General features: G+C 40.7%; 4 protein-coding genes across 8 annotated transcripts; 1 reads left to right on the plus strand and 3 right to left on the minus strand.

The window, feature by feature from the left end:
• Nucleotides 1–61: 61 nt before the first annotated feature.
• Nucleotides 62–35,710, minus strand: edc4 (enhancer of mRNA decapping 4). 2 transcript variants are annotated; one of them, XM_074632117.1, is made up of 30 exons: nucleotides 35,489–35,710; nucleotides 31,962–32,124; nucleotides 31,650–31,761; nucleotides 31,168–31,267; nucleotides 29,685–29,871; nucleotides 29,241–29,388; nucleotides 29,049–29,153; nucleotides 27,719–27,831; nucleotides 27,400–27,483; nucleotides 27,161–27,256; nucleotides 26,742–26,841; nucleotides 26,317–26,497; nucleotides 25,427–25,493; nucleotides 25,058–25,149; nucleotides 24,321–24,496; nucleotides 23,646–23,725; nucleotides 22,178–22,307; nucleotides 21,790–22,082; nucleotides 21,379–21,609; nucleotides 20,022–20,123; nucleotides 19,668–19,811; nucleotides 18,588–18,624; nucleotides 18,098–18,245; nucleotides 17,039–17,194; nucleotides 14,524–14,639; nucleotides 13,165–13,330; nucleotides 11,424–11,610; nucleotides 10,412–10,631; nucleotides 8,665–8,828; nucleotides 62–2,523 (listed from the first exon to the last, which is right to left on the minus strand). In XM_074632117.1, exons 1-30 carry the CDS (start codon nucleotides 35,574–35,576, stop codon nucleotides 2,340–2,342), a joined length of 4,170 nt encoding a protein of 1,389 aa, XP_074488218.1. In that variant the 5' UTR covers nucleotides 35,577–35,710; the 3' UTR covers nucleotides 62–2,339. The 2 variants fall into 2 exon arrangements, with proteins under 2 accessions (XP_074488218.1, XP_074488217.1); XM_074632116.1 differs by having other exon boundaries at nucleotides 24,321–24,499.
• A 4,552-nt stretch (nucleotides 35,711–40,262) lies between these two features.
• Nucleotides 40,263–46,574, minus strand: nutf2 (nuclear transport factor 2). 3 transcript variants are annotated; one of them, XM_074632120.1, is made up of 5 exons: nucleotides 46,462–46,574; nucleotides 44,201–44,322; nucleotides 43,465–43,536; nucleotides 42,957–43,055; nucleotides 40,263–41,292 (listed from the first exon to the last, which is right to left on the minus strand). In XM_074632120.1, exons 2-5 carry the CDS (start codon nucleotides 44,297–44,299, stop codon nucleotides 41,179–41,181), a joined length of 384 nt encoding a protein of 127 aa, XP_074488221.1. In that variant the 5' UTR covers nucleotides 44,300–44,322; nucleotides 46,462–46,574; the 3' UTR covers nucleotides 40,263–41,178. The 3 variants fall into 3 exon arrangements, with proteins under 3 accessions (XP_074488221.1, XP_074488222.1, XP_074488223.1); XM_074632121.1 differs by lacking the exon at nucleotides 46,462–46,574 and adding an exon at nucleotides 46,169–46,299; XM_074632122.1 differs by lacking the exon at nucleotides 46,462–46,574 and adding an exon at nucleotides 45,901–46,030.
• A 4,084-nt stretch (nucleotides 46,575–50,658) lies between these two features.
• tsnaxip1 (translin-associated factor X interacting protein 1) lies at nucleotides 50,659–60,813 on the minus strand. Of its 2 annotated transcripts, XM_074632118.1 has the most exons (11): nucleotides 60,659–60,813; nucleotides 60,408–60,510; nucleotides 59,076–59,216; nucleotides 58,901–58,994; nucleotides 57,679–57,875; nucleotides 57,236–57,377; nucleotides 55,794–55,960; nucleotides 55,559–55,672; nucleotides 55,126–55,235; nucleotides 53,851–53,974; nucleotides 50,659–52,355 (listed from the first exon to the last, which is right to left on the minus strand). In XM_074632118.1, exons 1-11 carry the CDS (start codon nucleotides 60,712–60,714, stop codon nucleotides 52,266–52,268), a joined length of 1,338 nt encoding a protein of 445 aa, XP_074488219.1. In that variant the 5' UTR covers nucleotides 60,715–60,813; the 3' UTR covers nucleotides 50,659–52,265. The 2 variants fall into 2 exon arrangements, with proteins under 2 accessions (XP_074488219.1, XP_074488220.1); XM_074632119.1 differs by lacking the exons at nucleotides 59,076–59,216; nucleotides 60,408–60,510; nucleotides 60,659–60,813 and having other exon boundaries at nucleotides 58,885–58,994.
• Nucleotides 60,814–62,385: 1,572 nt separating this feature from the next.
• Nucleotides 62,386–116,441, plus strand: ranbp10 (RAN binding protein 10). Its single transcript, XM_074632131.1, has 15 exons — nucleotides 62,386–62,744; nucleotides 74,714–74,825; nucleotides 87,256–87,308; nucleotides 98,166–98,333; nucleotides 98,473–98,495; nucleotides 100,506–100,690; nucleotides 101,450–101,562; nucleotides 102,532–102,640; nucleotides 102,842–102,990; nucleotides 103,141–103,357; nucleotides 106,457–106,596; nucleotides 106,847–106,995; nucleotides 110,617–110,728; nucleotides 110,938–111,079; nucleotides 111,874–116,441. Exons 1-14 carry the CDS (start codon nucleotides 62,546–62,548, stop codon nucleotides 111,066–111,068), a joined length of 1,860 nt encoding a protein of 619 aa, XP_074488232.1. The 5' UTR covers nucleotides 62,386–62,545; the 3' UTR covers nucleotides 111,069–111,079; nucleotides 111,874–116,441.
• Nucleotides 116,442–124,502: the final 8,061 nt, after the last annotated feature.

Below are 124,502 nucleotides of genomic sequence, written 5' to 3' on the forward strand. Positions count from 1 at the left end.
TTAAGTCACGACTGTTTTCTGAAAGTACAGAAGAAACTCCCAAACGAATAAAGACACAATAAAGTGAACAAGTCTTTTTTTATTCCAAAATGTTTAGGGTAAAATAAACCGTAAAAGATACAACATAAGCATCCGAGCAGAATGGGAAGAGGACAAAATAACATACACACTGGCCTCACACACATCTCCCACTCCGGGTAAAGCAGGAGTCAACCTGTCCGTCTACTCTGAGGACAATAAACCGGGTCTGGAACTGAAAGATGAAGCTGGTAGTAGTCAAAAAAAGAATACCTCTCTCTTTCTGTTGCATGATCATTCAAATATCTTTCAAACCAGCTGTCTTGGTAGTCAAATGTTTGCAAACACAAAAGATACAGATTCTCCCCTGCTGTGCTGTTTGAGCCTTTGCTTCAGATCCAACGTTTTTAACAACGTAAACGCTTGTAAAAGTAAAAAGGAACTGCTGTGGGATAACGCTCCAACATTACAAGTTGTCTAAAGGCCCAAACGGGATCAAAACATGAAGAGTACAATAAGGCACTTGCTAGACAAATCCAACTAAACAGAATCTAAACACAGAGGTCAAATGAACAGAACTTTTATTTTACAATCAGCAAAAACAGTGTGGCCACCCTGTGATCAAACAATGAATGCGTGTAAATGGGGCTGTACACAAATTATCATACACTTTCAACACACTTTTAAAGAAGAACAAACAGGTGCAGGCTTTTTCAATGTTTGGTAAAACAGATATTGTAAAGAGGAGGAATGATTTCTGAATCCAAAAAAAACCTAAATGACAACAAGGGTGTACGTCTGCAGTCCAACTAAGTGCTGCCTCCTAGAGCCTATGAGAAGTAACTGCACATCAAGTTCACAAACATTATTTGGAATAGCCTGATAAAAGAACATCATCAGTAACAAGTATGTGTTTTTATTATGTATTATAACTAGTTTGACAACTCTTAAAGTAAGTATACAAGTCTTACAAATGCTAAATGTTTATATAAAAAAGGGATAAAGAAGAAAAAACGTGGGGGGAGAAGTTTCTGATGGGTTTTACAGGACAGAGCTGTACACGTGGACGGCTGCCAAACTCCATGTTGGGCTTTCAAATTTTTTAAAGGGGAATTCTTTTCAGCCTGGAGGACCTTCACACATTTCAAAAATGTTATTTCTCATCCTTTAATCTTATTTGTATCCTTCGGAGACCCTCGTTAGAATGATTTGTGAAAACAAGGCCAAATGGAAAAAAAGTATGAGATATGCTTTCCATCCTGAATACCAACGCAGGAACAAATTCAATTAACTTTTCGGTAAAACAATTCAGCATGTTGATCCTCTTTGATGCACTGCGACGCCGAGATCAGGCGTGGCAATGTTGTCGTCTCCAACCTATTAAGAAATAACTGAAAGAAAAATACGCCACCGACAGAAAATGGCTTTGAGTGTTACATACTTTTGGTTGCTGGGATTAGCTTGACAAAAAACAACAACAACAACAACCTGAACTGAGGACGGTGTAATCCTGCAGAGTCGGCTCTAGCGAGGATGCTGGGGGGGAAAAAATGTGTCAAAGCTTTGCTGTTTTGCTCTTAAGGCCAAGATACAAGGCGACATTTTGAAGCAAGGCTTTTTTTAACTTTTTGTTCCTTCTGTTGCTCGGAAGTAGCCCCCCGCATCACGACTTGATCAGTATCCCAAAAAAGTCAGCATGTCTGAAAACACAAGTAGAACAAAAGAAACAGCGACGTTCGGTCTCGCGGACCGCTCGGGCTGGACATTCTTTGAGTCTTATGCGCGTTTGGATGAAGTGGCGTCAAAGGGAGTGTCAGGTGTGGTGTGTCTGGGAGACGGGGACGACCAGAAATTTCAGGCTCATTTCTGAGACGGTCTTTTTTGTTTCTTTACGGGGATAAAAAGATGCGAGACAACCAGAATGGTCTCTTTAGGGGGGAAAAGCAGCAATAACAAAGATCCTGAAGAACCTACAGTGAACTTAAAGAGTTGTCCAGACCATTATTGTCTTGCTTTGTAGGTATGTCCAGGAAACAAAAAAAAAAAAAAAAAACAGAAACGTAAAACAGCTTCTATTTCCTAACTTCACTGGTGCAGGTAGAGCAGGGGGAGGAACAGGGGAGAAAGAGTTGGATTTGTCGAGCTGGTCTTCTCTCTACAACCAACAACACATCCCGTCATCGGCTCCGAGGAGCTGGGGTGAAGCCGTCGCTGTTGCATTCTCCTTTAAAACATACGTGGACTCGGAACTAAAAAAATGGACTCGTGCTGTGTATCTGTGGGGGGAAAGGACTCTACTGCACCGCTCTTTAAACGAAGGACTAGTGGCTGACGAGCCCCTGCAGCATCATCATCAGGCGCCGCGCCCTCTTGCTGAGCGGGCTGTGGGGGTCCTGCTGCAGGAAGGCGAAGAGCTTCGGTCTGACCTGGGCCAACACGGAGGACATGTGGTCCCTCGTCAGCGGGTCGCCGTGGTCCAGGTTCATCACTGCGTCCTCCAGGTAGCTGAACGGGGACAGAGAGGGACAGAGACGTCAGATAATGATGATGACATGAAGACTAGTCAGGCACTTATTATATCTACTGCATATATGAGCTGGAAAAGAAACTGTTGAAGGCTGGCCCACGCTGAAAGATTTTTTAAATCTTAACAGATGTTGAAAATGTCAGAGATCCCCCACACATAACGACATGTTGTGTTAAATTCAGGTTGTCAAAGTTAACGCGTAAACGCAAATTCACTTAAACGCCACACATTTCTTTAACGCATTAATGCAACTTGTGATTTTCAAGTCGTAGCGGACTCAGTTTTAAAGCCAGAGGGAAGATGCTGGCATTATATGAAACTATAAAACCATTGGAACCAACCATGGCATACTAGCTTGTCATGAAGGAGGCTAAATAATTACATAATAATACATTTTGGCAAGGAAAAACTGGCATGGCCACTTTCAAAAGCGTCCCTTGACCTCTGAAAATGGGTTCTATGGGTCCCCACGAATCTCCCCTTTACAGACATGCCCACTTTATGATAATCACATGCAGTTTGGGGCAAGTCATAGTCAAGTCAGCACACTGACACACTGACAGCTGTTGTTGCCTGTTGGGCATGCTGGCCCTAGTTAAATTTAGCAATTTTGTTCCTACAGTGTGTGGAGAGCAACGATTTGGCCAAAACAGCACACCACACACCACCAGATTCCACTCATGAACAACGACTAAAAAAAAAACTAAATCTCGCGCGGATCAAACGTGACTTTTGTGTGAACAAACATAGCGGACGACGGGCAGGAAAGAATTATTGATGTTAGTTTTTGTACTACTTTGTACTGAAAATTCACAAAGGATGGATGGATGAAGTCATGGAAACGTGTTAAATAATCACTCGTGTTGTTGCCACAAATCAACAAGTTGGTCCTCCATTTCTGAGCTCCATCTTACTACTACTTTATGCTTGATTTCTCGTGTAGCGTGTACTCGGCAGAAGCCAAGAACAGTTTTTAAGCCATGAGGCAGGCTCAAGAAAAAAACAAGATGACAGAAAAATAACTTAGCACCAGAGGTCATTTTTGTTCTTTGTGGAGAAAATGATGAAATGAAAGAATATCTACAATCTGAAACTTCATTCATTGAGATATAATAGCAGTAAGGAGGTCAACTTGCATAGACTTTGTGGTTTGACCCTGGAAAGCAGGCTGCAGGGGGACACAGAGAAAGGCCGCTTCTATCGGTGTCTCAACTATCTTTCTCAGTTTGAATGTCAAGCGCTGTCCTTGATCACCTTCCTGGCTGCTGGCCCACTGTGCGTGTGTGTACCTTGGGCTTTCACTCAAATATCACAGCAGAAATTGAGTTATGCCACTGTCACCTGCGTCCTGCCCTCTCACTCAGGCTGCACTACATTTAACTCCTCAAATTAATAGTTTTTAGTGGGACATCTGGTGGTTGGACTGTCCAGCAGGGCTCTATTTCTGTCCTGCTACCCACCCTCTGTCTTAACAGTTTATATGAGCATTCATCTCCATGTCCGGAGCACTCCCTGATCCCAGTCGAGCATTAGAGCTGCTCCCACGTCGCCAGCTGGCCTGTGGCCAGAGTTCCACTCAACACACACAACGAACATCACGGGTCTATCAAATCCCCATAACACTGCCATCACACTCTTTATGACATTTGAAGTCACTGCATAGAGCACCACACATACCGATCTCTGAACTAGAGCCAGACCGATTCATCTGCCGATATCGGCCCATCGCAGCGAACATGTTGTCCGATTTGCACCGATATGAAAACTCTTAACATGATGTAATGGCACGATTTTTATGGCCCATAATTGCTGGTGATGTTACGTGCTGTGCCGAGGCTTTGGAGCGCGTGTCCGGGATGTTTTCTACCAATGACGTCATTGAAGACGCCCAGAGCCGAAACACAGTTGAGAAATTATTGTTCCTGAATAAAACTGAATGAAGTCCCTCCTCTATTATTTTCCTATAGTTACACAAGTACATTCACTGTCCTCTGCCCGGTTAAACCACTGCCTCCCATCTGTAAAATATCTCCCTGTCGTGTGCACATGAAGCCCAGATGAAGCCTCGTGAAATTATCCCTTGAGGGAACCAATTTCCTGGAGGCTTCATCCCATTGTTTACAGTCTGATGTATACGACCGGATTGTTTCACAAGCAGCCACTTCAAACTAATAAAAACTAAATCATCGTCAGACGATAGCCGATTGGTTCCGAGACTGCATTTCGGTGTCCCACCTCTTTTGCTTTGTTTACCTGCATTCCTGCCTGCTTGAACGTGATCGGTCACTACTACTCGGTGTACAATCGGAAACCAGAACGCCTCCGGTACCAAAATCTTGTCCCGTTGCCTCCAGATTCTACATGTGAATGCAGAATCTGTTTACAGAGATTGCACAGATACTGACTAGCTACTTTATGTCATGCAGGAGAAAATCTACTAACTAAATTGTGTCCAACCCTTTCAAACGCTAAAAGGGAGTGTATGTACGTTTTTACACATATAAACATGTATTCATTGTTTATTCTTTATTGCTAATGAGTGAACAGGTTGTAACCTAACCTAAAAGACGAGACCTTCCGCGACTTTCTGGGTCAGCATGTAGACTGCTTTTAATGTGAAGACTGCGGGCCGTTTTTTTCTGGGAATATCCAACGGATGTGACGTCATGCTCGCTCACGAGTGCCTTTACTCTTTTCAGCTCCGCTACAGGGCTAACAGTGTGCAACCATAGCTAATGTTTGGTTAGCAACGGAGTCTGCTAACGCCAACAAATGACCTTCCCCCACCACAACTCAAGAGTCCAACACAAACTCCACAGAATCACAAAAAAACAGTTATATCTAGTGAAGCCCGTCTTGCAAAACAGGAATGTGACCGACGTCAGGGGATAACTTGGATCAACATCAGCCGGGCCTTTGATTCATGGAGGAACATACGTTTGGTTTTGGGTATCAAAACGGAGCTGGCAAGATTCCTATTGGACAGGTAAGTTAACATTACTGCTAAGCATGTGAAATATATAGTGACACTGTGGTTTTAGCTGCCTATCTTGCTAACGTTAATCGCCATGATGCCTGTCAATCACGTTCAGTCTCGTACAGTATGTGTCGCATCACTGTTCTAACCGATGCTCGCTCGTATCTACGTAGCGCGAGCAACAGGACGCTGACTGCCGGTGACTGAACAGCCACAGGTGTCACTGTTAACAAGCAATTTCCGACTCTTACACACAGACACTTTTAAAAAAAAACATACATTGAGTTGCTCTTTATGCTTCCTCAGTTCACATTATTCTTGCATCAGTTTGGAGAAAAAATGTGTTCTTCAAAACCGGCTACTGATCCTGCTAACGATCCTCTGGTCCCTACAATCCTAACGCTGCTTTTGTTTCTCTTTGGGAATCTTTTATGGATTCTTCTAAGATATTATCAATCAGAAGTACAGAAAAGGAAAAGCTCCTTTATCTTGTGCAAAGCCTAAAAAAAATATACCGAACAAGTGCTGTAGTTTTTTTTGTCTTATCCCAATATTAATTGACTTCTATTTACTCATGGGAGCTCAGAGTTTTCCTGCACGGCTCAAATCAAATTTGCCATTAAAGTAGGCAAGAGGGAGAAGATGTTGAGGATTTTTGTGATTTATCCTGTTTTGATCTACTGAACTCCCTCGCACCACAACCCATCCGACTGTGCTCCGTCCTAATAATGCCTCAGACTGAACCACACCCTGCTGCCTCATCTCTCTCTCCAGATGGCACAGAGCGGCACCAGGGGGCCGTATTAACAGTAGTAGGCAGCGGCAACGTAAACCCAGAACCAGACAGGTGATCCAGAGACAGAGTGGTGCTGTAAAGGGACTCTGATTAAGAAAGAGGGTTTTCTGGGGGAGGAAAGAACGGGAGGAGAAGGGAGGGAAGGATTCATAAGAGAGAAGGACATGAAGGGAGTGAGGTGGAGGCTCTCTGAGGAGACACATCCATCTTGAGAATAACAGCACAACACACTCTTCTGTTAAAAGAGCAGGGGAAAAAAACAGACGGGAGTGCAAGAGTGAACAACAGAATACGAGACACAAGGACATGGAAAGAACAGAACAATAGAGAGCATCTAAAAACTGTGTAGCTATTCACAGGATCATCTGCGCTCCCCGGACAGCCATGTAGCCGGGCTACAGACGGAGCCGGGTGATGGGGTCAGCAGTTTAGCACCGTGTAGCGCTCAGGAGACGAGGAATAATGGACATACGATGGAGATGAGATGGGGAGCAAAAGTTGAGGCAAAGACTGATCGACGATGGCACAAGATGAGAGATGGGAGAGAAGTCGTGTGATGCAATTCAAAATGTGTTCACCGCTATTGCTTTGTGATAAAAATGAACTTAAAATGAAGATATTTTGGGAAGGAGTGAGCTCGTACAGCTCACAGGTTTTTGATTAAACCCAAGTTATGCCTGCTGCATTGCAAGACAGGTCTTACATCAAACTACAGTGGTGTGAGACGATATGCTGAAAGTAATATGAAAAGTATACAGGTGAGATTTATCAATATTTTCAATTGGAAACAGCGCATGCATTTCATATGTCAATATTCACACATGCTGCAATTCATTATTTTCATGTGCAAAAATTATTATTTTAATTACAGTTCTAGCAGATTGTCAATAATTCTGCAATTGTTCCAAACAATTAAAGCTGGCGTTGGTAATTTTCCTCAAAAAAATGTTTTTGTTATATTTGTTCAAATTGTCATTACATCCCGACAGCAATCAATAAATCAAATGCTGACAAAAAAAGAAAAAGAATCTGGTATCTGTGGCTGTCGCAGGACTGTAATAAGCCTTGGACAACCTACCTGTCTGTCTGCCAAAGTCGGGTGATGCCATCATAAATTAAATGTTTGAAGTGCATCCACAGATATACCCGACTTCAGTTTAACAGCATCTTGACGAAAAAACGATGTTCATTGAGCTTGATTAACCCGGAAACTAACGTTATAGCGCTGCTACAGCTGACAAGACAACAACTGGTGTGCTGCCAAAACTTCCCAGGTGAAACTTGAGTTCCAGAATTTCTGCTGAGTAGTAGACATAAACAGCTGTTTGGGTCACAGGGCGTACTGAAAGTACACGTGTTGTTACAGCCCTAATGTGGACATTTAATTGCAGCCTATTTTAATACAATTCTAAATGTGCTTAGAGAGAATTACTTTCACCGGACATTATGACCAGTGTGTGTGTGTCTGCTCGTCTCTCTCGCTCGCTCTGGGCAGGAAAATCAAAAGGTTGGCAAGCACGGGATACATATTTTATCATTTGTCAGAATCAGATTATATCATATATAATATATCAGGATAATATAGCCTAATATATAATATATTAGGCTACTCCTTTAGACTTATCCTTTTTAATAGATTATCAGTGTGTTTTCTTGCCAGATTTCCTCTCAGCTCGTCAATAGATCAGACAGACGGCAAAACTATCGCTGCAGATGGCGACCCGGCCGCGGAGCTCTGTGGAATGGGTCCGCACGTGTGTGTGTGTGTGTGTGTGTGTGTGTGTGTGTCCAGCTGTGTCGCTCTCAGAGCGGATTAAAGAGCAAGTGAAAAAGCCAGCCGGGGAAAGCAGGCAAATGAGTATTGAAAACATTTTCAATTCATAATCAATGCGTCATCTGATCGGCCTTTCTAGAGACCAATGGTCAAACTATTAAGTTAATTACTGTATAAGAATGAATATCGTCCAACAACGATTGGTGGCCGATTGACCGGAGCACCGTTAGTTTCACCCAAAATCACTGCCATTATTTATAGAAAGTTTAGAAAAGGCTTCTGCTTACTAACATTAATTATCATTCTTGATATCTCAAGACATTGTCATCGTCATGAGAGTTTGTATCTCAATGACGTAAACCTCACACATTGTGGAGCCCACACTGTGTCGATTGTGTTTTGACTTTCAGTGTGTTCATCTTCAAATTATCCACAAATTATAAACTAAATGTTTACTCGGACCCCCGGGGAGATCCGTGTAATCTTCAAGAAATACTGTTACTATGGATGAAAGTTAGGGAAAAAGGAAAAAGAACATGCGGTACCAAAAATGGCATATGTAATAAGCTCACCTGATTTTGAGCTCAGAGCGGGTTGTCAGGTTGGAGGAGAGCTGCTGGATAAGCGACAGCAGCACGGGCTGGCTGAGTGGGCAGGCGTGCTGTCCAAACACCTGCTGAGAGTCGATGGTATCACACACATACAAGACCAAGTTCAGATCTGTCGCTGACAGAGCCTGGAAGGAGAAAGAGAGACGGCATTATATTGAGATTAAACCATTTTTTATGAATCTTTGCAAACTCCAGTTCAAATATCTCTTTCCCTGCAATAAATCTACAAGAAAAACATTCCTGTACAGCCGCTGGGGGCCTCCTAAAGGAAGGAGTAGTCCATCATCCTTAAAGTGAGAAAGGGTTTGACCACAAGCTACCTCCTCCTCAGTGGTTGTATGTTACTTCTAAAACTAGCCAGAGAAATGTCTGGAAAGATAGTACAGGTTTTGCTGTTATGTTTCTTGTTGACATCTAAATGTAATAAACTACAAGACGTTTCCGTACCACAATAATTAGCTAAGAATGGATGTAAGTCAGGGATTCTATTAAAAGTATGAGCTTATGAGACAGGCTATTCTGATGTTTTAAAGCATCAATCAAAAAGTCCATGGGTCAAGAACTGAACTCTACGCACATCAACATGGAAGATGACAAATAGCCAGAGACACTGAACCAGTGGGGATGGTAAAAGTAGGGGAAAAGAGTTTTCATCGGCCACTTAAGAGGAAGTAGAGATTAGGGGTGTAACGGTACACAGAATTCGCAGTTCGGTTCACACCCCGGTTTAGGAGTCACAGTTCAGTACAGCGAAAACCCCCCGAATGCATAAGGATCCGATTCTTTTCATTTATTTTGAACAGACAGTAGTGCAAGTGTCAAAGACAGACACAATCCTCTTGCTGGGAACTGAGGTAATATTTTGCCCACTGGCAACTTGTGTGTTCGATGTGTTTCCATTTACATCCTCTACAACAGTGGAACAACGCCGACACACCGCCAGGCGGGTCTTCCAGCCCCTGGTGTTTCACGCCAATCAGCGAGTCGTGCTAACCTCTTGCGTTTGGTGCTTACAGCGTACGCCTAAAGGTTTCCGGGCGGAAACCCTTGCTTGTGAACAACATACCGTGTATTCTGTTTGCACCGGACCGTGATCTCTGTACCGGTTGGGCACGTATTCACAAACCGTTACAGCCCTAGTTCAGGTCAGGGCTCCAGAGTGCGACCAAAAATTGGTCAAATGCGACTAAACATTTTCATTGGTCGGACCGGGCGAGCATCAAAGCTTGTACGTACATAATGTGTTAAGAAATTATCAATGTGTGGGCCTATGGGAACTGACAAAACGCTCAAAATGTATTATTGCGGCGCCAAAAGGCATGGAGAAAAACTTTGGGTGCACCTAAATGAAAAAGTTAGGCGCACCAGTGCAACCAGTGTAAAAGCCCAACAGATACAGAGCTAGTTAGGAGAAAACGCAAGCATAAGTGTCTGATGCATAGCTGAGGCACTGCTGGTGTTTGCAAGTGGGACTGTGTTAAGTAGTTGCAGTAAATTGGCTTTCTGGGCCTTGTAGTCCAGGTGGGCCGTCTGTGCGTGAACGTGCATGATAACAAGTTGTGTTTGCATTCATTAACAGTTGGGAAATACAGTTCAGCTGCAGAGGCTGCAATATGTACAGTGCTACACCTGCTTATATCTGTATGTGTGTGTGTGTGTGTGTGTGTGTGTGTGTGTGTGTGTGTGTGTGTGTGTGTGTGTGTGTTACCTGCTGGAAAGCCTGGTTGAGCTGGCCCTGCTGGAGGAGCTGCAGGATGTTGGCCTGCTGTGTCTGGTAGTCTAGGTGTGCTGTTGGGACGGGCGTGCCAGCCGCTGACCTCATCGCCTGCATGATGCTGGAGGTAACCACCACCTGCTGCTCCTTCATCGCCAGGCTCACCTCCCCTTTGACAATTCGCTGCACGTGGCTAAGAATAGACTCCTGCAAACTGGGGGGGGAAACAACAGAAGAGGAAACATGATTAAGATCCTTCAGATTACATGTATTTTCAACCACTATCCTGCACTGTAGCAGGCTGGCCAAGTCAAGAAACCCCCATTCAATCATTTTTTGAGAGTGTAATCTTGTCTCTATGTTGGCACAAAGTTTGATTGAATTAACATACTTAACATACAAGCTATTTGAATCTCTGAGTTAAAAAAAAACACAATCTGTCTCTGCAAGGTCCGGCGTTGTCATGTCCTTTTCAAGATCCTAAAGTTTTAGTTGGCCAACTACTTTCTCTGTGCTCCGCCCCCGACAAATCTATAAACTCTAGAGGCCAGGAAATTAATTGCAGAGGGAACAAGAGACTCGATCGAATTTATGTTCTTACATTAGCCCCAGGATTAAGCCTTGCTTGTTTCTACTCTCCAGCCCATTATGCACCTGCTCAATAGGCAGTGAATAAGGCCAGGGCTGCTGGCAGAGGCATCTGCTGATATGCACATCTGATATTCAAAATATCCGCTTGGAATGTCAATCAATACTATCAGATCAATCACAGAGAATAATATTAGTTAACAGCAGGATTCTTTTAAAACTTGATGGTTACCACTCATCGTACTGAGCAGGCAATGTCAGTGTTTTTTTAAATTTTAGTATTAAAAACTGTAACCAACTGATTGATGAGAGCAGTGTCTAATTACAGCATGATCATATTTACGGAGATATGTAAATGACAGATAAGGATCACAAGTGTCTGACAGTGTGGTCAATGAGGGATAGCTAGGATACATACTTTCCCACCATCATCTGGATCTGGTGCTGGACGTCTGCCCGGACATTAGATGTGATGTTATTGGCCAGCTGATCGGTGGAGCTTTGGAAGCTTTCGATCGACTGCTGGAGCTGAGCGATCACGGGGTCTCGTGTCTCCTGCTCTCTCTGCTTTCTGTTCTTCATATGGGTCTCAAGCTGTTGGATGTCTACAAAGATGAACAGAAAATCAGTTCTCACCCTCACACAAGCAAACAAACATTATACAGTAAACACACTCAAAACTGCATTAAGCTATATTTTGGTGGTTAACATCAGATCAAATCACTCTCAGTGAAATGTGAAAGGGTAAAGCAGTAATGCCAAACCAACTGACAATTAACAACCAGCGCAGAAGCTCTATAGAAAAAAATAATAATCAGGCAGCGAATTTATGTGATGCGCTCTCAAGTGCCACCGTCATAACTGTGGTGAGTTGAATTGAACACAATTACACTGACAGTCAGGGCCGGATTAAGACATAGGTCATATAGGCGTTCACCTTGGCGCAGAAGCTGGCGCCAGTTGCCCTCTAAAAAAATAAATTAATACATTTATTATATATAGTTATTTCCTCATTTTCTGCATTGAGATAACAAATGAACAAATAAATTAAAAGAAGACACACTTTTCACCCCTGTAACTCCCGTAGTGAAACCGACTTAACACTTTTAAGCCAACAATATCAGGGACCAATTGTTTATTTATATTATAATTGATCTTTTCCTCGCCAAAATGTAGTGTAATTTGGAGCGTTATTTAGCCTAGCAATGAATTCCTTAGGTTTTCTAGTTTCACATGATGCCAGTATCTTCACTCTAGCTTTAAAATGAGCCCCCTACAACTTAAAAATAGCAAGTTGCGTTAATGCGTTAAAGAAATTAGTGCCGTTAAAACGAATTAGCGTTAATGCATTATTATCGCGTTAACTTTGACAGCCTTAATATACATTAAACTTCATTATTGCACTTCCATGCATCAGACAAACGTAACACCATGCACCAACAACAGAGAAAATGTGGGTGCTAATGACACAGCTGAAGGCTTGCACAGTAGCTAGATGGCAATGCGGTTGTTAATGCATCATTCACAACGTTGCAATCAATATTTACACACAAAAAGCTAAACCCTGAATTTGGTCGTGGATTAAATTTAAATTGGAACTAGCTCACAAGAGCACAAATGCTCAGAGGGGAACTGTGGCCTCCCTATTTACTGCAGGGGAACTCTGCGTCTCCCCTCTGTACACATTATGACAGCCTTGGTTAAATTTTAAAAAACACCTAGCTGCCAGCTTCCAGAGGTGAGCATGAGCACAATCTCAGAATAAATAGACTGCTTATCAACACATCAGTGCCCTGGCTCAGTCTGAAAAGGCATCATTATAAAAGATGTCCCTGAGCTTTTTGAAAGACATGGTTATTTAATTAGACTTTCAGATAAAGAGACCCTGATTTCAGGCCTAGATACAGGGATCAACCAACATAAAGAAAGTACCAATAAAATGTTTCTAACGGAGGACATTGGACATGGTGAGCCACCAGAACAGCTTCAAGTGACACCTCCAAAACGTTCAAGTGTCTGGACATCCAGTGAATGAATAGTTATATAATATATTAATATAAATACTTTAAATAAATATTTATTATCGATTGACAGCCCTGATTTTGACATGTATTTGCTGACAAAACCACAAATGTTGATGTTTGATAAGATTGCCTTACATTCTTTTGTGCCTTGTTTAAAGCTGTCGTTGATTTGTTGAAACATGGACTGGCAGCCTCTTTCGAAAACAGGCAGCACGATGCTCTGGAAGGCGTCTTTATAGGCCGCCTGGATGGGCCCCTGCATCGCTTCGGCTGCAGCTCGACCAATTGCGTCCGTTGTGTTCTGTGAACAGGAAGCGGGTACAGTGAGAAGGACAGGGGCCTGTACTACAAAGCAGGATTTGGGATTAGCAAGGTAGCTTCAGGTTTAACGCTGGGTTTTCAGTCCTACGACGGTGGTTCACTTCTTACTGGGGTAGATCGCCATGGCTAATTAGGCTGAACACCTAACCTGCTCCGGAGCAGAGAGGTCAACTCGTACAAAAGCACCGCCTACTGACCAATCAAAGCTCTTTCCGCAGATCGTAAGATAATGTTACACAAAGAAGTTAGAAGTCAAAATAATAATCCAGGCTAAAAACAACACAGTTTAAACTGATAAATGCAGAAAGGACAGCTGGAAAAAAAAAGTCGCCGGCTGTGTGAAACGAACCTGGGAGCAAATAAAAAATAAATGAATAAATCCGTCAGAGTCGTGCGTTTACAGTCCTGCAGACTGTATGCATGGCCTTGGTTACTTTGCTACCGGCACTGTTATGTATGCTGTGGGTGATTATAAGACATGAAAGTAGGCCTGCTTATCGCTTTGAATTATTATCTTTATTTTTTTATTTGCTCCCAAGTCTGTTTTCACACCACCGGGTTTGCAGCTGAAAGAAGGATAAAAGTGTCATACACGCCACAATTTCCCCTTAAGAAATAATAAAGTATCTTCTATTCTATTCTATTCTATAAGCAACATGTTAATTTAACGGAATACACAAATATATAGTCAGATCTACTCGTGCTCTAGATGTGGAAGTGATATTATAAGTCTGTTAATTTATGCATTCACACATCAGCAATTTTTTTTTTTGCCAGCTGTCCTTCCTGCTTTTGGCAGCTTCAACTGTGTTGCTTTCAGCCTGGATTATGTGTTTACCTTTGTATTTGTGTAACATTATAGTTTGCTCTTGGTTTGTAAAATGTGCCGCTCTGCTGGTAGTAGACTTGTCCATGTTTGTGATAATGATGTGGTAATATACTGCAAATACTGCCCCTTTCATGTGAGATTGAGAAACCCTGGGTTGATTTACAGAGTTGATAACCACCATCGTAGGACCGCTTAGCGGGGTTGCGGTTGTTAGGGTTGGTTAAGTCAGATAACAAGAAGATGCCCTGGGTATGTTGAACTCGCTTCGTAGTACAGGCCTCATGAGAGAGAAGGTAGTGTTGTGAAGATTTCGGTTAGGACAGGATACAGGCTCAGCCACTTACCTTGGATTTGACCACCTTGCTGACGTTGTCCTTCAGGGTGATCTCCACAGCGGTCAGCTTAGCAGCAATCGTACTGCTCAGCTGACCTGTCACTGGCTCCAGACTCTTAGAGATTGCTAGAGAGGGGAGAGAATAAGCGAGACAGATAAGCAAGACTCCCCTTTAATTTGTCATGTGGTCAAGGCGGGAGGAAAAAGAGGCGGGAACATTTCATTCTCAAATTAAAGGGCGGGAGAGGCGAGGTAAGGAAGTATCTCTCCAGACAAGACTGCTTCATTTTAGTGTGGCATTCCAACACACCTCAGCCGCCCTAACATATCTAATTCATCTTATGCCTAGGGTGATCTCAAGCATTAAAACAACGTTGTAATTTATTGATGTACAGACTAGTGTGCACTTTCTGTCAATTTTTTCCAGAGAAGATGAAAGAAAGAAAACAAAATACAGTAAGTAGACCAGATTCACTTAAACTACCAAGGGCCAGCTTATCAGGCAATGTTGCAAGCTAATTTTGATTCGAGCTGTCAGATTGACCTTATTAATAAGCACACAGGTTATGACATGATGACCGATCCATATGAGATACAGCTTCTTTGATAATGTATAATTCAATGTTTCCGCCATCTGTTCATTCAGTCACAGCTAAGGATGGGTACCAAAACTTGGTATTAAATGGGTACCGGTGCTAAATTATTAAAGACCCGAGTATAGATAAGCTTCGACGTTATCGGTTCTTTTATCAGTACTTTTTAACGTTTTGGTGTGAGCTATTATCACGCTGCAGCGAGCATCTCCTCTGTTATCTGTGACGGGGCTGAGCTCCTCCACACACACGAACAGTAGAGCAGGGAGGCCGCGGGGGAGACAGAGAAGTGAACCAGGTGAAATAAAGATAACTACAACAACTAGGCTTGTTACTGTAAGTGCAATAAAACCTTCGCTAATAAAAAGCCAATATTTTATCAATACACAGGTCCCAACCGGTCGAGGCAGATGGCCGCCCGCCTAGAGCCTGGTTCTGCTCAAGGTTTCTACCCGCTAAAAGGGGATTTTTCTTTGCCACTGTTGCATAACAATGCATGCTCATGGGGGATCTCTTGTTGGGTTTCTAAATTATAGAGTATGGTCTACACCTGCTTTATATGAAAAAGCGATTCAAGATAACTTCTGTTATGACCTGACGCTATATAAATTGAATTGAACACCTGCTCAACAAGCATAAACATGATGCAAACGTGTAGAAAAGCAATATTTCGATCTGCTCTGTCCAGTCTCTCATCCAACACTGCGCTGCTATGTTTACTCAAGCAGAGCGCGCTAGCTCAGTTAATAGTGAATTGTTATAAACAAGCTAAAACTAAAGCTGTCTGTATGTAGTCTAACTGTTTGGCTTAGTTCAGTGTGACAGCCCCCACCCTCTGGAACTGTCTCCCCATAGAGCTCCGCAACGCACCATCTCTGGACACCTTCAAAAGACTTCTCAAAACCCACCTCTTCACCAAGGCCTATGGCCTCTAGCTACTGCTATGTTCCATTGTTGTGTTTATTTATGTCTTTGTTAAGCGTCCTTGGGTTTCTTGAAAGGCGTTATATAAATCCAAGTTATTATAATTATTAGTTTGCCACGTATCTTAAATTCTGATGTATTCTGATGTAATCTGCTGGCTGAGACAAAGCAGCCCCTCCTCCCTCTACCAGCGGTACCTGCAGGCAGTGATTCACATCAGCAGAGGACGGGAGAAATGACTGATATTGAGTGATGTCTGTGTTCTTCACTCTTTCTTAACTTCAATCAGGAATATGATTTATTTTATTGACATTCTAGATTTGTTTCCAGTGAGATGATTGAGTTTATATAGTGACTTTGCTTTTGGAAGCATTCCTGTTGCTGCTCTAAAACTAAATTGAGTTATATTTAAAATATAAATAAATTCTAATCCACTTGTGAATGTATTCCTTTTTTAAATAGTATACTAAAAAAATGATTTAGTTATGAGAAAGAACCGATAAGAGTATCAATAAAGAACCAAACAAATAAGGAGTATCGATAAGAGTAGTAGTAATGATAAAATGCTAACGATACCCATCCCTAGAAAGGGATACAGATAACGGAGAGCATTGGAATCAGAATGGTACTCGACATCGGCAGATACCGTGAGGTGAGGTGAGGTATGGGAATCAGGAGAGAAAAGTTGGATCAGCGTATCCCTAATTTAGGGCGTTTTCATATTAGGTACGATTGATTCATACCGTGCCCAAGTACGACAGACCCCTCTCCAGAAGCAGAGGACAGGAGACACCAGTGTGCAACATATGTTTAGATTTCTACTTAAAATTATCCTTGTCTGCAACTTGCAAAAAACTACATGGTACAATAGCACCATCATCTGGTAACAAATGTGGATGACTGCTCTTACACACAGTCCGCTTGGTCTCAGCAGAGTAAAGCTCTGCTCGGTTGTCTCTGGGATTGCTGATTTTGTTCTTAATGACGTGTTTTTACGTGTGTTCTTACTTTGTGGGACTGTTTTCTTCATTTCCTCTCGTAGCACCTTGTCCATTTTGTTGGTTAGCACCGAGCTGAGGGTGTGGCTGAGCTGCTGGCTGAGCTGTTCCTGAAGCTGCTGCTGATGATTCTGACTCTCTGCCAGAACCCGCTCCAGTCTGCGCTCTGAGGTCATGAAAGGTCAAGGCTAACAACAATATGTAGAAGGCTCATCATCAAGACGTGCATGTGTTCTGTTGTAACAATTTTGTAGGCGTTTGTCAGAAACGACACGGGCTGTGTTCGAAACTGCAGACTAACATACTATACATACTAAGTATGGCGTACAATTAAATATGTAGTATGTTCCAACTGCATAGTACGTGGATTTTGTGTACGCGAGAAATGCCCACATGTATACTAGATTAGCAAGAATTTTTGGGTATGAGATGTGAGCTTACTGGACATACTCAACCGCCCCAAGATGCATTGCGACTCTTAAGATTGTCCAATGGCAGACTGCGAGGCAGACGGATTAAATAATTAACTGTTGGATAAAACAATTACAAATGATGGCAAGTGATGTTAAAGTACAGTTAAAGGAACTGTTTGTAAGAATCAGAAATTGGTTGTAACAGCGACACCTGTGGCCGTTAAGTCAACTAAAGTGTGTGAGCGAAGGCAAGCAGGCAGGCAGAGGAGCAGAGCACAGCCGAGACTCCGGCCCTGGAGACCAAAGCTACAGTCTCCCCCGCGTCCTCCGACTGCGGCCGACACTGTTTTTCAAGACGGGCTTCACTAGATATAACTTTGCGGTTTTGGTGCCTCTGTGTAGTTTGTGTTGGAGTCTATGTCTGAACAGCGTAGACACACACGAGCGCGCATGGGACACCGACCTGGATTGATTTATACGTGTAAGAAGTTACAAACAGTCCCTTTAAGGCTTTTGGCTGAATTAAAATGTATCTTTTAATCAATAAGGCCTTGGGTACAGAGAGGGCTCAAGTTTTTCACAAAAAGTTTCATATGTGGTGGAAATGCAAAACTATCAACACAAGATTAGTGAGAAGGGCAAAGCCTGAAGGATACGTTCTTGTTCCTGGTGGTTGGTAAGGACGTGCTCCACCCGGGCCATAATGGTGCTCTGCATGGCTTCAATCTGTCCACGCAGTTCAGTTAACTCCCTCTGCTGGCTACGCAGGAGCATCAACAACTCGTTCTGTACTTCTGCATTCATCTATGGGATGGAGAGAAAACGATTGAAAAAGACCATGGGAATGTGCTGCTGAAACATATAAATTACCCGTAATCAATATTGTTGAGTTTAACACTGATACAAGTAGGCAATTATTTGCTAACAGAGTGTAAATGTATTTCAAATCTGCTGTATAGGCATCCAACAGCATCTTTTGATCATTTGCTGTCCCCTAGTGGGCAAAAATCAATTAATGGTAATGTGTTTCCCAGAGAACAAATCATTAATAACAAATACAAAATAACTTTACTTCCATTCATAGTGTCATTGTGTCCATTAATGAATACAAAAGAAGATAACCAATATGTTTTGAGATCACCTTACCTGACCAGAGTCCATCTGCCTGGAGTGAGACAAATCACTGAGGAGAAAGGAGAAAGAATGCTCAAAAACCTTAAACCGATAATACTCAAACCAATGACTCAAGTATCATATATTTACGTAAACTGATTGTTCTCCAATTGATTAAATACAGATATTGACATCAAATAAATGATTGGTATTGTTTCTTACGGTAAGTTCACACCAAGCGTGAAGTGAATTTTTCGCGCTGTGCAATTACATACAAAGTCGTCACTCGCTTATTCACAGGAGTTGAAATATTTCAACTTGACCGAGAAATAACGCTGTGTCGCGAAAGCTTATCAGCGTTGAGATTCTCCTCCTGTTGTCACTGACGTCCTGACGTCGTTGAATCAGAAATGGAGAAAAAAATATTCTAGCTCTTTGTGGGCACCCAGAGCTACGATAGTACATCATACTAGTACATCATACTAGTACAGAGACCGGACGAAACTCTGTGCATAAATGTATGTGTATAATTAACAGACTGCCTATGGGAGAAACAACAACGTTGAAGAGCAGTGGAAATAAAACTGCACTGAACTGCAGTCTAACACTAACTTTAGTGTGACAAATCACTTCCCTCCGTCAGTCAACAACCTATTATGATCAAGCCTAAGTGACTGCCTGCCAATCCCCCGATGCACACACAGCCAAGATCATCCATCATAAATTGAAGATTTGATTTTCTACCCAAGAAAAAGAAAAGTATCCACGTTTATAGATAGTGGGTGTAATTAGATCTATGGAAAAGACTGATTCGATATTCTAAAAACAGTAAAAAAAAAAATAAAAGTCCGACGGGGCGACTCATTTCAAGAGGCACTGTACATATTCTCATTCCTATTTATATGGCCTCTACCGCACACTAGTGATTTCTGCTGCATTCACAGTATAAGACAACCCAAGCTAAAGATTAAAAAGAAAAATTAAAAATTAGTTTGCACCTGAAATCAAAACACTTTTTCAACTACATGTCACAAATTGTGAAAGACTGCAAAATTGTTTTCATTACAGCCCCACTTCGTACTCTGATTCCTTCACTATCAAACATCAACATACCCGTCATCTTTCTTGCTCTTCCTCTTTACTTTTGGCGAGCCTCGTGGTGAGGTCTTCCAGTCCTTAACTGGCAGCCTGTGAGAAGAACGAGCGCCACAATTTCCTGAGGATGATGCCAGGCTGGCCACCTCGTCGTCAGGGTCACTGGGTCAAACACAGAAACACACAGACACAGATGTAATCTATGTAGCAGAGTGTATGCCATACGCTCTGTAACATCTTGGAAAAGATCAATAAAATAAATAAATTGTGCTTTAAATAAAGTACTGAATTTGTATAGTGCCTCGTTTGGAGGAGGACACTTGCCATGTCTTATTTACATAAACAAAGAGACAGTGTGTTCATTTGTGTTACCTCTGGTCTGCGCCAGCGTCCTGACCGTCATTCTGTGTGAGGTGATAGGAGCGTCGATGGTAAGGTGAGCTCAAGTGTCTGTCCTTCGACTCCTCTCTGGAACTACAACACAGTAGACATCTGTTGTTATGATCAATGACGAATTAAGCAGTAAAACAATGGCTTACAAGAATTCTTAAAAACAATCACTGCGGTCTGGATGAATGAACTTTGTTTGTTCGTAATGCATCACTAGAAGCCCGTCAGTCCAACCAGGGGTGACGCAGCACCCAGTACGATACAGTAAAGTACAGTGGGAACATCCACCATGCTGTGTAGCCCGTGCAGCAGTCCATCCCACATATTAGGATCCAGTACTGGGTGAGCAGAGTGCAGCAGCACATCGGGGCTGCCGCATCAAAGTCACGCGGCTCCGCCATGGGTCCGGACAGCCCGGACAGCCCGGACAGCTGTGGCAGCGAAGACGGAGCTCTTCATCTGCTCCCACAGTGGCGTTCTGCCACTACTAGTCCACTAGTTAATTGATCGTGGATGGCGCTATTCTTTCGGACGGAAGAAAAAATAAAAAATGCTAAAATGGGTCGCCAAATATAGTTGGGCGGCCCGTCCAAGTAAAATCTATGTGTGCGAAACTCTGATTATGTTTCTAATCGCTTTTACATTTACATTTCATTTATGTTTCACATGAAACATTGTTCTCATTGAGAAGGTAGTTATATAGCAGCTGGAAAGGCTTTGTTCCAGTTATGACTTTAAAACAGCTCAGTTATTTATTTTAAAATGAAGATAACGGTCAAATTGGTATTTTAAACATCTGTATCGGCCCAGAATTTCACAATTGGTGCATCGCTAGTTTCATTTCTCTGTAGGGTCCTCTCCATAATGTTGTGACACTAATAATAACAACGTGAGCATGCAAGTGGCAAAAACAAGAACTTTTTAGTGGATGTACATTGAAGGTGAGGAGTTGCCCAGAAGGATTACATTGCAGCCTGTTTTGCTGTCTGCAGCGTTCTCCCTCAATACTGGACCAATTTAAAAAAGTGTTGTCCCCATTCGTCACTTAAACAAAAAAAAAAGGGAAAATAGGGTCCAGATTGAAAAATACCAAAGTCATCCTTTAAGGTTTTGGAAATAGTGAACAAAACTGGTTCACCAGTAATAACTTCACATTATTCGTAAAACAGATATTATTATAATCCTACAAAAAGTCATGAAATGCTCAAGACTTTTATACAAGTCATGTTCTAAAAAAGTAAAGTTGTGGTCAGATTTCAAATGAGATTGTAGAACTTTGTGAAATCCTTCATGTAGATGTTGTCAATTGTTAAATGTATTTGTACGTGCAAATTCTTACCAGTCTCCAAGACCATTGTCCCTGAGGCTGTTCCTGGTTTCTCTAGTGATGTCAGGCGCTGCCGGCCAAGGTGTGAGGCCAACACCGCCATCTGAGGACCCTCCACCGACCCCTGGGTTCTCCTGTGATAAGGCGTTCTCAAGTAGAGACGGGGTGTTGCTGAGTCTGGGCTCTGACTCCACTGACCCGCCCACTGGCCCTTCGGCACCTCCGAGCTCGAGGGGCAACAAGCTGAGACAGAAAATAGTTTTGTCAATTTAAAATGCACGTACCGGTGTTTTTGCAAGTTCGTCTGTATGCTTTAAATTACTGGGGAACACTTTTGAAGGCATGCTTGTTTACGGATATTATCATGTTAACTTTCACAGCCCTAATTTTTGTTTAAGTTATTATAGCTTGTCATCAAAGTACCCGTTGTTGGCTGTGCGTGGTGAGGTGAGTAGGTGCAGGGCAGATGCAGCAGACGCCATGCTGTCTGTCTGGAGAGCAGAAAGAGGTAAGGGCTCCAAACTGGACACTAGTCCACGCTGAAGCTGCATTGTCTGGGAGGCGATCTCTGGCATGTCCTGGGACATGGCTGTGGAGGCTGAGGAGATGACGTCGGGGGAGCGGGCCCTGGTCGGAGAGGCCAGAGGTGGCAGCAGGGGAGAATCCAGAATCTGAGGGCTGTCGAGTGCCATAGGACCAATAGGGGACGACAAAGCCTGGAGATGGAGATGAGGAGTGTGATGAAAGAAAAGACCATTCCATTCAGCGTATTAAGAGGTTGGTAGAAGTAAGAGAGTGTGTCAGGTCTTACCTGGAGGCTCTCCAGTCCAGGCAGCAGCACAGCAGAAGCAGGTCTTGGGCTGCTGGTGGAGGTGGAGAGTGCCAGACTACTGTTGTTGTTCTCTGCTCTGTTAGGACTCTGACTGATATCATCCATAGTTCTGCACACAGTAATACAGACATACTGTAACTCTGGGATACACGTTCACATGTGTGACCAAAATAGCAGGTGTTTATGTGGGCATTAGGGGTGGGCGATATGACCTAAATTATATATCAAGGTATTTCTTTTGTTTTTTGCGGTGACGGCATTATATCACGATATTACAAAATTAAAAGGAATACTCTGCTCAAAACATGATTCTACCTCTTGGGGACATATCTTAAAAAACAAAAACAGATGTGTTTATTGGCTCCAGATGATACTGAAAATGAGGTATAGGCCTACATATGTTTTGGTAGGAGTAGCCTGCCCCATTATGTAAATGTAATGTGATTCATTCAGGATTAATAAAAAAAGCCATGCTGTTATTTTGAGTTGTGGGTGAACTGTAGCCAACTGTCGAGCTACCTGGATCTCAGCAATAAAGAATATTTGGAAAAAAAAAAATTTCACATATTTACTGTTGTTTTATTTTTTCAAAGTTTTTTCACCTGGGAGCCAAACTGGAATTATATTACATTTAGAAGAATTTACAACTTGGAAAAAACTGTAAACTGACATAACCTTTTACATCTTAATCCACATTAAGAAAGCATTTGAAATTATACAGCGTAGACACTGTTGGACCGATACTGTACAGAAGACACATGGACCGTGAGCAGCGCGGCTCGACTGCGAGCGGCTCATTTAGAGATTAGCCGTGTGTCGCCTATATTTTCCATGTGATGCGCACAGTTCTCAGCAAAAAAAAAGACAATGAAAGCAGAAATGCTGTCTGTGTGGACACCACACACGTACAAGCCATAGCAGTTCAGCGGCTGCAGCCGCGCTGCCCACCCGGTCTGTGTGGCTGCTCTAACCTGTTAACATGGGCGCTGAAACGAAAAGCGAAAGGTTCCGCAACGAAACATCGGTAGCCTGTACGTAACAACAGACAACCTGTGTGGGTGTGACGTAGTTTATTGGGAGCTGTATCTCCCTTGAGTTTGTGTGTGTGTTAAACCAAAACATGTGTGTGTTTATCACAGTAATGACGGTATTACAAAATCCATGTTGTGGCTGAACGTGACACCAGTAATGGTGATGAAACCGGTATACCGCCCACCCCTAGTGGGCATGTTAATCTATTGGTCTGTATGTAAAATGAATGGAGGAAGAAAGCAGCTGATATTCTGTAACAATCCATACAATTTCCAACTGAGATGACAACTGCATGTGATAAGGTCATAGATGAAATTAATGTTTTTCTATTACCACATTATAAAATACAGATGCTGGTCCCTACTAATCTCTGGATTGTGATCTTATCCCTTCTAAACTGCATAGAGAATCTCACCTGTTAGTTGAGTCAGAGTTGCTGCTGATAGCGGTCACAATGGTCAGACTGCTGGCGCTGCTGCCAGGAGATGCCGGTACCTGGAATGAGACAAAAGCATATATGATGAAGTGTTTTTAAAAATCTCTACTCATTGGTTAAGAAAACACTTTTGCTGTATTTATATCCTCCATGATGTTTATCAGTTAAACATTTGTAGGAAATTCCATGAATTCCCAAACGGGCCAAAACTAAAGCAGCATGCAGATAACTGGGATGATTTTTAACATTTTTTAACTGCTGGAGAATTGATAAAAATTATCAATAATCCCTCCAAAATACCACCTAGACACACCAAGACCTTGAGGAACACCATAGAAAAACCCATGCTGCATGTGATTATCATAAAGTGGGCATGTCTGTAAAGGGGAGACTCGTGGGTACCCAAAGAACCCATTTTCATTCACATATCTTGAGGTCAGAGGTCAAGGGACCCCTTTGAAAATGGCCATGCCAAAATTTAGCCTAACTTTGGAGCGTTATTTAGCCTCCTTCCTGACAAGCTATGACATCACTCTAGCTCTAAAACTGACCCTGTTACAGCCTCTGAAAGACAGTAAAGTCAGTGAAGATTGCGGTGTCTCAGGGAGTAAATGAAAGATATAGCGGGAATGCAAGGCTTGTGAGTGTTTGTACCGAAGTGCTTGGTGTCATGAAGGCGTCAGGAGTCATCAGCTTGATCCCACTGCTGGCGCCAGAGTTTGACAGGAAGTCAGCGGGAGCAGGAAGTGATGGGATCTTCCTTAGGTCTGTCTGAGAGCCACCTCCTGATTCCTTGTCAGAGCTCTGGTCAGTGAGATGGTCTGAAAACCCTGCTGGACACACAAAATGTAAAGAGTGCTTCATTTGTTTGCCAATATTTGACATTGTTTTGACTGATATTGCAAATGCGGTATGATTTGCAATATCAGAGGCAATGATAATTTTTACATCATTATTCTAATTTTCATTGAGAAACATTAAAATGACTATGGTGTGATTTTTGCAAAGATCTGTACCAAACAAAGACGTTTTCTTAAGCCTGTAGAATATGATGTGTAGGCTAGGACAGCCATATTTAACTTAAAATTGTATTTTGACACACATTTTGCTTTTAACAAATACTGCGATTTGAACATTGCAGTAGGCCATATTGTGATTTGGATTCAATTTTGATTAATTGTGCAGGCCGAGAGACGGACTTGTGACTTAAGCCACTGAGGCTTCTTGTTTATCGACACTGACCTCTATTTTGCATCATATTGATTTGACATGATTTGATTCGACATTATTTGTATTGTAAGAAACCTGTGTAATCATCATGCATCATCTCCATGGATTTGGATTTGTCTTTTGCGTTTGCTTTATTTTGAATTCTTGGAAGTGTGACTTACCAAAACCATCCTGGGAATCAGAGTGAGGCAGGAAGACTGAAGAGCTGGAACCCAAGTGGGGCTGAAACCAGATCTGGACATCCTGCAGACTCCTGAAGACACACACAGACACACACATTTAAGACAACACTAATTATTAAGACTTAAGGCCGTTGCATGCTTCCCGTGCCGAACTCCATAAACATGCACACACATCCCCAAACCTCCACAACTACAAAATTTATGAAATTTTATATATTAATTCACTTAACTTGACTGTTATAAATGAAGAGCTAGTCTTAGGTAATTTTATAATTGCTGGTCTGTAACCACATTGCCTTTTGGGGACAATAAAGCCAACATGACATCAGACAGTGGGAGGAAACTTACTTGGTGTGAACACAGTAGAGTTTAATTTGGATCCCAGACTTGGACTCTGTCGGTCCTTGAGTGCCCTCTGGAAGAAAACACACACACAAAGTAATGCTGTATTAATTAGGATCAATGCTTCTACATATTTAATGCCCCTTTTTGATTTAGTACTGCTCCCAAAAAGTCACCAATGAAAACGGAATGCAAATAAATTGCCTTGTTTTAAAGATGGCCGTGTGTGGTGGCTCTTGAAATATCTAAATGACTGAGAACATGCCGTATATTGATGGAAAAAATGTAAGGCTGTCAATCGATTGAAATATTTAATCTCAATTAATCGTATGATTGTCCATAGTTAATCACAATTAATCACACATTTTTCATTGTTTCAAAATGTACCTTAAAGGGAGATTTGTCAAGCATTTAATACTCTGATCAACATGGAGTGGACAAACATGCTGCTTTATGCAAATGTATGTATATATTTATTATTGGAAATCAATTAACAACACAAAACAATGACAAATATTGTCCAGAAACCCTCACAGGTACTGCATTTAGCATAAAAAATATGCTCATATCATAACGTGGCAAACTGCAGCCCAACAGGCAACAACAGCTGTCAGTGTGTCAGTGTGCTGACTTGACTATGACTTGCCCCAAACTGCATGTGATTATGATGAAGTGGGCATGTCTGTAAAGGGGAGACTCGTGGGTACCCATAGAACAGTTTTTCCTTACCAAAATTTCGTGTAAGTTTGGAGCGTTATCGCGTTAACTTTGACAGCCCTAAAAAAATGACATGCCAACACGAATGGTCAAAAGATTGCTGGAGTGAAAGGAGTTATTTGCTTTTTGTGATGCGCGTGTGTGTGTGTGCGTGTGCGTGTGTGTGTGTACATGCACACCTGTTGTCATACTCTCACTCTCCTCCTCTGCAGGGAGAACCTCAGTGTGTCGCAATCGGCTATGGGCGACATCCCGGACCCCAAAGCTGAGTACAGGGTGGGTCAGCAGGAACTCGGACACCGCTGTGAAATTGGCCTTGCCTTTGTCCAAATCCTGCCGCAACTCCATCACATACAGAACCTGACAAGGAATGACATCAGCAGAGTATGAGGCGCAGGATGAAGTGGTAATGTGGGTAGCAAGGAAAATGGTTTGATCCAGATACCGAGTCCAACTCTTCAAAAATAATGGGCCAGTTTCACAGACAGACTAACCCTAGTTTTAGAAAAAGTGACATTAACATAAGCAGTTGATCAATGGTATTTGTTAAAACAATTCTTTGTGAACATTAGTCAAACCACACAGGTGACGACATTATGCTGACCTTCCTCTGTACGTCGGTGAGGATGAGATACTCAGAGGAGAGGTCCAGACTGGCCTTCAGACTTGGCAGAACTGATGAGTTAAACAGATCTGGAGAAAACCTAAAAGACGAAAAAACACCACCATTAGTATTTTTAAACTCGCTGCTCTTAAACAACAATATAAATGAATGGGATGAGCTTCAGGTAGCAGGAATATTCTTCCACAAATCTCTTGACCTGAGAACTAAATTTGGACTGGTCACATACATCAGAATAATATATATTGTGAATAAGTAAGTGTGGGATATAAGATAGAGTATAAGGTGAAATGTAATAATGAAATATAGTATAGTATAGTATAGTGTAGTATTAGTCATGCCTTACAGGACACAGTGCATAAAAATAACTTAAACTTGTAATGGTGGAGTAAAGCAATAACCTGATGGTCTGTAAACAGGTCCAGGAAACAGTGCACCACATTTTCAACTCCTGGTTCTGATCCGCTCCAGTTATAAGGAACCGCCAGAAAGGAACCCTACAAAGAGCAAAGGGGAAAGGACCAGAGTTGACAAAGCAGAGAATGTAAACAAACTAAAATTCAAGCAGCAACAGCCTCAGATGAATACATGTATGTCACAATTTTCACCGAAAGCTGTGTGTGCACTGGTGTATACTAACTCGGGATCCTGTCGTTTGTGGTTGTCGCAGAAAAGAAGGCAGGACAGGGGGCGTCCTCCGTGAGGCCGCAATTCATGAAGACATCTGGACAACAGAGAGTAAAGAAAAGTGAAAAAGTGAAGAATGGATCGGAGGAAAACCACAACCACAGAGTAGGTGAGAGGGACAAAAGGTCAGCAAGTGACAGACTACATCTTGTTTAACTTCTTTCTGAAAATGCAGCTATTTTTTGGTCAAAAGAAATTGCATTTACATTTCATGTACAAGTAAATGAGACGTTATATCAATATTCATTTAAAAAAACACCCTCCTTGCTTACCTCGGCTTGTCCTGTACCCCTTCTATGTATATCTGCCAGAACTTGATATATCCATCATGGCTGGCTGTGGCTAACACGGTTCCATCGGGAGACAGGGCCCCTTCGCTGACTCGCTGGAGGGGCAGACATGAAACAACATACACAATCAGTCCTGCAAGGAATGTGTGGAACAAACCCAAAATCACAGCAAACCACTTTTTACTTCTTGTTACTGTGGTTTTATTTTTTCTAGGGCTGTTAAAGTTAACACAATAATAACATGTGAACTCAAATTCCTTTCAACGCCACTAATTTCTTTAACTTTTTTTAGGTTGTAGCGGGCTCGGTTTTAAAGCTAGATTGAAGACTACTTGCATTATGTGAAACTAGAAAACCTGAGGAATCCATTGGTACCAACCATGTCATACTAGCTTGTCGCGAAGGAGGCTAAATAACGCTACAAACTTCTGCTACAAATTTTGGCGAGGAAAAACTGGCATGGCCATTTTCAAAGGGTCCCTTGAAAGTTTGTGACCCAGCAGCCACGTTGAGATCAGTTGAGGAAATCCCGAGCACCGCTCACCAGCCGGAGCAAACTTTCTAATTTTACAGATAAACAGTACACTACAAGATGTTTCTGAAAACATTTTAGGCAAGAAATAGGCATTACAGTATCAGAACATTAGTTCATATTTGATCTAGTTGCCTAGTTTGACCGTTTGATCGGAGTTTGCGAGTGATTGACAGCTGCCTCCGTTGAATGAACAGCCAATAGGAACAGGTTTACAAATTATATCTTAATCATTAACATATATATATATATATATAGTATATAAAAGGTTATAATGTGTGCAACAATAAACTATTAAAATAAATTAAATTATAGCATTATTAATAATTAGTAAATATTATTATTTTATTTTTTGTTAACAGTAAAATAACTATTAAATAAGTTTAATTAACTATCAATTTACCATTTATAAATGATGGTTATTATAAAGTGTTACCGTAAAATCGTATAATTCCAGTTAAACTGAAGTGCTATTGATGTTACAGAGCTGTCTGTCAACGTCTGTTATAAACGTTGTCGTCACTACCGCATTGCATTGTGGGATATTATGCCACCGTAGCGTCCAGCATTGCATACTGTAATATTTCACCAGAAATAGTATGCAAGTCACATACTACTGGTTTCATACTAAGGTTTCAGACATGCTAAAAAATCTCACATACTGTTTTAGCATACTAAATAGCATGTTAGTATGGAATTTTGGAAGCAACCTGGCCGCTGTTCCCCTTCAAGCACTATTCAACAAGAATTACGACATTACTGCTTTATCCTGACCCCTACCTGCGTATGACCCTTGATTGTGATGAGGCCTTCTTTCAGGTCTGTGGCGTCGATGGGCCAACTGCTGTGGTTGGCTCTCAAGACTTCCAAGTCCCACACCTCAGCCTAGATGGAGAGGGGGATATAATTAGGGATGCAAAGTTCCCACTTTTCTCTATCCTGATACGATTCTGATACCAACAACACTAATACCATGTCTTCATGTAGAAGGGCTAAGGTCTGGCTAGTGTCATCCTGATTCTCCTCATTGTCGTCCTGGATGAACGGGCACCAGATGAGGCGACGGTGGGAGTTCAGTGGAGAGTCTTCTGGCCGTCGGACATGAATCACCACCTGATCACTGTAGGAAGCGTTGGGTTAAGGAAAATGGGACTAAAAGACCAGTTCTTGACTAATTTGCTTCTGTGATTGCTATGCCAAAGCAGGTTTTAATATCACAGGGGTTTGTGTAGAATCACAAGGCAGTTTGTTCTGCTGTGAGCAATTATTGTTTGCACTTGAAAAGTACACACAAATATAAGATGAAATAAACAGCACATAGGCAAGCAGTGACTACTACTACCACTCTAGAGAAACACATAGATCTGCACATCCTCCTACACACTCCTTTTCAATTTCTCCCACATGTCAGGATACAGTATCTTGCTTCCAGTGCAGGTGAGCTGCCAGACTATCAGGTTGCCCGCTTCATCTACGCAACCCAACAGGGAGGAGTCGAGGTGGGCGAAAGCCAGATCTGTGACAGCTCCAGTGAAGCCCTTCAGTAGGGAGCGCTCAGCAAAAGTCACACTCAGGACACGAATCATTGCATGGTTGTTGGCTCCTGAGGGAAGAGATGTTTATTTCAAAGAAAAAGATAAAACCAGAAGTCTGCGGTATCACAGCACGTTGATTTATGAAACTACAGACCCACAGTATTTGATCATGTTATATCAAAATATCTGTGTAAGTAGAGGAATGGGATAATAATGGGAGGAAATCTAAACTAGACCTGCGGCCCTCTTACACACACACACACACACAAGAACACCAGCAGAGACAAAACGGAGAGAAAGGAATTTCTGTCCCTCAGGTTTGTTTTTAAATAACCTGTAATTGTGCGTTTGGCGTCAGAACGGACACAAAAGAGAAGAGAGACACTGGAGTATAACGTCACATTATGGAGTTTTTGGAATATTTCAGGCCATTAGTCAGAGACAGTCTAAAGTGAATCCTTTATTTCATCCAGTGGTGGAAAAAGTACTCAGCTATTTTACTTGAGTATAAGTAGTAATACCACAGTGTAAAAATATGTAAAAGTAAAAGTCCTGCATTCAAAATCTTTCTCAAGTATAAGAACAAAATTATTAACATAATATATAGAAAAAATATACTTAAAGTAGCTAAAGTATGTACTCATTATGCAGAATGACCCATTTCAGAATTATATATATATACACATTATTAATATATATATTACTGGTGCTTATTAATATTATTTATGCATTAATGTTGTAGCTGGTAAAGGTGAGGCTCATTTTAATGACTTTATATACTGCTGGGTAGCTTAATTTATAATAATACATCATAATTTATTAGTTGATTTTTTGGTTATTAATCTGAATCTTCAAAGTAACTTGTAACTAAAGCTGTCAAATAAATGTAGTGGAGTAAAAAGTACAACATTTGCCTCTGAATTGTAGTAGAGTAGAAGTATAAAGATACAGAAAATGGAAATACTCAAGTACAAGTACCTCAAAATTGTACTTGAGTAAATGTACTTAGTTACATTCCACCACTGATGTCTTCACAACAGAAACTTTAGCAATATCTGATCAAATATATATTAGTTACCTTTCCCTTTTATCCTCAGTGCAGGGCTGTATCTCCAGTCCATTTATTTTATTTCATTTTATTTATTGTAGTAAACGAGCGTTGTATAAGGTGATGAGGAATATGCTTAGTTTTATTAATAAAATGCTGGAAATAATATTTTTTTTCTTTTCATCTGATTATTAATTGATTAATCGAAGTAATAATTAGCCGATTAATCAATTATCAAAATAGTCATTAGTTGCAGCCCTTATTTGATGTTTGTGTCATTTTATGGTAGAAATAACAGGCACTCCAGGACTCTCACCTCTGATGGCGTAGGCCAGGAAGGAGTTGGACACGGCTATCAGTCGGCCATAATAATACTTGTGTTCCCAGTCGTACTTGGCAACAGGTTGAATCTTCACCTGAATGAAAAACAAATAAAACATTCAAAATGAACTACTGCTATCTGAACAAAGGTCATTAGAACTTTTTTCAACCATGAGGCTATGGCCTTCAAGAGCCAAAGCCAGGCCATAAAAATGAAGCACTAAACTTATTTACTTCTGTAATAATTTATATTCTTTAAAAAAACAAGTTATTTCATTTAAAGGGATTCGGGGATCTGAATTTTTAAAAAGCAATGTAGCTTGTCACTTGTACGAAAGCAAACTCTTAACTCCGGTAAGTCACCACGACTACCTTGACTGTCTTACATTGTTTGTGTTGTAGATTCCCATTTCTGACTTGCTGATATAAACACTTAGTGGATGCCGCTATTTTGTTGCTGATGATTTGGTTTCTTACCTTGCTGCTGCCACGAGCCTTGCTGCTGATGCTGGAATCTTGGCTCGCCACAATCTCCACATTGTTGGAGGTGATGGGGATACAGGTGGAGCCATCATCACCAGAAAGGCAGCTGAAATTGCAGCACAATACATTTAAGTTCAATGTGGATTTAGCTTCTTAAAAAAATATGAAAGTATATAAGTGTTTACAAAAATGTCTGCAGTTTTAATTATCAAATACAAATAGAAGATCTCTGTGATTATGCTTCATGTGACAAAGTCAACCTAACTGCAAAGTTGTGCAAGTCACTGATTCTAAAAACCGACTCACATTATCTGACACTCCTGAGTGGTGCTGAGGTCTGTGGAGATGGGTCTGGTAGAGTCTGACATGGTTGACTGATCACGGCCCCCGAGAAGGCCTGATGCTCCCAGTAACCCATTCAGCTCTCCGTTAAAAGACGGCATTCTTGGACCATCACTTGATGGTGCTTCTGAGGAAAGACATTGAATGCAGGGGTTATGGGATACATTGCACAAAGATGTAAATTAAAACCTAACAGGGGAGTTTAAAGCCTGCAAAGAGGTAATGTTTATTCTGGAGGTTTCTTACTGTATTATTTTGACAGCGCTTACAGACCAAAACAGAATCATAAAACTCGCGCAAATAAGTGTAAAAGAAATAAACTTTAAACATTTAGTGTTTCAAAATTCACCTTTTGACTATAGTTTTACTTCTTACTGTCTTTCAGAGGCTGTAGCAGTTTCGGTTCAGCATATATCTATCATATAGGTAGATTGACAATAAGGGGGTTTCTGAGCAGTTTCCGGAACAGAAGTGCTCACCATCTAATCGCTTATCTTGTAGAAATCCCGAAATATCAAAAGTTTTTGATACCAAATCACAGCATGGCTTTTTCTATGGTGTTCCTCAAGGTCTTGGTGTCTTAATGTGGTATTTTGGAGGGATTATTGATCATTTTTATCAATTCCCGAGTGGTAAAAAATGCACCAAATCTGTGTAACAAATGGTATCAACACAAAAAATACTGCAACAACTTATGAGACATAATTGAGCATGGGAATGGCCATCATATACTTCTCTCATAATGTTCTAAATCCTTATACACTTTCACGATTTATTTTAATTAATTAATGTTTAGGTCTGATTTATGACAAGAACAACTTGACACACAGTGCTGAGCTGCATCTCAAATTAAAGTGGCAGTAATTAGTATATTTTTGGCATCATTGGGCAAAAATTCCATAATAAAGTATTTATAATTAAAGTATTTCCTTTTATAAATTGTAATGTAAATGTAAATGTAATATAATTTATTATTTAATGGAGCTTCCTAGCGAAAAGTATTTCACACGTTTGTACCTGTACAACCGGCGTGACAATAAACATCTTGAATCTTGAATCTTGTATCTTGAATAACCCTTCAGCATATTGTAATTCAAGTGTTCTGAGAGATAACTAGACTTCTGCACCTCCTCATGGCTCTGTTTTCAGGCTTTAGAAAATCAATCACAGGTAATTTGATTGAGAGAGCGTTCCTATTGGCTATGCTCCAGTCATGTGACCAGAACTTGGGGTTCCTTCACCAGATTTCACAATAGTGGCGGTGTCACAAACTTTCTAATTTTACAGCTAAACCGTGCTCTACAAGATGATTCTGAAAACATTTGAGGCGAGAAATAGGCATTAACGTAACATAATATTGATTCATATTTGATCAGCGCTACCTAGTTTGACCATTTGGTCGGAGTTCGCGAGTGATTGACAGCCGGCTCTCATAGACAGCAGATGGACCTCAGATCAGCTCTTACTGGTTGTTTTCCTCCGGTCTGTGAAATCTTGCAGATGCCGTTAGGAGCACCAGAGGACACAGAGGCACATGGTTTTTTTCAGGTTATCTGTTTCATATACTACTGACACGATATAGCGACCGTTTTATAAAAATAACTTTTTTTAATCATATTTGCTCCAATCTCACATACTTCAGCTTTAATCTTTAATCTACACTACTTCTATGTGACATATACTGTGGACCTGCCATCTCCCCCTAACGCCCCTGTCCCACCTAAAACCACCACGGTCTATTGTGGCTCTCAGAGGGTTAAATTGTTTAGCTATAGTTTTTTTATTTAATATATTCAATTATTTGGACAGACAAAAACATGTAACAAATTACATCTGAAAAGGCTCCTTCTACATACCTGTTAATATATCCTTTTACAGTGAGGACAATGATGTCAGCAAGATGCTAATCACACCATTCTCCCTTACTGACACCAATCGATCCCCTTCTTTCTGGCGCATAATACTTTATTCACACACACATTTCGATACGTCAGAGCAGGAAAACCGCAGGTGGAACTATTAACCTCAGTACTGACTACATTCAATTGACGTTTACCAGTTCCAAAGCCCTACTTATGTGCATGCTGGCTCACAGCCATCACTTACTGGAACACTTTAGTCAAAAAAGTGCCATGATTAATGTTATTAATTACACCTGTTCTTTACCTGTAATAACAAATCAAAATACCTGCTGTGAAAAAGATCTGTTGGCATCAAGAAAGAGCCATTTGGGTACAGTTTGCTGTCTGTCCAAATAACCTCACACACAGCAGAAGATTACAGAATTGCAGTGCGGCAAATACTTTATTACTCATCTGGCATATCAATCCTGTCCAATGGGTTTAAACAGAATTTTGGTAATGCTAATGTTGTATTGTTGATTCAATCACACATATAGCTTGAAAAAAAAGTTGCCAACACCTTTAATCACATAATGAGAAAATAATCTTTTTTCTATGTTTCAATTGTTTCTGCTCCTCCACACAGTCTATAACCATATACTCATGTGAAGTTATGTGAATATGCAGGATACTCTTGAGCATGACTAAGTTCAGAAAACCTGTGTTTTCTTTTTTCTCCATCCTCCCTATAAAGCCAGTAGCGTCTTCGTTACAACACTTTATCATTTAGGTTGCGAGTTTCTAAATGACCAGGTATTACTAGGCTGCGGGAACAAACAAACAAACAAACCTGACATGAGTGCATCCAAATTGGCACAAGAACACCGACCTTCTACCAATTGTTTCTGCTCCTCCACACAGTCTATAACCATATAATCATGTGAAGTTATGTGAATATAGTGTACTTCCCAAAACAGAAAGTACAGGAGCAAGATACTTTGGATACTCATGGTGAGTTTACACTTCAGAAAAACCTGTGTTTTCTCCATCCTCCCTATAAAGCCAGTTGTGTCTTCATTACAACACGTTATCATTTAGGTGCAGGTTTCTAAATGACTGGGTATTACAAGGCTAAACCTGAAATGAGTGCATCCAAATTGGCACAAGAGCACCGACCTTCTACGCAGTTAAAGAGGCTCAAGCTAATTCTTGATATTAGCAGACCTCAGTTTAACATCACTGCTTTTTAAAGTACCAAATGAGCAAAAATGATATTATAAATTAAAGAAACATTTGTTCTACTTTTTTAGTCGCGTGGCAGCAAACAAACATCTCTCCCACCCCAGAGACTAGACTGAGACATAAGCTAGCTGAGGCTAGTAACGTAAGCTAACACTCAGGATGCTAAGAGAGTTAGCTCTCTAACATTGCGACTAAACCTTCAACACTACGCGGAGATTAGAGAGCAAATACATGTGTAACTTCACTGGATGGTTGTGTCTTTAAGTGAAGCTGCTGTTAAGCTGACTGTACTCAAAGCAGCGCGCTGTCTGTGTCCCGGTGAAGCTAACGTTAGCTGCTCCTTTAGCCTCTCTGCGGCCTACTCTCCCCGGACAGACCTGCTGATCATCTCCCGGTGCTCCGACTTACCGGTGCTGTTCCCGGGCCGGTCGAGCTTCAGGATGTCCCGGAGGTGCTGGGTCGCACCCTCGATGTCTATGTTAGAGTTGGACGCCATGTGTGTGAAGGGAAAAGGGGGAAACTGGGTTAGCTTGGGGGAAAGAGATAGTAACGTCTGGTTTGATGCGATGCTGTCAGTGTTGCCTTCGTTCCCCCACAGCAACCGGCTAAACTTCCGGTAGGTCCGCGGCGGAATGCTCCGACTAGTGTCTGCGTCAGGTCATTGGTTCCTACCCTCAAGTTGTAAGGAGTTTCAGAGATTGTTCACAACAAGGCATGATGTCGCCCTTATTGGTGCATTCTGTCAGAAATCAATCATCTTCTGACGATTTTGCCCCCTACATGTTAAACCTATTTGAGTAAGTGTTATAGTGTGGTGTGATTAACCAGAATGTCCCAATGACTCAGGAAAAAAAAGTTTGGAAATTTGTGTTTGGTGGATTATTTCTCTGTTGTTACAATGCTAATTGGCATTTTATTTTACATCATTGGAAAGCCTGTTTATTTACCTTCACAATGATGTCAAACTTGTAAGGATCATGCATTTGTGGGATGAGCAGCACAGTTGATTATGTGGGTAGCGCCCAAGAAAAATGTGCCAAAATGCTCTGCCAATGGTAAACAGTGTATTCTTCTCTTGTTGTGAGTTGTTTGGTGGATTGGATGATTGAACTCTCTATCAGTAACAAGGAACAAACAAGACATATTGGCAATTTTACACTTTATTCATTTAATACACCGTCAGGAGCCTCGGTAGCGGTGGAAGATCCATACGCAGCCACAACAGCCTGGCACCTCCTCCTCATGCTGGTCACCAACCTGGTCACACGTTGCTGTGGGATGGCGTTCCAATCCTCAATCAGGATTCGTTGCAGGTCAGCCAGCGTGTTTTGGATTTTACAGTCGAATGAGTTACTTCGGCTATTGTATTGGGAAGGGCTCTCTCTACGGGCCCCCCCACCCTACGTGCCCCAGTGCAACTGCACTGCCTCCAATATATATTTACACCCCTGGGCACAACATGAAAACTTCAAGAGATGTAAAGAGGTGTCTACCCTATTTTTTGGACCAAAGATATTGAAATTATGGATAATCTTGTTTGTTACCTTCCCGAAGATCAAAAAAACATACTGTTGATATTTATTTTTGAAGAAGATATCTGCGTCTTTAGGAGGGTTGGTTGTCCAATATGGGTCTCAAACCATGTTCGAACACTCTCATATAAGCTAACATGTAGGGGGAAAATCGTTAAATGGTAAATGGACTTGAGCATATTTTTATGCTAAATGCAGTACCTGTGAGAGTTTCTGGACAATATTTGTCATTTCTGCTGTTAATTGATTTCCAATAATAAATATATGCATACCTTTGCATAAAACAAGCATATTTGTCCACTCCCATGTTGATGGGTGAGTATTATATACTTATAATTTGCGATTAATCACAATTAACTATGGACAATCGTGCTATTAATCGCAATTAAATATTTGAATCGATTGACAGCCCTATGTAGAACTAGGCTTTAGACACTTCAATGCATGAGTTCCATCTTGAGTGGGATTTTTGTGGTACTCGCTTTTATTTTCTTCATCCAAAAAGCCCTAAAAACAATTACCATTCAATAATGAGTGATGTTTGTTTCTTGCTGTCATTAATTACAGTTAATCAAAGACAGCAGATGACTTAAAAGTGCCACTCTGCTCCCAGAGGTCAACAGACAAAACAGTATCCTCTGGGTACAGCGCTTCCAGGAAAAATAATCAAAGAACAGCATGAAAAGGAAGAACATGTTTTTAGAGGACAGCATGATAGATCATCCTCACAAATGCATCACAAAAATCAGCACCTCACTACTATTATCTGCTCTGCAAATCAACACATTAAGCTGCAAATGCAAGAGTTCAAAATCATTATTTTCTTTCCGTGAAGATGCGACCATTTATAAAACGATTACGGAAGGTAAAGATGCTTCCTTAACTCTAATATGCACCAGCTTTTGCTGTCACCAAATGAGATGTCTTTGAACAGTGTGTCTGTGTACATAATCCTTTACAGTTGAGGAAGAGGCCAGAAGAAAGGCTTCATTGCCCTCTTGTGGTGAAAACATTCATCCAGCTCCATCAGTCTTAAGAGGCCTTCTCTGAATCTCAGCATGAATACTCATGTGGGGCACATGACAAGGTAGGGGAGAGAAGAAGTGTGTGCAGCTAGAGGGAACTAAGGAGAAGTTTCTATTCTTAATTCTGTGCTGTACCTGTTAGTAGTTGGCTGAACTCAAGGCTTCAAAACGACAGTCCACAAACCAATGGGTGACGTCACGGTGACTTCGTCTACTTCTTATATACAGTCTATAATTCCACCCAAATACTACTTTCTGTCAAACAAGTTAGTTAATTTCAACTTCGACCTTTGACAGTATTACAGATTAGCTTCCAGCTTTTCTAGCAATTTTGTTTCTAGCAATTTTAAGTCTTTGATTCTCATTTTGCTTTTAATCGTGTGATTTTCCCTTTTTTATTTAGACATTTTTAATGAGCATTGTTGAAGGGAAGGGGAGAGTGGGTCGAGCTGAGCCAGTTTCTACTTGAGGCGTCTTTAAAGCGAGGGAATGACAGTAATGTCTCCAACTAAAACGTGTACATATATTACAGGATGTGGTGCATCCTCGGGAATTATCACTTTGGATCTAAAATAAACGTTTTTCAAAATATGATTTTTCCCCCAAAATAAGTGTTCTTTAGGTTCAACTTGCCCACAGAGAAGGGTAAGCTGAGCCTATAGGGAGAGGATAAGTCGAGCCGTACATGGTGCGCCTAGTCTATCAATCATACCTGTCTATCACTGAAGGTTCTCAAAGAACTTCAACCACATTGTGCCAAAAGGCAGTGGCTCTTCTGAGAGAGGTTGCTTCAGGAGTGCGGCATGGCAGATGGTGGCGCACCTTAAAACTCATGAACCAATCACATCCCAGAAAAGGTTAGAAGTTGATTAGCCTATATGATCATATTTTATTTATACTTTATTGAACCAATGCAGTTTACATTGAGATTTACATAAAAAGCTATTATAGCTAATTATATACAATTATAAATGGCTCAACTTCCGGCAGGCTTTTTGGCTCAAATTACCCCACCCCCGTCATTTTAACATCATCCAGCAGTTTAGAGCTGATGTCATGCTAACAGTATAGCATCATATTGTAATTTCTTAAAGCACACGTGTGTGAGATTTTTTCAAACCTGTCTGTAATTGTTCAGACACAAAATCATGACTGGTTGAACATGACTTTTTTTTTTTACTTTGAACGGCAAAAAGATGTTTTTTGGACCTAAATGTGCTCACAACTTGTCATATGGACCTCTCGCCATCACCGAGTCAATAAAATGGATGACTCTTTGAAAATGTTGTCTATGGTTACTTAGAAACTGGGGTGGGGTGATCTGATGGCTCAATTCAAATCACCCCACTCTACCCTACCTGAGACCCAAGATTTTCATTGCCAACGTCAACCTGCTTGCTGTAATTGTTGTGCATATGAAGAATAAAGAAACTTGAAACTTGTATTTCAGCTCTGAGTTTCTTTAGGTAATGCAGTTCAGCTTTCAACTCTACCAGTTTTACAATTCAGTTTTTCAGAAGTGCAAGGAGATTTCTGAATTTTCAGCAATGTATTTATTTCAGCTTTCAGCATTCACATGCATTTTCAAGTTCTATTTTGCTATATTAAAGCTTCAGTAGGAAGAATATCTTTGGCATCATTGGACACAAATTCCATAATAACCTTTCAGCATATTGTAATTCAAGTGTTCTGAGAGAAAACTAGACTTCTGCACCTCCTCATGGCTCTGCTTTCAGGCTTTAAAAAATCTAGCCTGTGATGAGAGACCTTGGCCAATCACAGGTCATTTCAGAGAGAGAGTGGTCCTATTGGCTCTGCTCCGGCTGGTGGGCGTTGCTTGGTATTTCCTCAACTGATCTCAACATGGCGGCCGGGTCACAAACTTTCTCATTTTACAGCTAATCAGTACACTACAAGATGTTTCTGAAAACATTTGAGGCGAGAAATAGTCATTAGAGTAACAGAATACTGATTCATATTTGATCAGCGCTGCCTAATTGGACCATTTGATCGGAGTGATTGACAGCTCCTCAGAGACGGCGAGGTTCAAGCTCTGCTCTGATTGGTTGTTTTCCTCCGGTCTGTGAAATCTTGCAGCTGCCATTAGGAGCACTGGAGGACACAGAGGCCCATGATTTTTTTTCAGATTACCTGTCTCATGCACTACGGTCAGGATATAGTGACTGTTTTATAAAAAATAACTTTTTAAAATCACATTTGCTCCATTTCTACCCACTGCAGCTTTAAAAAGTCCCGGGAACTTTTGGTGGAAACCCAGCTTCATACAGAGCAAATTTCGTATTAACATTGACAAACAGTAGTTAATGTGGATCGGTCACATCTGGTCGACACTCAGTCCACTTAATAAGGTCAGCAATGGCCCAATTACGATCCAGCGGACCAATGACTGGCGTGCATTTATTTAACAATTCTCAATCAACTGGATCACAATAAATATAAACTAGCTGTTGTCATTTTCCAGCTGATCCTCTGTAGTAAGGTCACCCAAATCAAAAATGATACGCACTTAAAGACAACGCTTGGAATAAGACTTACTGTGGAGAGATAAATGAAGGATTGTGAAAACAGTCAGCCATATGAGCTGGAGAGACAAAAGCCACACCATTAAGAAAAAAGTCCAGGTTTTATTGTCCATCGTGGCTGTAGTCCATGTTAACTGCCAGACATGTGTGTGTGTGTGTGTGTGAGAGAGAAAGAGAAAGAAAGAGAGAGAGAGAAAGAGAGAGAGAGAGAGAGAGAGAGAGAGAGAGAGAGAGAGAGAAAGACCGTGATTGAGAGAAACAGAAAGAGTGAGAGACAGATGTAAAGAGAGAGTGAGAGAGAGAGAATATGCAGAACCAATCACACAGCATGGTCAAACTTTGTCCTCTATGATTCTTTGGTTTGCGAGAGCAAAACCTGGCATGAGAGTGAATCATGGCAAAGTTATCGGTTGTGTAAAGGAATAAAACTCAGTTAAACACACTAAGGCAACACACAAGTGGCATCTAAAAACAACTCATAACATAAGAAGTCGGAACTGATGAAGTCGACTCTGAACCTGAACATGGATCTACGAACCAGTCAACAGCAGTGCAAAACAGAACTGAGTTGACAGCAGTGGAGTCAACAGTAGAGTAGGATTAAGTAAAGGGTGGAGAGCAGAGCAGAGCATGAGTTAATGGCGTCGGTCAGTCTTTCTGGTGACTTGAGTGTAGGTATTGTAATGGGGGACTCCCAGCGTCATGCAGATCAGCGGAGTGGCAGACGGGGGCATCTGATTGGTTGGCCGGCTCTCAGCAAAGAAACGCGTCGCAGTTCTACTGGCTGGGGTGGTCTGAAAACCCACCTGGATGAGGTTCAGTGATTGACATCTAGAATCCGGTGTTTGCTTGTTTGTCAAGCAGGCGTAAATGAGACAGCAGGAGGGAGGGATGAGTGTTCTCTCTTCTCTCCATACTCAACTCCTCTTTCCCCTCCCTCCATACTTCATCACATGGTGCCCTTCACTATGGTCGCCCCACCAGAGTGGCGAGGGGGGTTAGACAAAGTTGTGAATGGCCAGCCTGAACATGTCATTGGTGCACACCCATGCATCATTAATGTTCTTCAGGATGAAACACTGATGGAAACCCATGATAGGGTCGTCATCTGCCTGCGAACACACACAAACAGAAATAGCAGGGGTTTAGGACGAGGTCAGCAGTGCAGTCAATCAGTTGTGCACATCAAATTCAGTATACTAGTTGTGGGGAGTACAATTCAGCCATTCAGTGTAAACAGTTGCGTAGTTCCTTCTGTGCCAAGTCAGAAATAATAATGCCAATAACATTACCCAGGTTATCTTGGCTTGGAGTTGTGAGTCTACAAACTCAAAACTGTAAACCCACCCCTAATGTAGGGTGGGGGTTTGGGAGGGAATGAGAATTGACCTACCCAAACAGCCGGCTGCTTCAATCGAGGCTAGATCGTTTAGCTTAAGGTGTGTAAAAGGGAGTTTTCTTGTTGACAAATGCCAGGTACACACTACACGAGAATCAAGACGATTTTGGGCCGGATTCCTCCCTCCCGACAATCGTCAGCAAAGCTCAGATTATTTTATGGTTCTAAAGATTATCATTCCATATATTCCTGTGGAGTGAGGTATCAGCTCGGAAGTTCATCCTGGCTGCACCGATTTCAAATCGTAAGTATTAAATATGTTCAATATTTACGATCGGATATCCTGTTTTGTGTGGGGAACCCAGAGGACAGCCTATGACGCAGTCATGTGGGAAAGAACAATAGCCAATTGAGAACCAAGCTGACTGAAGCGAAAGGACAACCACTGCCGTCATGGCGGCTGTGGCTAATACATGACCTAATGCAAAACCCGAAGCATAAAGTAGTAGTAAGATGGATCTCAGAACTTGAAGACCAACTTGTTTATTAGTGGCAACAACACAAGTGTTTATTTAACGTGTGTCCATGACTTCGTCCATCCATTCTTCGTGAATTTTCAGCACAAAGTAGTGCAAAACTAACATTGTTAAACCTTCCTGCCCATTGTCCACCATGTTTGTTTACACTAAAGTCACGTTTGATCGCGAGAGATTTTGTGAGATTTCCGTTTTTTTAGTCTGGACTCTTGTTGTTCATGAATGGAATCTGTTAGTGTGTGGTGTGCTGATTTGGCAAAATCTCTCCACACACTATAGGAACAACACTGTTAAATTTAACATAGCATGTCGTTATGTATGGAGTCTCACATTTTTAAAATCTGTTAAGATTTGAAAAATCTTTTAGTGTGGGCCAGCCTAAAGTTTCTGTTTACATTCAGAGTTACCCTACAAAAAGTGTGCATCCTTGAGGACAAACGAGTTAATGCATTTCCCTCCTTCCCATTTGCAAAGGGGATTTTTTGTCCTGGAGAAGCGACATCGATACCTGCTGAAAAAATTTCTTCAACTAGCAATGGTTGCAAATTGTGAATGAGAAAAAATACTGTCTAGTAGTCTAAGGGTTTCCTCATATAGGGACTGCAGCAAAAGGGGCTCAAGTAAGGACAAACACCAGGCAGGGTTTACGTTAGCCAGCATATGCCGGCTTTTTGCTAGTATCTCGTTTGGTTGCCCGGCAGATAAAATGATCAACAGTATATGAAAAACGTGTAGTACTCTTTACACAAAGTTTGATTATTTTTGTAGTATGGTAACAGAAATAATTTGAAAACAAATTACAAACATGAAACAAATATACTTTAGAATTCAGCGTGGGATGATTTGGCTTTAACACAGATGGCATGCTTTAAAATAAGGTGTGAATGATAGTGTTACTTACTTTTAGCTGTCCAACAACCATACTCAAGATGCAGCTGTCTGGAGTTGGCTGATGGTCCTGCGCTGTTATACTATGCGCTATTTTTATGAAGGGTAGGCTCTGGCACACACAAATAAAGGATAAATACACAAGAAGAAAATTAATACAGGTATATTAGACACTGAAATAATATAAGAAATCAAACTTATCTTGAACTATTTTCATTAAAACTTAAAATAATAATGATAAGTATAATCCTCAATAAAAATTGTACTATGGGGTTTTACTACCCCAAAAGGTTGGGGAGAAATCTGATTACCTGACTAAAACCTACCTACATAGATTTGACAGAAACCAGGTTACTACTGGGAAAGTAACCAGAATAACCAGATTTTTCAGTATAACCTGGTTTCACCTGGTGTGCATGTAAACGTACTGACTGACATTGCCAGTGTGTTTCTCACTTGGGCCACCTACCACCTGTTACACGTTACCTCTGTATATAGCATAAGTTACCAGATAAACTCACAGACAGTTTCTCAACAATTGCTCTTTTTCCCAGATACTGTTGTCCTTCCCATGTGAGGCATGACGGATCAATCTGTGTGGAGCAAGATAGAGAGAGAAATGAATGAGATGCAGAGGATGCTATTTACAGATGAAAGGTCTACCCAAAATCACATAACTCAACAAGTGATCCTAGCTTTGCTCCCTTCAAGGCCCATCAATTGACGATTGACATGAGAGAAACACATGCATTAAGTTTTGAAAGTCTGAGTGATAAGGTTTATACTGGGGGCGGGGGGGTTATTATGACACTAATTCATGACTACCTTGACCTACCTCTCTCAGAACACTTGAATCACAAATTTTTGCACAATGATGCCAAAAACAGTCTACCTACTGCAGGTTTAACTGACCAAATGTTTTAGCTTTAAATGTCTTTGGCAACATTATTTTGTCTTATTTAATCCACAAGTGAAATTGTTTAATTGTGTTTAATTTATGATTCAAATACCTAATTTACTTGGGTTGTGCTGTGAAAACAATGTAAATTGAAAAAAAAGCATTCATAGATTGTGTCTAAAATTGTTAATAATGAATCCATTATTGATCAAGTGAGACCACATAAAAACAGGCCCCATTCCCATCAAGCAGGCTCTGTCGTCAATTACATATGCACACCTAGTGTAAGAGGTACCAGTAGTAGCCCAGCCCTGTGGTAAGACATCAAGCATCATCAAGCATGGTTCTGTCACACTCACATATATGGATCCAAGTTGTGATCTGTCAGAGTCAAACAACTGGTAGTAGTGCTGCACAAAGCTGGATCCTATCTGCTCCCACGGAGGCTGGTCCGTCATCCTGAATCACCCTGCAACACACACTGGGGAGATGGAGAAACGGAAGGGGAGACGGTCAGAAAGACTGAATAAAAAAAGTCTGTAATACAAATACGGGGGAAAAAACAACAACAAAACAGCAGCCTCCTTATTCATTTCAATGAGGCCACTATGTTGGTTGGCTAAAAGAGTATGAAAATGATGTGAGTTGTATGCTATGGCCTAATTGAACACCTGTTGGAGATCTGACAGGTGTTTCTAATATTTTGTTCACCCCATTTACATCAGTCAAAAATACAATATAAAAACAGTTACATTGCAATCAGGGTCTGATATTAATTTCTTTCCTCTCGTGCCACTGTGGCAGGTCACTGAATATTTCTACCGGCCGCTCAATTTTTTTGTCTGCCACTTTCGAAATCTATGTAGAACGCTTTAGAATTTTAAACACTGAGTCAGTGGTACCAGACAGTAGAAACAGGGGAATATATCATGTCACCTTAATCCCTGACAATTTTTAACTCAGGAATTGCTTTTAAAAAGATTACATTTCTTAATATAAGGAAAGCCTATCTGCCATGGTGGCAGGCAACCTGAAATTGTACCTGCCACAGCCAACATTTACCCTGTATTTGGCAGGTGGCATGTGCTAATTTCATTCCCTGATTGCAATACATAATATTATAGTATAGTTTTTCACATGCAGCAATATTGAGATGAATGCAATATCTAAATTCAGTACAGTCCAAAGGAAAAGTGTCGAAAAGGCAAAAATATACACCATCCCGGATCACACCGATTTATCTCTGCTTGAAACAAAACTGTATTCACTTAGTTGATTTACTTATTAGTATAAAATAACTACTTCCTTGATGCTGACCACAATAAACAACAGCAACAACAAAACCAGGTCGACTCTCTCAAAGTGCACTAAAAGTTTATAAGTAACATTACCACCACACTGCGAAATACAAACCAGCCAGAGTTTAGTTAAACACGCCTCAATGCTGGCGTCTCCTCTCTTGGGTGACAGTGAGTCATGTGCTTCAACATAACGATAAAAAGATAACATTTCTTAATATAAGGAAAGCCTATCTGCCATGGTGGCAGGCAACCTGACATTTTACCTGCCACACCTGTGCTAATTTCATTCCCTGATTGCAATACATAAAATATAGTATATATAGTTTTTAACATGCAGCAATATTGAGATGAATGCAATATCTAAATTCAGTACAGTCCAAAGGAAAAGTGTCAAAAAGGCAAAAATATACACCATCCAGATCACACTGACTTTATCTCTGCTTGACACAAAACTGTATTCACTTAGTTGACTTACTTATAACTACTTCCTTGATGCTGACCACAATAAACAACAACAACAAAACAAGTTCAAACTCAAAGTGCACTAAAAGTTTAACTTAGTAACTTAAGTAACATTACCACCACACTGCGAAATACAAACCAGGCAGAGTTGAGCTAAACACGCCTCAATGCTGGTGTCTCCTCTCTTGGGTGACAGTGACAGCACTAAGTCATGTGCTTCAACATAACGATACAGTGCTGTGTGCTGGAACAATCTGAGAGCTCTGGAAAATAGCAATGAAGTGGGAACAACATACCACAACGTGACTAAGCCCGCTTTAAAATAGTCAAGGCTGCAGGGAGAGCAACTTAAGCTTCTTTTAGTACAGCTAATAAAGGAGAAAAGCACTTGTAACAGTGTGGCTAGTGAAGCTAAGCTAGCTAGCTGCTCCTAGCTTGTGTTGTTTGTTAACGTTAGCATGTGTTCTTCATACTAGCTAGCATGCCTTCCCGCCTGCTAATGTTAGACAGTCAGTTGCAGAGTGTTTACAGGCGTTTAGCTGACTGGCCTGATGCCCTTCTCACCGGGTTGCTATAAATATCCTCCAAGTGTTGATGCCTCCTCCTCCTCCTCCTGCGGCCCGCTGAACAGCTCTGGAGCCCCGCAGCAGCAGCAGCTACCAGCTACCTTACATAGGCGTGCCCAGCGATAGTTAGCCTCCTGAGCTGAGCCGGGCAGCAGAAGCAGCCTATTCAACTACTTATACTGTCCTATACTTGTTCAAATGTCACACTAAACTAGCGCTTTTTGTTTCCCTACATGTTTCCATTCACTATTCCAGAAGACGGGTTCCTAAAAATAAGTAGTAGAAACTTACCTCTAACCCAACGCCGAGGCCGGCTTCACGGTAGCACAGTGAAGTGTCTGCTCCTCCTCTACAGGACGTAGGGCACGCAGTCTAAACCGTAACAAGGCCCGGTGCATTGTGGGGATTGTAGTCTAGACAAGTTTTTTGTTTTGTTTGTAGGTCTCAATCTGACGTCTCTCAATAATGTATTTTGTTATGGTCATGCTATTAAAGCTATTTGAATTCGGAAAAAAGGGGGAAAAAAATAACAAGATGTAGCTTTTGTTTTATATTTTTATGTTTTGTCTGATGCAAAGCATAACAGACAACAGTTAACTTAAAGGGACTGTTTGTAACTTCTTACACGTATATTTCAATCCGGGTCGGTGTCCCATGCGCGCTCTCGTGTGGCTACGCTGTTCAGACTCAGACTCCAACACAAACTACACGGCAGCACCAAAATCACAAAGTTATATCTAGTGAAGCCCATCTGCTAAACAGTGTTGGTTGCGGGACGCGGGGGAGACCGTAGCTTTGGTATCCAGTCTCTGCTGTACTCTGCTGCTCTGCCTGCCTGCTTGCCTTCAGTCACACACCGCGCTCGTTCTCGCTATTTCGCTCCGAACGTGCATGCCCGCTCACTTCACACTGCAGAAGATTTCGTAGCTCTGAGAATATCTAGTGAATGTACGGTGGACGTTTGTGCCGAAATAAATGCTGCAGCTCCTCCAGACCAACAAGGTTTCCCGTGTCTTGTGAAGTGACGGGGCTCCGCAGCGAGTTACTTTATCATCTCCGACCGGGTGCCGGTGTCTCCCTTCGGCCGCAGTCGGGAGGCTGAAGCAGGAAAAGCCAACACTAGGATCAGCATTGATTCATGGAGAGACCTTCGTCTGGTCAGCCAGCATTGCTGCCAAGCAGGTGAAATATAGAGTGATATTGTGGTTTTAGCTGACGTGTGTCGCCTCACTGTTTTGAGCGATGCTCGTTCATGTCTATATAGAGCGAGCACAAGAGCGAGCCCGACGCTGACTTTCGTTGACTTAACGGCCACAGGTGTCGCTGTTAACAAGCATTTCTGATTCTTACAAACAGTCCCTTTAATTGAAGTTACCTCCACCTCAATCAGCTACAACAGTGAAATGCTGCTCACACATTCATTCATCAGCATTAACAATCCAATATCATAATATATTAGTCACAGGGGACACTTTACTGCAGAACTGTTACTTTTGATACTTTAAGTACATTTGCCAATACTTTTGTACTTTTACTTAAGTAGGGTTTTGAATGCAGGGCATTTAATTGTAATGTAATATTTTTACATGGGTACTTTTATTTAAATATGCACCCAAACATCTCCGTAACCCTAGACTTGTGCATTTTTCTTTTCTTTTTTTTCTGTGCGGGCCCTGTGCTTGTTTTTAGATTCATAGAGATGACTTTTTATTCTGAAGGTTTCGGACAGGATGTTCTGAGACAGAGGCTCTGTGAGCATGAAATTTGTGAGTTTGTGCCATTTATCAGACTCTGGTCAGATTTCAGTTGTACAAGCACTGGCAGTCTTTTTCGATGAGGAGTGCGCTCTGTGTGAGTCCCCCAGGAACTGGTCGAGCCTGATACAGCACAGGTCTGTCCTGCTGTCCTGCTCACCATCCAGGACACAGATCCTGTACTGCTGCCTGACACTCGTGTTGGAAGCTTTTGTTCCTGTTGTGTCTTCCACCTCTGTAAGTTTGTGTTGAAATGATGTTTACTCCAGGCCTGCTAGAGGGTGGTGAGTGCATGGCTTAAGCATCCCGCCCTAAGTTTAAGCTGCTTCTCAGCGAACTGCCCAAGCAGGTCCTTGTCTCAGTCTGTCCAGTGAGCAGCAAATCAATCGTAAAGTGCAGTTACAGTGACTTGAATGTGAGTTTGAGCCGCTGCATTCTGTGCAATACAAAAGAAGTGGAGGATCAGAAAATAATTCGAGCCATGCTTGTTTCACAGCAGGGGAGACTAGAAAGTTACACATACATTTCCTGTCATATTGAATCTGCTTAAAAGAACCTAGAGTTTTCAAATTGTGTATATTTCTCTGTCATTTTGTAGGTCTTAGAAATCCCTCACTTCAGAATGCTCCTCTTTTCCCATTGTGCTTGTGTCCTGGGAGAAGGAGGCAGGTTTACACAGGCCCGGTTTCCACCACAGGAACTTTCCCATGGAACTAAAAACCTTTTGAGGAACTCATTGTGTTTCGACTGCCGGGACCAGGGTCTAAATTAAGTTTTGGAGACATTTTACGAGGCCTTTTTGGGGGGTAAAAAGGCCTTGTAAAATGTCCCCCTGGGGCCTACTAAGTAGCAAAAAAAACTTTGTAGAAATTATCAAGTAGGTGTATAATTGCGATTTTAGTTATACATGAGAAAATCAAATTTTGATCTTGATCTTTGGCGCCCCCCTAAGGAGGGCCTGGACCCCAGGTTGGAACCACTGCTCTAAAACAATGAGAAAACTGGAGCTGAGGTGATGTTGTTGAGAGGCCTGCCCAGACAACGCTCCAGCTTGACAATGAAAAGATATTTGGATCCCTGAAGGCCGCCTATTTTTAAAAAGTGGTGAGCCAACTGGCAGAGATCTGCGAGGTGTAGGCGAATGAGAAGAACTACGAGAGACTGTGCTCTCCTCCCCTTTCTGCTGTGCACCATGACCACCGAGAGCTTCAAGCTCTGGCTGCTGCTGGAATAGTAAACAGGCCAGAGGACATCAGTAAGAATACACACAAACACACGCACATTCTGGACAAATAAAAAAAAACATTTTGGGCTATGTGTCGCAGATGTTTATGGGTGTCTAGTGATGCTGCCTGAAAGCCAACACACCAGTGAAGGGTGGTTCTGCAGGCTACTGTGATGACCCAGCCCGTTCCCATTCCCAGGGTGTTAAACACTGAGGCTTTGTCACGGCCGTCGGTGTTTGATATCGCCGTACAAGGCACCCTTTAGCGTCGGTATGAAATGCACCGGGTGTTCCATTAATTCTAATGTAAACCAATCCGCGGCAACAGTTAACGCTCCGAGAAAGTGTGCCAGAAGTGTGGGGATGTAGTTTAAAGAGCGTAAGAGACAAACCGGGTGGATGGGATGGGGGGTGGATGGGTCCAACAAACACAAGGCTTTCATCCAGGAGACCGCTGTTTGTGTCCCGTGTGTCACGTTACAATCAGCTGTTCTTTCGTGTCCTGTGTTCACAACGTTTAGTGTCATTTTCATTGTACAAACGTAGTAGTTTTTAGCCCAACCATGTAGTTCTTTTCTAAACCTAACTACAGTATAGTGGTTTTGTTGCCTAATCCTAAAGTGACGCCAAGTGTAACCATAGTGGTTTTGATGGCGAAAATAAAGTGACGCCAATGGTCGTGACAAAGCGACGGTATTTGACGAGTTGGAATGAGAATGTGACGCCAAGGGGCGTCAAAACTCCAGCATTTAGTTATAGCCTACATAAAAAAACGTCAAACGTCAAAATGCATTTTACATTGTGACGGCGTAGAAAATGTTCAGTAAATGTGAATAACTTCTGGCAAATTCACAGGTCAACCTTTTAGGGAAAAGGACTGAAGGACATTTTCAAACACGACGTCAACATGAACAGTAAAATTGTCATTTGCAGATTACTGTCTGTGACTGAAAGGAGCTTATCTGGGGTGGCCACTTTATCATTAACAGCACACATTCAATAATCTGTTTCTCCAGACCATGTACTTCAAGGGCTTTTGAGGTCGACTGGTTTCCTCACTTTCTTTATGCAGATACATTCATATATGCATCTGCACTGCTATTGCAATTTGTTTGAGACTCAGGCCTCCACTGATTTGACCCTTGTTACATAGAGGTGCCCAACCAATCAATGCTTCTACCCAGTATTGCCAGTATCCAGTTCAGTTGACCGGGAACATGGCTCTGGGAAGGGTCTCAGCGTTATTTCAATAGGAAAAAGACTACTTGTTTTTGTCAACTGAGACATGCACTGAAGGTTGCAACAAGTAAAGTGGTGTCCAAAGCAGGGTGTCACATACTGACACATACAGTCTGGGATTGAATGTATAGCTACAAATAACAGGTAAACAAATAATACATTTCAATTCATGAAAATGTACAAATATATTGGAAATGAACATGTCTTTTGAAGTTGTAATGATTAGCTTAAGAGTGCAAGAAACATACTAATGAAAAGCCAACTGAATGACCATTATACATGTATATTTATTTATTTATATATATTGTGATAAGCTGCTTTTGGCGAGATAATAAGGTGCACATGGGTTAATATAATGTCACAGGGTCATGGTCACAAAACATTTCCTCAATTAATAGTTCATTTGGGGGAAAGAGATAATAATGTCTTGTTTGATGCGATGCTGTCAGTGTTGCCTTCGTTCACCCACAGCAACCGGCTAAACTTCCGGTAGGTCCGCGGCGTAATGCTCTGATTAGTGATTGCGTCAGGTCATTGGTTCCTACCTCAAGTTGTAAGGAGTTTCAGAGATTGTTCACAACAAGGCATGATGTCGCCCTTATTGGGGCATTATGTCAGAAATCAATCATCATCTGACGATTTCCCCCCTACACGTTAAACCTATTTGAGTGAGTGTTATAGTGTGGTGTGATTAACCAGAATGTCCCAATGACTCAGGAAAAAAAGGTTTGGAAATTTGTGTTTGGTCGATCATTTCTCTGTTGTTACAGTGCTAATTGGCATTGTATTTTACATCGTTGGAAAGCCTGTTTATTTACCTTTACAATGATGTCCCACTTGTAAGGATCATGCATTTGTGAGATGAGCAGCACAGCTGATTATGTGGGTAGCGCCCAAGAAAATGTTTCCAAAATGCTCTGCCAATGGTAAACAGTGTATTCTCCTGTTGGAATTGACTCTTGTTGTGAGTTGTTTGGTGGATTGGATGATTGAACTCTCTATCAGTAACAAGGAACAAACAAGACAAGTCTCTTGAGAGAGCTCCAGCCGGCTCATAGCTGTCTGTGAGCGTGACCACCCTGCTGGTGAGGTAGCGACCCCAGCAGGCGCTAGCTAGCTGTAGCGGCAGTTTGTGGAGCTTCTAAACTCCGAAAACGGTGGACAAAAGTTCGATTCGCCATCTTATATTGTCAAATTGTCATTATTCAAAATCTACACAGTTGATTTCTCGCGTCAAAAATTTTAGGAAGTGAGTTTAGTGAAGAAATAGCTACGAAAAATGTGAAAAACAAGTTTTTGGCTGCTGTTGTTGTTGTAGCCGTAGCCTGTACGGTTCCAGCGCTTTGCATTGTGGGATACAGTAGGCGAGGTAGACTGGTCCAATGCATACTGGAGATCTTTTCCAAGTCAGCACGACATCCAGGTATTTTTGGCATACTGTAGATTTTGCTTTTGTTCGCATACTGCATACTACATACTACATTTTGGCCAAATCAGTACGTACTACTAGTATAGTAGGCGGTTTCGAATACAGCCTCAGTGTTGCTGACTTGGTGACTTTCTTGCTAGATTTAGGGACTTTTGGAGCTAGTACTGCTCGCTACTTTCATTGGAAAAGAGTTTGCAACACTGGGCTGGGTTTTTAGGTTGGATCATATTGAAAAATTTAGTGTACTCTTGCTAGTTTCTCAGCATTACCGACTTGACCTTTAAACGCAGTCTTGGAAAGGGAGTAGTGAGCATAGGGGTGCTCAGTTGGTTGCAATCTGCAACCACATCACTAGATGCCTACAAATCCTACATACTGTACTTTTAAGCCAGCCAGTTGGCCTACCTTATTAATTAACAATCAATAAAATTAATACTACAACATTTTATCAGTTGCTGGCTGGAGAGGTATTTGAAGCAGCATTTTCTTCAGATTCATCAAGAGCTGGAGGTAAGGCTGCCACACCGGATTCTGCCAGCTGTTGGAGCATTAAAGTCAAGAGAGCAACATCTTAGAAAGTGAGCAGAAGGCTATTCAAACTCTATTCATAAATACAGTTTATTCAGAAAGTATTAAGACCGTTATGTTATGTCGCAGGCTTGTGCCATGCGACATTATATACAGACAGGTGTGTGCCATTACAGATCAGTTAAATTCATCACAGGTGGACTCCAATCAAGATGTAGAAACACCTCAAAGACGATAAAGAGAAATGGGAGGCACCTGAGCTAAATTTAAAGCGCCATAGCAAAGGGTCTGAATACTTATGTCATTGTGATATTTCCGTTTGGGTAACATTTATAATAACCATCACTTATAAATGGTAATTTGATAGTTCTTTTTCTATTAAGCATTAAATGATAATTAATAATGTTTATTTATTATTAGTAATGCTATAATTTAATTATTTTAACAGTTTATTGTTGCACAGATTATAACATTTTATATAAGTATTTGTTAATGACTACCAAATGATTTGTAAACGTTAAAGAAATTGTTTGTAAAACATCTATAAACATTACATAGATAGATATTTATAACACTTTGTTAATGGTTAATAATTGGTTTGTAAACTACCTATAAACATTTGGATGGCTATTATAAAGTTGAAACTGATGACTATAATACCTTTTTAGATGGTTAATAAATACTTTGTAAAGCATCTATAAACTTGATTTAGATAGATAGTTAATAGTGTATCAAAGGTTAATAATTGATTTCTGGTCCATCTGTCTATGTAATGTTTTTTGATGTTTTACAAATGATTTCTTAAAGGTTTACAAATCATTTGGTAATCATTAAAAAATATTTAATATAGTATATAAAATGTTATAATATGTGCAACAATAAACTGATAATAAATACGGTATTAATGAAATTATAATGTAAATTTTCCTATCAGCTATTATAAAATATATAATTTGGAAACTAATTATTTCATATTACACAAACTAATGATAATAAAACAGAAATAATAGCATTATTAATAATTAGTAAAAATTATTAATTATCATTTCATTGTTTGTAAACAGTAAAATAACTATTAACTAAGTTTAATTGACTATCAATTTACCATGTATAAATTATGGTATTAGGAAGTGTTTTTTTCTTTTTAATACATCTGCAAGAAATTCTAATATCCTGTTTTTGCTTTGTCATTATGGGGTATTGAATGTAGATTGATGGGGGGAAAATGAATTTGACCGATTGTAGCATAAGGCTGCAACATAGCAAAATGTGAAAAAAGTGAAGGGGTCTGAATACTTCCTGAATGTATTGTATATTTTACATCCCTTCACTGGCTTCAATGGCCACAATTTGTATCACAATATTTAAGTGTAATTCAATGTTCTCACCAAATGAGAGCACAAAGGTCTTAGACTGGCTGCAGATGCAAGATATGGATCACATTTAGTGAATTTCATAAACTAAAATCAGCCTGAAAAGGCAGTGAAACCTCTGCCGGTACGTACCAGGCTGTGGAGTCTCTGAGAGGAGATGGTGTCATTGCTGTTGTCTGGTTCGCTTTGAACCGAAGCCACAAGTTCATCTATTTCCTGATCGGACTTCAGAGGGAGCGCTGTCCTCAGGGCTGACCTATACATACATACATATACAAAAAAACTCTCTTTTGTCAGAGACAAACAGAGACGGCTATAGAGACCAAAAACTATTTTTTCTGCTAAAGGATTTATTTGAGAAGTTTTTCCTTATCTGAACTGAGGGTCTAAGGACAGAGGGTGTCAAAGATAATAAAGCCCTCTGAGGCAAGTTTGTGATTTTAGGCTATATTAATAAAACTGACTTGACTATAATTGTGTGTGTGGTTCTGTGTGTATCTATTAGTTAAACAAAGCCAAACAAAGGCTATTTAAAAAAAAAGTTAAGGCGGATCTGTGGGGAATGTTGATGGTTCACTTTTAAGGGAGGGAGTTTGAACCATGGGCGTGGAGTTGCAAGGGGGGCGCGAAATTTAATATATTGATTTGTGTACATAGACATAATTTTTTTTCGTGATGGTCGGAACAAAATCAGTTTGTATGTAATGCACATAATTGTGAACTGGGAAGTAAAAAGCGGCGAACGCTGCGTAGGGAGGAGGTTGGGCTGGATGGGTGGGTCAAAAAACACATGACTTTCACTCAGGAGATCGGTGTTTGTGTCCTGTGTGAAACCACAAGTCCACAAGTTGATATATTTGTCACGTAACCTCCGTACTTAAGTTACGGCACTTCCGGAGTTATTTTAACTCAAACCGCGATCTTTCCCTAAACCTAGCTAAGTAGTTTTGTTGCCTAAGCCTAACCAAAACGATCTTTTCCTAAACATGAGTAGTTTTATTTTGAAAGACTGGAGAGGAAATTGACACGTGCCTCACATGTTGCTGGACATTCGTAGGAAAACTAACAAAAAATACGTTGTTGAAAGTCGTGTTGAGTGCCACGAAAAAAAGAGAAATTCGTGTCCATGTACAAGAATCAAATAGATACAATTTTGTGACTATTTCCCGAACTGCTGTGAGACTGTGTTGAGTAGGTTTATGTAGTAATTTGTTTGTTTCCATTGATTTGTATGTTTCTATGTATTGTGTTTGTTGTTTCCATCGAGGAGCACTTTGGAAACAATAGTTTTTAGTGATGCCTTTTAGTGCTATCCCTTGGGATTTGTTTTTGTGTCATGATACTCGTTTGAGTTGTGATGCTTTAAATTCCTAATAAAAATCAAATCAAATCAAAATCAAATGTCACCTAAACTCCTGGACAGTGAGTGTGCTGCTCTCAGGAGTGTCAGAGTCGATCGGGTCTTTTAGGCGGTTGGACTGAATCTGGCTTTGCTCTTGGGACACTCTCTCATCCATCTGGAAAACAAAAAAAAGCTTTCAAATGAAACAGTTCAACGTTTTGGGAAAAATGCGTATTCGCCTTTTTGCCAAGAGTTATCCGAGATGATCGATACTACTCTCGTACCTGTCAGTTCAATATGAAACTGGAGCCGGGAAATGGTTACCTTACAGTAGCTCAGCTTAGCGTAAGTAATGATAGCTAGCTTGGCTCTGTCCAAAGGTAAAAAAAAAAAATCCATCGACCAGCACAACAAATTAATTAGCTTAGCAGATAAACTCACACGGATTTATCACAACATATTGCGCTCACATTTGATCCAATGGGTTTTCTAAAATACCTGTACAGTGATGGGGTCATGTGTCTTGTCCTGCATGCTGCCTCTTCTGTGGAGCATCAGCAGGGTGTCATACTCACTCTTCAACTGATCAAAGTCACCTTGCAACGTCTTCAACTGGACACCACAGAAAATACCAAAACATTACCAAGGTGAAGACTGTTAACATCACGCATTCTGTGTATGTTTACATGCAGGTGAGTGCTGCGTGTCCACTTTATGTGTCTATATGAGCCACCTGCAGGCGGGTCTTTTTCTTTTTTTGTTCCAGGGCGTCCAAGTCGCGTTTTGGCACGACATCCCAGTAGTCCGCCTTCATCATGTTGAGCTCCTCCTGGGCATTAGTCAGGTCTTCCCGACACACCTTCAGAGCGAGCTGCAGCTCCATGTGGTCCTTAGCCACCTCTTTCCCAATGAAAACAAATTTCAGAGTATTGTTTAATTGTTATGCCATTGCATTTTAATTTGCTTTATTGCCGAGAGTTAGATGACAAGATTGATACCACTCTCCTGTGGCGACGGTAAATATAAAGCCATAGCAAGATGGACCATTTCTTGGCCAGGTGCAATGACTTCAAGTGAAGAAATAGTCCAGCACATAATATAATACATAGTATTGTATTCACCTCATTTTTGTATGGATAAAACAAACTCAATAAAAATGTGTTAATTGGTGAGCTTTACAGGTGCTAGTAGGTGGAGTTTTTACCTTTGGCCAGGCTAGCTGTGTCCCCCTGTTTCCAGTCTTTATGCTAAGCTAAGCTAAATCACTGCTGAGATGGATCTTCTCATTCAACTCTCAGCAAGAAAGTGCATAAGCATATTTCCCAAAATGTTAAACTATTCCTTTACAGACTTTGTCCCCCCTCCAGACAATCGGCAGCAAAGCCCAGATTTTTTGATGGATCTAAAGATTATCTTTCCAGAAATTCATCCTGACCGCACTGATTTCAAATCGTAAATACTAAACATGTTTAATATTTACTATCAGATATCCTGTTGTGTTTGGGGAACCCCAAGGACAGCCGATGACGCAATCATGTGGAAAAGGACGATAGCCAATTGAGAATTAAGCTGACTGAAGAAGGAAGGACAACCTCGCTAAATCTTCCCGCCCGTCCTCCACCGTGAGAGATTTTGTGAGATTTTGCGACATTTCCGTTTTTTTTAGTTGGAACTCTTGTTGTTCATGAATGAATCTGTAAGTGTTTGGTGTGATGTTTTAGCCAAATCGTTACTCAACACACACTATAGGAACAAAACTGTTAATCATAACATGGCGTTATGTGTGGAGGTCTCTCACATTTTCAAAATCTGTTAAGATTTGAAAAATCTTTTAGTGTGGGCCAGCCTTAAACCCTAAATTGTAAGACAGTGGGCAGCGTTTTCAAGGAATACAATATAATAAATAAATGTCATTTTGGGCTGGGCTACCTTTTTGTCATTATCGACTAATCTGTCAGTTATTTTCTTGTTTAATCGATTAAATCATACAATAGTAGAAGAGTAATAAAACCAGGAAATAAAATTCACATTTGAAAAGCTTGAACCAGATATTTAAAAAAAAAAAAAAAAAAAAGACTCAAAATGATTAATTGATTATCGAAATCGTTTCTGATTAATTTTCAGTTGATCGACTGATAGACTATTTGAATAATCAATGAATAGTTGCAGCTCTACCTGTGTTTTCATCAGCAGGATTCACCTCCTTCACAGAGCTTCTATTTAGGTTATTGAGCTGCCAGATCAACAACTTGCGGGCGTCACGCTCATCTCGGTACTGTAGATACTGGTTGGAGAGATCAGACTGCAGACGGTCCACCTGGAAAGAAATAGAAGATTGTGGGGTGGGTGAGGCAAGATAGTGGTAATCTACCAGTGACCTTGCTATCTGAACAGAATCTCAAACAAAACATGTTTTGGATAAATGGATCTGTGACTCTAAATAACCTTTTCAGACAAATGTTTGAAATCAGGACAGCACATGAAATAAATATTTGAGATAATATTTAAGACAAGGAATTCATGTGGAAATTAGTCCCACCAAGTCGCATTCCTTAAAAAGTCACATGAATGAATAAAGAAATGTGGTTAGAATACCACTTTACAAGTATGTCATGTACCACTGCCTGCATGGCCTTTTCTTTCTCCGCCATGGCCTTGATGTCCCTCCGTAGTTGCTGCTTCTCCCTTTTCAAGGCTCCAATCTCGCACTGCTCCTCTGCCCAGCGAGCTTGAATCTTCCTGTCACATTCCTCTGTCACCAGCCTCAGATGGGATCGCAGTGGTTCCAGTTCTCTGATTTGATCCTGCTGATATGCTGAACAGATGCAAAATGCATTAAAATGATCTATCATGAAATCTATAATGAAAATTAAATGATTGAGTAATTTGAAGACATCAGTCACTAAAGGATCTAAGAAGTTGTGATGGGCATTATGCTAAATATTTTACAGGATAAATGACTAATGGATACACTGAAAAAAAATAACAATTATTAATGATTAATCAACAATAAAAATAATTACGGCGGTAGTTGCACATGAAACATGATCAAAACATGATTCAGGATTTCCAATCAGTGCATATATATTTGGAAATAACACTCTTTCTACAGTATGTCCTGCATGTGCACTTAGCTAACTTCTCATTTAGTATTTATTTATTTATTTTTGCAGCATCATAGGATATGATTTTGGTTATATGTTGTACACAGCAATCACTGAACTCTTAAATTTAAGAGTTTCATTCGATGATTCAGTTTTTTAACCTCCACAAGGATATTTTGCTTTTGTTCCATTTGTGTTTGTCTTTAGTAAGCAATTCTTAAATATGTTCTATTATTAAAATAAGATTGTGTAACTACAGATTTCTGATTTATTTTAACTGTCATCATTTTACTATGTTTTAGGTTTTTCTGGCTCAATTAGACGGCACCATGGTGGCTGGCAGTACTTCACCTTATCGGTGCAACTTAGATCGTTCCAAACTACATTAACAGTCTACAACTTTATATATATAAAAAAAAAATCAAGGGCATTTCTTTAGGTCTCTGATCTTTGATCAAAATTTCTGGCTTAAGTGGAAGCCGCAGACACAATGTGAACCAAACAAACTGGCTTTTTTCTTGTAGAAATGTAACCTAATTCTCCAAAGGATATCGTCACAATATTTCAGGTCTTCCTCAAAGACAGGCTTTCCCTTTATTATAATTATTATAATATATATAATATAATTATTATATTTTTCCTTAATTTTATAGCACTTTAAGACACCATTCAGAGGAGCATTATACTGTGTAAGAAATGAAAATGATCAGACAGACTTACTCATAGAGGTACTGACCTAAAGTGTTGTCATATTCCTTCTTGATGGCAGAAAGAAGCGGTTGGTAGGTTTTGAACTCTTTGATGAAACAACCAAAGATATCACGGTAGACCTGTGGCCAGATTGAGATATGTGAGTACTCTCTCTGACAATAAAAATGTGTGTATTGTATTTCCTCTGGTTTACATAGTACCTGTAGTTTCAGTTCCTGAAATTTTGGCTCATGGGAGCTGATAGTATGCAGCTCCTTGTTCACATAGCTCTCCAGGTGCATCAGGAGTTGAGGCTTTTTCCCTGGTCCGGCATAAATGTAATTGCATCCCGTCCAGCTCAACTATAGGGTTTATTCCACCACACACACACAAACATACAACACAGCTTTAATAGTGAAGAGGGGAGGCAGCGATTGACTATTTTGACAAATCATCTTCACAGCAATCAAAATATATGGGTCTATTATTCATATTCAATAATAAAGTAGGATTTTCATAAATGAAATTCTGCGGGTTTGATGAACCTATAGCTTCCTGGGTATGGAGGATGGTATCTGCAAAAATAAAATATAAATAATATTGAAAATAAATGTAGGCATTAATTGATATGTTTTAATTTGCTTCTTTATTTATTTATCTTCGTATTAATTCCCTTATTTCTTTACCGTTCTGCTTAATTTTCCTTTTTATTTATTTATGTATAGCTAGCTAGCATATAGTTTTTCAGACATTGAATGACAGCCCCCTCATTTGCATAATGAGGCAGGAATAAACAATTAAATAAATGCAAAATAAGTTGATTAAAAATTAAAAATTAAAAAATAATAAAAAAATTAAAGGGAAAATTAAACAGAAGAGTAAATAAATAAAGTAATTACTACAAAGATAAATAAATAAACAGGTAAATTTAAACAGAAATATTTATTCATGTCACATTTGATCAATTAATTGTTACATTTATTTAGAATATTATTTTTGCTATATTTAATGACAAATGTATTTATTTATCGAGTCATTTATTTGTTTTTGTATAGCTAGCATATAGTTATGCACCCTGACCCAATGATGACAGACATTGAGTGACAGCCCCCTCATTTGCATAATGAGGCAGGAATAAACAAATAAATAAATGCAAAATAAGTTGATTAAAAAATTAAAAATTAAAAAATTACAAAAAGATAAATACATAAATTAATGAAAGGGAAAATTAAACAGAAGAGTAAATAAATAAAGGAATTAAAAAAAAGATAAATCAATAAACAAGTAAATTTAAACAGAAATATCTATTTATGTCACATTTTATCAATTAATTGTTATTAATTAGAATATTATTTTTGCTTTATTTAATGACAAATGTATTTATTATTATATTATTCATTTATTTATTTTTTGTATTTTATCAATTAATTGTTATATTTTTTTAGAATATTATTTTTGCTATTTTAATGACAAATTTATTTATTTATCGAATCATTTATTTATTTTTGTATTTTATTTATTTTGTCCTCCATACCTGGGTTGCTTAACTTTACCTTTCTGGCTGCAGGTTGGACAGAAACAGCACCAGCACTTTCTCCTTCTTGCCCTTCGTCTGATGTCTGGACAGTTTTGTGTAGTCTATGGTCATATGTTAGTCTAAAATAATAATTTAAAAAAAGAACAGAGCTAAGTTACATTTAACATTTTAGTTTATATTAGTTAACTCTTAGCTATACAGCCACCTAACTAGTTACCTACAATAATAGAAACAGTTTCGCTGCATGACAACCTTTTAAACACTTGCCTTTGTTTTTGTGACGCTGTTAAAGGTGGAAATTTAACATCTTTATGTGCTTGCATCTTATAGCGACTGTATGAAGGCTAAATAACAGCATAACAACCTCTTCTGTCCGCTTTAACCTGCTTTAACCTGCTTTAACCTGCTCAATGTGGTCCGTTCAGCTCAGCATCAGAACACAGCAGGCACTGTAACACGGTTTCCATGGTAACGAGGACAGATCACGCAGCAGGACCCCACACATAGTCGACCGCGGCGCGCCTAACTAGATGTCAAATTGTGTAAGATGAAAACTTTGAACATGAAAGACATTAACCACGGGGAAACAGAAGCTTTTATAACCCTACATTAACCCTGACTTCTAATAACAAATAAGCCTATATGATGAATAAATAAACAATCAGGTAACCTACTTCATAAATATCACATAAAAACTACAACTATCAATATTTAGTTAATAATTACATAATGTAATATAGAAATGATGACACAGATGATAAGAAAATATATAAGATAAGATATTCCTTTATTAGTCCAACAGTGGGGAAATTTGCAGTGTACAGCAGCAAAGGGGATTGTGCAAAAAACAAAATGCATCAGCTAACACAGTAAAAAAAGAGCTAAACATAGTGTAACAAAATATGAACCATTTAAATAGAAGGAAGTATAAAAATAGGAGCAGTATATACACAGTATTAACCCTGACTCCTAATAACAAATAGCCTATACGATGGATAAATAAACAATCAGGTAACCTGCTTCATAAATATCACATAAAAACTGCAACTACCAAATATTTAGCTGATAATTACATAATGTAATATAGAAGTGATGACACAGATGATAAGAAAAACGCCATGCTAAAATCATTTGAATAGAAACTCTGTCTTAAGGAGCAGGCATATTTAGCTAAAAATACACTTTGCTTTTTTCCCCCCCATCTAGCTAGCAAAGATATTTATGTTTCACTTCCTCTAACACATGTGCCCCAGGAAACAGCAGCTTTTATAACCCTACATTAACCCTGACTTCTAATAACAAATATCCTATATTGTGAATAAAATAAACAATCAGGTAACCTACTTCATAAATATCACATAAAAAACTACCAATATTTAGCTAATAATTACTTAATGTAATATAGAAGTGATGACACAGATGATAAGAAAAACACTAAAATCACTTGAATAGAAACTCTGTCTTTAGGCATATTAAGCTAAGAAATACACTTTGCTTTTCCCCCCTCATCTAGCTAGCAAATATATTGATGTTTCACTTTCTCTAATACATGTGCCACATTTGGATAAAAATTATAGATGAAGATACAATTACATAATGTAATATAGAAGTGATGACACAGATGATAAGAAAAACACCATGCTAAAGTCACTTGAATAGAAACTCTGTCTTTAGGCATATTTAGCTAAAAATACACTTTGCTTTCCCCCCCCCATCTAAATAGCAAAGATATTTATGTTTCACTTCCTCTAATACATGTGCCACATGTGGATGACAATTATAGATGAAGATACAATTATATAATGTTCTAAAAAACGGTCTACATGGTCTAAATTCAACAGTTGAAAGACTACATTTCCCAGCTACCTCTCTCATTGGAAGCCCCTGAACCCGGATAACCATAGTGGAGCTTTGTAGTCATTTCTAGAGACAGTATCATAAACGCGAATGAGCAGCTGAACTACATTACCCAAGAGGCACTGCTCCCAGCCTACAGTACATTCTGCTGCTGCTTATCCGGGGATGTCACACACCGCTGCTATTTTCTCCCCTCAGTCCCTCTCACTCTCTGAGCCTACAGACTGACACACGGGGTGCTTTTGGATAGAAAAGAAAACGAACAATAAGATACAAAGAGGGCCTACAAAACAGAAAATGGCAGAGCTCGGAGCGGGCAGCCTGCCGTTAGGAGATCCTGCTTTTAACTACCAGGAACACGAGCTGAACGAGCGGCTGAAGCTGCTCTACCCGGCTGTGAACGAGGAAGAGACCCCTTTACCCAGATCCTGGAGCCCCAAGGATAAATACAGCTACATTGGGCTGTCACAGAACAACCTGCGGGTCCATTACAAAGGTTAGAGGAGCTGGCAAAGTACTCACAATAACAGCAAGAGGGGTCTCAGCTCTAATCTGTCAATGTGTTGTTGCAGAGGTGGTCTCTCTCTCTCACACACTCACAGTATGCGATTATGTTGATTGTGTATGTGTGTATGTGTGTGTGCGCACTGCTCTGGTAAATCTAGTCTGAGCTGCCTCTCCTCTCCTGTCTCTGTAACCTTGCTTTGTTTCCACTAAATGAGCAGAGGAAATGCCCCAAATGGGTGACAGTGAACTCGCCAGCCCTGATGACAGTTAACCACCACACTTGATATTCACCTTCAACAACAACACGGCTCCTCTCTCTCCTTTGTTTGTTTATTTATGACGTTTATTGTTTGCAGTAAACTGACACAGTTTGTACTAGAAAGGGGCAGCAATAACGACGCATAGAGCTCAGCTAACTACAGATAATGGTATTTAACAAACAAGGAGCTAGCTCACAGCTAGCTACCTCTTATGCAAATATAGCTCTGTGGCTAACGAGCTAGCTAACGTTAGCTAGCTAACCTAGCTGTTCCTTGTGACTGTTATTGTGTTTGACTAAAAACAGGAGGACAAGCTGGGGACAAAAGAGACGCGAGCCAAACTTGTTAACATATCACAATGTAGCTAGCTAGTACTGCTGCAATTGTTTAGTGTTTTGACAACAGCAAGCACCCAAAATAGGATAAAAATGGCATTGTTTGTGTGTTTCTCGCGTGATTTCAGTGGTCTTTTCCAGAAATTCGTCAATCAATTTTTCCCCAGAGCTGGAAGCAACCGGTCCAACTCCATTCAGGACTGTATGTGCCCTGACTGAGCTCAACAACAGTCTCATGTCCAAACCTAACCAAGCAGGCAAAGCCAGCTCGCTTTCAACAGCTGCTCTGATGTGAGAGGAGGAGGAGGAGGAGGCCTCTGCGCATTTACATTAGGCCAAAATGTACCAATCTTGTATTAAATCTTTGGTATCGGCAGATTTTGGCGTTGTCACAATAACAGCAACTTTACTCGTCGGACAGTGCAGCCAATCCCTTATTCGGATGGCTAAAAATATCAGTCAGGCCTCTATCAGCTGGATTCCTTTATGTGTCCAGCTTCTAAATCAAAACAAGGTGACTCTTGTGTGAAGTCCTGTTCTCAGTCTTTCGCCTGCTCTGTTATTTTTCGTCAGGCGACACGTCAGGGCAGCCCCCCAGTCAGTAGCAGGCAAAGCTGGCAAAGCTAGATCCTGCATCTCAGTGCTGTGAAAAATCTCCACAGCGGCATTGCAAGGCCACTTTGGGGCCCTGTTGGCTGTTTACATCAGTGAAACATGCAGAGGATGAGAGGATGCAGGCAGGCTGTGCAACCCATTTTGGAAAGCTTATTTGGCACAGACGTAGTAATGGTCCTGCTGTTTTGTGAATACTAGACAAGGCCTTTTATTTGTTAAAATCAAGACTCTCAGGCATATAGCCAGATATAACCCAAAAGATTATTTGATGCATAATGGATCAGGTCCCTGCTGTTGATATGAGCAGTGGTCGAATTCAAAGCAGCAGTGGGTAGAATTGGAGCAAATATGATTTAAAAAAAATAAGTTATTTTTACAAAAAGGTCAATATATTCTAACAGTAGTACATGAGACAGGAAATTTGAAAACAAATCCTCTGTGTTCTGTGGTGTCCTCCTAATGGCACAATTCACCAATCAGAGCCGAGCTGGAGCCTTGCCGTCTCTGAGCAGCTGTCAATCACTCGCGAACTCCGATCAAATAGGTTCGAAGTAAGCAGTGCTGATCAAATATGAATCAATATACTGTTACTGTAATGAATATTTCTCACCTCAAATGTTTTCAGGAAAATCTTGTAGTGTACTGTATGTCACTGTAAGTTTGTGACCCGGTCGCCATGTTGAGATCAGTTGAGGAAATACCAAGCACCGCCCACCAGCCGGAGCAAACTTTCTAATTTTACAGCTAAACAGTACACTACAAGATGTTTCTGAAAACGTTTTATGCAAGAAATAGGCATTACAGTAACAGAATATCAATTCATATTTAATCAGCGCTGCCTAGTTTGACCATTTGATCGGAGTTCGCGAGTGATTGACAGCTGCCTCCGTTGAATGAACAGCCAATTGGAACGCTCTCTCTCTGAAATGACCTGTCATTGGCCGTAGTCTCATCAAGATTTTCCTTAGGCCTGAAAACAGCCATGAGGCGGTGAAGAAGTCTAGTTTTCTCTCAGAACACTTGACTTACAATATGCTGAAAGGTTATTATGGAATTTTTGCCCAATGATGCCAAAAAGATTCTGCCTACTGCTGCTTTAATAGAAGCCTACATTCTGTTTATCAGTGGTGTAGATTGCCTATTTTTTGTGGATACTGTTGTGCTCCATGGTGATTTATGTTATAGATGTGACAAAGAAGAGTTGTGACAAAGTTTTTTTCATCTAGCCTTCCATTATAATCAATTATATTGAGATCCTGGCATTCTGTCTAGAATCACAGCCCATGTATGTCTGAAGATAAGCCATGTCATGTTGGGTTTATTTATGTGGGGCATTGAGTCTTTACGTCAATGAAAAGTGCACAGATTAAGTGACACTGCACAATTGTTCAGGGATGATGTATAAATAGGTCTATTCTGGAGTGTGCAGGATAATTTTTCTCCTCCTGGTAGTTTTAGCTCCTGCTCTGTTCCCTCACCCTTGTGGTTTGAATGCTATTTTGACCAGTGTGCCAATTTTCTCTGTTCAAGGCCACACAGTGTCTACCTAGTCCTGCTGTGCACGGACCGATTCATCTACCCAAGTCTCAACAGATAGGCTAGATACATAAATAAACACTGCAACACATAATCACACATATTGACTTGGTGCCTATGAATACACCAATTGAGTGATGTCAGTTTTTTGTTTACAAAATTTGATGTAGAGATGATTTCATTGTTCTTTTAATAGGCCTTAAGGATCGATAAATGGAAAGACAGATACAGTTGCTTTACAGGTAGAGGCACTATTACATATAGGGAGTAAAACATTCTGTACCTAATGTATGGTAGCATACCCTATAGTGCTTCTTGTATGTATGAATTAACATATAGCTGATTAAAAAAATAGATTGGCCAGCATTCAATTCATCTTTTGATCATCCTCCAGGATGACTAAGATGTTTAAGGAACTTTATTAGAATGACAAATAAATAGCTCATTAAAGAAACATGAATACAAATATATATAGTGTATAGGTTTTCTGTGGATTCATGTTTAGAGAAAAATAATGTAAACCCAATAATATATGAATAAGCAGTAACTATCCAGTTATCCATATCTACATACTAAGTAAGTAAGTAAAGATGTATATAGCACTTATCAAATAAAAGTTCATCAAAAAGCAGTTAAGGACAAAATATGCTTCAACAACTTCAGCACTCTGTCCACTGGTCAATCTTTCTTTTACTGAATGATATATTTAAAATAGTGAAGGTGAATGACTAACAATGGGCTGAAGTGGCATTAAAGGAGTAGTTCGACATTTTGGAAAATTCACTTTCTTTGCTGTCAGCATTACCTATTAGCGGCTGTCAATCGATTTTAAATATTTAATCGTGAATAATCGTAAATTAATCGCACATTTTCATCTGTTCAAAATGTACCTTAAAGAGAGATTTGGATTATCATAAAGTGGGCATGTCTGTGAAGGGGAGACTTGTGGGTACCCATAGAAGCCTTTTTTATTCACATATCTTGAGGTCAGAGGTCAAGGGACTTCATTGAAAATGGCCATGCCAGTTTTTCCTCGCCAAAATTTTGCGCAAGTCTGGAGTGTTATTTAGCTTCCTTTGCGACTAGCTAGTATGACATGATGTATGAGCCCGCTACACCCTAAAAATCGCAAGTTGCGATAATGTGTCAAAGAAATTAGTGGTGTTGAAACAAATTTGCATTAACACGTTATTATCACGTTAACTTTGACAGCCCTAATTTCTATAAATACGAAGCTACCTACTCATGCTGGTTAGCTTTGCTTAGCACAAAGACTGGAAATGGTCACTCTGACTCTTAAGGCTATGTAGATGTGGAAAGCATAATGTGCAGTTTAGCCTCCTTTAAACCATAGTCTTGGTTTTTCGGCCTGTAAACTGCTTTTATCAACCATTAAAGCTCTGATATATGGAGTGAAATTAGTCTCAAAATGGTAACAAATGTGTATTACATGATCAATGACAAATGAGACTTGTGCGTAATTTTGGGTACTCACAAATGCGTGTTCCAATCTACACACACAATCAATTTGAAAATGTAAAACAGTTTTACAAATGCACACATCACAACCTGAGTACATATTAATATTTTACGTACAGAACTTAATCTCCACAGATCTGGTAAGACTTGACTAGCTGGTAAACATTGGATATTTACCAGCTAAAGAATCTGATATTTCCATCAGGAGTCACTACAAAACAGAGCTAAAGAGAGACACAAACTAAAATTAATGGTAAAGTTGCTATGTGTCTGCTCATGTGTAAATAAAAAATTGTCTGCTAACACATTCACCTTAACAACTTTTAAGGTCAATGATATACAAATGTTGAGATTACAATTAGCTGCACTGCCCCCAAGGGGCCGGAAAGAATCAATGAAGGCAGCTTTAAGCTTCTGCACTTGTGGCAGCACTTCACGGACTCCAAATCCACTGGGCATAATTCACCTTCTTCTGACATGAACCATGAGCTGTTGACCCTTGGTCAAACCACTTCACACTCAAACCTCCCCACGTGATGCAGGTCACAGCCTGACATAGCCAACGGAACTACATCATCTGAAAAAATCTGACATGCAATCCAGAGGTCACCAAAGTAGCCTGGATATCCTCCAATCCTTGGCTGTGCCGTAAAATTCGGTCCTTGAAAATCACAAACAAAATGACAGAGCACAATGGAGTCATCTATTGAGAAAGTGCTTGACAAAGTGCCATAGATGAAGACAAAGCTTTTGCTCCAGTTATACAACAACCTAATTGCTCATAGTAACAGCCTCAGTAACCCATAATCCCAGAGCTTCCCCTTCAGGACACCTTGGACACACTGCTACTTAAACACAGAGTCCAAAAAAAGGTACTGCAGATACAAAAAGCAACATTCAAGTACTGCTAGAAGTTAGAAATTGTAGCTCTGTGCTCATCAAAGTTATGGATAGCAGCAGTTTTTCGCTAGCAGGAAGCTGGCAGAACCAGATACTATATGTCATATGAGCGTGCAGGGCGGTGCAGTCCCGTGGGTCTGATGCACGTTCATTATGCCAAGGAAAATAACTCTGGATTCAGCTATTAGTTAATTTTACAACATTTAGGACATAATGATTTAAATCAGGGCTATTTAAGTGTTCGTACTGGGAAGTTGATTTACCTAAAAAAATGATCCTCTGAATTACAGATGTCTTTTTATACATCCATGGTCACAGACTCATTGGCGTTTTTAGTCAAAAATGGCAGCAGCGCTAATGGAGCGCCATCACGGGAGTTTCTTCTAAACCATATCTACTGTACGTAGCATATTATGTTTTTATGGTATTTAAAGGCTAATGTCATTGTTTGACATTGTCACATCCACTTCCTGTCCAATTCCAAACTCAAAAATGTATATATGCGATAGATGTGAAACACATATTCTTTTAATTCCCTTTGAGTCAGTTGAAAGTTTTTTATAAGACACGCTTTCAATATTTTCAGAGAGCAGTTAAGGAAGTTACTGTAATGACTATTTCTCATGTAAAATCTTTTCAGAAACATCTTGTAGTGTAATGTTTAGCTGTAAAATGAGAAAGTTTGCTCTGACTGGTGGGAGGTGCTTGGTATTTCCTCAACTGATCTCAGCATGACGCCGGGTCACAAGCTCTCTAATTTTACAGCTAAACAGTACATTAAAATTTGTTTATGAAAATATTTTATGTGAGAAATAGGCATTACAATAACAGAATATTGATTCATATTTCATCAGCGCTGCCTAGTTTGACTGTTTGATCAGAGTTCGCAAGTGATTGACAGCAGCTCAGAGACGGCAAGGCTCCAGCTCGGCTCTGATTGGTTGTTTTCCTCCGGTCTGTGAAATCTTGCAGATGCCATTAGGAGCACCGGAGGACACAGAGGCAAATGATTTGTTTTCAGGTTACCTGTCTCATGCACTACTGTCAGGATATAGTGACTGTTTTATAAAAATAACTTTTTAAAATCATATTTGCTCCAACCTGCCTAACCCAACTTTAACTTTGTTGCTTTGTCTTCAGATTTATCTATCTTATCTATTCTGAAAAACATCTGAAATTGTTCTCGAGCTGAAGTAACTTTTCCACTTAACACTTAACAAATGCCAGAGAGTCTGTGTTTCTTCAACCAATCTAACAATTTAACAAGAGGTTGTTATCTTTTGTGAGCTTTGGCCAGAGATTGTGCGGGTTGCGTCGAAAAGGTAACACCCAAGTTTAAAAATGTGCAAAAGCTCTTACGAGACTCGGTGCCCGACCACCGATCCTAAACTTAACCATTTGAGGTTGATGCCTAACCTTAATTATCTCGCGAGAGTTTTGCAATTTGGGGGGTTACCTTCTAAAGACAACCATTTGCTCCTGAGATGCGAGGACTAGAATGAGTCAGGTTAAAATGGCAGTGATTCTCTACGTCATAGTAGTGTTTTGTCCATTCTGTATCCACTGTGACAATGTACTTGTTGACATTATAAATATGTCCTCTAATTCCTCCATGATCGCTCTGTTCTTCATTGGTCATAATGCTGTTGACTCCTCTGCTGCTGCTAATGATGGGACGAGGCAGAGGACAATGTGGCGCTGTGGCCTTTGTTGTGCTTGCTGTTATTGAACTGATAGATTTTGCACTTTCCCCTGCTTGTAATCGAGGCTAGAATCTCGGGTGTGATTACTGGTTTTCTAGTAAGCAATTAAGTCGTCACTGTGCTGAGGGGTAAGAACAGGACATTAACCTTTGATCCTTGACCTCTGGTGGAGAGGTTTGATGTCACATAACAGCTGAAACGTGTGACCCTGCAGTGTTTTTCAGAGGACTGTTTATTTGAGTTAAATTGTTTGTATTTTTTATGTAAATATTACAATTTGGAGTACTGGTGTAGTAGTGGAGGTTTATGTCTCTAAAACACCCTTAGACATCACCCTTAGACATCACCTACACTGTTATGTAGCCAGCCGTCCAACCAGCAGGCAGGTGGCCAACGGCAGCACTGTAAAGATAAATTGAGGGCGTATAAATCTTTGGATGCCTATAGTTAACTATCCTTCAGTGAAGTCAGTCAAAAAGAGAGTCTTACAATTTCGGCGAAGCGTTTCAGAGATGGAGAGAAAGGGTTGCCAGTAGTTTTTTGTAACTGTTTTTGCTAACCTCAGCCAATGGCTCATGGCTGCGGACGGCAGAAGGCTAAATATTAGCAACATTTACTGTCCATCTCTGAAATGTTTCGCCGATATTTTAGGTCGCCAGAGCCTGGAATCACAGTTTGTCATCTCTAATGTATGTGATATCTCGATTCTGGCACCCAACAACACAGCAAGATGACATTTTAGATGTGTAACTTTAGCCCACTGCTAGTGTAAGCCTCCAGTCTTTCCTTTTTTTTTGCCTCCAGCTAACACTGTGGCGTAATCATGACGTCGACTCAAAAAGGGTCTATTATGTGTGTGTTATTAAGTGTGTTATGATTTTAGTTCTACATGAGCAAATCTAATTTTGATAACCTCAGAGCAGACAAATCCTGGTGCACCCCCTGTGATTTTTGGTGCCACCCTAAGGGGGGCTCAGACCCCAGGTTGGGAACAACTGATTTAAGGGGTGGGGGGTGTTTGTTAAAAGTTGTAACCATTTCTCCTACCCATCTATGCAGTTGTAGAGAGACCTGTTGGCCTACTGACAACTCGTTTTCACAAGGAGCAGCTAAAAATAGATGCCATGAATGTTGCTGCAGCCATTGGACTGGACAATCACACACAAACTTACACATGCTCAGGCGTGCTGGTCACATGAATACACATCGATGTGTTGAGTTGTAGAACGGGCAGAATTGAATGTGGTTACTAGTCTAGTCACTCGACATATTTCTGCGGTTATTCCTAGGCCATTTTACTTGATTACATTGATGCACAAGCATATGTATTAATAATGTTCTGCAAATTCTAATGTACTTCAATTCAATACCACCACGATGACAGGTTTAGGGAATGATTGCATGACATTTATCTCCTGTTAACATTGTCTGTACATGGTGTGATGATGATTTCATGAGCGGGAAAATAACTGCAAGCGTAAATAGAACATAAAATTTAAAAATATAATCATAGTTGTGTCATAATCATAGATAAATATAAACCACAACACTGAGCTCAGTTTCACTCAACTAGCATATTTGATCATTACTATATGTCCTACATGTTCCCAGCTGGCTTGTGTGTTAGTAGCTGGAACCCCCATGCCCTGTCTGTCTCTTACACACACACACACACACACACAAACACACACACACACACACACACACACACAGACACACAGTAACAGCCTCAAGGTGTCTGCTGACAGCCAGCTGCTTCGTTTAAGGTTACAGCCTATCTACATTTCATACTTACACACACATTCACTCACACACACACACACACATACACACACACACAGAGCTTTGAATGACAAATGACTTTATCGGGACAGGTGAATCAGTCAATGGTGTGATTACATGTAACGGAAAGAGATGCACATGTTTACTGTAGAGCCTAGATGGCAGTTATACAACAACACGCTTCTGAACATGGTAGTCTCTCTCTCATGACCCGAGGGATTGCATAAGCAGCCATCTGAATATAGAATGACAGACAGTAATGACGGTTGTGCTTGAATGTAATTGGTCCAGAGACAATACATGAGCCCTATGATCCATTTGCTTACATCTGTACCACTGATTGTATATAAAGTCTATTCTCTTTACACACAGACACAAAAATATAATCAATGTCATTTATAATCTGATTATAGAAAAGTCACAATTTAACAAAAGTATGGATTACTGGAGTCCTATTTGAGGTTATTTTGTGCATTTTCCCAGGGCAAGTAAACTCTGTGTTCGGGCAAGTGAAAAATAAATGTGATCTTTATTAGGTATGTCCGGATATTCAGTAAAAATATACAATCGGGAGATTGTCATCAATGCTTTCGTTCGAGTGCCCAGACTATTTTCCGCTGCTCCGAGAGTGAGGTGCTCTGAATAACTGAACGGTAACGCTATATTCCAACAGCGCTCCGAATTTACGAACTATGCAGTTTCTGCCAGAGTACGCTCTGGCGCTCGGAGAGACCATTTACGAATGCACCCATAGCATGAAGCTACAAACAAATCTGTGTTGAAATCAAGCCCCAGGAAGAGCGCCGGGCTGTGAAGCAAATTTTCATTGTGGCCAAATGGCGGAATTATAACTTCTGTGTCCGTCATGTGAAGCCATTGGGCCCAAAAATACTTTTTCCCATAGACTTACATTGGGAAAGAGACGTCTGCAACTTGAATAGCCCTTATTTATATCATTAGGGCCGAAGCTGTAGCCGAATCCAGAGTTATTTCCCTTCCTCCGTTCATGTGAATGACACCCAGTCCGAGGCTGAACCGCTGGCTGAGAGTTAAAGAAAACATTACTGCGCCTGCTCTGTGGGCCCAATGGATGCAGAAGATCAGCGGATGATCGGGGTACTTTATTTGCAGTCGAGCCATTTTGGCTTCATTTGCCACTGAGCAACTTCCACAGGAATGAACAGGAGCCCGCCTCCAACACTGTATCCAGCTCTCTTTTTCCATCCATGGTTGATATTGGCAGGAGGAGAGCTAGTTAACGTTATTAGCTGTTAGCTGTTAGCAGCCGGTGGGCAGCACAGTCCGCACACGGGAGAAGTTTATCTTCAGGAATTGCCAGAACAGGTTTGTTTACTAAACCTGTCAGAAAGGGCTTTCTGTCAGAAATCCCTGAAAGCAAACTTCTCCCATGTAAATAAGGCAACCTAACAGCTAACGTTAACAGATGTTCCATTGAGTTACATTATCAGTAAAAATGAGCATTAGGCAAAGGTAAATTATAACACTATCATGATGTGTTCAAATGTAGTTTTTGGCGAGGAACTTGAATAAATCCAGTTGTTTGAAGGAGATGTTTTCACAGCAATATAAAATAGATATTAGAGAGAGAATTATGACCTGTGTAACTTTCTAACAATACCTCTAAGCAGCTCATAGTTTTACATACTTAAAACCACTAATGCCAAGCTTCTGTAGAAAGCAAGCAGAGTTTGCGATTGTTGAAATAGTGGAAAGACTGACCAAGACAGTTTTGATGAGTTTTATTTTGTTTCTGTCGAGTTTGAATGAAGTGCGTTTACAATGATTAGCAAGGTGAAATTACTGTTTCTCCCAGTGGAGTCTTGTGGCATTGAGGAGAGCATATTAATTGTATGTTTTTTGTACATTCATAAATTACAATAATTGTTTAAATCCCTCTTGATCTTATTTTTTTAATAGGCCTACATTTTTTATTTCGGACAACTAAGTTTGGCTATTGGGCAAGTAAAACATCTCATCTACTTGCCCAAAGGGCAACTGGCTGAAAAACCTTAATATCAAGCCCTGGATAACTAGATTTCATTGTATGTCCCAGTACATCAAGTTGAATTGTTAGGTGTGATGTTAGGTATGATATGACGTCCTAGAAAATGAAGTGTGACAAAGAGGAACTTGTTCGTGAAACACAGGCTTGGGGATAGAAAAATAAAAGCTCATGAAAGCACAGTAGGTCAGTAAAGTCACGGCCTTAACAGAATAATGTCACACGGCTGACAAGTGACCCCCGCCAGTTCTACACTTTGGCTTGTACAGAGGGCAGTCAGGCTCTGGTCAGCTGGTCGGCTGTGTTTTCTTTACTTTACTCAGATGAGCAAATCAGTGGAAAGCCAAAGGCAATACCAGATTTGTGTCATATAATTTGTTTATAGGTTAGGTTCATGGCACATAAGGGTTTTGAAGTGTAAAAAATGCATAGAAAGTCCATGTTACATTTTCCAATGCTACATCTGAGGATGAGTTTGACAGGGTAAAGCTGCCGTTAGATTTGCTATGCAGTAGACACTAAAATGTTATAGATGCTGAACAGCCGGTTGGTGTAAACAAAATGCACTGATAGAAGTCTGTGTCAGTGAGTCAGTTTTTTGAGTGCACAAATGTAGGGATTGTTACAAGCAGTCAGCTTTCCCTCTGCTGGTTTTGGAATTAAACTTAGCCAACATCCAAACACGTTTCGTGAAACTGTTTGTCTGCTTTGGTAGAAAATCAGCAATCAAACAAAGGCCCAATGTTATTCTGAAGCTCCATTTTGCCAGTGAAAGAAAATTGGAAGCAGTAGGCTAATGTCACTTTTTCAACTTTTGACTTTGTTACAGGAGACTGCTGTGTTCATGTCTCGTGTGAAACCACAAGTCAAAGTTAACTGATGTGTCACGTGACTTCCATACTTAAGTTACAGCTCTTCTGGAGTTATTTTAACCCAAACCGCTATCTCTTGCTTAAGCTAACTAAGTAGTTTTTGTCACATAACTTCCGTACTTAAGTTACGCCACTCGTGGAGTTATTTGAACCGAAACCTCAATCTTTTCCTAAAGTCCAAGTTGTTTTGTTGCCTAAACCTAACCAAGTTGATCTACTCCTAAACCTAAGTCAGTAGTTTTATTTTGAAAAGACTTGAGTGGATATTGACACATGCGTCACGTGCTGGTCACAAAAAAAGGGAAATTTGTGTCTATGTACACAAATCAAACGAACTGCCGTGAGACTGTGTTATGCCACCAAAAACCTTGACGACGCATCTTCCGGAAGACTCCTTACAAGAAATGATGTTATCATATTGTTCACGTACACCTTGTATTTCTTCTCTTGCAGGCCATGGTAAGAACCATAAGGACGCAGCATCAGTGCGAGCCACACACCCAATCCCTGCTGCCTGTGGGATCTACTACTTTGAAGTCAAGATTGTCAGCAAAGGTCGAGACGGGTAAGCAGATACAACTTTGGAACTATGATCATTTTTTCCAAGTCACTGTTGCACTCATTTTCACTGTGCCCGAACAAGATGAAAATTGTTTTTTGATTCAAATTGATTTGAGCAATAATTGCTTCAGTATTTCCTGCCATTAGTTTTTATTGTCTGTACTCTGTGAAGTCTCAGGGGCAAATTCACAAAAGGATGTGCGACTTTCGTGGCTACGCAACAAATTAGACAAAAATAAACTGTAATTGTTAAGCACCCACAAAGGATGAAATGCAGCCATAACTGTGCTGCCAAGCAAATAGAGTCTCGGTGCTCCTGTGCTATTTGCACATGCATGCACATGTATTGACATCAGGGAATATGCAGACATTTGATGCAAAATCTGCCCCTTTCTATGCAAATGAGCCTCATTCCACAAACAGTCTGATTTACAAAGGTCTGCGCTAATAGCCACACGCCGTTACAGTGAAATTATTAGCGTCTTCAGAGCGTTGTTGTTAACTGAAGCACTGACAAACTGGGATATTAAATCCCAAATACGATTTCTTTCTCTCATGTTTAGAAGTTTTGAGGAATGCCTCTACACCTCGTTGGTCAGGACCTGTAGCTCGCAGTCTGAACATTTTCTTTTTCCCTCTGCCATTGTTCTGCCTACAGTATTCTTGGCGCAAAGGCAACACTTATACTTTGCCACATGAATAATTGCAATCGGACACAAAAAAACAGGAAAATTGCACTCGGGTGCATCACTTTATGGGTGTGTTTGCGCCGTAATATCATTAGCGCAGTATTTTCTGTGAATCGGACCTTGAGACGGGGCAGATAGCGGTTGCAAGCGATGCACACTTCATGATGCTATAAGCAGCCGCAATCCATTCTTTGTGATCGCCCCTCAGTTTCATATACAGGTACATGGATCCCTGCACTGCATTGGCTGTTTTCTGAGAATATTATCAAATGAGCCAATCTCATGAGAGATAGAGTAAACTGTATTGTCCCCAAGGGCAAATTTGTCTTTGGCACAGTGCTACAGTCACATAAAAAGTGTTACAGTTTACATAAAAAACATCACAAAAACAACATGAAACATCTTAAAACATAGAGACATTTGACATTGACAGCATGGCAGCTTAAAAAAGAAGCTTTAAGAATTAATGTACTAAGTGTTAATGGTGCTCTATACGAATCCAGAGCATTAATATAGCAGCAAATAGGGGATGGGGTGATTCAAGTGAGAAAATGGCTTAAACTAACGTTACAGACTGCTTTTACAGTCTGTGACTGTCTTTTTTATTTCCCTTTCCCCACACTGATGTAAAAATACATTTGCCAGTGATTATCTTAATATTACTCCAGCGATGAAATATATCCATGTCATAACCATTGTCATCAACAAGTTTGAAGTCAAGTACTTCAGTAAAAGTACTGATTCTCCAGTTCTGGGAAAGGGTTGCTATGACATGCAGTCAATAAATGTGTCTATGTGTCACAGCAATCCTTTTGAGTCAATAAATGTGTCTGTGTCACAGCAATCCTTTTGAATTTGAGGTCCAGTATTTTTCTAATCAGGCATCTGACAGGGTCAAATATCTTGTTGCATTTGTTTGTTTTTAAGATGATTGAATAAAATATTGAAATATTAATCAGACAAGTTTCTGATGTTTATTTGGAGTAAATTAATTGTTATGTTAATTGGGAATTTAAAAATCAACTAAGCGCCCTTCTGACCCAACATCTTTGGCGGAGATAGCCTCATCTGACCCAAAAACATATCTGCACCTTTTATTCCTGTTTTATAACCATATATATAATGTGTTAAGAACTTACCAATGTGTAATGTCTATAGGAACTGTCAAAATGCTTAAAATATAGCTATTATTGCAGCACCAAAAGGCGCGGTGAGAAATTTTTGGGTGCACATTAATTAATGATGTGCTGGTGGACCTAAATGAAAAAGCACCCACCCTCCGGTTCCCCCCACTGTTAGCTCTGGCAGCTCTGTTGCCGTTATTTTCACTGTCAGCGCTGTTAGCACCGTTAGTATAGAAGCAAAGTGTTTTTTTGACAACAACCGCTGCAGCCATTTTGGAATGAAAACGCTTATTATATTTATAGTATTTTAGTGTTCAACACAGGCCAATTCGGTAGAATATAATATACTTTTGTACGGCACTTTTTAGGCTTTAGGGGCGTCCGGTAGTCGCTTTCAGTCAAAAATGGTGGAAGTGTAGCTTTACTGCTGGGTGCTGATGTTGCAATGGAACGATCAATTGACTTTCACTTCTTGGCAATATACGTTCTTTGCCGTTAGCTGCGATCCACCAGCTCAGCCGTCGCCATGTTGAGAGACGTACAGTACCTCCTGGATGGCACTGTACTCTGCAAATATGTTTTGTCATTTACGTTTATGTGCAACAAACAATAAGTCATTATCAAAAACAATACATTAATTGAATTTATCTCAGTACCACCACATTGGCTCTAGAACTGTACTGGAGAAGAGTTGTGCAACATGTTTCAATTCTGATGGACTTGCACTGAAGCTCACACTAGTCTGCACCTCGTTGTGTGTGCACTCTCCAAGTAAGAAATTGTTACATGCTAAACAGTAGCATGTTAAACTAACATGCCAAATGGCATTATAGCAGTTTATCTAGGAAGTCTAGTATGCACTGTGAAATTGTCAGCAGTGTTTTCAGGCTAGCTATGTCTGTCTGTAGTTCCTCCATAATGTGTCAAACATCACTTGATTAGAGTGCGCTTTCTTTGCTCGTCTTTGTTTCTTGTGGTTATTTTGGTATGGCCAGACATCCCCGGGTCACTGTGATGGCTTGTGAACTTGTGAACTTGCTTCAGCGTCATTTCCCTCACCTTGAGTCTGCATAAAAACAGCAATCTTGATATCACTGTTTTCAGTTCCTTGCCAAATACAACAGTGCCTCCAAATATGGCACTCACGACCTCTATCAGAGTGGTCTCAGTCTTGTTGCCAATATCTGCATCAGCTGTCCTGTTCTCCAAATGGTTTTGAGCCAAGACAGAGAGAGTTGCATCAACAGTGGCAGACATTTAAACTCATCTGCCGTGTCAGGGAAAATAAAGATGTTACAACCCAAAAGTTATGCAACATGCTAACAGGGACAAAACCTGACTGTCAAGGTTCTATGTAGCTACACCAGAATGATCTCAATGTGACATTTGGCCCAGTTATTTCCAGAAACGGGAATGGGAAATTACAATTGTACATCAAAAAAGAACATCCGACCAAGATGCAATATAGAACATCCTTTTTAATTGTTTTAGTTATTCTAGGTGACACATTTTTAAACTAGTATAGAAATTTTACTTGTAGGCAGATTGTAACGCCTTTATTCTGCAGGCACTAGTGCAAAACCTTGCTTGCTCACATCTGGTTTCACGATTTGATCATGCTATGACTTGTACTGATATGTTGACCAGAGTACACTCAGCGCTAATCCAATGTTTCCCCCATGATTAAACCAATCCAGGCATTGTTTGCTCCATGATAGCAGCCAGAAAAGGTGACATCATGCACTGTTCCTGAAGTAACTGAATTAACTTAAAACTGAATTCAAACTGAATTTGACAGTAAGCCACATTACTGTCCCTTAGGCTACATCCACACTAATACGTTTTCGTAACCATCCAGACGAGCGTTTTAGGGCCGTTTCAGAATTAATCTCCGTCCGTGCTACCACACCTGTAAATGCATATCGCATAACCATTCACGTACACTGGGCATGCCTGGTACGCTGTAAACAGGAAGCAGCGCAGAACACGGGGAGTTGATGCAAAGCACTGCAATAATAGCTTGCCTCCTGCGCATGTAGGCAGTAGCAGCATTATACAATGCTGAATTTAACTGCATAACAGCTGTTAGCTATACAACAGGGTCAGCAACGCTTGTAACTTATTATCCATGTTGAAATTAACCACTGACGGTCGAGGCTGATGTCGTTTGTTTTCTTCCGGAAAAAGTTCATGTGATGGGGCTTGACGAATCAGGAAAGGACACGTCATGACTGATAAGACACAATCAAGAAGCGAACGTGGGTGTCTGTGTCATCGTTTTCAAAGGTCTCTGTTTCTGTCCGTCCAGACTAAAGCGCAACCCCGGAGTTTTAACACTAACACGGGGTCAGCAGCGTTTTCAAACGTCTCCGTTTTAGGGGCTCGAAAACAGCAGAGTAGTGTGGACGCTAGGCATAAACATAGCAAAAGTTATGCGTTTTAAAACGAAAATGTATTAGTGTGGATGAAGCCCTAGCTAAAGCATCTGCTGGGATTGTTGTGGTTGTTGGTCAGTACCAGTGACTCTGCAATTGCTTTGCCAGGTGCTTGGATTCATGGCTTTCAATGCTCACTTTTTGACCTGCATTGGAACCGAAACCCTCCTCCATCCTCCTCAATAACAGTTTCAGGTTGCATAATGCACTGTTAACACTCCCCAGTTCCAGTTGAGCAGCTCAGTGTGATCAGAACAAAACAGTGCTGTAAAAGACAACTGCAATGTGGGAGTGTCTGTATGTCAAATCAAATCAAATCAATTTATTTTTGTATAGCGTCAAATCACAACAGAAGTTATCTCAAGACGCTTTATATATAGAGCAGGTCTATGACCGTACACCATAGTTTAGAGACCCAACAGGATCCACCAAGCGCACTGTGGCCAGGAAAAACTCCCCGATTACTGGGAAGAAACCTGGAGCAGAACCGGGCGCAGGGCGGGCGGCCATCTGCCGAGACCGGCTGGGGGGATAGATAGATAGAGAGAGAGTGAGAGAGAGAGAGAGAGAGATAGATGGAGAGAGAGAGAGATAGAGAAGCAGCCACAATAGCAGTCTAGCAGCTGTAATAGCTAATACAAGTAGGACTGATAACACAAAACCAATAGTGGTGGATGGAAAGAGTGATAATACAACTATCGGAAAGCCAGCACTGTCCAGCATCTCTCCTCAGTACGTCCATGTGTATTGGTGTGGGACGTCCCTGCGATCGATGCCCGTGCGTTGGTTCCTGCAGCATCAGCATGCTTGCTGGGAGCTCTTGATGTCTTTGGCAGTGATTGAGAAGTGTTATTCTCCAGGCTGCCACATTGTCACTAGGTGTTGGAAATCCCTCGTTAGCATTGGTAGTCCCTCGTACAGACGTAGTTAATTAGGGATGGTAGCAGTTGGTGTCAAGCAGGCACCGACGCAGCAGCAGATGCAGCCACAATACCGGAGACCACCAAGATCCAGGTGAAACCCTGCTCCAAGTGTACCCATGCTCCAGGTATAACCTCGCTCCAGGTGTGACCCCGCTCCACGGTTAGCTGCGAGACAAGGAGGCACAAGGACTCCCGGGAAGGAATGAAGTTAGTAACAACATGGACATGGGACATGAGTATATACAGAAGGAGAGGGGAGCTCAGTGTGTCATAGGAAGTTCCTTATGACAGTGTGTCATAGGAAGTCCCCCGGCAGTCTATGCCTATAGCAGCTTAAGTATAAGCGTTATCAAAGAGGAAAGTCTTTAGCCTACTCTTAAATGTAGAGACGGTGTCTGCCTCCCGGACTGAAACTGGGAGCTGGTTCCAGAGAAGAGGAGCTTGATAGCTGAAGGCTCTGGCTCCCATTCTACTTTTGGAGACTCTAGGAACCTCAAGTAACCCTGCATTCTGTGAGCGCAGCGCTCTAGTGGGGTAGTAGGGTACTATGAGCTCTTTAAGATATGATGGGGCCTGACCGTTTAGCGCTTTGTAGGTGAGGAGGACGATTTTAAAATCTATTCTGGATTTTACAGGCAGCCAGTGCAGAGAAGCTAATACAGGTGTAATATGATCTCTTTTTCTAGTTCTAGTCAGTACACGTGCTGCAGCATTCTGGATCAACTGGAGAGTCTTAAGAGACTTATTGGAGCAGCCTGATAATAAGGAATTGCAGTAATCGAGTCTAGAGGTAACAAATGCATGGACTAATTTTTCTGCATCATTTTGACACAGGATGTGCCTGATCTTCGCAATGTTACGTAGATGAAAGAAGGCAGTCCGTGAGGTTTGTTTTATGTGAGAGTTAAAGGACATATCCTGGTCGAAGACAACTCCCAGGTTCCTTACGGTGGTGCTGGAGGCCAGGGCAATGCCATCTAGAGTAACTATATCATTAGATAATTTGTTTCGGAGGCGCTCATGGCCTAGTACAATAACTTCAGTTTTGTCTGAGTTTAACATCAGGAAATTGCAGGTCATCCAGGTTTTTATGTCCTTAAGGCATGCTTGAAGTTTAGTTAACTGGTTTGTTTCGTCTGGCTTGATTGATAGATATAATTGGGTATCATCTGCATAACAATGAAAGTTTATGGAGTGTTTTCTAATAACATTGCCTAAGGGAAGCATATATAAGGTAAATAGAATTGGTCCAAGTACAGAACCCTGTGGAACTCCGTGACTAACTTTGGCGTGCATGGAGGACTCATCGTTGACATGTACAAACTGAGATCGATCTGATAAATAGGACTTAAACCAACTTAGTGCAGTTCCTTTAATGCCAATTAAATGTTCCAGTCTTTGTAATAGGATGTCATGGTCAATGGTGTCGAAAGCAGCACTGAGATCTAGCAAGACAAGTACAGAGACAAGTCCTTTGTCCGATGCCATTAGAAGGTCATTTGTAATTTTCACTAGTGCTGTCTCTGTGCTATGGTGCACTCTAAATCCTGACTGATAATCTTCGAATAAATGATTGTTCTGTAGAAAGTCACACAGCTGACTGGCAACTACTTTCTCGAGTATTTTGGAGGTAAAGGGAAGGTTAGATATAGGTCTATAGTTGGCTAGGACCTCTGGATCAAGAGTGGGCTTTTTAAGAAGAGGTTTAATTACAGCTACTTTAAAGGACTGTGGTACATAGCCTGTTAGTAAAGACACATTGATCATATCCAGTAAAGAGGTGCTAACTAGAGGTAAAACTTCTTTAAGCAGTTTAGTTGGGATGGGGTCTAGGAGACAGGTAGATGATTTAGATAAGGAGATCAGTGAGGTTAATTTGTGGAGATCGATAGGAGAAAAGCAGTCTAAATATATATCAGGTTGTACAGCTGTTTCTAAGGTTCCTAAGTTTGAGGATAAATTGGTACCAGTTGACGGTAGGAGGTGATTAATTTTGTCTCTAATAGTTATGATTTTATCATTAAAGAAACTCATGAAGTCACTACTACTGAGGGTTGTAGGAATACATGGCTCAATAGAGCTGTGGCTCTCTGTCAGCCTGGCTACAGTGCTGAATAGAAACCTAGGGTTGTTCTTATTTTTCTCTATTAATGATGAGTAATGGGCTGCTCTGGCATCACAGAGAGCCTTCCTATATGTTTTAAGACTATCTTGCCAGACTAAATGAGATTCTTCCTGTTTGGTGGAACGCCATATCCTTTCCAGTTTCCTCGATGCTTGCTTTAATTTGCGTGTTTGAGGGTTATACCATGGAGCTGACTTCCTTTGTTTTACTAACTTCTTTTTTAGAGGGGCAACAGAATCAAGTGTGACTCGCAGTGAGTCTGTAGCACTATCTACAAGATGATCAATTTGGGTAGGGCTAAAATTAACATACGAGTCCTCTGTTATATTGAGACATGGTATTGAATTTAATGCTGATGGAATCGCTTCCTTAAATTTAGCTACAACACTATCGGATAGACATCTAGTGTACACACTTTTATCTGATGGTGTATAGTCTAGTAATAAGAATTCAAAAGTGATTAAATAATGGTCTGATAAAAGAGAGTTCTGTGGAAAAACAATTAAATGTTCAATTTCAACGCCATATGACATAACAAGGTCGAGGGTGTGGTTAAAGCGGTGAGTGGGTTTATGCACGTTCTGCGAGAAACCAATTGAATCTAATAAAGAGATAAACGCAGTACTGAGGCTATCATTATCAACGTCCACATGAATATTAAAATCACCTACTATAATGACTTTATCTGTTTTCAGGACTAAGCTTGATAGAAACTCTGAGAATTCAGATAGAAATTCAGAATATGGGCCTGGAGCGCGGTACACTATAACAAATAAAATTGGCTGTAGTGCTTTCCAGGTTGGGTGTGAAAGACTAAGAACAAGGCTTTCAAATGAGTTATAATTTAGTTTAGTTTTAGGGTTTATTAATAGGCTTGAGTCGAAGATGGCTGCAACTCCACCTCCTCGGCCGGTGTCTCGAAGAATGTGAGTATTAATATGACTCGGGGGAGTGGATTCGTTTAGGCTGACATATTCTTCCTGACACAGCCAGGTTTCGGTAAGACAAAATAAATCAATGTGATTATCTGATATTAAATCATTTACTAGTAGAGCTTTAGATGACAGAGATCTGATATTTAAGAGTCCACATTTAATTCTCCTGTTTTGTTGCTTTATTGCAGTGCTAGTGTTAGATTTTATTAGATTATTATGTTTAACTCCTCTTCTGTTTACTTTTGATTTAATTAATTTAGGTGGGGCAGACACAGTCTCAGTTAGGTTTGGGGTTAAGCTATGGGTGGGTAACTGCTCTAATGGAAGCGCAGAGAAGTGTGTAAGACTACAGCTCTGCGTCCTGGAATGACCCCTGGTTTGTCATGGATTTGTTCCACCAACAATCTTGGTCAGATTTCTGGATAAGAGAGCCGCACCATCCAAAGTAGGATGAATGCCGTCTCTCCTAATCAGACCAGGAATTCCCCAGAAAGGGTTCCAATTGTCAATGAAGCCCACATCGTTTGCTGGACACCACCACGACAGCCAGCTGTGGAATGACTTCATGCGGCTATACATGTCGTCACTGGTCAAATTGGGGAGGGGACCAGAGAAAACTACGGAGTCCGACATTGTTTTTGCATATGCACACACCGATTGGACATTAACTTTAGTGACCTCCGATCGACGTAACCGGGTGTCATTACCGCCGACGTGAATAACAATCTTACTGTATTTACGTTTATCCTTAGCCAGCAGTTTCAAAACGGATTCAATGTCGCCCGCTCTGGCCCCCGGGATGCAATTAACTATGGCAGCTGACTTCGCTAACTTCACGTTCCGCAAAATGGAGCTGCCGATAACCAGAGTTGGTATGTGTAACTACTACCTTAACTGTAAATGGGAAAGCCTTCCAAATCAACTGCAAGACAGTGCCAGTGTGATTGAATGGAGTGATTGTCTGGTTCACTGGACCAGAAGCAGGACTTAACAACATCTTGATAATAATGACATATAGTGCATCACAAACACATCTGAATGGACATTCCTTTCATTCTTACAGTGCAGATAGAAGCGGTATGTCAGGAAATACCACATGAGTAATGCCACGAAAATAACATGCACTGCATGTGTATTTCCAAGTTAGGAACTTGGCTATACAAATAAAGCCAAAGTATATGCAAATATGATATGAATGACTGAACTGGGACTCAAAAAACACAAACTGTTTATACTACTGCATGGCCTCTGTTCTCAGGCTTCGGTCTCTCAAAAGCATGGAGGAAAAGTCTAACTGAATGTTAAGTCTCCTCAATTTTTGTGTAAGGAAATATAAACTATAATGATGCTATAGCTATTGTGTATATTTTACCATTTTTGAGAAGAGGATAAAACCGTTTCTGGACAAATTTGTGGAGACAGCATCTAAGCTTCAAGCCTCTGGGTGGGCGCTTCCCATATAAGCGGTTGACTGACATTTTTAACAAGCTTGACGATTAGTGCTTATTATCAAGCGTTAGTGATTTAAAGGGACAGTGTGTAACATTTCGGGGGATCTATTTGCAAAAATGGAATATAATATTCATAACTATGTTTTCATTAGTGTATAATCACCTGAAACTAAGAATCGGTGTGTTTTCGTTAGCTTAGAATGAGCCATTCATATCTACATAAGCCCTGTTTCGACCACAAGAACTTTTCCCTGGAACTAAGAGCCTATGAAAGAACTCTTGGCATTTTGACCACAGAGACCAGGGTCTAAATTAAGTTCCAGGGACCTTTTCCAGTGCCTTTTTACCCTGATCTGGGGTAGTACTTTCTGAAAGTACCGGAACTGGTACTGGCAGGTCTTTAGACCGTGGTGAAAATGGGCTGAAGGAACCTTTTAGTTACCTGAAAAGTAGTTCCTGGGACTAAAAGTCTTTTGTTGGAAACCCGGCTATAGGGAGCAAGTCCCCTTCACGGAGTCCTCCATGTTGCTCCCCCATGTTTCTACAGTAGCCCAGAACAGACAAACCAAACACTGGCTCTAGCTAGAGCTTTTTTGCATTTTTACGTTACCTGAAGGCCACAGTAGATCTCCGACATGCTTGTGAAAGTGCAAAACCGTGGTACCACCAGCCGCCGTTTGACTTCTGTTGCTCCCAAAGTTGTGTTTATATGGTAAGGATGGCCTCTGAGCGAGGTGAACAGCGTAACCATGGTTTTGCACTCGGCTGCTCATGTTAGTTTTGGAAAGGCAGGAGTGAGCGGAGGGGTACTCAGTTGGTTGCAATCTGCAACCACACCATTAGATGCCGCCAAATCCTACACACTTAAGCTTTAAGACATGTCCCTTTACAACAGTGAAGTTACTTACTCTTTGTTACTTATTCCCACTAGACGTTACTTTTCATTACATTTCTCTCTGGCTGTAAAGTTTAGTTTCATTGCCCCCTCTTATGGCTGATACTTGTTCCAGCCCAATAAAACGTTAACGTCTTTCTGACATCAATGTAATGTTTGGTCATGGCATACTCCATATTACCTATGTGAATTGCCATTTTATGTTCAACTATTATTTGAGGTGTCTTTATTTCGACTAACATAGGCTTTGCCACAGGGACAGATTGGCATGTAAATTACATCAGTAGAATTGCAATTAATAAACAATCTATGGAAAAACCTACTTCCTGTAAGTAGGTGAGACAAACCATCGCAATTGCTGTTGTTATGACATTGGTCACATTGGTAGTTGCCTTTAAGTGAAAGCCAGATTGATGACTCACACATCTCCAATGAACGTCCCATTACGTCTTTTAATCTGAGGGAGCTGTGGTTCCATTTGGAGAACTGGTCAAAGGCTCAGTATGATTTTTTTAGTTTGACTGAAATGATGATTGTAATCTGATAAGAAGCATAGTCTAGGAGTTCTGTTGTTTTTTTCATCATTTTTAGAATATCTCTGGGTGCTTCAATCGCTTGTGTAATGACGTAATAATAATAATTTCATAATTTGGGTAACCCTTATCAGATAAACATTTTTAGTCATGCAAGCGGCTTTAGGGATGGCAATCTCGGTCTGTCAGTTGGTCACTCTACTGCAACTAATGGATAGGTTGCCATTCAATTTTGTGTAGACATGCATGGTCTCCAGAGGATGAAGCCTACTGACTGAAAGCGACTACTTGATGCCAGTAAAATGAAATGGCCTGTGTTGAACAATAAAATATTATAGCGTTTTCAGTCCAAAATGGCAGCAGCGGCTGTTGTCAAAAAAACACCAGAGTTTTGTCTTTTTGCTTCTGTAGTCATTGCCCCAAGTTGCTCCGTGGGCGCTTTACAGCAGCCCACTGCTCCTAAGGATGGGTTAAATGCAAAGGTCAAATTGCATCTACTGTATGTAAATGACAAATATAATAAAGTTTTTTTTTTTTTTAAATGTTCTGCTGATGTTAACATTTACCTCAAAGCACTGCTGTGCCCGAGAACAGCCTCACAGAGCTGATAGCATGACAGAAGACTCTTTGTCTTGTTCTATAATGGCTGAATAATTAATTAATCTCTAGATGAACAGTTGCTGGAGTGATATTTACTTATTTCTGTTACTCTGCGTTATGGTTCTTGTCGCACCATTACTTCAACTTATTTGATAACTTCCTTAAAAACATCTTTGTCTGATGTGACACCAGTGTTTTTTCCTCCTCTTACATCCTAGATGTCATTGAGGAAAAAACAGGAAACTTGTGAATAAGGCCATACATTCGGCTTAGACAAATTTATTGCTGGGATTTGAGTGATGACATCAGCATGTGCCAAAGTGAGCTGAGACTATGCCAAACGTATTCAACTGACAATATTGATGACTCGTTCAATTGAGCAAAAAGGTTTTCCGCTGTGCTTTCGTAAGCTTGCTTACATGAAAAGGATGCAGGCCAAGCACTTATCCTCGTGTGACGGACTTATGTCACTGCTGACCCCTAAGCTTCAACTTTTGATGTTATGACGCTCCCTTTGAGGCAGCTCATTCTGCCATAACTAGTTCACACATTTGGGATATGTAAGGAGATCAAAGATAGTATGTTCTCTGCCTGACACGCATCAATGTATGATCTGAATATTTTTCAAAAAATGACCTGAGGAAACACCTAAACGTTGATACTCTGGGGTGATTACAGATATGTTTACATGTTTTACATGTTTTCCTTCTCTTGTTTTGTGCAGGTACATGGGCATCGGCCTGTCTGCCCAGGGAGTCAACATGAACAGACTGCCTGGTGAGTAACATGTGAATGATATCATCGTAACATAACCAGCATGGGGATGGATAGATGGACAGATAGGCATTTGTTAGATTGATCGATGCTGAAATTAATTTAAGGATGCTACAGTGGGATCTGTGGTTGGAGCAATCGGCGACATGTTGCGAAATAAGGATTCCCAAGGTTACTCAACATGAACAGAGTGTATGGCAAGAGCCAGAGCCAGAATTTCAAACACTTAATGGTCGGATCGGACCAGTGCTTGGCAAGCCGAGAAGAAAAACACCCATCAGCGCTCTCTCCTTTTGTTCAGTTTTGGTTACACACAGGACAGTCTGCGCAGCGCTGGAGGGAGCTGAACTTTTCTAATTACTTATTGGCCCACCTCTCCAGTCCTCCGACCCCATTGGCTCAGATTACAGTCAAGCATTGGAAGTGCTGTGTGGTTGGTTTACTCTAGCCTTTACATCACTGAATAGAAAGGTCTTATTAAATAATGTAAACACTGGAAAGGGGTTGATTAATAGCACACTTAGGGCCCTATTTAAATGATCTATAGTGCATGGTCTAAAGTGCATGGCGCAAGTGCATTTAGGCTGTGTCCAACTCCATTTTTGCTAATTACACGGCGCATAATCTGGATGCAAAGTAAGGCGCAAGGGGCAAAGGGGTTGTATTTAGTCTCTTAATTAAACAGGTGTGTGTATCAAGAATTAAACCAATCAGAGTGTCATCTCCCATTCCCTTTAAAAGCCAAGTGTGCCTGCACATTGCCGCATTGCCATTCACGCCGGTGACCGGAGCAGCGCTGAGAGCGTGCTGCAGGTTGAGCAATACAGACTGCCTGAGAGCATTACTTCATTATATTTCATTATATTCCGAATTTAGTGTTTCTCCTTAACATAAATAAAAACATTGTTCTAGTGCCGACACTGTATTTAACTGAAGATGAGGAGAGCTGCTGTCACCCTGTGTGTGTAACAAGCAGAGTGTACATGCGTTGTAAACCTGCCTATGTAGACGCATCTTACTATCTGAATAATGCGCCCTTTAAATAGCATGAAAATACTGCGCCAGACTTTAGAACAGGTTTTTGTTGGACAATGGTGCAATCGCTGTTGCCTCAAGATAGCAAGGCGCCAACAAAGCGTCTGACCACACCTCATTTAAGACCAACACGCCCATGGGCGCATGTACATTTGCTACTTACACAACGAGGGCGCTGGGCATGAAAATGACAACAGCATCGGTCTGAAACTAGCAATGACAGTTTCGCTGCATGCCGCTTTGCTTTGCGCCCTTTTGCTTTGCATTGTTTTGCTTTGGCCACTTAGCTTTGCGCCACGCCACTTTGGGCTGGGTGTAAGACAGGGCCCTTAGTCATTGTTTTCATCCAGGCCGTAGATATTTTTGGTGCTGCAGAAGTGGGGAGAGATGGTGGGGATGACGATATCTCCATGTGTGGAGGCAAGATATAAATGTAGATGAAAGGAATGAAGAAAGTGACAAGAAATGGATTTTGTGGATAGGTGAAAGTAGCCAGAGAAGTGCCAACATTAATGAGATTCGGGGATGAAAGCAGGAGGAGATGAGGACGTGTGGCGTTGCTATAGTAATTGGATGTGGCTTGTGGATTCAGTCTGACAGCTGCAGAGAGAACATGTCAGGACATGTCACTGAACAGTCATATGGATCAGTGACAGATGATGTTGACTTGGGCTTGCAGTCTGACCTCAGACTACTCTGAGTTAAGACAAACACTGCTTCTCATTTTGTAATGATAGATTGCGCCAACTGTATTTTACATAGAACATGTTTTTTGCGCCGACACCAAATTACATGAATATAATGTGCACATTTGTATACAGGATATTTGTGTGAATGTGTTTCTCACATATCTAAGGGTGTCATCACAAGCAATTTCACAACACAATCAATAATAATAATAACCTGTTGGTGTAAATTTGTGCTCAGTTTGGTTTGAATTATAAATTGAGTGCATTTAAGTAATTCCACCCGTGACCTCGTATCAACGAACAATCGTAAAACCTACTGGATTATTAACAGCTGAATGAAGTTATATTAACAGTTATCCCAAAACTAGTTTATTATTGAAAAAAAGAACGGTCAAGATCAATACCTCAGAGGCTGAGCTATCCTGACCTTTAGCCCCTAGTGTGGGTTAAAGGTGCCCTGAGGAGTTTCCTTGTAAACAAACTGAAGATCTGTTTACATTCAGTGTTACTAACTCACCAAAATGCATTGTGTGTATCCTTGAAGTCTGACAAATGTGTTGAATGCATTTCCTTCATCACAAAACATTTGCAAAGCCAATCTTTGTAATATTTTAAACTGTGCATTGGTTATACTCATGTCTGCTAGCTAGCTTCATTGCTACATTTGTTGGTGAGTTACAACCACCAACTGTCCATCAGCGGCATAGCGTGTAACTGGCAACAGAAATGTGTATTGGGATGCTACATGCTCCCATGCATGCATGATCTAAAGAAAACAGAGGCCCACATGTAAAAACATCGCGCCACTAGTATTCATAAACTCAGTGAACCTTTAAGCCCCAAAATACTGGTTCCATCATCCTACACTTTTCATAATGCAACTCAATAGCAGGCCTGTCCTCGACCAAAGAAATTATTAGTTGACTAACACTCACACGATTTTGTCGACAAATCGATTAGTTGATTTAATCGACAGATCTATTTCTCCACAAAGAATCACACAGAAGCACCACTTTAAATGTTGTGTTTACCAGAGATGAGCTCATAAGTTTCTTAGTAATAAGTTAGGGATAGACCGATACCAGTATCGGGTATCGGGTCCGATACTGTGCTCATGTACTCGTGAAATGGCTCCGATACAACTGCACCGATACCACTTTACGACAACGTGACGTTAACCTCTCGTCACCATCTTTCGGGTCCTATCGCACGCGCTCACGCTCCACCTCTCCAATGGTGCGGGTGAGACGGGCCGGTGGTGCGCCCGACCGTGCAGGGCCGGGATCCCACCTCAGCCGGCGCGCGCCGGCCCTCACTTCCATTCGGGTTTTGCTTGCACCCTCTGACTCGCGCGTGCGTTAGACTCCTTGGTCCGTGTTTCAAGATGGGTCGGCTGGGTTGCAGACATGGCCGCAGACCCCTGCGCCTTTTACGTGGGCCGAGCCCCGCCCTGGGGGCACGACGCGGTTGGGGCGCACCTTCGCCCCAAGCCTTTCCAAGCCGACCTAGAGCCGGTATCCGGGACTCCCCAGCCTGCTGTGTGTCGCTCACACCCTCCAGCTGGCTATTAACGAGGGTCTTTTGACACAGAGAAGTACTCGTATCGGTACTCGGTATCGGCGAATGTAAGTACTTGTACACGGTCTGAAAAAAAGTGGTATCGGTGCATCCCTGGAATAAGTAATTCAGCATTAAAAAAGTATAAAAAATGACTAATTAGTCAACTAATCGACTAAGAGGAACAGCCCTACTCAATAGGGTATGTCATTGAACCCTCCATGCTTGGTAAACTCCCACATCTTTCAAACTCCATAACCCAGTGTTTAACCTAGTCTTTCTTGTACAAATGTGTTGTCTACACGCCCAAACTGAGATAACCCGGATGAAATCACTGTGACATTATCAGGGTTGTTTTTATCTATGACAAAGCTCCTCCAGAGCCACAGATGACATTATATTATTGACTGTATATAAAGATGGATGACATGACAGCTCCCTGAAAGTGAAGCAAACATCTTGATCGCCCCTGGTGGTTGGCTGCAGTATAGGTTATAAATCCTTCCTCCTCCATGTTAGCAGATGGGACATGGGCCAAATTAAATAGTCACAGTACACGTCAAATACAATTTTCCAAAGATGTTTTTGTTATTTTAGGTAGTTCTTATCACTCTGATGTATGTTCAAGTGTTAATTTTTCTGATAAGTTTGGTTTTAATTGGTTATTTGAGGCGATCAAAAAGGGGTGGGACGTCATGATTGGCAGCTGTGAGTATCTCTCGCTGACAAGCTGCAGCTGTGCTCAACTCGCAATTGGTTCAGGTGGGTGACCTCGACACCGCGGCTCCACCGCCCGATCACTACTGCGCAGACTCTGGCTCCAAATGACGTCAAAGTCTCAAGATGGCAGCTCCCGTATCCAGGATATTTTGACTTCACTTCTGTACAGTGGGAGGAAGTTGCGACGCATCGTCTATCTATATATACAGTCTCTGCATTATACTGTTATATTGTATAAAAGTACTCATCATGACAAGTCAAATGACTTTGATGTGTAAAATCTGTTAAGTTCCCCTTTAATTACAGTGTTCTGTAGGCTTTTATCAGAATTCAGCTCAAAACTAAACATAACCACCAAGTATGAAATAAAATAAGACTTAATTCCAAAGATAAAGATGAATAGATGAATTACAGTTACAGAGACGCTTTTATCATTAGTTTCTTTTCTTAACATCACATTGCAAGCATATCAGGCATTCTATACATACTGTCATTTTCCAGTGACTTTGTTTATATGTGTGAATAAAGTTGGACTCAGACCATGGTCACTGTGAGTGACCACTGCCAAGATCCAGAGAACAAAGGTTCTACTATAAAGATTTAAAACGAAAACAAGACAGTCTGACAACAATCCTCCAAGCCTTTGTCTACTGACACATAAACATTTATTGTGTGCTGTGCTCTGACTATCTGTAAGTTCTATTCTAACAATGCAGACTGTCACATGGTTGTGTCATTTACTGCTGTGAGTTGAAAATGGATCTGGAAAAATAGTTTTTTTGCTGTGAATTTTCCTCCTTTTTTTCTGTGTCGACTTTATCTTTCCTCTTGTGCCCTCAACCCCCTGACCACCATGTCCCTATACACGCCATAAACACACACACATACAATGTCATCTGTGAATGGTTCAGTGATCTCTGACATGGGAGGAAGTGTAGTAGCCTTATAGCAGCCTAGAGTCTGAGTAAAGCCCCTTGTCTCCCACCAACCAATCAGACCACTCCTCTGCTCCGACCAATCACGTTCTGGGCCTTCCAGCCCTGGCTGGGGCCATCTGACCTGCTTATTGACGAGTCAAGATCTGTTCGGTGGCCGAGGTTTGTGGAATGCTGTGGATGCCGGGGCAGCCTGTTCAGCAGACTCTAGATCCACCCCCCCACACACACACACACACACTCTCACACATACATACACAAAGATCATTCATTCTCCTCTCTTCTTGATTCACACGTGTCAAATGTCAAACAAAGGGTGGAATAGCATGGAACAGCGTTGCATGGATGTACGCATTTTCTAAACCTGCTCACACATTAGTTATGAAAATATTAAGGCTGTCAATCAATAAAATATTTAATCGCACATTTGTCCATAGTTAATCACAATTATAGCAGCAGTAGGCAGGTTGGAGCAAATATGATTTAAAAATTAAAAAAAAATTTTTTTTAAACGGTCACTATATCCTGACAGTAGTGCATGAGACAGGTATTCTGAAAAAAAATCATGTGCCTCTGTGTCCTCCGGTGCTCCTGATGGCATCTGCAAGATTTCACAGACCAGAGGAAAACAACCAATCAGAGCCGAGCTGTAGCGTTGTCGTCTCTGAGCAGCTGTCGATCACTCGCAAACTCCAATCAAACGGTCAAACTAGGCAGCGCTGATCAAATACGAATCAATATTATGTTACTGTAAGTTTGTCACCCGGCCGCCATGTTGAGATCAGTTTAGGAAATACCAAGCACCGCCCACCAGCTGGAGCAAACTTTCTCATTTTACAGCTAAACGGTACACTACAAGATGTTTCTGAAAACATTTGAGGTGAGAAATAGGCATTACAGTAACAGAATATTGATTCATATTTGATCAGCGCTGCCTAGTTTAACTGTTTGATTGGAGTTTGTGAGTGATTGACAGCTGCCTCCGTTGAATGAACAGGCAATAGGAACGCTCTCTGTCTGAAGTGACCTGTGATTGGTCAAAGTCTTCCGTCACGGGCTAGATTTTCTAAAGCCTGAAAACAGCCATGAGGAGGAGTCTAGTTTTCTCTCAGAACACTTGAATTACAATGTGCTGAAAAGTTGTTATGGAATTTTTGCCCAATGATGCCCAAAATATTCTTCCTACTGCAGGTTTAATTGCAAATAAATCGCACATTTTTTTATCTGTTCAAAATGTACCTTAATGGGAGATTTATGTATTATTTATTTGTATATACAAATGTATGTATATATTTATTATTGGAAATCAATTAACAACACAAAACAATGACAAATATTGTCCAGAAACCCTCACAGGTACTGCATTTAGAATTAAAAATATGCTCAAATCATAACATGGCAAACTGCAGCCCAACAGGCAACAACAGCTGTCAGTGTGTCAGTGTGCTGACTTGACTATGACTTGCCCCAAACTGCATGTGATTATCGTAAAGTGGGCATGTCTGTAAAGGGGAGACTCGTGGGTACCCATAGAACCTATTTTCATTCACATATCTTCAGGTCAGAGGTCAAGGGACCCCTTTGAAAATGGTCATGCAAGTTTTTCCTCGCCAAAATTTAGCTTAAGTTTGGAGCGTAATTTAGATTCCTTTGTAACAAGCTAGAATGACATGGTTGGTACCAATGGATTCCTTAGGGTTTAAAAAATCACAAGTTGCGTTAATGCGTTAAAGAAATTAATGAATCTGCGTTGACGCATTATTATCGCGTTAACTTTGACAGCCCTAGAAAATATTTTTGGTTGCTCGGTTTCCACTACAGATGGTCTGCAGCCGTGGTAGACAGATTACTGTTGATTGCCTTAACTCTGACTGACTCAGTGTGTTTGTGTGCCAGTGTGCGTTTGTCCCGAACTCTGTGGATTTATCCGTGTGTGTCCTGGACTGAGGTCTCTGACTTGTTTGTGGTTGTCCCGACTCGCCTGTGTATGTGTTTGTGCTCACTTTTGTGTCCATCTGCACATATGTGCTAGTTAACTCATGCGTTCATCATTTGTTTTTATAAATATATATGTGTGTGTGTGTGCGTGTCCCTTAATAGTACAGCGTTCTCCACTGCTGACCTCTGTGTCTGATCCTGCTGTGGAGGCCTGCCCATTTCATTAGCATGTTGGAGCAGTGAGCCTGGCTTTAGAGGCAATATCCGTGTCAGCAGATTAATCTAATACCTCCCCACACACACACACACACACACACACACACACACACACACACACACAACCACACAGAAGTATATACACAGATGCACAAAAGAATGCATGGAGAGACGACACAGTATGCGCTAAAAGAAACACACCAATGCACATGAAATAGACACAAAGACAAAGTCACCCATTTGGCTTAGGTTCATACATGCACACAGATACACATATACAAGTACGCATCTAATATCTCGGCTCACCCACGACCTACTTTCACTAACCCTGCTTTGCTTTTTGGCAACGACGGACAAGCTGTGACTGAGGAGAGACACTGACAGAGCAGCAATGAGCTCTCAGCTCGGTCAGTTCAGGAAGAGGAAGTCCAGCAAAACCAGTGCTTGACGTGGAAAAAAACAAGTGACTTTGAGCATGTTAATATTGTGTTAGTCATAATAATCAGCTGTGGTTTTATTGCTATTATTTTACTTGGGCTATACATCTTCTAGAGCAGGGGTTCTCAAACTTTTTGGCCAGGGACCCCTTAAAGGGGAGAACATTTCCAAAGACGCGCTCATTATCGTAACGCAAATTAAGCATAATGCTTACTAGCATTTGTACTCTTAGATGCCATTGGAACTATTTGTATTCTAAAACTTTTCAGACCTGTTTGATAATGATAAACAGAAACACATTTCAATTTGAATCATGTTAACACCACTTTGTTTTGCCCTGATATTGCGGGTACTTTGTAATCAGATGTCGCTTTAGCTTGGCTGGCCTCATGGCTTCGTTGGCTAGCACCTGAAGACACATGACACATTTTGGTCTCCCGTCGCTGTCGCTCGATATAACTGTCGTCATAGTTTCTCAATTTACCTAGTTTTGGCTTAGCGTCACTTGACGATGTGGACTGACTCAAATATTTCTCCATGCTCGCCAGCTAGCTAGCTGGCTAATAAGCTAAGAAGCAGCAGGAACGGTTCGTTTTGCCCTGACTGAAGTGACCGGTTCATGACAGATACACGTGATGTGTCACAATCATATCAGAGATTCTATTGGCCCAAAGCTAACGTGGGTAGTAGTAATGGACACACTTTGCTTGTTTTACTGGCATAAATGGTCCCAATCTGTAGATATGCACTTTTTAATGATAAAGTACAACTTGACAGAATGCCACGGACCCCACTTTGAGAATCACTATTCTATAGTAGGTCTAGAATACAATAATATTCCCACTGGAACATTATGGGGTTAAGGTGGTGTGTTTGTGTATTTACCCATAGTGTTAATTTTAAAGTGCTTTCCTGTGTTATTTGTAGCCTACAGTAGAGTATTATTTAGGTTATAAAAGCAGTGTCCCAGTCGGGATGCTCCTACATATTATGCAGCAGAATAAAGAGACAAATTCTGAATAACTAGAGTGAATAAAAGATATTAGGAGATATTGGGTTTGGGAGTCTACGAGCCTCCGTCTGAATATTTAATTGTTCTGGAAATGTTTTCCCTAAAAGAGCAGATTCAGAAAACTTTTAAATAATGTTTCGTTAATTATATCTGTTCACAAATAAAAAGTTATGACGAACAGTTCACTAATTATTTTACAAAAAGGACGTGAACATTGAATTGATAAATTACAGTACCCTCGTTCTCAAAAAACGCTGGCGCTGTGCCCCGTTGTGAATCTCCTAGAGAACCTGATAGGGTCAGGAGAGGACAGAGAAGAGTACCAGCAGCTTGTGAGAAGTGCCGACCATAACTGCAAGTGAGTCTCTGATGTTAGCAAATGTAGTTGTTTCCTCTCGCTGTAGGGGATTCGTGGTGTAGACCTAGAGTCCTTCCTTGTTGTCAGCTCTTTGTCGTACAGAAATCACTAGATGATCGTTGTAGATCCAGTCTGTATGTTTTGACATTTAGATTCACTGGAGCGAAGTGAATGAGATCTATCTTGTATTCTCTGTTGAGATGTTACATTCAAAGAAAGACAGAAAGTAATTTCCGCTCTCGTCTAAAATGACATTTCTGAGGTTGTCTTTTAGCTTTTGGGGGCATGTGGGAATCTGTCTGGTGGCAGTATATTTCTCTTGGTTAGGCATGTAACCGTGTAGAGAATGCTTTACAGCGTCTCAAGACTGGTGTGTGTATGTATGTATATATATATATATAGGTTATTTGAGGTCAGGCTACTCGCTTGGCTTGCTTGGCGGTACCCTCTGTGCACAAAGCTTATTTCTCTTTTTCAGAGGTTATTTGAGGTTTTTCTATCAGCTGAAAGGAATGACATGGTTAAGTGCACTGATGTAAAATTAGAACTGAGAACATACTAGTAGCAGAGCCTCCTCATCTTTGAAGGCCTTGTGAACCACAACCTTATTTTCAGGTCATGCAGATTGTTAATGCAATGCTTCAGTGGGCTTGATGGTTCCTTCCTATTGCGATAATAACGCGTTAGCGCCAATTAATTTTAATGCCACTAATTTCTTTGACGCATCAGTGCAACTTGCGATTTTTATGTTGTAGCGGGCTCAGTTTTAAAGCTAGAGTTAAGATCATCATATGAAACTAGAAAACCTAATGAATCCATTGGTACCAACCATGTCATACTAGCTTGTCATGAAGGAGGTTAAATAATGCTCCAAACTTTACCCTATTTTTAAACTAAATTTCGGCGAGGAAAAACTGTCATTGCCATTTTCAAAGGGGTCCCTTGAACTCTGACCTCAAGATAAGTGAATGAAAATGGGTTCTAAGGGTACCCACGATTCTCCTCTTTACAGACATGCCCACTTTATAATAATCACATGCAGTTTGGGGCAATTTTCTGTTTCTGGACAATAGTTGTCATAGTTGTTTTGTGTTGTTAATTGATTTGCAATAATAAATATACATATATTAGCATAAATCAAGCATATTTATCCACTCCCAAGTTGATAAGAGTATTAAATACTTGTACTTTAAGGTACTTTTTGAACAGATAAAAAAGGTGCGATTAATTTGCGATTGATTGACAGCACTAATATAAATATATCCAGGACACATGTAATGATCATGTCATGCAACTGCTGAATTAGGGTACTGGCACCTTTTTTGGTCCAATTCAGGCATTGTCTACAGCTGCAGTAAGCTGTGGTTGAATGAATAAGGCACAATTACAGACACATGCATCAGTACATCAGCAGGAACAAGAAACAATTGAGGAGTTAAATGAGCAAGTTATGACATCCTCATCTCCCCCATGTATTCTCCTGGTTCAGCCTCTTGAGCTGCTGTTCCTGTTAGCAGTGACTCACCAGTTTCCTTACATAGACGAGATCCTCCTGCTGGTCATCCACAGTACTGCACCGCATGCCACAGAGTCAGAAAGTGTGTGTATGTGTGTGTGTCTGTGTGAATTTTCGTGATACGCCCTGTAGGCAGTGGTAGTCAGATGGGAAAATCTGAGCAGCAGAAGTCAATGAGTAACTGTCTCCCCTCCTTCAGCAGCAACTACTGTGAAAAGTGACCTCGAGCAAGTCACTTCACCTCAGATACCCCCGATGATTCAGAAGCTGTTCATACTGAGGAGCATTCACTTGATGTGTGCAGTATTAGGACTGAATAGGAAGCAGACTATTGCTGTAACCTTTTTCCAGTGTTGTTATTCACAGGGGTTTGGCTAACAACACATTTTTCATAAGGGGTCAAGTATAAAATAACACAACTAATCCTAATCCTTGTCCTATTTTAGGATGGGACAAGCACTCATACGGTTACCATGGCGATGACGGCCACTCCTTCTGCTCCTCCGGGACCGGCCAACCATACGGCCCTACATTCACCACGGGGGACGTGATTGGCTGCTGCGTTAACCTCATCAACAACACTTGCTTTTACACCAAAAATGGCATCAGTTTAGGTTGGTGTGTATTATATATGTACACGGATTGATTATAATTGTGTTACATGCACACTAATAGATAATTTGTTATTTATTGCTTAATTTATAGCTTAAAATCATCATGTGTATTTTAACTGTTTGTCCCTTTTTTCCTCAGGTGTAGCCTTCACAGACCTCCCTGTAAGTATCATCATTTGCAGCATCATTTTCATGATGTACCAACTAAACTCTACCAGTGCTTTCTTTTCTTATTAACCCTGTGAGACCCGCGATCCCGACCAATATTACTGTCTTTCAGAGGATAAGTGGGTTCAGTTTTAGAGCTAAAGTGAAGGTACAGATGTCATATGCAACTAGAAGGAATCCATTGGTACCACGTCATGCTAGCTTGACAAAGTTGCAAAATTAGGCCAAATTTTGGCGAGGAAAACTGTCATGGCCATTTTCAAAGGGGTTCCTTGACCTCTGACCTCAAGATACAGTGTATGAATGAAAATGGGTTCTATGGGTACCCACGAGTCTCCCCTTTACAGACATTCCCACTTTATGGTAATCACATGCAGCCTGTACACAGAGCCATGAGGAAGTGCAGAAGTCTAGTTATCTCTCAGAACACTTGAATTACAATATGCTGAAAGGTTATTATGGAATTTTTGCCCAATGATGCCAAACATATACTGCCTACTGCCACTTTAAGCTAATATTATGATACCAAACCCACATTATCCTTATCATACCATTCCTGTAACTGCAATGACTGACAAACTGTATAATAATATATAGCTGGATATTGACCATGCAGGTCCATCTAATTGCAGCTTATGTTGGCAGTCGGGTTGGAAACTAACCTTTTTTTGTCCAGTGGCCGCAGTAACTGGAACATTCCCCTGAAAACAAACCCCTCCCAAACAGCCACTTTAACCGTTTTACCAGCCAAATAGTTTTTAAGAATAGAACAAGAACTCAACATCACAGTTGGCTGTTGGCCACAGCTGCTGCAAGAGCAGATGGAGTTACCAACCACTGTCAAACCCAACCAGCATTCAAACGGATGTTGGTGTTGATTTCATACGCTGTCAGTGGTTTTTGCATAAACCAAAAGACAAAGTCCATCTGAACCCTATACTCTAATGATAGCCTAGTAAAAAAGACAGCTTGCAGTGACTATGTTTACATGCACCAAATGTTTTGCCCTTATTCCAAAAAAGACAATATTCCTGCTGAGCTGTTTACATGGCTAATGAAAATTAATATTCCACTAATATTCCTGTTTACATGCAGCCGTGCATACTGTGATTAACGTTAAACTTCCCCTAGGGATACACCGACATGATATTGGAATGGATATCGGGCCGATACTGATTCAAATAGCTGAATCTGATATCAGTGACAATGGGGCCGATCTATTCAATTCAGTTCTATGTTTATATGCTATATACATTATATACTGGAATTTAAATTCCTATTTAAGTTTTGACCAATTTGTTGCTGCATTAAAAAGGTTTACACTTGAATTATAATTCCTGTTAATTTTGATGATTTTTTACCAAGTTGCTGGTGTACGATTTATTATTTTAATAATACATAATAATTCACAAAATGTATATCTAAATACTAAAATTTAACTTATCACACCAACGATACAGTACAAAGCCGTGAACCTCTATCCGACACGATACCGTTTTGGCAGGGTATCGTGATACCTTTCTAGTATTGGTATACCGTGCAACACTACACTGGACAGTAGACTGTAGGATATAGATTTGGAGGGACAATAACTGCTACCATTATTTCAGTGTTAATGGAGTAACAGACATGTGTGCTCTTGTTCTAATGTAGCATTTGCTCCATTTATAGCCACATAGTTGGTCACATTTTGTTTTACAAAGTTAGGAAAGCAATTCAAGTCAAGTCTGATTTTGCCTTACACATAAAGGAATGATCCCAGTCACTTCCACACAGTGAGACATACAGCTTATTAATTAGACATTGGTATCGGATCGGTACTCAGTATCGGCCGATACCCAAAGCCCAGGTATCGCTATCGGTATCAGGACTGAAAAAGTCAGATCGGTGCATCACTAACATCCCCATGACGTATGTCATGCTGACCTATAAACAACCCATATGCAGAAATGCAGAAATTGACTGTTATAACCTGAATTATATTTTCTCTTTAATATCCACCAGCCCAACCTGTACCCCACTGTGGGGCTCCAAACTCCGGGTGAGATCGTCGACGCTAACTTTGGCCAGCAGCCGTTCGTCTTCGACATCGAGGACTATATGAGTGAATGGCGGGCCAAGATCCATGGCATGATCGCCCGCTTCCCCATAGGAGAGAGGCTGGGGGAGTGGCAGGCTGTCCTGCAGAAGTAAGATTCACACACACACACACACACACACACACACACACACACACACGGGAACACAGTTTTGAGTGATGCTACAGTAATAAAGCTTCACCTGAAAGCTGTGAAAATGACAGTATGTAGCAGCTGAAGAAAAATAATTTAAATAATAAGCAGCAAAAGCTGACAGTGTTGCACCTGACAAGGGTACACTTTACACAAAACATTACACTATTTACACTGTGTATCCAAAACGTGATATATCTTATTCCTCTGTGCCATAGAGCTCCACTGTTGTCTAATACACTGTCTAAACTATCACTAAAACATTACTGTTGCACTGGGTGACATGTTCCTTTATTACCATGGAGATTGGCACTGTAGTTTATGTGCTGCTGCTGTAAATATCCTCTAGTTCACGAATGTGGATTTATCCACCGCTGAAAATAGTCCCTAACAAATGCACTATTTACTGATGTTTGAGTAAGGTTTGCTAAAAACTACAGTGCCCAGCTGTTTAAGGAAATTATTGAGCATGTTTTAATGCTGAAACCATATATTTGTAACCGTTTTTTACAAATGTATGTCTTCAGTAGGAACAACGGGCTTGGGGCAGAGAGCCCCAGACCGTATTGGGAAGTCAGAAATGATTATATATGGACTATCAAACTGTTGGTTTTGGTCCTTTTGTGGGATTCGTTGACAATATGAATATAGAATATCACCAGACTTATCGTTTAAGAAATTCAACCTTCAAACTATTTTGTTACGTTTTGTTTCCAGTATGGTGTCCAGTTACCTGGTGCATCATGGGTACTGTGCCACCGCAACAGCCTTCGCCAGAGCCACAGAGACCCTGATACAAGAGGACCAGACATCTATAAAGAACAGACAGAGTGAGTGAACAAACCAACCACACACAAATTATTTCACATTTTCATTTGACTTGTTGCAAATATTACACACAGTATGGAATTATTACACAGCGCCAAAGAACGTGCCGGTTTTGGTGTTAAAGTTTTTCTCCTGAACTAACTAAGCTGTAGTTGCCTATTTTTACAACAGAATACTTCCAGTACTCACTGGGTTTTAGTAAAGTAAACTTTCCTTATCATCAAATATGACATTTCATCTATCCATATCAGATATTACAAATGGACAAAATGTTTAAAGCTGCAGTCGGTAACTTTGAGCAAATATGATAAAAAGTTACTTTATAAAACTGTCACTATGTCCGAACGAACTAGGCAGCGCTGATCAAATATGAATCAAGATTCTGTTATTGCAGTGGTTCTCAAACTGTTAGGCGCAGAGGCACGACAGGTGAGGCCCGTGTGACCGGGGTAAACTGCGATACCCAATTAACCTGTTCCACTCCTTGAGGGGTGCCCTCGGGCAGACCGTACTTTTTTCGGAGGCTGTAGCAGGCTCAGTTTTAGAGCTACAGGTGGAGATATCATATGAAACTAGAAAACCTAAGGAATCCATTGGTACCAACCAAGGTCACACTAGCTTGTTGGGAAGAACGCCAAATAACTCTACAAATTTTGGCGAAGAAAAACTAGCTTTGTGATTTTCAAAGGGGTCCCTTGACCTCTGACCTCAAATTATGTGAATGCGAATGGTTTCTATGGTTACCCACGAGTCTCTCCTTTACAGACATGCCCACTTTATGATAATCACATGCAGTTTGGGGCAAAATACATGCCGTTTTTTGCATGCATGAAAATATTTTTTGTACTGACCTGTGACCTCGATGTGATTTGATACAGACCACACTGGTCTGTATCAAATGTTTGCTGTGAAAGCATGGTTCCTCTTGATCAATATACTGTAACTAGCAGCCTGTTTCTTTTGTCTAACAGGAATACAGAAGCTGGTGCTGGCAGGACGGGTGGGCGAAGCCATAGAGGCTACTCAGCAGCTTTATCCCGGCCTGTTAGAACACAACCCCAACCTACTATTCATGTTGAAGTAAGTCCGACTGATTGAAAGATTAAGGTCGAATGCAGGACAAAGATGCTGTGCAGTAAATTATCTGTAAAGCCGAGCATTGATTGTTTACCTTCATTAATGCAGCTGTGGATGTGGAATTAGCTTGATGAGAAACACTGTGCTTAAAAGCGTACTTTTCCGATAAAAAACAGTATAACACCAGCATGCCTTGCTTTTTAGGTGTCGTCAGTTCGTGGAGATGGTGAACGGTACAGACAGCGAGGTTCGCTGCTTGACCATTCGCTCCCCCAAGTCCCAGGACAGTTACCCTGGCTCACCCAGCCTCAGCCCCCGCCACGGAGCCAGCAACGCACACCTGCACACCGGAGGTACACATCTCCTCTAAACATCTGTCCATCTGTCTGAAGAGCAACACATTGACAAAGATGAAAACTGGCCACCAAAAAAAGAATGATTTTTCCCAGTCACTGTAAGAAATGAGACATGTGTCTGTGTTTTACTGTTACCCCCCCACACAGGAGCAGACAGCCCAACCTGCAGTAACGGAGTGACTCCCCCCAACAAGTCAAAGAGCCACGGTGGCATTGGCAGCAGCGGCGTCAAATACCCCAGCGTGTCCTCCTCCGCCTCCTCTTCCACCTCCTCCTCCCCTTCCTCCGTCAACTACTCCGAGTCCAACTCCTCCGACTCCACTAAGAGCCAGCCACACAGCGCCAACAGCACCCAGGAAACCAGGTAGGAAGTAGGGGTGGGACAAATATATTCACCTACGTATTATGGTGCTTCATTTGAGTCTATGCGGAGGAAGAAGGAAGTTACTGCTTTTATTGTTGTAGTCAGAGTAACGTGACGTCATATCCGTTCACGAAAAACAAAGCCAAAGCCAAGGCTTATTGAAAGAGGCTGGGACATGGTCTTGAGCTATGGGGTACAACACATGCGTAGTGTAACTGGAGCTGCGTTCGTGCGTTGCTATTGGATCAATTTTGGCGAGCGCAGACCAGATTTTACTGCACATGTGTTGTCACGCGTCATATTATTGGGGGTACATCTCCTCTTTTCACCTTCCTTGGATGGAGCTAGCCGAAACGAGAGAGTAGAAAACGGCGGAGGGTCCACATGGATACAACCTGCACCCTCACATTTTAAATCCAAAGTCGTAAACACTACACATACAGTAAAGTATGGAAACACGTTGGGTTTCACACACTGCCAGGAAAAGCAGAGCTAAACATCATGGCTAAAGCTGCATGCTAACTCTGTCATGGCAATTTCCAGCAACCGAAAAATCAAAGAATGAAGACATTTCCCTCACAAATTAGTGGTATTTTCTTTTTAATTTATAAGGGACATGTAATGTTTTATACTTCTGGTGAATATAATCCAATCAATCTTATTTCCGTATATGTATTTTTTATATACAGTTCCTTATTGTTAACACCTTATTTTGAAAACAGGACATAGTCACACGTGAATACTTCCGCTAACTCTGCTAAGTCCGTCTCTAGCTCTCCCGTTAGCTCCGTTCTCTTTATACGATATATTTGACTTCAGGACATCTCTGACTACATACATGCAGAAAATAAACATGTTTACTCTTTCAATTTAGATATTTTCAAAATTAAAATTTCCTAGAAGTGTATGATTCTACTTTTCCCATGGTCTAGTGTTAGAAAAGTTTACAAAAATTGCAATAAATCTTTATAATGAATCACAATACTTGTACAATCGCAATACTTAAAAATCGCAATACATATCGAATCGGCATCCAAGTATCGTGACAGTAGTAGTACAGTAGGAAGGCCTGTCTGTTTCATTTAGAGCAGATACACCCAGACTTGTTGATCCTGGCATTATCTCTACAGCTGATATACTGCACAACAAGTATGGTGTAAGGTATTAGTAATGGCATCAGATGCAGCACATACCCTCAATTTATGGTTGCAAATAAATAGAGATGTAGGTTATGCTGTAGTTATGCTCGGTATGATCACAATTGATCATCAAAGGTGCCACATGGGATAGTTTTTCCATCAATAAGTCATTACCACAGCCATTTTAAGACATGAATATGTAACCAGTGCAAGCAAATAAAAAAACATTGGCAGCATTTATGATACTGCACTACGTTTTTACTTTGTGTGCCACTAGATTATTTATAGAAGGAAATCAGTTTGATTGCACAATGTTGAAACAGGAGCCATTTTACTTAAGTGAATGCATGTTATTTCGTGTTAAACTTTATTTTCTCAATCTACTTCTAGTTATGAGTGATGTGGTCTTACACGGACACATTGTTATTACCGGTACCTGCCAAAGGTTCGGTTATTTCACATGAGATTCCTGTCTGTGCTGGTTTGTCTCTGCTCTTCTCACTGGTTGAAATGGGCGGGGCTCAGTTGGAAAAAGGTGACATCACATCTTTCAGTGAGCCAATCAAGACGAAGCAACATCTGAATCAGAATCTGGTGACCGTTGTGGGGTTATTTGCTGAAGTTGCCAGACAGACAGTGTCAATCAAATCTGATCAAACCACACCCACACTCTGAGGAAGCAGATTAGAGTTTTTTTCTCTCAAACTCTTAATAAATAATGAACTTTAACTTTGTTGCTTACTTAGTCACTAATAGTTAATGTTGTAGGAAAATACTTTTTTGAAATCAGGGGCTTTAAGGGGTCATAGGATCATAGTCTGTAAATAAGAAGTGGACGTAGTCACTGTGGCGTCACCCATTGGTTTGTGGATTGCCGTTCGGCATTTTGGACGTCGCTATCTTGGTTTCTTTGGTCATTTTTAGGCGACCAAAATGTTACAAATAATTGTCATGAACTGAAAACACACTGTGAAAGGGTTAAAGTTCTAAGACGGAAACACGGACAACTCCCAGACTGGACAAGACCATGGTAGCAACCTGTCAATCACAAAGCCATGCTCTAAAGCATCCCCTGCTTTATGGTCTATTTGACTCTAAATGGGACCATCATTTACTAAATGAACATCATGCTGTATTGAAGAAGACTTGAAACTAGCGATTGAGACCATAAACTCATGTTTACTGAGGTAATAAATCAAGTGAGAAGTAGGGTCATTCTCTCATAGACTTCTATACAATCAGACTTCTTTTTGCAACCAGAGGAGTCGCCGCCTGCTGGCTGTTAGAAAGAATGCAAGTTTAAGGCACTTTGCTTCACTTTTCAGACCCGGAGGTTGCCCACTGTATAGGATCTGTTTCTTAGCATGGTATACATGTAGCAACATCTTCATGACGCAACAGGGTAGCATCTTGGAAGGACAGTTTTTTTTTTTTCATAACCTGGGTCTTATTTTTGTATTTCTGGCCATCATTCTGTAGGTGATGATGACACTTTACACTGTCGCTGTGCTAGTAACAGCTTAACGATGTGCAAGTAAAATTAGGGACTAGATAAGTGGTTTAGTCAAAATAGTTAATCTGGTTGGGTGTCTTAAATGCTTGTATCTGATGCCTCAGTGGACTTCTGTTGTAAAGGGGTCATGTCTCCAGGTTTCAGAATAAATTGTTATCATACACTATGGAAAAATGGCTAAAACTACAGAAGGTACCATTTGTAAAACTCCTTAATATGGGCTTCATCACCTCTGTTCAGTGTTATCTTTAGTCACGTTTACATTGTTAGTTGTTGCCCTATCTGTAAAGTTAAAATTAACTGATGAGGCAATTGGGCCAGTGGCTTTAAAAGACCAGATACCTGGAGCATAACACATTAGCATTATGTTCATATGTTTTCATGAACCGTCATCCTTGGAGTTTAACGCTCCCGTGTGCCATCTTTTGTGTATGTGTGTGTGTGCAGTGACAGTGAGATGGAGATCGAAGCAGAGCACTATACCAATGGGGTTGTTGAGGGCTCCTCAGCGCGGATCATGAATGGCACATACAAACACGAAGAGATCCTTCAGCCAGACGACAACAGCATTGGCAATGGGGTCACAGGTACACACACAGATCTAAACTCTGCATGCTCCGCTTAGTAGCATATAAGCAACATCATGAATCTTTCTTGTTTTTTCCCCTTTATTTCACTTATTCGTTCCTTTTATTTGATTCATCTGTATGTCCTTTGTTGTATACCTTGCCTCTTGTATGCCTTTCCCATATTTTTTTTTACATTCAACCTCCAGCAGGATGTTTCTATGTGTCTACTTTAACTGTGTGTGCACGCGTGTGTCTCTGTTGCCAGCAGATGAGGGTTGTAGTAATGGCAGACAGCTTTGCGGAGGGAACCAGGCAGCCACAGAGAGGATGATCCAGTTTGGACGGGAGCTGCAGACGCTCAATGAACAGCTGTGCCACGAGTATGGCAAGAACGCATCACACAAGAAGATGTTACAGGTATTACTGCACGTGCACACACTTTTGATTCCAACAAACAGCTGTGCTGCAACAGATTAAAGTGATGCCAAAACTGGGCTGAAGAGATTTCTCCTGTTGGCACCAGTTACAATCCTGGTCGCAGCATTCTATAACACGCTGTAGGAATTTGAGCTTTTTTTGATTTAGGATGTGCTGTGATGGAGCAGATAGAGTCCCAACTGAAACGACCAGTGGATCAGTTCTCTGGTGCACAGGAGAAGGCTCACATTACTTTGTACTGCAGGCTGTGTCCTCTGATTCATAAGCAGCCGCTCGGAGAACAATAGAGTCTCTGGAAAAACACTACAAACTGTATGGGAATGATAAAGGCTCTGCCAAGGGGCTTGTTTGTAGTTGTTTGGTAAAGCTGCAGTCAGTAACTTTGAGCAAATATGATTCAAAAAGTATTTTTTTATAAAATGGTCATTATATCCTTACAGTAGTGCATGAGACAGATAATCTGTGAAAACAATGATGCTTCTCTGTGTCCTCCTAGGTCACAAACTTTCTCATTTTACAGCTAAACAGAGCACCACAAGATGCTTCTGAAAAGATTTGAGGCGAGAAATAGGCATTACAGTCACAGAATATAGATTTATATTTGATCAGCACTGCCTAGTTTGACCGTTTGATCGGAGTTTGCGAGTTTCGCGAGCAGTGATTGACAGTTACCCAGAGACTCCTCGCAGAACTCCACCTGGTCCACCTTAAAAGCCAGCCCACCTTAAGAGCCTGAGCCGATGTTGTTGCTAACTTCCCCTTCACTTGAATCAGCAGGTGGCTAGCAAGCCACATGAGTTGTTGCATTTATTCACCGACAAATATGTAAAACTGCACACACACTGCTGCTTCGTTCACAGCTACAACGCTACTGATAACTTCATACTCTCTCTCTCTCTCTCACTCTCTCTTTGTCTCTCGACCGCACACTCCCGAGCCGCCGGGCTTGCAATAACCTGGCTGGCAGAACCCGACTTGTCTCGTCACCCCAGAAAAAACCCATGGACTTTCTAGTAAACAAACACAACGTGCGCCGTACGCCTCTCTCCCGTCCAACCCCTACTGAAGTTTGATCTGCTTCATGTTGCCGGCATCAGTTTGGCAGTAAATTGGGCACGGCCTGTCAGACACTATGTTAGTGGCTCCGTTATTACCGACGGTGCCAACGCATCAGTGGGCTGAATGGAGATGATATGCGGGTGGTGGCGGCAGACTGGCAGTTGAATAAAATCATGTGCTTTTGTAGTTTGAAAAAGACTAAAGCCAAAACACTCAATCGCCATCTTTCTAAACTCAGCTGCCTGTTACTGTTGCACCATAGAGCTTGACCTCTGTTGGCGCGTGCTGTGCACTACAACACAGCATCAAAAATACAGCATCATAGAAAGCGCAGCATCTGTATTTATGACGATATTGAAAATCCTACCATTGGGATTTCTAAATACCCTGGTATTCCATAATACCGCCCAAGCCTAGTGACAGTATTATCATATTTGCTCAAATTTACCGACTGTAAGTTTAACCTCTTAAAACCCACCTACCCGATGTTGGGTTCTGGTTAGGGGTTAGGGGTTAAATGATGATCAGTAATGTTTTGAATGATGGTAAAAGTTTTTGTGGTCATCAAAATACAGTATATGCCAATTGTCTTCACTCAGTTCTGTTACACTGGAAAAAACACACTGAAGCATTTTGATGACTATAAAACCTTTTACCATCATTCAAAACATTGCTGATCATCATTTAATCCTAACCCAAACCCACCGGTGGGCAGGTGGGTTTTTAAGAGGTTAAAACATTTTCTGACATCATAAGAATTTATACTAATTGCATTAGAGCAAAAACTCTATTACAACAAAATTGGCCTTTTGAAACTGACATTTATTTTGAAACGATCTGCTATTTTGCAGTTTTCTTCTGTCTGCTGTTGCACTAAGTGATGTTTAACCACCAGAGGTCAGAGCGACTCCAAGTCAAGTGATAGACATACTGTACTTTGAGTTAATGAAGTTGTTGATCATTTACACACCCAGCAGACACAGAGCAACATTATCATCCCATTGGAGTCATGCTTTTGGCCACTTGAATAAAGTAAGAAGAATATCTGTGTGTTTCTCTAGTCAGATGTATGATTACCAGCCATTTAATGAAACCAGTTCTCTGCCATGTGCTGGGCTGAAAGCATACAGTTTAGGTTTTATATGGTAGATTACACACATGGGGTTGAAACATGCTGTCTGTGCACAGCTAGAGAACCAAAACAGTGAGCTGAAAGAGGCTAAAATCTGCACAAAACTGCTAAATTAAGTGATAATACTCAGTGAGTTCAACACTACAAGCAAGTCCAGAATTGATCGGCAGTCTTTCTGTCTTTTTCTCTACAACTGACGTAAATGGTCTTCTAAGCTCAATAATGTCTCAGTAATTCATATTTAGCAATAAGTAAGCACTTATAACTCCCTTGTGATGGTCCCACTCAGTACAGGCGTCGAGTTGCCTGACTGAGATTGAAGTTATACTGTAGTTTGTATTACTCAGTACACTCCTGTCTCATATCTGTGCTGCTAATAGGGCTGTGTATTAGCAACAATCTGGCAGTATGATATGCATCATGATCATATATTGCGACGTATTGTAAGAAAGATTTTTGCACCATATGCATAAAATCGGAGTAAATTTTTTTAATTTTTTAATGTAATCAGAACAGTGGGACCTGCATTTGTGTTTATCACAGTCCCTGTAACATCCAATATCATAGCATAGCACTCCTTTTTTAAAGTTTTTTTTTTTTGCAGATGTGGCAAGGTCACCATATCAAATAAAGAACATGGCAGGATGTCCATCACATGAAATAAAAACATAGAAAAAGGACCACCCACCCCATGTTGGTCATGGTCACACTAAAGAAAAAAAATATATAAGAATGATAATACAGAAAAAAATTTAATAAAATTAAATAATAGATTTAGCGTAAAAAAGGGAAGTAAAATGAAGTTAAGCATATTGTTAAGTAAAAATAAAATAGTAATGACAATAGTATAGGTTAGAATTAAAGTAGGTGAGCTGGAGAAAGGCAATATATTAGTATTAGTAGTAGGCCATAGTTAAAGAGGGTCATAGGAAAGGAATAGTGAAGGTCTCCCCTGCATGCTCCGCTCAGGAAACACCATCAGCATCAGGAGTAATAGTGAGGTCATTGATAAAGACCAGCAGGGGACTCCGAGTTTCTCCCCTTTCAGTGAGAATCTTAACTTTTCCAATTGAATGCATTGTAAGACCTCCTGTGTATCCACCTGTTATGTGTTGGGGGGAGGCGTGTTTCCATTTAAGCAACTTTATGTGCAATTTGAGCTGCTGTCTGCCATGCATGTTTGCATGTAAACTATTCATTTTAAAATTGATACAGTGTTTTTGAGAATCGATGAAGTATCACAAATCGCGATGCTCAAGTGTATCGATATTTTCTTACACCCCTAGTTGCTCATGTCTAGTCATTTATCGACCATTGCTTCACTTCGCCCTCAGAAATGTCTGGATACATGGAGAGAAGTTAGACTCAATGGTCTGTTTGTCTGTCTGTCTGTCTGTCTGTCTGTGTAGGATGCATTCAGCCTGCTCGCGTACTCAGACCCGTGGAACTGCCCCGTTGGCCAGCAGTTAGACCCTACCCAGAGAGAAACCCTCTGCTCCGCACTCAACAGCGCCATACTGGGTAAAGAGCAAACACAGACACATACTGTGTGTTACACTGATACATATGTATTCAAACTACACCATGATAATGTAACAGCCATGTGGCAAAAAGAAAGCAACCGCTTGACGTTGTCAGTGCCTTAGATATAGAGTCTCTCATACCTACACTATTTGATGCATTGTGACTCATGTGCTGCACCCCTCCCTGACTGTGCTTTTCTGCTCTAGAGTCCCAAAATCTGCCTAAGCAGCCTCCGCTGATGTTAGCGCTCGGCCAGGCCACAGAGTGTGTTCAGCTCATGGCCCGAGTCCGGTCTGGTTCCTGCTCCTTCGCCAGAGTAGACAACTTTTTGCACTAGCCCAGGTCCAGGTGAGTAAGTTTATGTAGTATAAGACATTAAAGTTATAGTTTGGGTGTTTTGAAGTAGGGTTGTACAAGGTACTTAATTCATAGTCGGTGTAATACTCAGAGTAGATGGCGGTCGGTGCGCTCCCATGTTAGGAGATACAGACCGGAGTACCGACACCATAGCAAAGCAATGTACAGCTGTGAACGGGGGCAGCAGCAAAATGTATTTTAGCCATCTAAAAGAAAGGATCACCTAAAAAAATCATTATCAGTTTAAAGTGGAACGTATCTATACTGTTTTTGTCAACGGAGTCTTGTGGCTTTGGAGAGAGCATAGATAACTTTACTTTCAGTTCAATTCCCCATTGGAAAGGGCCGTCTGACGGCAAGATAAAGTGGTGAAAATATTATAAATATAGCGTACACTTAAACCAATATCGATTTTTTTTTTGGGTGAGCCTTTCTTTAATGTGGTTAAAATAAGTTTTTCTGCCGGCCCCGTCCACAACAGTACATTGCTTTGCTCCGGTGTCGGTACTCCTCTGTCTGTTTCTCGAAACTGGGTGTAACGCAGCATGAACCACCTCAGTCTCCCTCCATTATTTTCCTATAGTGAAGCATCTCATTGTGAATTACATGCATAATAAAATGAAAAACATACAACACTGGTCATACAGTATATGAAGTAAAAGATAATATACCCTAACAAAATGAAAACACCAAATCTATGCTGTGCAGGAATATTAAAGCAAGCTGTTTTAATCATGCTACAGTCATTCATTACCTTGCTTAGATGATTGCCCGTCTCTCCACAGGTTAATGTTAAGTAGCACTGAGAGAAGGCATGTCCAGCAGGTAGTTGTCATGGCGACGGAGGAAAGAGCATGCGTGTGATTGGTGTGTTTGGCTGTCCGTCAGACCGAGCCAGCGGCACAGACAGAGGAGCAGAGGAGAGCGGGAGAGAAGAAAGCTTCCTTTTAATTTAGTATTATCAAATAAAGAAATGTGTGACACTATTTAAAGATAATTAATTATTATTCTGTTTATCTAGCCATTTTTATAGCTCTTTTTTTGTCAGTTTGTTGTGCTCATCCTGGACAAAACAAATTGTAAATCCCCTTTTTTATTTTTTCTTCTGTTTTAATGGGTGGATTTTGATTTCCTACGATCAGTATTTTACGTTGTTGTTCACCATATCACAGACCACAATACCCACATCTGGTTACCACGGTAACCCCCACGACTGTAGGTCAACTTAACAAAACCTGAGGTATATTAACATCATCTTTGATAAGATACAGAGGACAGAAAGACTCTGAGCCCTTTATCCTCCTCAAATACTTTGAAGTGCGTTCATGTCTTGAAATACACTCAGCAGGGCAGCAAACAAGTGTTCAGCATGAAAAACACCATTGATAGTGTGGAGCAGACCATTATCTCTGGCCAAGGCTGATGCCATTCAGTAGTATACACCACCACTGATATAGAATATAAAATGGACTGTGAAAAGTAAATTATTCCAGAAAGTTGGAAATAAAACTCGATTGCTGTGTCACAGTGATGAAATGCTTCAATAATAAAATGCTTTGTGCTAACAGGTTAGACACATCCTGGGAAAACTCATGTAAAAAACACAATTGAAGGGCCTCTGTAGTGGAGAACACCACCAGTAACCAGGGGGAGAGGTTGAAGACAAGGGATTAAAGGGACAGTTCACCCCCAAAATCAAACATACATATTTTCCCTCTTACCTGTAGTGCTATTTATCGATCTAGATAGTTTTGGTGTGAGTTGCCGAGTGTTGGAGATCTCAGCCATAAAGATGTATGCCTTCTCTCCAATATAGTGGAACTAGATGGCCCTCGGCTTGTGGTTACAAAGCGCCAAAATAATACATTGGTAAAACTCAACAACAATGCCTCTTTCCAGAAATTATGACACGGTTACTCAAGATAATCTACATACCTTATTGTGAGCATTTTCATGCGGGAATTTTCTTTTTACCACACTACACCTGCCAACCTTATCGCCGCGCAGAAGGAAGCATGCATCTACTCGTGTTATATTTTATAGCTAGCTGATACTGCTAGCTCACCTAGCACCACTGAGCTAGCTAACGTTACAGCTCAGTCGAGGAGGACGCCATTAATGTTTACGTCTCGCGCTGTCACAAGCATGAGCCTCTTGTCCATGGGTAGATGCACACTTCCTTCTGCACAGTGATACGGTTGGCGGGTGTAGTTCGGTAAAAAGAAACTAGTTCCTACATGAAACTGCTCACAACAAGGTGTGTAGATTATCTTGAGTAACTGGGTCATGATTTCTAGAGAGAGACATTGCTGTTGAGTTTTTCAAATGTATTTTTTGGCACTTTGAGCACCACAAGCCGAGTGCCATCTAGTTCTGTTATATTGGAGAGGAGGCAGACATCTCTATGGCCGATATCTCCAACATTGGGCAACTCACACCAAAACAATCTAGATTGATAAACAGCACTACAGGTAAGAGGAACTATATGTAGTTTTGATTTTGTGGTGAACTGTGCCTTTAAATTTGAATATAAGAGGTTAGAGCCTTAATATTACTGTAACGACCACAGGATCGACCCAGCAGTGATGTCATTGCAGGTGGCAGAGCTCAGCACCAACACCTGCTCTCAAGACCCAACATAATACTATTATCATGGTCGCCTTGATGCCAGCATAAAGAAAATCGGTATCAAAGGCAGACTAATGAGCACAGTGTGTGGACGGCTAAAAGTCAAGTCACCTCTGGGGTTTTCATTACTGCAGTCTTCACACATCGTCCGCAGTCTGACCTGCTCTGTGCATGTGCTGTTGCAATTAGAATTTCAAATTAAGAGGTGAAATCACTTAATTTAATTAAATTTTAGGGTGATAATTGTGATTATGATAATTAAGTCATAGTCTTTCTTTCATTTTGGGTGTTTGATTCAAAACCTCAAAGGTTGTTAAAGCCAATTGTATGTGTTGGAAAAAAGGCCTTTTTCCACTCAGACCCCTCCATTTCTCTAACACACATAAACTTGACTTGACTATTTCCTACCTATTATTACACAGGAGGACATAGTCAAGTTAATTTATAGCCCAAACGTTTTTCCCAGAGTGCCTCTCAGTAAGTACAGAAAAAAGATGATAATATAATAATAATAATAAAAGAAAAATATTTTTTTTATTTTTCAGGTTCGCTGCGGGCCACCATGAGATTTAATGGCTGATTAGACTGTTGTCAGGCTATTAAATAGGCGTTATCAGTCGCTATAAGTCCTATAGATGTGGGTCAATAGGGGCCTACTACACCCACTAGTAGGTTTTATCATTTATTCACATGGTAGATCACCGAAAGAAGGTATAAAAAAAAAAAAAACAGCAACCGTAGTAATTATGACAGGAGTAGAAGTTGAAGTCAGGAGCTGTAGTATATTCACCCATCCATTATCTGTAACAGAGATGATGGATGGGACATGGATGTATTGTAGTTTTTTTTAACCCAAAACACAATGTTTTCCCATAAACTTAAGTTGTTTTTTTTGCCTAAACCTAAAGAAGTGTTAAAAACTTTGTTTCATTCAGTTTTACAACATGTTAGAATGTGTTGCTTTTAACTTTCACTTTCACTGCGCAATAGGCCCCTACTGACCCACATCTATGGCATGTTAACGCTTATTTAATGGCCCGATAACAGTTGAATCAGTGCATTTAACCACATTGCTCCTGATTCGGAGTCAGATCAGCAGTAAAAAAAACTACCAATTACCACTTCTTGCCCCCAATAGTATGAAATTACATCTACAACGTCGTTTGTCAACCACCCCTCGTTGTCAGCCACTTAGTATGGAGCCCCAAAGTGTTTGATATTAAGTGAATAAATAAGACATTATGAAATACATATCATATGAATGAATGGAATAAAATATATACTTCAAAATGCCCTTTTTCAAATGTAGCCAGCTAGCTCATATTAGCTAATGGATAACTTACTGGCTGGTTCCTCATTCACTAGCTAGCTAGTTGAATTAACCAACTTGTTGCTGCTGCTCATAAACACACTACACAGCAACCAAGCTCTGTTTCTATTTAGCTTAACAAGGCTACATATGCTACCTACCTAGCCAGCTAACTAGCTAGGCTGGCCTGTGGGCCGGTGTTGGCGGCTGCAGATAACATCAGCTGGTTAATTCAGAGTTACTTAGGCGAGCTAGCTCCTGTTGGGCCTGAGTTGAGTTTTGATAATTTCTTAAATAATTTCACAGTTTATTGTCTCTTTAATATCTGTTCATGATTTTTTGTTCATTATTTATTTCATATTAATTTGATATTTTAGTTTAATACATTTAAACTTGTGTCTTTCTGTCTCTGTATCTAAACAGATGATTGTTCACTGCAAAAATTACAAATTGGACTTCACCCTATTTCCAATTGGATTTTTAATACAAACTTGTTTTGTTCCATCCCTTAGCTTTATCTGAAACATTTTAACTCTTGTTTTTACACTAGACTTATTTTCTACCAAATAGCAATGACTTAATGTTGTCTGACTAGTGGCAAGCTGTCACATCTTTCAGCTGCTTTGTTGTGACCTGGCAAATGGCTTGTGGATCCACCCTGAAGTGTATATTTCCATTTATAAGAGAATGTGAGTCTATGGTAAAGAAATATGGATTAATATGTGGGGTTTACTACAGGGTATGTGGTCAAACTTTTTACCAAGCTGGTTTTTATAAAGACCTTCTGCTATAATAGGAACTATTCTAATAACCACACATACAGTACACACTCAACGACATCTGCTTCTACAGCTGTAAAGGACTTCTGTTACACACACACACACACACTTGTACGTGAAAGAACAACCTCTGTTGCATACCTGTAGGGAACAAGTCTCCCAGTTGTCCTTTGTGTTTGAGCCTGGGCTGCGTCTCAGCACTGTTACAACGCACCCTTCCTCTTATCCCTGCATAGACATAGCCACTGATGTGATCAGTGATTGTTTTAAGGAAAGGAGGGATGTGAACAGTTTTTGGAAATGGGCCCGAGGCCTCTGAAGCCACGTGGACTTCTTCCGGAAAGGCCGGAGAAATGGATTTAGGCATCGCAGACAAGCTGTGCACAATTGACTTCTATCATGATTTTAATTTCATATTTTGACTTTTGAGTTTTAGCAAAAAAATAAAAATAAAAAAAACAATTGTGAAATGAGTTACCCTCTACTTAGCATGACTTTTAAAACGATATAAAAAAAAAGAAAAATGATAATTGAAAAAAAAAAAAAACCTATGTACTGGAAACATGTTAAAAAAGAAATATTGTATTCTGTTTAATTTTGACAGAATTATTTTTATTAAAATACATCCATAAGCATATGATTGATCTCCTGTTTTTATTTTGTGTGTTTTTCTTCTCCTACAGTCCAAAGATGTGCAAAAAGGTGGATTGCAGACTGTAAACTGTGAAGTATGTGGATAAATGACTTGATAAAGGACATTTCTCATATCTACCCATGCTGCCTTTTATTTTATACACCTCCCAATACATCTGTTGTACAGATGTACAATCAAGTATCAACAACTCAAAAGCAGCACTCTCTATATAAGATACAAGCAGAAAGCACATGGGCAGTTTCCCACAAAGTGAGAATTCAATTTTAAAAGTTATAGTGGTGGAATTTGTAACTTGAGTAAGGAACAGCTGTTTGTCTTGACTCATGGCTGATGAATGTAGAAAATCCTTATCAAACAGGGTTGATGCAAACAGGTCATTCAATGAAAAAATATTGAAGTAACGAATGATGAAGTAACAGGTAAAAAAAAACATGGGCACAATAATGTGAATGCATAGACTAACCACATACATGTTGGGATGAGATTGAAGGTTTGGAAGAGACCCTTTAGAACCGTATGATCAGGCTTCTAATCATACATTTAGTCGAGTGTGCGGGGCCCTAAGTTTTCAGGTTGTTGAAATGAAACACTGAATCAAACACTAACATTTCCCTTGTAGACACCACTGGGAGTAAGACGGAGGCAATCAGTGCTGCTCTTTTTGTAACTAACACACCTGAGGCAGTGTCGATGGCTTGTATAGCATTAATGTGCTAATTATGCTATTTCCTGTGAAATGTCATCCTCGCAAAATGTTGTGTGGAAGTTTGGAAACGAACACTGGGAGCTCCCTCTTAGCATGTTTCCTGTTTCTAGATGATGATGTAGGAGGAAAGGGTTAGGAAGGAGGATGAGGGATGAAGGATGAGGGTCGGGGGATGAAGGGATGAGGGATGAAGGGATGAGGGTCTGGGGATGAAGGGAGGGGGTCGTGGTGTGGCTGGAGCGTCTGGAACCCAGGGGGCTCTGGGTTATTAACACGTTCACTAACAAGAGCATGGCGTTAGTGCGGTGTGAAAGACCCCTCATCTCTTTCCCAATGTAAGTCTATGGGAAAAAGTCTTTTTGGGCCACGTGACGTACACAAAAGTTGTAGTAGCGCCGTTTGGCCACTACGAAAATTGTCATCAACGACCGGCGCTCTTTCTAGGGGTGTGCACGGGTGGTGCTGGGCGGAAAACCCGGAAGCAGGTGGCCGGCTTTAGTGGAGGAATTGTGCTGGAACAGCTTGGCTTTGTTATCGGTCCGGTGGTCTGGTGAGGCACGCTGCAAGTGTGCAACGGTCTCTGCTGTACTATGCTCCTCTGCCTGCCTGCCTTCACTAACACACCGCGCTCGTTCTCGCTCAGCTCGCTCCACCTCTACACGTGCATGCGCGCACCCTACACACTGCAGAAGAGTTAGTTTAGCTCTGAGAATATCTAGTGAATGTACTGTGGACGTTTGTGCAGAAATAAATGCTGCAGCTCCTCCAGACCAACAGAGGTTTCCCGTGTCTTGTGAAGTGATGGGGTTCCGCAGCGAGTTACTTTATCGTCTCCGACCGGGTGCCGGTGTCTCCCCTGTTCCCTCCGGCTGCGGTTGGGAGGCTGAAGCAGGAAAAGCCAACACTAGGATCAGCATTGATTCATGGAGAGACCTTCGTCTGGTCAGCTAACATTACTAGCAGGTGAAATATAGAGTGATATTGTGGTTTTAGCTGAGTGTCGCCTCACTGTTTTGATGGATGCTCGCTCACATTCACGTAGCGCGTGCACACGGTCGAGCGCGAGCAACAGGACGCTGACTTTCGTTGACTTAACGGCCAAAGGTGTCGCTGTTACAACCAATTTCTGATTCTTACAAACAGTTCCTTTAAGCAGATTGTATTATTTAATGTCTGTCAATTGACTACAATGAATATAGCCCATATTATTCAATTGTTTTTATGATACATAATGAAGCATTTTCCAAAGTCACATATAGGCCTACTGTATGTATCACGGAACATGCAGAGTAAAGTGGTTGAATCACATAAATATAAATTACAGGAGCTGGGACACTCAGATCGTTTGCATCTTAATGTATTACACTCAAGTATAATACAATATAATGTATTTGTCACAGGCGTGTTGCTGGATAGCTGGATGTTTGTGCCTGTTAACTTGTGGCCATAAGACATCACAATATGGAAGTTCAGTTTACTGTATGTTCACTGTGCTGGTGCATGCAGTCTGCCTGTTTTAGTGCAACAACAAACAACAGACATTTTTATGATTCCACCAGCGTTCACAGCAGCTTGTTTTATATACACATCATGTATTATCCGTCATCTATTATTTCTTATGTGTGGTATCTTTCGGCTTTACACTAGTTGGACAGCAGAGGGCATAAGGGGGTTGGGGAATACATAACCACCACAGCACTGAGAGGCATCCTCAGAGAATGAGCTCTTTTTTCATTTTACTCTGTTCATGTTACACATTCTTAGATAAATAATATACACACAGCAGGCCTACTATGCTGGATATTAGATCTCAGGTCCTCTTTAGAATAGCTTTTCCTTATCACTGTGTTTTTTTCTTTTGAAGTTACACATTTTCTCAAGCTGTTCCTCATATCCCACAGATAAGACGATACACACAGAATAAGCAACTTTAATCAATCTTTTAATGAAGAGGAAACATTGCACATTCATGTGTTAAACATAGAGTTGTAGTACAATTCCCAATTATACAAAAGTACTAATCTGGAAAGTATATTTTGAAGGCTCAAAGGGAAGGAATTCTTGGTTTATTTATAAGTCTGTAACTTAAAATACAGTTTTGATATCAATCTTTGGTTGAAGACGAATAGAATATTTAGAGACCAACTTTGCCAAAAGCTGAGATGAACTGCTTATAAAGACTAATTTGATCAATTTCTTCTGGGAAGCAGGGAGCTTGCAGAGGTTGAAGACAAATAAAGAAGCCTGCAGAATATGAGGTTAGGGACAAAAACACACTTCTGATGGTCGCTAGACTGTGTCACCTCACTGTGAATTTGTTTTTTCCACCTCATCAGTCATGACTCCCATGAGTTTATCTCTGAAAATTCTGTATCTGTATACACCTGTTTCATTTGAATTACATTAGAGCAGTAGGTAATCTCTATAAACAGATATTGGCATATGAATACAAAATCCAACGGGGACAAGATTTTTGGTATCGGAAGTGTTGTGGTTTCCGTTTGTAGTCCGTAGTATTGACCATCACGTTTGAGTGGGCTTTGGTTGCATGCAGGTTTAACAGTCCGTATGGAGCGCAAAAGAGCGGAACGTATTGGCCGAAATGCAATCTGGCAACGCATCGGCTATCGTCTGATGTTGATTTACCTTTTTATTAGCTTTTTTAAAATTTAATTTTTCCGCATTCATATGCAGATATCTGTTTATAGAGATTAGCCATAGATGTTATCTCTTAATTCCAACTCCATTCTCGGGTCTCAAGTTGCTAATCAGACTGTAAACATGACCGGCGTACGGAGGAGGAAATCTTGGCCCTGTGGGGACACCATATGCTGTCGGTCGGAACTGTCCTCCCAGGAAGAACGACAGCATCAGTTGTTTCAGTGCCCCAAAATGACATATGTTAACTTTGAAGTGACAAAGCCTGTAGAAGACTGTAGAAGTTAGCACCCAAAACCCAAAGAACATACTGTATATTGATAAGAAGTGAAAGTCAATTGGTCGTTCCATTGCAACATCAGCGCAGAGCTACGCCTACGCCATTTTAGACTGAAAGCGGCTACCGGACGCCAGTAAAACGTACGTCTACAAAAATTATTTCTTATTTCTTATTTCAAAACCTTAACCATAGCATTGTCACATCATAGGATTAATTTATTTTCTGATTTGTAACCATTTTGGAAGGCACAGACAAACAATGTGGTCGCACCGACGGGCGTCAGATCTGAATTCTATGTGTCGCTCTAGAGGGCATGGCAAGGATTTGTCGTTCAATTTGAAGAACTCGTTTGTCGGACTGGTGTCAATGTATTTCCAGCTACAGTATGTTGTCTGCCAATTATGTGATGTAATTGTGGTACCGCAGGAGGCTCAGAGCTGTGAACTAAAAAACAATATCAAACTCTTTTTCTATCCTAACCACACGGTCATCATTATATGGGAGATAGCGGATTTTACCAGTAAGCTGTTGGGAGGTTTATTGGATGTTCTGTGTCAATCTATACATCTAAAGCTATGTATGTCTATATCCCTATAGCTTAAAATGCCATCACTAATATCTTTATTGCTTCATAATGCTAAAAATGCCTTTATTAAAAACAAAATGACAACCCTGTCAAGCTGTATTTCACTTTTAAAACAATTTGCTCTGAAATAAAAGGCTGTTACTCAGAGCAGAACTGCTGCTGCTCTCCAAATAACCTGTTGCTTATTGACATCCCAGACCCGATTCTGAAACGGATGTGTTCTTCCAGCTCTCTTTGACAACTTAATCTATGTTTATTATAACACATGCCAGCGGTCTGTCTCTTCTGAAGCTGGAGAGACCTTCAAAATATTTAACTGAGCTTTAATTCCAAACTACGCTCCATTTTGCAATGACAGTGACAGTTTTTTATTTGAATATTTGAATTTTAAAAAAGAAAACAACTATTTAGTCATCATCAAATAACTCAGGTGGCATTTGATGTCATCTGCATTGTCTGTATTCATATGTTACATAGCACCTTTCATTATGAGTAAACTTAATGAGCTTCACATTCAAATGGATACACTGCATGTCATTCATCAACATCAGGTTTTGGGCTTGTTTCTGAGAATCACATCACATTTCGAGCCTGTAGAGGCTTACAAATCTGCACAAATTCAATACAGCAGCCTAATTGAATGTGTTTTTCTCTGGACCTTAGGCTATTTGTGGTTTGTGGTCAAGGCTGGTTAACAAGGAGAGGAGTGGGTGAATGTGCTTGACGGTGTACAGGGCTGCGTGTCCTTGTAAGCCTTGTAAATAGAATGGAAGAGAAACGTGTAAACAAGTGCAATTTGCTGCGGTTCATTCAACCCCTTCGACCCCCCCTGACCTGCACAATGTGAACAACATTCGGCTGCAGGTTTGATATTAAGAATTTTGTGGGAATCAGTATGAAATGGTGTATAGTCAAAACATCTCCAAGACATCTAATGAAGAGTTGGAACAAGCTGATACATGATATACATGATAATGATATGACTGTGAGACAGTGTGAATGAGATCCTTCCAACCTTGAAGCTACTTGAAGTTGCGATGTGTAATACTTAACTAGTACCTGACAGCAGGGCAAGAATATGCAAAATTCCACCAAACTGCTGAAACTCTGAGAGACGGTCAAAATAACACAGCTATCTTATAATCTTCAGGTGTGGCGTCGGCCATCTTTGTGTTTACTGTGCCACTAACCAGTAGCAGAGCAGTTAAGCATAACAATGGTGCGTCTTGCGATAAAAGCAACAAATCTGGCACAGACGTAGGTTTATATGTTATGAAAAAATACTCATTTAAAGCCAATTTGATATATGATGAAAACAGCCATGTTTTATCATTTTCACCATCTTACATTGGGAAGGTAAGGAAGTGGCCTCAAGGATGGAAGTAACAAGAAATAATTGAAGAAAAGGGAAGTGATGAAAATGCTTACGAATTAATAATGGAAGTTTTTGTTACTTTCGCCCAAAATGTCAATCAAAAACCACGCCCACTGACTACAGTGCATGTCTGCACAAAGTCGAGAGTGCGGTTCGCTAAGTGGGCGTGTTCTTATTTTTTGATATGGCGGAAGTAACACAAAATTGCGTGCTGTAAACGATAAATGTCAGTTGTGTGTTGTGAACGATGAATGGTCGACAGTTGATTATCAGATCAACACTTTCAAATAAAACGTCAATCAAGTTTATCAAATAAGCAATTTATCACTCTATTTTTCAATTCACATACATTTTCATCACTTACGTTATCAATTCACAAACATTTTTTTTTTTGCTACTCCCACCCTTGAGGCCACTTTCCTTAAACGATAAATGTAAATTTTGTGAATGATGAACGATGAATGTAAGATGGGGAAAATTATGAATATGGCTCTGTTTTCATCATATCACGACTGTTTTAGTCAAATCGGCTTTAAATGAATCAAATCACAATCATTTATCACTCCATTTTTCATTTCACATCCATTTTTATGGCTCCATTTTTAAATTTGCATGCATTTTCATCACCTTCTTTTTTTTTATCAATTAATTATCATTACTTCCACCCCTCATACTGTGACCTCTTCACATTCTGTTGATAATATTGGTTCATTTTTTGAGTGTTTTAAAGGTGCTAAATATGGGATTGGGAGCATTTCTATTGCCTCTCAACGGCTCTCAACATGGTGACTGCAAGCTGGCGGCTCGCAGCTAACGATGCTAACAGCATTAATAGTGCAAACAACAGCGAAAGTGCTGGCAGGGATAACAGTGTAAACAGTGTTAACCAGAGGGGGAACCGGAGTGTGGGTTCCATGCTTCTGCGACGACGCCATCGACATTGTTATCAGACATTGCCATATGTGAGCAGTGCAGAGTGGCGTCTGTGAGCTAGCCAGTGGGGCACGCTCACATACACGAACATGCACTAAAAGGCACATGTGGCCAGCCCGGCTATGTCAACTAAGCACAGAGAAGCTCTGATTACAACGTACAAAGAGGGATAGCTTCAGTGACTTCATTCTCTGCTCAAGTAGACATTACTCCTCTATATCTTTACATAGCAAATAGTTGTTTGTTGCTATATTAAGGCTCTGGGTATCATATAGAGCACCTTTAAACAAAAATTCGGGCCAGATCTTACACATTGCACCTTTAAGAGTAAATAAAAGGCAAAATACTGGATATTGAGGGGTTTAAAAAATAAGCACTAAATCAGTGATTAGGCTATAAGGCCGCAGACCATTTTGATTGTGCACCCACACACGTACACACAACACAAGCACTACAACTCCCAGTCGAGTGACACAGAAATACATGCCGGTCGTCCAGGAGGTTAGTGGTTCAAACACATGCTTGAACATTTCACTGGGAGCGTTGTTAAAATCCCCTTTCTTGTGCAGACGGAGAGCCGAGCCTGTAATTATGCGCGAGGTGAGAGCGGTGGGCCGCCTCTGTCAGCGCTGCGGCCAATGAATTTCCTACATCACATATTACGCCCTCGAGGCCCGTCGACATCCTCGCAGCGCTGCGAGACCTCTGGCCTTCAGAATTGGGATGGAACATTCAGCGTGGTTGCTATGGTACGCGTTAGTCACCTTGGCAACGTGCTACAGCGTTCTCCGAGGGGGGGAGGGTGGGTGTAAATAACGCAACACCCACTCTTATTGCCAAATCGCTGTAATGCATATTCATAGTCACATGCGAGTCATTAGAGACATGTTTTATTAGTCTACCCACCCATCTATCTATCCATCTATCTATCCATCCGTCCATCCATCCATCCATCCATCCATCCATCCATCCATCCATCCATCCATCCATCCATCCATCCATCCATCCATCCATCCATCCTTTCAGCCTTCTATCCTTTTTGGCTTGACTAAATAGTAATTACTCTGAGGCCAGTTGAAGGATGCAGCCCCCGCCTGCTCTCAGCTAGATTGTAATGGGTTCATAAGCGCTGCTGATTGAATTGATTGCCACAGTTGGAGTCTGGCTGAGATGTACAATGGGGTGGAATATGCAGAGCACAGAACATTAATCAGCTCACACGAACGGGCCACAGTCTCTCATTTTATTTCAGTTACAGTTGAAAATGTATACAGTACAAGTCATATGCAAGAACTGACAGCAAAGAAACAGATAATATTACTTTTTTTTTTTCTCCATTGGGTTTGACAGATGTGTTGGAGCGTTGCCTTGTTTGTTAGCCTGGTATCCCGAACAAAGTAGTGTAGCTTTACATTTACTGTTTTTAAATGTTGTGTAAATTTTGCACATTATGCTTACAATAAAATACAGACCCAAAGACATACAATCAGAAGCTACAGTATGGT

This window comes from Sebastes fasciatus, chromosome 4 (assembly GCF_043250625.1).
Source record: "Sebastes fasciatus isolate fSebFas1 chromosome 4, fSebFas1.pri, whole genome shotgun sequence".
NCBI lineage: Eukaryota > Metazoa > Chordata > Actinopteri > Perciformes > Sebastidae > Sebastes > Sebastes fasciatus.

Excerpts from the sequence above, each read along its gene's own strand:
- edc4 (XM_074632116.1), bottom strand. The coding sequence starts at position 35,576 with ATGGCGTCCAACTCTAACATAGACATCGAGGGTGCGACCCAGCACCTC. Across the intron at positions 31,268-31,649 it reads AGGCTCGTGGCAGCAGCAAG|GTGAAGATTCAACCTGTTGC; the intron begins GTAAGAAACCAA and ends TTTTTCATTCAG. Across the intron at positions 22,308-23,645 it reads AACTCTGACTCAACTAACAG|AACTATGGATGATATCAGTC; the intron begins GTGAGATTCTCT and ends TACTGTGTGCAG.
- nutf2 (XM_074632120.1), bottom strand. The coding sequence starts at position 44,299 with ATGACGGACCAGCCTCCGTGGGAGCAGATAGGATCCAGCTTTGTGCAG. Across the intron at positions 43,056-43,464 it reads CAATTGTTGAGAAACTGTCT|AGCCTACCCTTCATAAAAAT; the intron begins GTGAGTTTATCT and ends TGTGTGTGCCAG. Across the intron at positions 41,293-42,956 it reads TGGTTGTTGGACAGCTAAAA|GCAGATGACGACCCTATCAT; the intron begins GTAAGTAACACT and ends GTGTGTTCGCAG.
- tsnaxip1 (XM_074632118.1), bottom strand. The coding sequence starts at position 60,714 with ATGCAAGCACATAAAGATGTTAAATTTCCACCTTTAACAGCGTCACAA. Across the intron at positions 58,995-59,075 it reads TTCAGGAACTGAAACTACAG|GTCTACCGTGATATCTTTGG; the intron begins GTACTATGTAAA and ends ATCTGGCCACAG. Across the intron at positions 55,236-55,558 it reads ATGACCCCATCACTGTACAG|ATGGATGAGAGAGTGTCCCA; the intron begins GTATTTTAGAAA and ends TTTGTTTTCCAG.
- ranbp10 (XM_074632131.1), top strand. The coding sequence starts at position 62,546 with ATGGCAGAGCTCGGAGCGGGCAGCCTGCCGTTAGGAGATCCTGCTTTT. Across the intron at positions 62,745-74,713 it reads CCTGCGGGTCCATTACAAAG|GCCATGGTAAGAACCATAAG; the intron begins GTTAGAGGAGCT and ends CTTCTCTTGCAG. Across the intron at positions 106,597-106,846 it reads CATTGGCAATGGGGTCACAG|ATGAGGGTTGTAGTAATGGC; the intron begins GTACACACACAG and ends TGTTGCCAGCAG.